General features: G+C 47.1%; 1 long non-coding RNA gene across 1 annotated transcript; it reads left to right on the top strand.

Moving 5' to 3' along the window:
* Positions 1-73649: 73649 nt before the first annotated feature.
* On the top strand, positions 73650-134058 carry LOC124229289 (uncharacterized). The gene is made up of 5 exons (XR_006885845.1): positions 73650-73778; positions 92919-93104; positions 115646-115802; positions 130889-131034; positions 133902-134058. It is a non-coding gene; the product is annotated as an uncharacterized LOC124229289 (long non-coding RNA).
* Positions 134059-144179: the final 10121 nt, after the last annotated feature.

Genomic DNA, 144179 nt, shown 5'->3' with positions numbered 1-144179 from the left:
GATTTAAATCCTAATTCTTTGCTTACTACTTGAACAGCCTGCAGCCAGTGACTTAATTTCTCTGTGTCTGTTTCCTCATCTGTCAGATGAGTATGACGGTCATATACCTTCTTAAGAGGGTTGCTCAGCACAGCCCCTGGCACCTGATAAGCATAGACAGAAGCTTCTATTATTGCTGCTCTTGCGAGAGACCACATGGGTTTGTTTATAGATGGGGCACATCTGCCTTCTTGCCCCACCCAGAGCCTGGTCGCAGTGGGAGGGACTAAGATTATGTGCCAGTGGGAGCTTCCAGCTGTAACCAGAGGGGGCCCTGCCTTTGCATTGGACCAGAGCTGGGTTGTTGCTGAAGCTGCCTAGAGGTGGCTGCACAGGATCAGAGGGCACCGTGGGTGTTCCAGCTGACACCGCTCCTGGCTCGGTAATTGCTCCTCTCCTACTTGTCCAGTTGGCTGTGTCCAGCACGAAGAAAAAGCTCAGCACCTTGGCCATCACTCCTGAGCAGTGTCAGCCAGATGAGTGGCCAAGGTCATGGGGGAACAGAAGGACTTTCCAGTGTCATCTGATTTTCCTCTCCCTGCAGGTGGGTCTGGCCAAAAACCATCACAATAGCGCTCATTTAGTGGAAATCTCATGTCTTCTGAGTGACTCTGGAAGTAGAGATCATTCCCATTTCATGGACGACCAACTGATACTGCGTGAATTTAAGCACACCCATTTTAAGCTGACGGACCGCTTGCAAGCGTGCCAGCAGGGGCTGGAATGAAGAACTGTGTGATTCCAAAGCTTGGGTTCTTAAAAATAATGAGAGTAACTGATGTTAACGGAGCCATGGCTATGTGGGTTATTTTGCAGAAAATTTTACACCAACTATAAAGCAGTTGCCGTCATATGGATGGGGCCGTGGGGTGGGGAGGAGAGACCAGAATTTCTGCGGCAACCTTCTTCAGTTCTGACTAGCCCTTGGTTTCTCAGAGAGCCCGCCGGTCTCAGGATTCTTGGGCCTGTCCGAGATGCCACATTGAGGGCCCCATGACACCTGCTTATGTCGCCCACCAGCCAACAATCTCATGAAGAGCTGAGACTGTGTCTCATTTGTCTCGTGTCTATACTGCCTTATACATAGTCAACACTTCATAAATGCTTTCTAAATGAAATTGGTCACTGTAATAATAGCTAACATTTATTAATTGCTTACTGTATGCCTGTTGTGTGGAATATACTACATGCCTTCACCCGTGTAATCCTCGTAACAATCTCATTTGACAGATGATGGAACTGAAGCTCAGAGAAGAGGAACTGGCTTTCTCGGTGTCGCTGAGCAGCAAGTGGCTGAGCTTGGGGTGGGGGATCGTTTTCTGCCTCCACATCCTCTGCCTATTTTCCTTGAGGGTCTGTCCTTGGCAGGCCGCTCTCTAGAACCTCCTTCTTTTCTTCCTCCTTTTGTCTCCCCAAGGTTTCAGGAGATGTTTCTCCTAGTCCCCTTCTCTGTCCCTTTTCTGGGGGAGAAAGAAGCTTGCAGAATGCCCATCTCAGAGCAGGGCTGTTGAGGTTGTCAAGAACCAGCCAATGCAATTTTATTGCTTCTAAAACGAAAGGCACTTTAAATCGACAGGCCAGGCCAATCCTCTTCAGAACTGCCCTATGGCTCTGCTTTCCATCTGTCCCCACCCCTGTTTGTGTCCTGAATCCATGCCTCTTGCTCAGATAGCACCAGAAGCTACAGAATTAGGGCTGTCACTGTCACGGGAGAGGACAGCGGTTCCCTTGATGCAGTTCAGTAACATGCACCTTTCCCCGCTCCTCCTTTCATCCTTTCTGTCCCCATCCATCCTACTCCTCAGGATCCAGGTGGCAATTAGATCCCCTCAAAGGGTCCTATTAGTTTCCTATCGCTGCTGTAACAAATTACCACAACTTTAGGTATTAAAATGACACAAATTTATTCTTTTACAGTTCTGGAGGTCAGAAGTCATAAATGAGCCTCAAGGGAGCTGAAATCCAGGTGATGGCAGAGATGGTTCCTTCTGGAGGCTCCAAGGGGAATCTGTTCCGTGCCGCTTCCAGTTTCCAGCTGCCAGCATACCTTGGCTTCTTGGCTCGTGGCTGCATCACTCCAATTTCTGCTTCCTTCATCAGGTGGCCTTCTCCCCTCTATGTTGCTACTGCCTGCCTCATATAAGGACCCTTGTGATTGCATCGTTGGGCCCACTGGGATAATCCAGGACGATCTCCCTATCTCAAGGTCCTTGGCTTACACCTACAAAATCATGTTCATAGGTTCCAGGGCTTAGGACATGGACATCCTCGGGGGGCTCTCTTCAGCCTACCACAGGGATGGTTTGTGTTTCTAGAACACCTCTCATCCTACCTGCCTGTGCGTTATGCCAGTAAACAAAGCCACCATTTAGCAAACACGGACTCTGCTTGGAGCTGGACCGAGTGTTCCGTGTGCAGCACCGTGCTGACCCCTCACAACCCTGTCTGATGCTGGCACATTTACTTTCATTCTTGTCTTAGAGAGGAGAAACCAAAGCCTGAGATTTAAGTGACTTGCTCAAGGTCGTACAGGGAGTAAGTCAAGGACCTGAGATTTGAACCCAGGTCTGTTTGGTTCCAAGATCATTTTCCTCGACATCCCCCTCTTCCTGCCTTGGTAGCCAGCCCCCGAGAAGGCTCCCACTGGTCCTTGTCACTCCCTTATGTAGACCCCTCCCACATGGTACCGGGATTGGTCACTGTGACCAGTAGAATACAACGAAAGAGGTTATGTGTCTTCTGAGGCTAGGGCACCAAAGATGTTGTCACCTTGCTCTCTCTCGGACACTCGGTCTGGGGAACCAGATGCCAGGTTGTGAGCACGCTGAAGCAGCTCTGTGAAGAAGGTTCATGTGGTAACTGAGGCCCCCTGCCAACAAACAGCACCAACTCGCCAGCTGTGTGACTGAGCCACCTTGGAAGTGGATCCCCCAGCCCCAATCAGGTCCTCAGATGACTGCAACCCTGGCTGACATCTTGATGCAACTTTATGAGACATCCAGATTCCAAACCGCCCGGCTAGGACGTTCTTGGAAACTGTGAGATAAGAACTGTTTATTTTTGTTTTTAGCCACTACTTGTTGAAGTAATTTGTTAGGCAGCTATATACGACTATTACAAGGCCCAAGTTTTGGAAGTCTGAGCAGGTTTTGCTCTGAGCTTTAGCTATTTCAAAGGAGGTGCTAGTCAGGCCTTCACCCTCTGGAAACTGTGTTCCAGTCCAGCAGGTTAGGCGGCCGGCCCTGGAGTGGGGAACCCAGCAATTCCAGAACATTCCTCATTCCTGAGCACTTCCCACAAAGAACAGAAATACCTTTCATCTATCATCCCGCTGCTCTAAAACCATCAATGGCTCCTTAATGCCCATAAATGGTTCTCTCAAGCCCAAACTCCTTAGTCTGGCATTCCCCCTCGCCCTCTCTCCCATGTCACAACTCTTCCAGGCTCGTTCTCATTGCTCCTCAGGCTGACCCTTCAAGCCTGGTCAGACCAAGGTGTTCACTGCTGGTACAACCTCTTCGTGGTCTGCTTGCTTGCGCTGCTCTCCCCTTGTCAGTTGCAAATGAATGAACAAATACAGACTGAGGATCTGCTAGGTACTGGGAGCCAATGATGGATGCTTCTATGTGCACTGTCTCATTTTGCACAACAGGCCATTTTTGCAGAGAAGGAAAGCGAGGTTAAGTGACCAGCCCAAAGTCCCATGGGAGGTGAGTAGCAGAGTCAGTCCTGATGGAGTCAGGCCCTGCTCAGCTCTGTGGCTGTAAGTCCAGTGTTTTTCCACTACACCATATTGCATCTGACTCATATTTCTATGGAATTTTACAGTTTATAAGGACCCTGCTTATCATAATTTTTATAGAGCTTCACAATAACCAGTGTGCTAGATGGAGCAAGAATTGCTTCCCCCATTTCACAGATGATGAACCCGACATGAGGAAGAGGATTTGTCCTCATAGGGACAAGTGTCAGAGCTGTGAATCCAACTTAATCTGTCTCCAGACCCACACTCTTTCCTCCACCGTCTCTTTGTGCCTCTCCCTAAATGTACCATGGAGTTTTGCATATAATGGATGCCCAATGCGTACTTGTTGTCTAACTGATTAATTTTGTAAGGTATTCTTTAGTAAATGGTGCAGAAGGAGGTCTGGTGTCTGCAGAATTATCCATGATGACTAAGACTAACTTTAAAAAAACTTAAAAAGGTGTAGCAGGAAGGTATGAGAGCAGACTTCAGATAGAACTTTATGATGGAAAGGGCTGGTAGTCACTGAATGTTGAACAAAGGAGATGTGGAATTAACTATGCTGGGGAATCTCTAAGAATGACCCACCCTTGTCTGAGTCCAAGAAGGCACTGTGTACTCTTAGGGGTAGGGGGATGGACAAAGTGAGCCATGGAAGGTCCAGATGGCCCAGCATCCATGACTCTGACGTGGGTCTCAAGTTATCTGAGTCACTGAAGAAGAGCAAAGAGGAGCAGGAAGATGGTGTCACTTTCTTTGTTGGGTACTTCTCATTCCCAATCCTCAGGACTTCAGCTGATGAAGTAGCTGCTCTGCAAAGAGATTCTTTGAAGACGAAGTCATACAGGCTCAGTCTCCTTGGGCTTGTGAGCCCTCACAGGTCATCCTGCCCGTGCATTTGTCTTTAGATATATCAAAATCCTCCAGTAAGCACTCAACTAATATTTGCTGGATGATTGAATGAATGTTACATAAATGGACAGCTGTGGCTTTCTTTGGTCTCTGCAGGGTTCTAATAATATTGCACGCTGTCTTGGGCACTCATTCCAGTTCTGACTGTCCTTCACTGTCAGGGATTCCTTCTGTCCTCTAACCCCACTCTAACCAAATCCAGTGGACTGTCCCACCTTCTGTGGACATGGTCCATGACTGGTCACCCCCAGCCTGTGATCATCTTGCCCTGGGTTCTTAAAGCACTTTTTCATTCAGATTCAGAATTTATTTGGAGTAAGAGATGAGAAAAGACTCAAGTGCAAAAAGCAACCTGGCTGCAGGGCACCCCGTGCACTCGGCTTTCTGTCGTTCAGCCTCCCTTTCAGAGTCCATCCTGGGGTGTGTGTGGATGAAGGGGTCATTCCCCAGATCACAGCATAGAGTGGCACCAAAGCCTCTATCTTGGAGCCAGGAGATATGGGGTGAATTCAGGATCTGCCTGAACTCACACAAGCCAATGAGTGTGACCTTGAACAAGGTCTTCCCACTCTGAGCCAGGGTTCCTCACTGTGAGTGAGGGAGTTGGGGTCCTTCATTCCGTCATCTACTCCACACTGTTTCCTGAGCATCTGTTATGTGCCAGGAACTTTGATGATATGGTGGTGAAAAAAATAAAATTTCTGCCATCATGGAGAATATGTAGAAGGGGAGGCAGACAAAACCCAAGTAAAACAGTGAGCAAGTAGGTAACGATGTGATGTCAGATGAGATGAGTGTGATGAAGGTAGGCACCACAGGGGAAGTGGGGGTGAATGATGGGGACGTGCCTTAGACAAGGTAGTCACAGGAGATATCTCTCAAGAGGAGACCTGGATGAAAGGAGGTGCAGGCCATATGTGTATCTGGAGGTGTGGATCCTCAGAAAAGGAGCAGCAGGTGCAAAGGCCTTGGGGGGAACCTGTTTGGTGTATTTAAGAAACAGCAAGTAGGCCAGGAGGGGACAGAGTGCCGAGAAGTAGCCAGAGTTGGGCCATGGTAAGGACCTTGGGTTGTATCCTGAGTGACTTGGGAAGCCATCATGGCCACTGGGAGCAAGGGAGTGGCATGTTCTGACCTCTGTGTTAAGAGGACAAGTTGACCCGGAGTTATACAGCCATGGGCTCTTCCAGCCCCAGGCTAAGCGGATCTGGCTTGGTGTGGGCGGCGGTGGGATAGTCCCAAAGCTAGGTGCTGCCCGAGAGGCAGACTTTGTGAGCTGTGCCAGGACAGACCTATGGAACCTGCCTGCTCATGTCTCACTCTGTTGCTGCACCCGAGCCTCAGCCCCAGCCCTTGCAGGTGTGCAGGAACACAGCTAGCTGACTAGTTAACCCACACCTCCCACACCATAGTGGCTGCTAGGTTGGGGTGTGGGATACTAGCTTAGGGGTAAGATGTTTGGTGTCTCAACCACTCCCAAATGATTTGTTCTTTCTTCTTTATAAAAAATCCTTCCTCTTTTCCCCCATCTTCCTTCTAATTTCCCCATCTCCATCTTTAGTTATTCTTCTGTTTAGTGCCTTTTCTTCCTTATCCTTCCATTCCCCAAGGATTGCATTGCATCTTCTAGAAGCTGGAGGCTTATCAAACAAAACCTAATAAGATGGGCTGCCTGGCACATAGAAAAGCTGACACTTGCCTTTGGTCTCAAAATTAGAAAGTTGGAGACTCTGTGTTTGCAGTCAGGGAGTGTGACTCTAGGGTCGTGCTGGGATGTCCCTGTTTTATTGCCTCCCAGTGGGTCTCACAGAATCACACGCTGTGATAGGACCAACAACGCAGGTGCACCCAAGGCACTCTGGGAATGCAGCTAAGGAAGTGTTGGTCCAGCTGCAGAGCTGGGAGGGGCTGTCAGGGAAGTCTTCCCAGAGGAGCGGGGTTTGAAATGGGTTTAGAAAGGTGTGCTGGATTTTGCCAAGCCAAGAAGAGAAGCTGGGGGAGCCTGAGGAAAGGCTGAAAGTAAGAGGGCTGGGAAAATCCGTGGTGTGTTTGGGGAGCAACCAGTCAATTATCTAAATTAAATAGCAAAAGGGATTACCTCAGTGGAAAAATCAGACAAACTGGTTGTTTGACCCAATCCTGTAGTTTTTGTTTTGTTTTTAAGTAACTGTCACTAAATAAACAGAGTAAATACAGATAATTTTTAGGTAATAAATGAGATTAAATATTTATATTATGTTCAGGTCAAAGGGTAAATAAAGTGGGGGGAGAAGAGGGGAGAAGTTTGGGGTCAGGGATGGAGAATTTCCTGTTTAGACAGAACGGTGTCTGGTCAGTCGGTGACATTTGATCTTGAGAGGAAAAAAAGTTTGGGAAGCCTGGTTGAAAGGATCCAAAACACTCCACTCAATTGGAAACCCACCTCTGCAGTCTCCTATTCACTTTTCCTAGAAATGGTTCATGGTTAAGAGTATTAAGTGAAGAAGGGATTTAAAGAGAAGCAATTCTGATTCATAATAATAATACCTGGTATTTATGCCGCACCTTTCTCCCAAGGAGCTCAGATTGCTGGAGGGAAATTACGTCATTAGTTCCTCACAACCTCACCCCTGCCTCCCTTGCCCCCAGACTATTCCCTCCCAGCACAACCTGGAGAGACAGAGGGAGCCCTGGGTACAGCTTCTGTGGCCGGCATGGTGCTCCAGTGGGATCTGCTGGGATGTTTCAGTCTTGACTTCCAGGACTTGGGTCTCAAGGCTCTGCCATCTTTGTTCCTTCTACCCTAGGCCTGCAAAGGAACACTTATTTGTCCACTTGTTCACACTGAGGACCTCACACCAACCATACTAGAAATAAAAGGTGTCCACCTTTTCTAAAAATCTCTGGAAAAGAAAACACCATGACCTTCTTTGAAAGTGTATCAGAGCCCCAGGAAAGTGGGGAAGTTCTTCTCAATATATAACTCACGTCCCTTCAACTGTAGTGGAGCTCCGCTCTTCTGGGTCTTATCTACAGTTGGCACAAAGAATAGATATCTTGTCTTTACCATTTCAAGAAGCCCCTGGAAACTTCCCTTCACTGGCCAACTTTTAAAGTTAATTGGTTGGATCCTGCATCTTGCAAACCAGAAAGCGAGGGTTCTCTAAAGCTGATGGAGGAGAAATTCTTGCATCCCACCTGCTAGAGGAGGTGGGCCGATGAGTCAACAGTTCTTTGAGTGGAGTACTCGCTGAGCACAGAGCCCTGTCCTAGGTGTTGTGGAAGAGATCCATCATTTATGGCAGGTCCCTGTCATGAAGGAGCTTTGGGAGGAGGGTAAAGCGTGCAACCGCAGAAGGCTAAACATCAACTTAGGAGTCAAATGTCAATGCAAGATAACCATGAGCAATATCCTGAGGGAGAGTATTATTATAATAATTATAAATACAATAGCTAACTTTTATTGAGCACTTACAGCCTGTCCTAAGTGCTTTATCTTCTTTAACGCATTTCCTCCTTACTACTCCCTTCTGAGGTAGTAGTGGGAGGAGGAAACTGAGTCATAGAGATACTGAAAAACTTGCCTAAGATTACAGAGTTTATAAATGGAAAAATCCAGTGTGAACCCAGATTATTTAATGCCAAAATATGAATGATTAAATTCCAACAGGGAGAAAAAGCCATTTTGATCATGACGGGACCTCGGGCAGATTCTGGTACTTGTCCTTGCCTGATGGAGTCTAAGCTTTGCAGAGGGAGGATGAGGTTTTATACACCAAACTCTTCCTGACTGGCAGGGCTACTGTGCCTCCTTCAAGTTTATTGGGACCAAAGCCTCAATCTTTCAAACTGTATGTAGAAATACCCAGATGGTTCCTGAGGCAGACTGGGTGGAGAGAACTTGGGTGTCAGGGGATGGAAGCCAAGGCCTGGATCAGCTTCTCACTTGCTATGTGTCCTTGGACAAGTCTCTTTCCCTGAGGGCTTTGTTTCCATCTGGAAAATGAAGGAGTGTTGGACTCAGTCTCTTAGGTCCTGTCCAGCTCTAAATGCGAGTTTTTATGCCTCTTGAATAAACAGACACTATAAGGTACATAAATGGTTCAGCCCAGATCAATGCTGAGCACATCCTTTGCCAAGCGTTCAAGAAACGGGTGTCAAGCTTGACTGAGTCACTTCCGGAGGATTGAGGAGGTGTTACCCCCAGGGCTAGAGTGAGTGGGCAGGACAGACCTCATGACGATGGGACTGGAACCCAGAATATGTTGGGGAGGTACCTGAGGTCACTCCTTCCTGCCCTATAGCTGTGGCTCTGTGTCTAAGTTATTGCATTGACAATTGTCATTAGTCATTGTATCAGTCAGGATGTGTTCAATTGTAAGTAATAGAAAATTTCCCTGAAATCTGCTTAAACCAAGGAGGGGATGTTTTAGCGTATGTAATCAGAAGTCCAACTGAGTGGTGGACTTCAGGCATGAATCAATCAGGGCTCCAGCTCTCTGTGGTTCTCTCTGTCCTGCCTTCCTTTAAATATTGGCTTTGTCCTCTGACTGACTTTTCTCATGGTTGCAAGAAGGCAGCATAAGCCAACTACGCTGTGTGCTTCCTTGTTCTTGTCCGCCCTCAACCAACAAACTAAAGTCTCATGCAGGGCTGACAACATAACTGTGGGGCCCAGTGTGAAGGAAGATGTGGGCATCTTGTTCAACAATTATTAAGAATTTCGAGAAGGCAAAACCAGAGTAGTAAACCAATTATGGAACCCTAGTAATTGGGGGCCCTGTGTGACTGTACAGGTCACATGCCTATGAGGTTGGCCCTGGGTCTCTTCTCAGTCTTGCTGGGCCAACTTGAACTAATCACTATGACTCCCAGGGGAATGCCATGAGCCAATTGGCTTAGTTTGGGTTATTGCTAATCCATGGACCAATTCTTATGGTAAATTGGATGGAATTATCTGATTGGCTTAGACCAATCAAAGCCTATCTTTGGAGTTTGGGAAGAGTCAACTCCACCCAACCTACAAGGGCTACAAAATAAAGGAGAGGCCATCACATGTCAACAGTTATGTATCAGTGGCTCTATGCATGGTTTCAGAAGGGGTGGATCAGAAAGTATCTCCACACCAGAGGAGCATCTGAAATGGGCTCCCATCCCGAGAAGTAGCCTTGCTGTTTTCTCCTCCCTCCCTCTTGTCCAGAGCAAATCGTGCTTCCCTCTGGTGAGTGGAGAAAAGCATAGATTTCAGGCAGGGTGGAATTGTGGAGAGAACTCTGAATTTGCACTTCTGGGTATGTAGAGATCCAGAGGAAATGAAGTCAGGATGTTGAAGGGGTATCTGCACTCCCACGTTACCTGCAGCACTACTCACAGTAGCCAAGATGTGGAAGCAATCATAAGTGTCCATTGAGAGACGAATGGATAAAGAAAATGTATGCATATATATAATGGAATATTAGTCAGCTTTTAAAAAAAAGAACTTCTGCCATTTGTGATAATGTGGATGAACCCGGAGGGCATTAAGCTAAGTGAAATAAGCAAGAGACAGAAAGACAAATACTGTATGATATCACTTATATGTGGAATCTAAAAAAGCTGAACTCATAGAAACAGGAGTAGAATGGTGGTTACCAGGAGCTGGGGGTGGCGGAAATGGGAGAGATGTTGCTCAAAGGGAATAAACTTCCAGTTATGAGATGAGTAAGTTCTGGGGATCTAACGTACAGCATGGTGACTATAGTTAATAATACTGCATTGTATACTCGAAATTTGCTAAATGAGTACATCTTAAGTGTTCTCATCACACACACACACACACACACACACAAATGGTAACAGTGTGAAGTGATGCGTATGTTAAACAGCTTGATTGTGGTAATCATTACATAATGTATACTTACATCAAAACACCATGCTGTACACCTTAAATATATACAGGTTTTTATTTGTCAATCATACCTCAATAAAGCTGGAAAAAAAAGATTCTATCTACTCATGTGCAGGTTTAAGGTCAGTGCTATTCCAGTGAACGAATGTGACCACCACACTGTAAAACTTGTAAATAGCGTTTAAACACAGAAATATTAAAGATGTTTCTAATACTAAGAAAAAAAGGGAGCCTGGGGTTAACCTCTCTACTTTACTCCTTACCAGCTACATCATCTTGAACACATATCTTTGTTTATCTATTACTGTTTTCTGAGATTTGAAGACAAATGACACCAGCCCTGCCGATTTCGTAGGGCCAGTGTGATGCTCGGATGGCATTGTACAAGCAAACATACTTTTCAATATGTTCAGGACCATATACATGAAAAGGATTGCTGCTATTTATTTTAAAACTTGGGGAAATATTGTTAGTGGGCTCCAACATCTTGACTGCTTTTTATGCAAGTCTTTTCTAGATTTTAAATAGGAAACAGAGGAAGGGGAAGTGGAAGGAACGATAAATTGCGGAGGGCAATTTAGAAAGGTCATGAAAAGACTCTTGAGCTTTAAAAATTAGGAGAAAGGTGATTGGTATTACAGCTAGAGAATAAAATTTCTTGTCCAAAACAATGGTTTCGAAGGAAAATCATCCTTGTTTCTTATTGATATGCAAAATCACCTCTTGGTCTCCCCCACCAGCTCCCCCGCCTCCCATCACCACTCTGCTGCCCTCCCCCTCTCTCCCTCGCTTCTCTCACCTAACTCTTAAGCTCTTCCTACTACCTCCCCAATCACGTCTCTGTGGCTCAGCTCAGTTGTCCTCTAGGCAACCTGGAGAGAATCACCAATCGTCGGCCCTTGATAGTCAAGGATAAAGAGAATGAGACTAAGTTCCAACAGGTTCCCAGAGCCCAGGCCTCTCGTTTCTGCTTTCCTCCTATCTGAGACGTCAGCATCCATCATTTTTGACAGTTGCTTGCACGAGGAGCCTCTTTCAAATCTGTGAATCCCAGGTGCTCCAACAGGGAGGGCCACTTGCCTGCAGCATCTCAACACATCTAGACGTCTAGCTTGACATATACCCCTGCAGCACAAGGCACATTGACACATAAATTAGACATGACCTGTCCAAACTGAAGCCGGTTATTCCAACAGCTCACCCGTCACGCCCCCTGCTGCACCCGCATCCCTGTTGCAGCCAAAATGAAACACCATGATTTCATCCTACCTCACATAGAAGGGACATACTAATAGACTGTGTCAAACTTCCGATGTCAAGCTCCCTGCGTTGGCCCGAAATCTTGATTCTTGTAGATCTGGAAACAATTAAGGATATTACCTACCTTATCCTCCTATTTCCAGTCAATGCTCCATTCAGATAATCTCAGGAAGGGTTTGTGTATGATTTTCCTTAGAAACTACCACAGAACGAGACTTTGTAGCATTCTTGGGCTGCCAGTTCCTGTACTTTGCAAGCTGACAGTTTGGCAAAGCTTCATAATTATAAGGACGCTTGTGTACTGGCTGCTCAGCATCCATTTTCTCTTTTTTCTGATTACACCACCCTAATTTCACATAGCGTAATTACCCATGGCTGCCATCTTGGTCGCAATAAAGTCCCGTCCTGCGCTAACCAGGAGGGGGGTCCATGCCCCGAGCTGTGCCGGTGGATTTTCTCTCCCGGGACTCCGTGGAGGGAGTAAGCAGGCTGAGCTACGCTGGAGTGTTCCAGAGTGGGCTCCTGAGCACTCTGGGCTTCCTTCCTGCTCCACAGATGCCCTGACCTACTCTGGATCTTGACTTTCTAAACTTGGCTCCCAGCTTTTCCTCTGATCCCGCAAGCAGTCTATGTCGGCCCCCAACGTAATCCCCAGTCCTTGGGTGCGTTGTTTTTGTTTGTGTGGTTTAGCTCGTTCTTTTTTTTTTCCTTCAAGTTGGCAAGTGTTAGTTTTATTTGTTCTTAATCAAAGAACTCTATTTAACTTTATGATGCTTATTCTTTCCCTAGACAGAAATGTTCCCACCCACGGCCCCAACATACCATCCATATATTAGGATTTAACAATCTGATTTTGAGCCCCTGCTGCTTTCCCCGTTTCCAGATCCATAAATGCAACTGGACTTGGCTTCTCCAACAGGATGTACATCCCCATGCCTCATATCCAGACCCCACAAGTGTCTTCAGTAGATCATGTTGTAGCGGATACTGGTCACCACGCTGAGTACTGGAGACTTAACAGCAGACCCTTTCCTTAGGGAGCTACGGTCTAGTGTGCAGCATAGAGAAGTCAATACTCCATTCAACACCGTGTGCTCAGTGCTATGCCCGGGAGAATCAAGGAGGACTCCTAACCCCAGCTACAGGCTTCAGGAAAGGGTTCCTCAAGACGACAGTATCTGAGCAGAACCTAAAGGTGAAGTGGATTAGCCAGGTAAATGTGGGCGTAGGGTTAGTGCCCGCTGTCACTGGCTCTCATTGCCTTGTTTATTTGTTTATTGTCTGGAATGCCCTCACTTTCTGCTAGGGTGTAAGCGACACCACGGGATCAGGGAGCTTGTCTCTCTGTTCACTACCGGCTCCCAGGAAGAGAGCTGGGCACAGGGCAGATGCTCAAAGAGTTCTGCATCAGCGAGTTCTGAATCAGGGCCACTCCTGAGGTGGGTGCCAGGCGTTCCCTGAGCAGCCCTGCTCTCGCCGCCTTGTGCCCTTTGCTCCAACCTCAGCGGGTGACACTGGATGCCAGCAGAGCTCAGAACGCGCTGTGCTCTGGGGCGTTGTGCACTTGGTCTGCAGTGTGCTCTCTGCCCTCTCTGCCCGACCAGCCTCCGTCCCCTTTCACAGCCTCAGGTCCGGGGACCCCAGCGACTCCTCCCGCATGCTTTGCCTGGCCTGCTCGTCCCCTCCCTCCCAGGCTGTGTCCACCTCCCCTCTTCCACCCGCCCGCCGGAGGGACCCTCTCCAGCCTGCTGTCATGGTGCTTCCTGCGAGGCTGCCAGATTGAGCAAATAAAAATACAGGATGTCCAGTTAAATTTGAATTTCAGATAAACAACTTGTTTTAGTATTAAGCGTGCCCCGTGCAATATTTGACACACTCATACCATAAAATTGTTCCTTGTTTATGTGGAATTCAGATTTCACTGGGCGTCCTGTATTTTATCTGACAGAAACCTGCTTTCCACACTGGGTTGTGGCCACTGATTTTCCCCTTTCTCCCTGTTCACATCACTGCAAAATACTCCTGCCGTCTCCCCACTGAGCGCCACGACCCACCTGCACTCCTCTGTCCCTTGGGATCCTGACTGCAACCTGTGAGGCCCACCTCGGCCGCTCAGCAGGACCCGACCGGAGGGCGTGTCACTGGCGGGTTCGCCCTCTGCCTCTGCAGGCCCGGCCGGGGGGCTGCGGGACAGCTGGTCGTGGAGTGCAAAGGACAGAGGGACTCTTGCTTCTGGTTAACCACTGGGGGGGATTCTCCCTTCCTGCTGCCCCCCTTCCATCCTCTCCTCCAAACTCAGGAGCTTCAGGAAGGAGCAGGAGTTCTGCTGTTGGGCTGGGTCTGGTCTAACGATGAGAAAACAATAACTACTGCCACTACTAACATTACCGGGTGCCTGTTAGGTCCCGGACACTTTACTGAGTGCTTTTTAAAATCATCCCACTTCATCCTCGTAAGAGCCGTTATGAGGTGGGTTAATTGTGTCCCCATTTTACAGATTAGAAAGGTTAATTATTGGATCCAGGTAACACAGCTGTGAGTGAGGGGGTGGGATGGGAGCCAGGTGCTCTCCGCTGGAGCCCATGCTCTCCACGCACCATCCCGTCAGCCCTGGCGCTGTGCTAGGACGGGCTGAGAAGCATGATGGCTGCAGCGTGGTGCCACTCCCGCCCATCCTTACAGTGGGTTAGCATTTGCTGGGCTTGGATATGTAAATTCTTCTTTTTGCCTGCCTTCCTCTGCTGTCTGACCTCTTATAATCCTCATTCTTCCTCCCTCAGTTAAGACCTGCCTAGTGGTTCCCAAGCCTTGCTAAGGAGTCTGGAAGCTTCACCGGGAGAAGAACCCCCTGCCTCCCCAACCCCCTCGCGGGCCCAGAGCCATGCAGGTGGGTGTGCTCTGTGAAGGGCTAGCTGGAGGGGGAGCTCTGGGCACTGTCTCCCTCAGCCCTGGCAGCTGCTGGGCAGGTGCGGCCCTCCCCGCAGGTGGGTGTGTTCCCTAGTGATTTGAGACCCCGGCCTCAAGCTGTGTACCTGGGCCGTGGGCAGTCATCCAGCTCTCAGGGGCGAATGCACCCACTTTTCACGATTTCAGCCTTTGCTAATTGCCAAGGCCATTTCTCCCTGGAGCTCAATTTGACTCCTACATGAGTCCTGGGTACCTTCTCTTTCCCACCTGCCGCTTTACCTGCAAGAGTGATCACAGGTCATAGTGTTAGCCTTGGATTAGATTTCAGTGAGAGGCTGTCTGAGCTAATTTTCTCATTTCCAGTTGAGGAAACGGAGGCGTAAGAAAGACTAGCGATTTAACCGTGTTCACAGCGTTAGCCGTGATTTGTCTCATTGGGAAATGCGGCTTGAGGAAGTGAATGGACAATCCTGGAGAGCATCGGCTGGCGGGTATGGGCTACTCTGACGGAGGCTGTAGCCCAGTGGACGTGAGAGAGGGCAAGCTGGGTCTCGTCAACATCATGGCCTGGAGATCCACCAAGCTCCCTGTCCTAGGATAATTTGGGGCCTCTCTCCCTCATGTGATTGTCATTTCCAGAAAGGTTTGCTTAATATCTTTCCGAGGGTCCGTAAATAGAATGGGCTCTTTGAGGAACCAGGGAGATGTGGTCAGATGGAGCTTGGAGCGTCGCCAGATGGAGAGAGTACAGGAAGGATGTGCACGTGGGCTGGGGAGGGGGTGGGGCGGTGGTAAGACCCCTGAAATCCCACCAAACCCCCAGATTCTACAAACTTCTGTAAGCTGGGACTCTCACCCAGGCCTGGAGGGGTTTGTGATCTGCTTGTCTGCTTTTCTATTAGGACGTGCTGCCTCTGCTCAGGCTGTTAGGGTCATCAAAAGTCGCTGTGGCCATCTTCCACCTTGTCACCCCTCCAAAGCTGCCTGAAGTCCATCCCGACGGGAAGCCTCTCCAGGGAGGCGTATTCAGTCTCTCTGGAGCCCCGCGCTCTCGAGTTAGGAAGATCTCCCAAATGCACCCTTGGGGGCAGTTTTCATTCCTTCCTTCTTTGTAGGTCATTGTGACAATGAAAACCACATTGATTAATTAATTAAACATTTACTGAGCCCTTACCCAGCAACCCGGCGCTGACTTAGGAAAGTACCGAGTGGACAGGCTGGAGACTCACACCTTCTTCGAGCTCCAGCTGTCTGGGGGCTGCCAGGCCGAGAGGCCCGCTCTTGGATTCAGCACGTTACTTGGCCCACCCGCTCTCTCACCCAAACACAGGCTTCACTTATAGCCGTGGCTCCCACCAGGGTCTGCTTACATTTGGGGGTCACCATCCCCCCAATTCCCTTCTTTCCAGGGGCCTGCTCTGGGGAGCAGGGTGGTGTCCAGGCACTGGTGGGTGGTGGGCTGACTTCAGAGGCCAGGAGATTCTCCCTTCCCTTCTAACAATTCCCAGCCTGCTTGCCGATGAGAAATCTCTCTCTTTCCTTGAGGAATTTGCTACTTATTAAAATGTAAATCCTTCCAAGAGAGGTTTCATTTATGCTCTGATCAGTTGAAGTGGACGTTTACATAATTGCTGATGTCATAAGATCCTTTCCTTATTTTCATACAATTATAAAAGTAATACCTTCTCACCGTAGAAAATTTGGAATGTATACAACATGCATAAATAAGGAACCGAAAATTGCCCACGTTCTTATAACCCGGACACAACTGTGGTTGAAATTTCGTTCTGGTTTGTAACAGGCATATTGCTTGGTTTACTGAGAGCATGGTGGTGAGTGGAGCTTAAAAAAAAAAAATCTCTGAGCCAGGTGCTAAGCCAGTTACTAGCTCTGTGACCTACAAATGAGTAATTTCTCTCTGACTCGGTTGCTTCATCTGTAAAATGGGGATAATCATGGTGCCCAGGCTGTAAGGCTGTTGTGAAGCTTAAGTGAGTTGATACCCTAATTTAGTGAGCGCTTTCAGCACTGCCTGGCTCAAGAAATGCTGGCTGTTAGTATTATTACTGTTGTTGCTATTGTTTTGTAACTTGCAGATAACTGAGCCTCCTGGGCTGCCTCAGTGGTTCTTGTTCTGTGCTGTCTGGAGGCCAAACATTGTAGTTCCCAATCCCATCGGATTCCAATTCCCAAAGCATTGCTGAGCAACGAAGGTTTTTCTAGAATTTCTTGGGAGATGATGGAGATGTTTACGTCACACTACGCGTGACATCACACCTCTCCTCATATACTTGAGATATCTGTGTGCTTTTTCCAAAGTTTTAATCCTGGTGGAAATGGTCTCATTCTCTCTTTTCTCTCTCTTTTTCTCAAGAAACTCATCCTCTGCCTCTCCAGCCACCTGGTACTTAAGTCCTCCCCTCCACCCCCTGAAAATCTCATCAGCTCACCAAGCTAGTAGATGTGCTCAACAGAACCAAAGAGCAACACTCTGACCAAGCAGCCCCTGGGGTCTTGTTTGATCTAGCCATGTGTGGGTCAGTTTACTCACGTGTTATGGGCTCATATTGATGCACATAGATAGACCCCCAAAACGGGAATCACATTTCGTAAACTCTTTGCCGTCTTGCTTTTTTCACTTGCCAATATATTGTGAGCACTTACCATTAGGTATGGTACATCCACACAGTGGAATACTATATAGCTGTTAAAAGTCCTTTGAGAGATTCTTTTCTGAATGAAGTTGTCATTCTTTCTTTTCTGTTTTTTTGGTTTTTGAATAGGGAGGAAGTTTGAGGCTGCAGGCACTGGAGGCAAGAGGCTAACCATGAACCCTGCCAGCAAATCAGCCTCTGTCCCCACACTCCCAGCCGGCTAGAATTTGGCTCGCACATACCTGCTTCGTCATCGTCATTCCCTTCCTGAATGTTCTCAAGACCGTTGGTTGGAACACGCCTTCCTAGCTTTCTGGCAAAAAAAAAAATCTTCATTATTCTCTGCCTGCCTTTCCTCTTCTTCCCCCCACCCCCCATTAAGATGGGTGCCCCTCAGGGTTCTCCCTGGGCCATCTTGTACCTTCTGTCTGTACAGTCCTCGGGGCTCCTCTATGGCAGAACCTTCAGTTATCACTCACATCCTAGGGCTCGCAAAACTTCTCCTCTAACCGAGCGAGATCTTTCTCTGAGCTCCAGATCTCCACGTTCAGTGCTGACCTCTCCCCTTGGCTGCCTCCCAGGCCCCGGTCAAGCTCAACACGTCCATAGTGAAATTCGTTGTTTCTGACCCAAACCTGCTGCCCCACCTGGTTCTCTTTTTCAGTAAATGCCATCCTCTTCCACCCACTTCTCAAGCTGGAGACCATGTGTATACTTTCTTTCCCTTCTCTTCCCATGTGCAATCAGCGTAGTAAGTTTTTCATAAAATTTTATGTAGTCAATCAAAACTACTACCCTTTACTTTGAAATTCTGTTCATCCTGTGTCTTTGACTCAAAATGCATTAAAAAAAATGAGATGTAGGAGATGGTAGATGGCAATTTGTGTCTGTTTGTATGTTTTTAGTATCAGTTTTGGAGACGCTGTGGATTGCTCCCAAAACCCAGATTCCTTTCTCTTTTCCCCCAGGATCCAGTTTTGTTCAGATGGCCACCCCATCCCCCACTTCAGAAGGCAATTCTGATTAGTTTAAACCAGCAGTTCTATCAAAGTGTGACCACAAGACCCTTTCAGGGGGTCTGGGAGGTCAAAACTATTTTCATACTAAGTCATTATTTGCCTTTTTCACTCTCATTTTTTTATGAGCATATGCTGGATTTTTCCAGAGGCTAACTGTCATGTGATATTGCAACAGATTGAGTGCAGAAGCAGATATGAGAACCCAGCTGTCTTCTATTAAACTCGAAATTAAAGAGATTTGTAAAAATGTGGAACGATGCCACACTTCTCACTAAACTTAAAAACAACAGTTATTTTTTCATAGCAAATGTTTGTTAACATGTAGTAAATTTATTATTTTTATTTTTAAATGAATTGACAAATAAATATTTTAAAAATTTCTCAGTATTAATTTATAATTCAATACGTATCAATCGATACAACCCATCTAAACAAAAGCTCTCTGGAGTCCTCAATAATTTTTAGAATTTTAAAGGCATCCCAAGTTGGAAAAGTTTGAGAACCGCTGGTCTAATCTGGTGACAGCTATTGGTTATGTAAGTGACCCACATTGGCCCAATCAGATTAGGTCATGGAAAGATTCACGTTGCATGTCTGGGGCAGAGATTTCTCTGCTTTCTCTTGTTGGATTGGAAAGCTTTTAGCCTCCATTGCCACTGGTAGCCTCTTGCAACCGTGAGGGACAATATGGATGCTGTAGATAGTAATTCAGAGAGAAGGAAAGACCTTGGGGCCTCGAGGATGTCCTTAGGCTGCTGATGTGGTCTTGTCTAAAGCCACGCTCTACTCTTCCAGTGACGTGAGAAGACACATCTCCTTATTGATGGATCCAGTGGGAGTCGGGGTCTCTGAAAGTCACCTTAACTGAGATAACGTTACCACGTTGAGCCCAAACTTTGGAGGACATTTTACTGTTCTACATAATCTATAAACCACCACATTAGCTGATCCTTGGTGGTCTCTCCAAGCATGAGGAGCCACCAGAAGAAGAAAGGGTATGAGAAGGAGGGGGTAGCAGGGAGTTAAGGTCATGCAGCATGGAGGCTTCACCACATGTGGCCGTTCTCTAGTGCCGAGAGACAGATCAGAAAGGGGGATGCCATGGAACTCGTAGACCTGGTGGTCCTTTGAGAGCCAGGGCCCTTGAGGGACATCCCTTTCCCTTGCCCCCACTCCTCCACCTCTCTAGCTCTCTTCTTTGTAAACCAAACTGTCAACATCTGTTTGGGTGAGCTGACTCATGGTGACAGCTGGGGAAGTTTGCTTTGCTGCTTGACAAGTAGTGGATTTCACTTCAGAGCCTTGGGACAGAGGAGAAACTTCTCCCCTGATATTCATACCACCAAATCGAGAACAAAGGGGATGGGGATGGGCCACAGGCACCTATGGCATCGGGGTGACTGTCCCCAATACCTTCTCCTTCTGTTGCCAATTGTGCTCGCCTCTATTTTGTCACTTTGTTCAGGACTTTCAGAGGGATCTTGCAGATAGATTTGGGTGCAATGGGTGGGAAGCCAACATGGTGGAGGAATCACTCCCCATACCTTGGGAAAATAGCATTCTTGCCTGTTCAAAGTAAGTCTGCTCTCAAGGGGCAATAACCGATGCCTTTCTTAACAGGACAGTCTGTAGCCAAGGCCGACGGCTCCTGGGAGTGCTGGAGCGACCATACGCAAATTTAGATACCTCTTGGGTTGGAAAGCTCACAGTGAAGTTGTGCGGAGGCTGAAAACGTTCAGTCTGCTGTTTACTTTCTTTTTGGTGGGCAGCAAAGTGGGAGAGGAAGCGGAAGAAGAGCTTCGGGACTTAAAAGGACAAATTGGGCTTTTCTCTAATAAATTGCAAGCAGGACACGAAAGGTCTTCTTTGTTAGACAGGGATCAAGGCTGGACAGAAGCTCCTTGCACTTTTTGTTTTTAAACAAAAAACTGCTCTGAAGATACAAAGCACATCAGACTTGGGATAAGCCCTGGGGAGACTTTATGTCCAAGTTAGGGTAATCAAAGAGTTTAATTTACTTAGTTCTGGAATAAAACCAAGGCTGCATTCAGCAATATTTGAAACCAGCTAAAGGTCAGCGAACGAGATGCCCAGTTGTATTTAGACGTTTGCATCTACTTAACTAATGTTTCACATTGTGCTCTAAATCATGTACCTTTTTTTTATTTTCAAAAAAGAGATAGTTCTTATGCCTAATCATTTTATCATCGTTTTTAATTTTCAAAAAGCACAAGGAATGGTTAAAGCATTTCCAAATCTTCATTATTTCCTTCTTTACTCTCAGGGGTTCTCAAAGCCAGAGAGAATGTCTGTTAGTGAATTAGAATAAAACCACAGGATAATTACTTTCTGGGCTGCCAATGCAACGTGAGTTGCTTTCTGTTGTGAGAATGCTGAAAAGTTGCCATAAAATTAAACCAATTAGGATAATAAGGGGAGAAAGAGAAGATTAAATTTATTTCCATCTGATTTAACTTATTAACTTCTCGGGGAGAAGAGTTCCCCCGACGTTGACCTCCAGGTTTTAACCCATGAGCCCCTTCTGTGCTCGGGGTGTCCTTGGGATCCTCTTAGATCCAAAAGCCTGGGCCTTTTCTGTTGACTCGAAAGCCTCTGACCGTAGGAAGTAGGTTTGAAGAATGAGAGTCAGTGAATAACTTAGTCAGTCAAGAAGTTTGCTTGGAGACCCTACTCTGTGCTAGGCATGTCCTCTGGTCTAGGGATTCAGTGTGAACAAGTCAGATCTCCTGGCTTCTAAAACCTTACGCTCTAATGGGGAAAAACAGATAATAAACACATAAACAAATAAATCAATAAAATAAATGATGTTTATAATTTATAATAATTATAAATCAATAAATTAATTGCAGAGAAGATATAATGGGGAAAGGTGGTAGAAAGTGACTTCCCAGCAGACAGGACAGCAAGGGCAAAGGCCCTGAGGCAGAGACACAGTTGGCATGTTTGAGACAGAGAAAGAGGTCTTGCGTGACTGAGGGCCAGGCAGGAAGAATATAGTGCTGTACCCTGCTCCTCTTCCTTCTCCACTCCATCGTGACCTTGCAGTCAAAACCTTCCACCCTTTTTCTCTGCCTGGTGAACAGGGCAATCTTACTATAAACACCTAGAAGGGATTTGTTGAATCTTGTGGCTGGCCCTGCTGTCATGCTGGCCAAATGATAAGGAAACTGGAGTCTCCTCCCTCCCAGCACCTCAGGGAATGTTGTTTTCTCATTGGGTTTAGGCGGTGGTTCAACCACAATTACCTTGTTAAGGGAGGTCAGCTCTGGATGGGTTCTCCCACTTCTAGTTGCCTACAGTGGAGTCCAGCCAGCGAGTGTAGGCTGAAGGGGATTTATTAAGGGGTAGAGATATATCATGGGCCAATGGAGAGGGCTGAAGAAAAAGATTCAAGGCTAAGCTTCCAGGAATGACTCCCCGAACCACACTGCAGAACTGGGCCCCCATGGGAGCTGCTGCCTCACTGCGGTCAGAAGGCTACCTGCTGAATCAGGAGGCCATGGCCACAGCTGGCTGTGCCAGGCCCACCTGCCTCGGCTCCAGTCTGCTCCAGTGAAATGGACATCCCATTCTGCTTCTCCTTCTCTCCCCACTTGATTCAAATCGACCTTGGGTGTCTGCATCTGGTCCCTAGGTCCTGCGTCACTTCCAAAACCGTAACTGCTTAGGCATCTGAGAGGTGCAGTGCTTGGGGTTCCAGCCTCTGCAGTGGGGGAGGGCCTGCCGGAAGCTGGCATGCATGCTGACCCAAACAGTCTTCTGCACTTGCCACCCCAACAAGCTTGGGTTTACAGCACCTGCACTCTGAGCATCAGGGCTCCTTCCAGCGACTCCAGCAGTGTTCTCGCCCGTGCACCGAGGCTGGCACAGCTGTCAAACCACAGCAATTTTCCTTTTCGGATCCTGTGTTCTGGGGAGTGGGCCCCTAGGCAAGGCGATCTGGGCTGGGCCGGTTTAACCTGCCAGAGCTCTGGAGGTGCTCAGAAGAGAAAACCTCGCCAGAAGAGCTGACCCATGGACTCGAAGCCCTGAGAGTGGGCAGGTCGTGGTTGCTTTTGCTCATTTTTACAGCTGCAGTATCAACACAGAGCCTGATATGGGAGTAGGCACCCAATAAGTATTTATTGAATAAACAAAAAGATGAAAAAAGAATTGAGTGAGGAGCCCTTTGGCATGAAATGCTGGGGAAATTCATTTGAGCTTGTGTGTGTTTAACAAATGCTAATAACGCTTGCTACACGCCAGGCGCTGTTCTAAGCGCTTCACAGATATTAACTCATTTAATTCTTGTAGCTTCTCTATTAGATATGAACAATTATTCATCCCATTTTACAAATGAGGTCCAGGGAAGGCATGTTACTCGCTCAAGGTCACACAGAGAAGAAGTGGCCAGGCTAGGAGTCCCCGGGCTGGGTTGCCCCAATGTCTTCTGTTGTTATAGGACTTATCTACTACTGGTTTGGCCCATATAGGCAGGGCTGCAGGTGATAACATGGAAGTAAATGTGTGCAATAAGGTGCATGGTGTGCGTGGTTGATAGACTGAAATCCACCCGCCCTTCTTCCCTCTTTGTACGGCCTCCAGCCTCCTCCAGTCTCCTCCAGGCCGTGCCTGCCCGTGTCTGCTTCCCCCGTCCCTCTCCCATCCCCGGACTGTGTTTCGGTGCAATTTTAGTTCCCAGTTGAGCCCCTCGGGTGCCCTACTGAGCCACCAGGAGGCTATACCTGCTTGAATGAATCCCAACGCAGGGTGAGGCCTGAAGTGGCACCCACAGTCTGCTTGGTTCAATCCAGAATTGAAGACCTCCAACAGCCCTGACTGTGCCAGCGTCCCGGAGCTCTGTGGGTTCTTCTGGAAGAGGGGAGAGACCATGACAGCAGCACGGAGCATCCTGTCTCCCACCATCCACCAGGTCTAGCTGCCAACCTCCTCCTTGGCTGGTTTATTTTAGGGTAATGGGTGCCTCGAAAGGGCTGAGATGCTCTGTTGTTGAAACTGCTGGCCCAGGAGAGCATGGTATTTGCAAATGCACTGGCAAGCTGGCTCTTTTTACAGAGGCAGCGTGGATTGTTTGCAGAAACAACAGAGAGTCCGCTGGCATTCTCACAGATAACACAGAGCTGTGGGGGAGAGCATCCTCTCTGCCAGCGCAAACAACAGGGTGGAGGGAGTAGGGACAGGGTGGACGGGTGTGCTGTTTCTTCAGAGTTCATTCTATCCATCCCCTTGCTCCCAAGCAGGCCAGCTCTTCCCAAGCTTAGATGGACCTCTTGAGGCACCTTCCTTCCCTGAAGGCACCTGGCAATGAGGAAACCCTTCTGATATCTAACTGCGGGCCCTCCTGCTTCAGGCCTACCCTCTCTCTCTGTTTTCAGGGAAGTCTAACCCAACGTCCTTCAGATATAGGGAAAAAGCCAACCACGCATGGATCGCTGCCCTTGACAAAGGATTTCCCACACTGAGAGGGGATCGAGGCTCCCGGCGCCCGGGTTTGCAAGAGCCCCTGGGACCCTATTGGAGGCCCAGTGGGTTCTGAGTCTTTAGCACTTGATCTTCATCTCTTTGAGTCACAAAACTGCATACACTGCTCTGTCGCTTTGGGGCATATTTTTTCCCTTGAGTTTTTTTCTCCCTTTGGTGTTTACATGAACTGGTTGAACCCGTCACATGTGAGTCCCTGTTTATATTTGCAGAAGCGCTGCCTGGGGAAGCTCTGTTTGTAGAGAGGTCACCGCATCTCTGGGGTCTGGCTGCAGCCCCATGCAGGGGTTTGAGCAGCAGTAGCTGAGCACACAGCAGGGGCCACCTCCCCCCTTCTCACTTCTCTCTCTGCTCCAGATTCCAGGCTCCTGGTCCCAGTGGCTCCACGCTTCCCAGAAGAGGAGGAGGAGGCAGACTCGGGAGGAGGGTGGGGCCATCTTCCTCCCTCCTCATCCTCAACCCAACTCAGAGTTTTCCCAGCACTTGTCTGTCTCCTTTCTTAGAACTTAACTGTCCTGTATGGTCTTGGAGGTAGACTTGTGTTCACGGTGTAGATATTAGAATACAGAGATGGGCTGCTCTGTTGCCAACCTCCCTTCTGTGGGCTGACGATGAAGTCAGTATTCTAGGATGGTTGAGACCGTAGTCTTTGGAGTCAGCCAGAGCTGGTTGGAATCATGCCCTTGTCAGTTACTAGCTGTGTGGCCTTGGACAATACCTCTGAAGCTGTTTCATCATCTTAAATGAGTATAATAGTACTTACCCCTTAAGATTGTTAGGAGGATTAATTTAGGGCATGCATACAAAATGTTTTTAATTATGATGATGATGATAATAATTATCATAGCAGCTAGAATTGGCAACTTCCTCCATCGCCGTTTCCCTCCTCTCTTAGAGCAGTGTTTCTCAACTTTTTTCGTTATCACTCTCCTAAAGAGACTTTTTAGGCATTGATTTCTTTATCATTTCCCCTCCTCCCTCACATACTCTATATCTGTTCATGTCTGGGACCCTTTGGAGGCTACAAATCATTGTAATAGCTGAGACATTTTTAGTCCCCCAAGAACAAATGTTCACAATGATATCCCCCCAGTTGAGAATGTGTGTGTTAAAGAGGGGCTCTGCTGTCTGGGGAATCATGCGGGTTATTATTAAAGTCTTTTGATTAGATGGAGGAGCAATTAAACCCCAGTGTAGCCATTTTATGGGGATGGCCATCCACACGAGAGAGTCCCAAAGAAACCAAATGATTGTTGCAGAGTAATGGGCTACCATTGACCAAAGGGTGGGGCTAGAGCCTTTAGTTATCGTGGTTTGGATTGTACCCTTGTTTCTCCTCTCATTCGTTTAATGTTTATCTTGGGCACAGCTCTCCCCGGTAGCAGAATTGAAGATCCATCTTCACTCTTGCTTATGGGACCGGAGTCCGATCTTCTATTGATGTCTTTGAGACTCAGTGATGACCAATGTGCTGATGTTGACCATATGGCTGTATCTATATCTGCACAAGAGACAGTAAAACATAGGAATGATTTGGAGAGCTGAGACTTTTCTATGGAAAGGAGAGGAGAGTTCTTGAAGGAGAGTAGAATTTAGGACGCAGAGACTTGGAGAACCGGGTGCTTGAGGCAATGTGAATGATCTGAGTACTGGTGGGTCAACTGAGGGGTGAGGCAAAGCCATTTTTATAGCTGTGAAGGCATGGCTCTGCACAACCGCAGGGGAACCGTCACACAGACTGTTATGACAATGGTGATCCCAGGAGTTGTGCAACATGGCGGCCCTGCACAGACGACCTCTTCCTGTGAAAGCCTGAGTGTTACATCCCTTCTTTTGGGAATGGAAAGAAAGAGTCCACATTCACAGTTCGCTTGAAGTTTGTCCAGCCTAAATGATCATTCTCTTTCTAGTTTTCCCTAATTCTTCAACAATGAAATTTGCACATAAGTTCAGCTTGGTGTGTTAGTCTTGTGGTGGCCAAGGAAAAGGAGAGGGGCGTGTTGTCCCATCTGGACTCATCGTGAGTTCCTGTAGAGAAGTGATAATGACCTCTGGTAAGGGATATGGTTCCAAATACTCGGGGTGACCAGAGGGTTGCCCCAGGTGAAGCCTGTGGCAGATGATCCTGAATGGACATACACAAGAAATAATGTTGGATCCTGCAAATACCTACGCAGGCCAAGCTCTCTCAAGAAGGGATGCAGACTTGGGGTAACGCCCGATTACGGTCCTCTGCTGAGGGCTTGCATACACCAGGCAGGATGCTAAGGGCTTAGATTTACCTTCTTGGTCCACAATGTAGGTGATGATGGTACCTATTACTTAGCTTCTAGATCAAGAAATTGTTTTTCACACTAGGTTGGCAATGTTATGTCTTGGTCCCTTCTAGCTCTGACATCTTATGGAATCTGCCTGAGAGAATTTTTAGTCGGTTCTGCTTCAGAGTGGATGTGCTCATTAGTTTCTTTCCTGAAAGAAAATGTTGCTTATGAAGAGGCCCTTGATGTCCAAGAAAGGAAAAGGCAGCCAAAAGGAAGGCTGAGAGCACCGAACACAAATACTTGCATTTTATGCTCTGCCTAGAGCAGACGCTTTCTTAGTTTTTCCTCCAGCATCGCTATAAGCTTTTATCCTTGCCCATTCCAAATGTTTTGAGGTCTTTGCTCTATCCCTGTTTCTTAGTCACTTGCCCCTTTCCTAAGATTTTCCCTAGAGAACTTTGGCTTGATGTCCTGCACCCACGCATGCTTCTCCACCTGTCGCATGGCATCAACCTATACAGTCAGAATCAAGGCAGCCGTGATGGGAAACAACCCTCATTCCAGACAGGGATGCATCTTGCTGCTGCTGTGTGGGAGAGGAGAATGTCCGGCGAGGCTGGGATTGCTTACATGCTGGCGGCGTGATTATGAACAGGGCGTAATGCAAAGAACCCTGGAGTTGGATTCAGAACACTGCGGCTGCAGCCTGGCTCTGGCCCTAACTTGCCATTCCTTTGGGTAGGCCATTGAGGCTGGCTGAACCTGGATGCTTTCATCTGCAAAAGGAGGAATTTTTTTTTTTTTTCCTTTTTCTCCCCAAAGCCCCCCGGTACATAGTTGTATATTCTTCGTTGTGGGTCCTTCTAGTTGTGGCACGTGGGACGCTGCCCCAGCATGGCCTGATGAGCGGTGCCATGTCCGCGCCCAGGATTCGAACCAACGAAACACTGGGCTGCCTGCAACGGAGTGCGCGAACTTAACCACTCGGCCACAGGGCCAGCCCCAAAAGGAGGAATTTTTGAGATGAACTTTGAGGTCCTTTTTCCAACTATTGATACATTATGACTTTTAGAAAATTAGTTGAAAGAATCATCAGGTCCTCTCTGTGGGGTCTGTGTCTCTCTTACCAACTGCTTAGGGCTTGCAACAGCATCTTTCCAAATGCAGCCCTTGGTTGCTCTGTGAGCTCGAGATGACACTGGCTCTTCTCTTTGACTTTGACTTGAGCTTTTACGATAATGAATCCGTGATGCTTCATTCCCCATTCCCCACCACCTGCTCGCCCTTAGTCAGGAGGGCACTTCCCCACGAGCAGCTGGGTGAGGGGCCTGAGAACTCAGACCCCCAAGGCTGAAGCCGAGTTAGAGATGGGTTCTCCAAAGAAGGCTGAGGGAGTGCACAGGCATTAAAGGTATCAGTCCATTCCTGAAACCTCCAATGATAATTGCATAACCATGAAAAAACTCTTCTCTGTTCTCTTCCCACCCCAGGGCTTTAGGCAACTAACCTCGGAAAGAAGAACCTCTTTTCTTTCAAACTGTGATGACTCATTTCTGCTTTTTTGGTCCACTCACATCTTTATTCTTCCCTGAACTCTGTGGGCTGTGGCAGAACTGTGCCAAAGCAACTGGTGGCTTGCTCCATGAGGACCTCACAAAGCTGGAGTCTTTTGCATATTTGGACCTAGCTAGTGGCAGCTGACGCCACTATGGAGGCTGGAGAGTGAGGAAGAGTGGACTTTTCTCTTGGGCTGAGTCCTCCCTGCCTGCCCTATGGACCAGAGAAGGGACTTGAGTGGCAGGGTGTGCTGACTCTCCAAGCTAATGCTGGAAGCTTCTCTGCTCCATCCTGCTGCGGGCCCCCCATGAACCTTTTCTTCTTCCATGGTTAACACCTCAACAAAGCAGTATCTTCTCCATCTAAGAACCACCTCTTCCTTGTTTAGCCAACACACTTCTGCTTCAGACATCGCATCAAGCCCCTTTCTGGCATCTCTGTCAGGAGAATAAGAAGGCAGAAGCTAAGTACTGGCAGAAGCGAGATATGCTAGCCCTTGGTAAATGTTTCACTTGCCAAATCCTCAATTCCTAAGGAAAGCAATATTTTTAGGACTCCTTCAATGCCACCTATCTGCAACATGTCCAGTCTGGAGACAATGAGGAAGAGAGGGTGTGTATGTTTAGGAGGTGGGAGAGTGTGGTTCTAGGAAATGAGAATATGTGTGAATATATTTTATAAAGGAAGGCAGGAATTGAAGAAAAGATCCGTTAAGAATGATCAAATACTAAATCCCTTTGTTACGAGGAACCCCATTTTGGGCATCTCTTGGCATCTCGGAAGGAGTGACCACAGCTCACCCTGAATGGAAACATCCAGGGAACTTTAATCCACTTTAGAGTATAATTATCTTAATAGTCAGCAAAATTTCCCTTACAGCTTCAGTTTTCGTTTCTTTCCTCTTATTTTATTTGGACCATAGGGCACCTGAAGAGCTGTGCTTTCCATATCGTATTTGGAAGTAGCCTTGCGTGAGCTTAAACACGGTAACTCAGGAGCTCCTTCAGTCTTCCCTTCCCTCTTGTGAATCATTTTGAACCCCTTCGACAATCAATCACTCCTCAAATTGAGCTCCATCCTGTAAGAAGGCTGGATGGGAAGAATGTGTCACAGCATGAAAAAACGCTTGTGGTATCATGTAAAGAAAGAGAAGACATCACAAGACCCAAGAATGTGTGACTTGGATGATAATAATTACACGTATATTTAAAGATACATAGGGGAGAAAGCTGGAAGAAATATACCAAAATGCCACCGGTGATGAAACTGTAGGTAACTTTTTTCTCCCTCAATTTTCCAAAAGTTTCAGAATGTAGCTCTTTTACAGAGGATGTATCTGTTGGAAGTGGGGTTGGGTTGTATCAGTCGTCCAGCTGTCATCCTCCCTGGCCAGTGTCTGTCTTCTGGATTGAAGAGAACTGGGTGGGAAGCAGGCATTTTTCTGAAGAGAAGATCTGTGGGAAGTTTTCTGGTTCAGTACCTATCTCCCTTGCCTCTAAGGTTTCCCTAAGCAGCCTGCATACGCACACAAACACACGCACACATACTGGTTCCCTTTTACCCCAAGCTCCCTGCACAGAAGGCACTGAAGTGTCTCTAAGAGAGGCATCTCTACAGACACCAGTTCAGGCCAGCCAGCTGGTCTCAACTGTCTCTCCAGCCACATGAGATGGTGGGAACTCAGCGGTTGCTGAGTCGGACGTGGGAGAATTGCAGAATCCAGTGGTGAATTGTTCCTTTGTTCTCCTCCTAATCTTCTAATCCTGGGAACAGAGAAAGGAGTTTTCCTGGGACTTGGGACTCAGCCCTCCAAATCCCTCTGTCTTTGACCCCACCCTGAGGGTTGAGACGGGGGTGGGCAGGTGGGAAGTTGCCAAGGAGAGGGCGGGGCCAAGGCTGAGAAACGTTTAGCAATGGTCCACCCAACACCTTTCTCAAGAAGCTAGAGTTACCATAACCTCCTGTTAGGACCCCTGCCTGCCCTGGTTCTGGGCCCGAGCACTGTCTCGGAAGTTTCTCTGTGCCTCCCTTCCCCCTCACCTATCTTCCACCCCACGGCAATGCAGTGGCTGAGAGCCAGGGAGCAGGAGGAGGCCCTTTCTACATATGTTTAAGTCTGAAATTCTCCTAACTTACTAGCCAATCACCATTCCAATAATCAACTTATCTCTTGGCCTATACATATTATAAGTGCTGGCTTTCCTGTACTTATCTGGTTAGAGCCCTGCTCATGGAGGCCAAGTTCATGGTCTAGTTTCCTGTAAACACCATTTAGCTTTGCTCAGGTCTGTGGCCATTGGCTGCTGTTTCCTGCAGCTTGGCAGTGACTTTGGTTAATCCGTGTGGCCAACTGCGATGATAGCAATAGCTAATGTTTACCAAGGGCTTGATGTGTGTTGAGAGCATTGCATGTGTTAACTCATTCAGTCCTCACCTTCACGCTATGAGGGAGTTCTGTTCTTGGCTCCCTTTTGCAGATAAGGAAGCTGAGGCGTGGAGATGAGAAATGAGCCCAGGATCCTCAAGCTGGAAAGCAGCAGAGCCTACTTTCGAATGGGAGCAGGGCTGCTCCAAAGTCCGCTTTTACCCCTGTGCTTTGGGCTGACAGCTGCCCTGACGAGGGAGCACGGATGACTCAGGGGGACCCCTCCTCGACACCCAGACAGCAGTCATCACGTATGTGGAGGAAAAGGGCTTGCTGGCTACATCAGCGTTGAAGGCATTGCCTTGTAGAGGCCACGTCTTTCATTTGCACGGCCCTGGTTACCACCACGGTGCCAGACACGTAGCAAGCACGCTAAGTTTAACCGAGTGAGTGAACTGTTGAATTATTACGTGTCTGTCTGAGTCAGGGATGGCCTTCTACGTTCCTGCAGGGGTAGGAGCGGATATGTGTAATATACTCTGCACAAAAGAAGCCCTTTTTGGATGAAGTGGAACATGGAGGCTGTGGTCTGTTTGCTGTTTTACTTGTTCCTCTTTATATCCTTCTGTTCCACCCACTGTCCACATGCACGTTCATCATCGCTCCTTATGATTATTCTCCCAGATATTTTCCAGGTGCTTGTTCCCACTCTCCTTCCTCCCCTACTTGGATGGGTTGGCTTTTCCTGAGTTGCTCTCTGGGACTGTGAACTGACACCTCTCAAGCAGCAGCTTAAGGAAACTGAGACACTGGGACCAAGGCCGGGGGGGCTTCTCATGCTGGTGTGGTTTTTAGCAAGTTGCTTGCCTTCTCTGTACCCAAAGGTGAAGCTATTGCACTCTGAAATTATGGAGGGAGGTAGAAAAACTCCCCAAATCTGGGTTTTGAGAAAGTTCTCTTGCAGCCCCCGGTGGGAAGGAGAGACCACACTGTTGGGTTGAGGGGTGGGCTCAGCAGGAATACGAGGGGGCTGTGTTGGTGGATGGACTGGGTGAGCAGTGTGGGGACCTTGAAAGCTGGTGAAATGGCTTTAAAAATTGCTTCTTAGTGCACCTGGGTTTCTTTTTACCTTGTGCCAACATGAACCATGCTGGCAGAAGTCTGTGAAGGGGACTGACACTGCAGGTGAACAGCTCAACCCCAATTTCAACTGGCGTGGAGGCAAACACGTTGCCCTGCGAGGGGCACCTCGCTCTGCTGACTCCAGGCTCCAGATGCTGGCAATGGCTGACCGATGTGTCTAATGGCTCTGGCGTGGACCAGCAGGGCATTCTGGGTATGACATGCAATAAGCGGAGCATAATGTGTGTGGGTGGGCAGAGGGACAGTTGGCTTACCCGTTTAGGATGTTCTTTGCCCCAGGGGACTGTCAATCTCTCCCCAGTACAGTAGGAGGGTGGTGGCAAGGAAAGGAGAGTTCAGAGAAAGAAAAAGCAGAAAGAGAGAGAGTGGGCAGTGGGAAACCAGCTGCCGGACACAATGCCAGCTCATGTTTCAGAGCTGCTGGGAAAGAACTGGGCCAGATCTCAGATGAAGCCTCTGGGCCTCCCAGGCCGCCAGCCACGCAGGCGAGCGGGCTTTCTCTCTCACTGGCCAGCGGCCCCTGATCAGGAGCCCCAGCTCCTGCTGGTTTTGCAGCTCTCCTCGGCCGCTCCAGTTGGTCCTTATAAAGAGAGGTAGCCCAGTCCTGAGGACTCTGTGAGGCTTGTCTCCTGTTTCCCTGCTCCCGGGTCCTTGGCTCAGCAATCGGCAGTCTCTCCTTCATCTCCCCTCTTGCTCGTTCACTCAGACTAGTCAGCATCCTGCTCTTAAGGTGCGGAGAGTTAAGGGTGAATGGATGTCAACTCTTCTCTAAGTGCGCCTGGGGACCCTCTCTCTGCCCCTGCTGACATCACATAGCTCCTGCAGTCTCGTTGTCCTCCCCCAAATCACTTTAAAATTAACCATCTACTGAGCCCTGTTTTACTCAGGGCCACTATCTCTGCAATCTGTGCTCAGATCTCCCTGGCTTAGCACAATAAATGTTGATTTCTTGCTTTCTGTCTCCAGGGGAGGAGGGTGGAGTTTTCTGGGGTTGGGGTGGGGAACTCTGCTCCATGAAGTCATTCATCCAATCAGTGGGTCTCTTCATTCACAGCTCCGAGTCCTCCGTGGAGCCTCATAGACCCACAGTGTCAGGGGTGAGGGGAGGGAGGGGCCGTGGAGGACCCGATGGGAAGTTTTCATGGTCTGGGTCTATAGGTGGTGGTCATCACTCCTGCCCACACGCACTCAGGCACACGGCCGCACCTGTCATTTGGGACGCTGGAAATGGAGCACCCTGGAGGTAAAGGACAATGGTTTCGTGAATAGCTAGACGGTCTCTGCCACAAACACCTCGTGTTTAAGAGCATAATCTTTGGCGTCAGAAAGACTTAGGCTGAAAGCTGAGCCCCACCACTAAGTAGTATGTGCTCAGAACTTTGGAGAAGCAATTGACCATTGAACTTAAGTGAGAAGGAAGGTGTTCAAACTGAGGTGGTTTTGACAGCAGAGCTGGGTGATTTGGGGCTGGTTGCTTACTCTCTCTGGGGCTCCATTCTTTTCATCTGTAAAGTGAGGCTAATAATGCTCACCAGGGTGGTTGTACAGATAAAAGGATGATGTACCTAAGCCCTTAGACAGGGCCCAACCCATAATGGCTTGGTGAATGTCATCCATCACTGTGACGACTACTTAGCGTCATTATGGCCGTTATTGCATACTAAATCCTGTAACCGGAGCTGAGTTAAGCTCAATAGAAATTATCTCCTGCCATCAAGGCTCTCACAGTCTTGCAGGGGAGACAGGGTGTCAACCAGTAATTTTAGCACACGGCGTTCCTTGGTGAAATGCGTGGCCGTGGTGCAGAGAGGGACGGGAGCCTCATCTTAGTGATTCCAGGAATTGGTGGCCTTTGAGACATAGCTTGAAGAGAGAGGAGGATTTGAGAGGTGGAAAGTGGACAGTTGGGGCTGGGGCCTCAGAGATGGGGAAGACTATAAGAACGAAGGCTTAGGGTGGGAAGTACCGAGCAGCCCATGTCAGGCGATGGGGTAAGAGCACAGCACGCACCCCCGGAGAGGTGCTGGGTCATAGTGGAGGATAAAGGATAGGCTAGTTGGAGCCAGATCAGGCAAACGAAACGAAACAAAACTTGACTTTGGCCTGTAGACAGTAATTGGGCTTCCTTGGCAGCCTCTGGCCTTGCCTTACGTTTGCCCTGAGACCAGCCTCAGCATGTTGTCACTTTCAAAACCCACAAATCATGCTCCAAAAGGAGGGAGATGCCTGAAGAGGGCATATCACTTCCCATAGAACAAAACTTTCTCAACGTCCTCTTTAGCCGTCTCTGCTCTCCCTCTGGCAGCTACCATATTCTTTTTCTTTCTCTCTGTACAAACTCCCCTTTAGTTTCTATTTCCCTGCACTAGAGAGGGTCCAAGCCTCCTTCACCCACTCAGGACTCCTGGACCTCCCCCGCTGGGTCCATCTTTCTCTTTCATGGAGCAATTCAGTGGCTCATTTGCCTTCTCTTTATGCATACCCAGCTTCACCTCCTTTCTGTAAAACAAGGGTCTTCTCCTTACCCTTACTCTAGGGGGCAAGTAAATGGAATTCTTCTCCCTCTCAAACAGATTGAGACCCAACTCTGTGGAAGATACAGTGTGTGGTGGTCTTTAGTGCTGTTTACACGCACGGAGTAGAATTACTCTGGCCTACCCAATTGAATCCAGACTCAGCCAAGGAGTTACTTTGGCCAATGGAATGTGAGTGGAAGTGATGGGTTTCACTTCCTGATAGAGGCTTTAAGAGGTACTATGGGACTGATATTCACTATGCTCTTTCCCCTTTGCCCTCTGTTACTGACATTGACAATGTTTGAGATGACGGCAGCCTGGTCATCTCAGACTGGATCTTGGAGCAACAAGAGATGGGGCATTGAGCAGATCTGTGATGCACATGTGGTATACAACAAATCTGTCTTGTTTTAAGCGTCTGAGATTTGGGGGTTGTTTGTTATAGGGCATAAGCTTCCTGTCTGTCCTGACGGAGAAGCCTTGGTGATTATTACTTGGTAGATCATAGATAGAAGTCACCCATACTCAGAGAATAAAATGCTAGCTAGATCACTGTGTCCATGAAATGCTTTCTGATGAGAAGAAGGAAGGCTAACGGGTGACAGTGAGAAGCATCCCCAGCACCCCAACAGAGAAGACTCCCTGACATGTGCTCCAGATAACTTTGGGGGTTTCTATCAAAAGAAAAGAGGGGGTAGGAGAGCTGAGGATGGGTTGTGTTCCAAAGACGTCAACCTGGAGAACTTTGCCATTCTTCCTGTTTGTTTCCTGCATTCTTATACTGTCCGCACGATCTCTCTTCAGCTGTTTGTGCAAAGTGACCTTACAAGGATGTGAAGCCATCTCAGAAACAAACTTTACGTAGGTAGATGGTTTTCTCACTTAAGCCTTATGTACTTGGTGGGGGCTGGGGAGAGGACGGGAATGGGGAACAGAGAAAGAAACCGATGGACAAGGAGAAGCATCTTGCAGGGAGAGGCGATCACAGGAGGATAGTACACAGGAGAGGGCGGATATGGGACTACGATTCACTCAACCTTCAGTGCCCCAGAACTCTCCAAGACATGATAAATTATACCCAGTTTGAATCAACTTCCATGTTCTTTTATTCATTCATTCATTTTGGGAGCTGCACCATGCTCAACACTGAATTCGAAGACAATCAAGACACAATTCCAGGCCTCCAGAAACTCCAAGACAGATACATAAATTCTTGATTAAAACACAATGTGCTTAGGACTACCGGTGTCCATAGGCAAGTGAGCATAGAATGGTTAAACAGGAAAGCTCCCGAATTGCTATGGGTCCTGAGGAATGAACAACTGATCCGTTTCTAGCCAAGTCTCCAAGTAGGAACTCCCCTTTCCCGCCAAAAGGAATTTGAAATGATCCTCCCAGCCTGGCAGCAGAGGACACTGGGAGCCTGAGATCTTAATGCCTGGATTAAAGAGAAAGCTGCTGGGCTATAGAAGCAGACCCAAACTATTTGCACAGTTTGTTACTAAGGCAGACTTTTGTTTTTTTAAGAAACAAACTCTGAGCAATTTGAACTTCGATAAGTGAGGACTAGAGATGTGGAGTAAGCGGTGGGATGCACAGGCGAGGACAGGGGAGCTGCGAGCACAGATTGGAGGGCAGGCCTATTCCCCAAGGTTGAGTCTTTTTACTTCTTAGTGGGGAGGAGACCCTGGCAGAGGATATAAGAACACCCCTCCGCCTTGTGGTTGCGTTGGATAGGATGAAGTCAACGTTTTAGTGAAATGCACATAGGATGCATTGCACAGTTGGGCTCTGCCAGTCTCATCGAATGCTCTTAGCCTCTTCAAAAAGCTAAGAGTTAAAGCATTGTAGGGTCAGGTTATTGTTTCCAATTGGTGGGAAGCTGGCTTGACAATCAGGCAAGATCGTGGCTCCTTGAATCCCACCACCACGCGAAGCACCCTCTTTCCGGGTTCTGTCTGCGCCTGGCTTGTTTGGGTCTGAGAGGGCCATAGTTGACACAGGAGCGGATGTGCAAAGTCAGGGCAGTGGTCCGAGGAAATAGCAGTTTTCGCCTTCTGCACCAGCGACTCCATTTCCTCCTAGGAGAGGTCAGAGAAGGTCCCCAAGAAGGCAAGGCTTGAGTTGTATTTTCTGGATGACTATGGGTGTTTCCAGGCAGAAAGAACTGTTTATGAAAAGGCACAGAAGGATCAAACAGCCTGGTGAAGCCAGGGAGCTGTGGGGAGATGAGAATGACTAAAACATAGCATGCTAAGTCTAAAGGCTTATTTGAGCATTTCAAGATAACATGTAGGCTAATAAAATGATCACGATTTGGCAATCTCAGTCTGCTTCTCCCCAGGGAGGTCAGCTTGATTTTCATCATAGTCATAGGATATCTATTCTCAACATTCTAACTTTAGGCCTTGGTTTTAGGGTGAAATGGCCTTATCCTCAGCTGATTCCTTCCAACTCGGCTTTTACTCCTGCTCAGCATCTCCTTAGCAAGACTTTCTTCCTTGGGCCTTTGGTCTTCTGAACCACCTGAATGCTGTTTATAAGTGATGACATCAATGGTTATTGGCAGCTTTTCTTTCTTCCTTAGTGGGACCTAAACTAAATGGTGCATCTTACAATGAATGCATTTTAGATTTGGCGAGTTATCATTTAGTTGGTTGATGTACTTCTCTAAACCCATTGAAGCAACACCATCTTCAGGCTTTCATTTGAGTTTTTTTTGGCTTCCCTTGGTTTCTATCCTGCTCCTAGCACACTTATCACCTTAAATGAACATCAATCAGTTACTTGTCAATAATCTTGAAATTAGCAAGCTTAAGGCTCACTTGACATTTGATAACCTTTTCTTCTGTAATGAATTATAGATTAGGATTCAATGTGCAATACTTTTTAAGAGGATAGTTTGAAGGAGTGAAAAATTAGAAATGGACTAAATAGGCAACAATGAAGGATAGGTTTAATAAATCATGACACACCCACATGACAGCATGCCATCTACCATGAAAAATCATGTTGGCAAAGATCTACATAAATGACAGGAGAAAATGTTTGCATCTTATTAATACACTAAAAAAGCAAGTCAGACACAGTGTGATCCTGATTATGTTAAAATATTTATACACAGATACATACACAAAATATGAGTTTTGTTTTCTTTGTAGTTTTTTCTCTATTTTCCAAATTTCTGCATGAATTTGTATTGCTTTTATAATCAACAAATTATGTTAAATTCACTACACGTATCTGAGAGCTGGGAAATTCTTCACTGTGACCTTTTTAGGGTCAGGCAGGACTTCTTTAACTTTCATTGGAATTTTGCAGTCCTAAAAACAGAGACTAAGAGTATTCGCAGACTGTTTCCTGAAGACAGGGCCATTAGCTGTGGCAGAAAGAAGGCCAACAGGATGCTGAGCTTTGTCAAGAAGGATACTGTCATTGCCGTGCCTTCCTCATACCATCCGTGGTGCCAACACATTCTACTTGCTGTGTCTCAAGTAAAAATAATAGAGAGGTCACCCCAAGATCCAGCTCATGGAAGACAATCTGTCTCCCTTTACAGAGGACTCCTCATGTTGAAAATATAGAGGTTGAGGAGTTACACTGGACATGTTTATGAAGCTATCCAGGGTGGGAATAGAGTAAATCCGGATATGATTTTCAACACCTTCCCTATGAGAAGAATGGAACATCCCTGGAAGCACGAAATGGGTAATTTTAGAAAAGAATTTCAAAGAATGAAAACTTTCCAGAGACATTAATACTTTCTGTAGAGATTATTACCATCCAAAGGTGGTACAGGTGGGTCACAGAAAGGCATTAGTGAAGTTAGTGGTGTTGGGCATATGTCCCTAACCTGGTGGCTTCCAGCCTTTTTGCACTCGTGGCATAATATTTGAAACACACTTGATATGATTAAAGAATTCAACATAGCACATGATAAGCCAGTAGTTACTAAAACACAGTCAATGACAGGAGTTCAATAATGTCTTTCAGTATCTATAGAAGCATCCAGTTTCCTCATCAATCGCTTGGGCTCCTTTCAATGCTGTGGTTCTTATGAGTAAGAGCTCTTTATTACCCTGACACACTGTCTCACATTCTCTCCAGTAGGTTCTTACACGGTCCACTGAACATGTGCTCTTTCTTCAGAACTCACTTCTGTCCCTGTTAGGGGCTGGATGTTTGTGTCTCCTCAAAGTTCGTATGTTGCAGCCCTAACTCCCAATGTGACGGCATGTGCGGGTGAGGTCTCAGGGAGGTCTTTAGCTTTAGATGAGGTCACGAGGGTGGGGCAACCGTGATGGCATTAGTGTCCTCCTAAGAAGAGGAAGAGATGAGAGGCCTCTCTCTCTTCGTGTGCAGGCGCCAAAGAAAGGCCATGTGGGCACACAAAGAGAAGGTGGCATCTGCAAGCCAGGAAGAGGATTTTCACCAGAACCCCACCATGCTGGCACCCTGATCTTGGGCTTCCAGCTTCCAGAACTGTGAGAGCATAAATATCTGTTGTTTGAGCCCTCTAGTCTATGATATTTCATCATGGCGGCCCAGCAGACTAATACAGTCCCCTTGCCCACAGCAAGCTGTACCTGCTCTAAACTGAGTCACACAGTATATCATCTCAAAGAGCCACATGACCACCGCTGTCCTACCAGGGTGTATACTCAAGGGCAGCAAAAATAAATGTCACACTTATTCAGATTTGGTGGCCACTGGGTCAGGTTGGGGGACAGTGGTCACACAACCCCGCCCCAGCCTCCGCTCTTAGGGTGTCGGTTGTCCACACACCCCAGCACAGACAGAGCGCTGGCAGCGCTGGGCTACTTGCACCTTTGGTCTGACCTGAGGTGACACCTCTTATATTTTTGCAGAACAAATATTTGTGAAATGAGTGAGTGAGGTATTCTTGGTGTTTCAGAGGTCCCATTGTCAGTAGGATATTTTCTTTGGTGGTATCTCTGGAAATCTCTGGGGTGGTGACAACCCATTCATTCTCCTTTTCCACTTCCTATTGCCAAACTCCATGTATAAAATGAGAAAAAGGCGAGGGTGAGGAATGCCACATCGGGAGAGAGAGGGCGTAGTTCTGGGGGAGACCACTTCTTCTGGCTTAGACCAGCTTCTTAGTCTTGGCTTCATGCCAAAGCCTAACTAGGTTCTAAAACGGTGGATCAAACTAAAAGTGTGTGTGTGTGTGTGTGTGTGTGTGTTTTGGGGGCTGTTTCGTGGGTTTGTATTTGCATATGGGCTAGGTTGTGTATTGATGCCCTCACAGACTAAGCTCTCAAGGCTTTGGTCCTCACAGAATTATGATAATCCTGATGGAGTAGGAAGTGTCTGTTGTGTGTCCTTGTGGGTGGAATGTGAGTATAGGTGGATTCCGGGTGATTCTGATTCACGCCTCATTTGAGAACTACTCATTTAGGGAATTGTCGCCTCACTTTTGCTTCCCCGTGAAAGGGTCGTTTTGACGTCATTTCTCTGGATCTCGTTCATCCACATGCCGGGCTCATCATTTTCTAGGATTATTATCAAAGGGAAAACAAGCCCAGCTCATTCCTGTGCTGATGGAACACCAACTGGCTGATTTTGCAGAGCAGCCTCTGGCTGTCGGAGAGGCAGGTCACCTGGGTTTCTATTAATTAAGCGCTGAATCCCAGTGGACGAACGAGTTCCAAATCCCAAAGTTCTTTCAGTCTTTTCCATGGGTAAGGCTGGGCTGAGGTTTGAGTTTGCTGGATGGAGGCTCAGAGTCCTTGACCCTGAAGGTGCTGCCTGGGGAGGGGCAGGACAAGGCCCAGAGGGGCTGGGGTGTCCACTGGAAAGGAGCAGCAGGCAACAGGTCAGGCCTGGAAGGGAGAGGCCTGAGCCTCCGGCCAACCAGAAAGTGTGTAGGTACTTGAACGAAGCATGAGAGAAGTTCCGTGTTCTCTCTTCACCGCTTCGTAAGACGAGCAGATGAACTGTGTCAGGAGCATGCGTGCGTGGTAGGCTGTGAAGGTGGAAACCCACAGCGAGGTCACTTAGTGTATTCGTTTTCTATTTGCTGCTGTAACAAGTTCCTGCAAACGTGGTGGCTTAAAGCACCGTGACTTTCTTATCTTACAGTTCCTGTAGTCAGAGGTCTGATGCAGGAATCGCTGGCCTGCAAAAAGCAGGGCTGCCTTCCTTCCTGGAGGCTGTGGGGAGAACTGGTTTCCTGGCTTTTTCCAGCTTCTAGAAGCCACCTACGTTCCTTGGCTCAGGGTCGCCTTCCTCCATCTGCAAAACCAGCAACAATGAATCTTTTGGGGCTTTTCTTCCTTAGTCATATTGTCTTCCGGCTCTCCTCTTCGGCTTTCCTCTTCCACTTCTAAAGTCCCTGTGATTACACTGGGCCCACCTGGATCATCCAGGCTACGCTTCCATCGAAAGTTCAGCTAATCAGCAACCTTATTTCCATCTGTGACCTTCATTCCTCTTTGCCGCATAACTTAATATATTCATAGGTTCCGGGGATTAGGGCACGGGCATCTTTGGGGGGCCATTATTCTGCCCGCCATACTTGGTTTTGGTCCTGGTCCACCTTTACCATCCGGGGCAGGCACAAGATTTGTGTTTTGGCAGCAACTCACCTCCACAAATTGAGATCTCAAAGATCCCCTCCTTTCAGTTCTAGCTTCTCCTTCTGCTTTCCTCCTGGAACACTCCCAGAAGTGTGTAAAGAATAGTTTTAGAGAAGAATTTTAAAAGATGCAGTACTAAATGTGCAATTATCATAGGGCCTAGCAATTGACTCCAGAGCATTTACCCCAGAGAAATGAAGGCTTATCTTCATGCAAAAGCGAATGTTTATAGCAACTTTATTTGTAATGGGAAGAAACTGGAAACAACCCAGATGTCCTTCAACAGGTGAATGGTTAGACAAATAGCGGTCCCTTCACATGATGGAATACTACTTAGCAACAAAAAGGAATGAATAATGGATACAGGCAACTACTTGGATCAATCTCTAGAGAATTATGCAGAAGGAAAAAAGGCAATTACAGAAGTTTACATACTGTAGGATTCTGTTTATATAACGTTCTTGAAATAAAATTTTAGAAATGGGGAGCAGACTGGTGGTTGCCAGGGGTTAAGTAGGAGGAAGGGAAGTGGGTGAGGCTCCAGAAGTTCCACATGAGGGACCCTTGTGATGATGGACATCTTCTGTATCTTCACTGTATAAATATCAGTATCCTAGTTGTGATGTTGTACCATAGTTTTGCAAGATGTTACCCTGGGGGAATTGAGCAAAAGGTGTAGGGGCTCCCTCTCTATCATTTCTTAGCGTAACTGTATGTGACTCCACAATTTTCTCAAAACTGTAGATTCACATGGAGTTGTAAGGAACTTTACTTTAAAACCAAAAGCTTTTGATTTACAGAGCCGGCCATGGTCTCGGAGGGGTTCTTCCCTTTCAAGGCGGCGCAGGGCGTTCCTAAGGCTTCCCAGGTGCCCTCAAGGAGAGCTGGTGGGTTCAGGGCACGTCTGTAACTCAATTTCGGCCACTTTGGAAACATTCCTTTTCTTCAATTTTGAATATGGTCAACTCATTCATTTCCTCCACTGCCAAGGAGTTATTTTTACACACAGCATCAAGTGCACGGGGCCACGCAGGGTTCCAGCCAACAAGAGGGCACATCCCTCGCTAGGCGCCACCTCGTCTGTCTGCCTGCTTTGTCCCCTCTGCTTCCATACGCTTCGGGAACCCCGCGGGCAGAGGGTGCCTGGTGCTGAGCCCGCCTGCGTGCCGGGGCCTGGCGGAGGAGTGGAGCGGGGGAGGGGAAAGGGTGGCGGCTTCTGTCTTGGGCCCTACGGGTCCGCTTTCTCTCCCCCTCCCCCGCGGACGAGACACAGCCACGTGCACGCTGCGGCGGCGGGAGGAGCCGGTGTGGGGAGCTGGATCAGCAGCACGGGCTCCTGGCTGGCCCCCGGGGTTGGCTGTGCTCAAGGCGAGAGCTGTCAGCTCTGCCCTTTTGAAAATGAGCAACAAAGGGGAAAAGGAAAGAAAAGAGAAAGGGAAGTGGGGGGGGGGGGGGACAGGGTGGGAGGGGGGGAGGCAAGGGCTGGGAGAACAGGTGGGGACTATTGAAACAGAAGGCCTGACTCAGCCTTTTCCTTTCACTGAATTTCCAAAGCACTGTTTGTTTTAGCTCCCCCAGGGAGTGACAGGAGAGGCTGGGGGCCGCCCCTGGGGACAGAAGGAGCCTGGCTTTGGGGGGTGGGTGGGCAGAGCAGGCATCATCTGGGCTCACAGCAGCCCGTCCTTCTCCAGGGACCGGGGTAGGGGTTTCATTTTGCTCTCTCTCTGGTTTCTGAGCTCCAGGGTAACGTTTGTGAAAGGGCTTTTACCTAGGGAAGCTTCCGGACTACGGAGGCTGGAGACGTGGGCATGAGAAGCGCCGGCCCCCAAAGGGAGAAGACAAAATAAATGCTATATGTTAGAGATTCTAGGTATTGATCTAGAAAATGTGTAGATGAGAAGAATGACAAAAGGTCAGGAAAACAATTCTCAGGCTCTCCCCAGTCCAATTAGTGTGAGACACCAGAAAGTCGCTTTCCCTTCCCAGAAGGATGCCTACACTTTCTGATTAATTAGTTCCATAATTAGATTCACAAATAAGGCAGAGTCTGGGACTTGCATTTAGCTCCAGACAAACCACACATCCTACAGGAAGGCCTTCAGGTTACCTTAAAGGGAGTTACATCTGCATTTTATCTCCCCAGGCTCTCTCTTAGTGAATTCACCCTGGACCTGCATATGTAACCCTGGAGATCAGCGACATGCTGTGTAACAGAGAAGTGCACTTTGTAAACCCAAGGGGGTGTTCTTTTGTTTAAGCAACCATTCTGAAAGCTAATTGGTTTCAAAAAGTTCAGCCTTCTTGGACCAGTATTAGTGCCTATGAATAAATGAAGCAATTTTAGGATTTGATGGATTTCTCACTGGGGAGTCAGGCTCAACCTGACTGCGAGCTCAGAATACATTTGGTCAAGTGCAAAGCTGCATTTAAATCAACAAATGATTAGCATTAAAGAAGTGTAAACAAGACTGTTGTTCATGAATTGGCTAACTCACCCCCACACCACACAGCCTGGGAGATTGTCGCCCAGCTTGATCTCACCAGGTCCCGTCCACACTCTCTGTCCCTACTCTGTGTTGGGCTCCTGGCCCCTCCTCTGTCTCCTCGTCCCCCTGGCACCCCCTATTCCTCCCTGGGGCAGCCTGGAAGTAGCTCAGCAAGACTTTGCCTGAGCCTGTCCACTCCCAGAGGTCAGGGAATCTTGCCTTTCCCCTGCGGGGAGCTCGGCGCACTGTCAGGCGTACTTGCTTATTAATAAATCCCTTTTGACTTTGATGACAGCGAGCAAGGGAAGGAGGTGGGTCCGGGGCAGGCCTGCAGTATTTTACCTGGTGATTTTGCTTGACATCAAATCAGTGAACTCTGTGTTGTTGGATGTTTGAGGTTAGGATCTTTAAGGATAATGTTCTGTATTCCAAATCTTTAAAATCAAAACCTTAGCTGCCAATTAATACGTAACTGATATTTACCATATGGAGTTTATTTAATTTCAGTAAAAAAACCCTGCAATTATTCTCACTGTTGCTAAGAGCTAGATCCTGTACTGAGCTCTACATGCTGGGTCTGCTTTATCCTCACCCAAACCCTTTAAGGTAAGTTTCATTATGTCACCTTTTTACCCATTACACCCATTTTGTTATTTATGTGTTTTTTTTTTTACTAAGGCTTGGAGAAGTAATTTGCCCAAAGTCACACAATTGGTAGGAAGTGGAATAGTCAGGATGCGAACCCAGATCTATTTTGATCCAAGACCCTCATTTTTCTCTACCATCAATACTGCCTACCCTCCCAAACACAAAATATTGCTACCATTGCATTTCGCTTCTTGGCTTTCTTTCAGGTTCAGTTTCTATTCTACCTTTTAACATCCGAACATAGCTCATGAGCCTTGTCGTTAGGCTGGTTGGGACCACAGAATAAACTACACCAAAAACATAGACAAGAGGTGAGTACTGAAATAGAGTTAAATACTAAAATAGATAAATTGGACTTCATCAAAATTAAAAACTTTCGCACTTTAAATGATGCCAACAAGAGAGTGAAGGGACAACCCATAGAATGGGAAGAAATATTTTGCAAATCATGTATCTGATAAAGGACTTATATCTATAATATATAGAGAACTCTTACAACTTAATAAAAAGACAATCCAGTTAAGAAATGGGCAAAGCATCTGAATACACATTTCTCCAAAGAAGATGTATAAATGACCAGTAAGCACATGGAAATATTCTCAGCATCATTAGCCATCAGGAGAATGCTAAATCAAAACCACAATGAGATACATTTCAGCCTCATGAGGATGGCGCTAATCAAAAAGTCAGATAATAACAGCAGCAAGTATCAGCGAGGAGGTGGCTAACTTGGACCCTTATACGTTGCTGGTGGGAGTGTGGACTGGTACAACCTCTGTGGAAAACAGTCTGGTGGTTCCTAAAAAGTTAAACATGGAGTTATCATAAGGCCCAGCAATTCCACTCCTAGTATATGTCCAAGAGAATAGAAAACATGTCCGCACAAAGACTTGTAAGTCAATGTTCACAGCAGTATTATTTATAATAGCCCCAAAGTAATAATAACCCAAATATCCAACAATGGATGAACGGATAAACAAAGTGGCGTATATCCATACCATGGAATATTATTTGACAATAAAAAGGAATGAAGTGCTGACTCATGCTACTACGTGGCTGAAACTTGAAGACATTATCTGAATGCTAAGTGAAAGCATTCAGACAGAAAAGACCACATATTGTGTGGTTCCATTTATATGAAAGGTCCAGAGTAGGTAAATCTATAGGGACAGAAAGAAGGTCAGAAAGTAGATTGGTGATTGCATAGGGCTGGAGGGTTGGGAAGGAATGGGGGAGGGGCGACTTCTACAGGGTTTGGGGTTTCTTTTGGGAGTGATGAAAATGTTTTAAAATTGATTGTGACGATGGATGCACTGTGTGACTAATTAGTGACTCCATGAATACACTAAAAACCATTGAATTGTACATTTTAAATGGATGAATCGTATAGTATGTGAATTAAATTTCAATAAATCTGTTACAATAAAAAAAAAAAAGTTAAGTGCTAAACTCCCTGCAGTGTGGGTGAGAGAAGGGCATCGGGAGAGTCAAGCCCAGCTGCCCCGAGGAGGTGGAATTCGGGCTGGGTCACAAGAAGGAGAAGGATTGATTGTGGAGCAGTGGCTTGAGGTCTTTCTGAAATTGGGGTGGGGGTGGGCAGTATCAGCAAAGGCCTGGAGGCCGGGTGGCCTAGCTTGTGTGGGGGCGATGAGAGGAGAGCACGCAGCGCAGAGCTTCTGCAGGAGGAGAATGAGCGGGTGGGATGGGACCAGGCTGAAGGCGCTGAAGTCCCCGCGGGGCGCTTGACTCGGCTCCGCGGGCGGGGGGACACTGCAGTTCCTTGAGTGGTTTGATGAAAGCGGTATTTTAGAAAACTTCGAGCTTCATTTGGCAGAGGTGTGCGAGCACAGTGGGAGTAGCGAGAGACTAGAGGCAAGAAAATGGGTAACTTGTCTGAGTAAGTCTAACGAAGGGGGCTGTCATATTTCCCATTTAAAGACACCCCTTGTCACTCTGGTCCTGTCTCCCTGCAGCCCCTGCTGCCCACCCTGTGCCGACCGCAGGGGCTCCCCTGGCTCCAGATGCTCCGCTGTTCCACACCGTCACCCCTCCACACACCTTCCTCTGGCCTGGAGAGCCGTGCCTCTTCTCCATTTAGTCAACCCCTATTCAACTTTGAGGACCAGCTTGAATGTATTCATGTTCCCCCTGGGGGGGATAAAGATCAGGATGGAGGGTCCCTGGAACAGGGAGAGCCTTACAGGGCGTTGGGGGCAGTGTTCCAAGGAGCTCTTGCCAGGATGGACAGCTCAATGGTGGTCTGGTGGGTCCTAGGTCATGGCATGCATCAAAGACAGAGGACAGGGCAAACATGGGGCTTGAGACATCGCGGAGAACCCGTGACCAGGAGAGCCGAGAGGGGAGAGGTTCAGGGTCTTATCTCAGTCCAGAAATGGCTTCGCAGTGGGTGTGTCCCAGAAGTAGGTGCTGTTAAGGAGCCAAGCTGGGCTGAACAAAATGTCACTTCTCTGGGCTCTCCTTTCAAGAGATCTCATCACTTCCTCCTCTTGGCACTTGTATTTGTCATACCACGCCTTAACATGTGGTGTTAGTCTTCACTCACGTCTCTGTCGATTCAGTTGGACAGTGGACTCCTGGAAGCTGGTGACTCTGCCGTTTCTTCCTCTGTGGTTCTGCCCAGATCCTAGCATCCTGCCTGACACATTGTGCAGGGTAAATGCTTCTTTTTGTTCTTTCAATCAATGCTCACCTCAGGAGGAAGCTTAATGGCTTTGAGATGACTCTGACCAATTTCCTAAAGTTCTGGCAGCTCAAGTGGTCAGTGTCTACTTATTTCATGTGGTCTAATTAGGGACGTGGACACTGTGTCTCACCCGTTGTCTTCTGCCCTGGTTAATCATGGTCTTCTGATTCCAGCTGACCTACAATGGTAGGAACTCAGGTGAATCACAAGTATTAGGACCTCCTTTTTTTCCTGTGACTATTATTTGGAGGAGTGGTGTTTCTGGGTCATCTACTTCTTTATCTGTTAGATGCTCCTTTTCAGTCATGTACACCGAGCAACTACTGAAGTGGAGTCGTATTAAATAACCTGAATTCAAATATGGTCATGTGTCACTTAATGACAGGGATGTATGTTCTGAGAAATGCGTCATTAGGTGATTTTGTCATTGTGTAAACATCACAGAGTGTACTTACACAAACCTGGATGGCATAGCCTACTACACACCTAGGCTATATGATACTAGTCTTAAGGGACCACTGTCGTCTATGCCGTTCATCTTGATCGAAACGTTGTTATGCAGCGCGTGACTCTATATGTAATTAAAGGAGAGCAAGAAAGAAACACTGAGCAAGTGTATGTGGTGAAGGGAGCCTGAGATGGGTGCTGTCAGTCTGCCACCACCTCCCAGCCTCTGTCTCTGAGTACCTCCCCTAGTGCCAGCAGCTCACCAGGTGAAGGGTGGCCCCAGGGCCTACACCATGGCCGCTAAACACAGTTCAATGAACTCAGGTGCAGCACAAGCAAAGAAACTCTGACCTCTTTCTGCACTAGATTTAACACACACTTTGCTGGGCCTGTTGAGAGATGGTGTGCGCTCAGCAATGGAGGGAACTGAAAGCTTATGTTGGCCGCATGGAATAGTTGCCTTAGGTACTGACTTTGCAACCAAATCCCCAGGTAAGATGCCTCACTGGAGCTACTTTTCCTACCTTCAGTGCCTGTTGCAATGGTGAAGTGAACTATGTCAATCCTTGAGGGGGCTCACAGTCACTTCCCTGTCCCTATTCCACCCCTATTCCACTTCCTATATCTTTAGAGGTGACCAGATGACCCTACCCTGCCTGTCTCTCTTTATAAATGATTTGACATGTGAGGATGAGGAGGAAGTGGACCTGATCCAGTAAATAATTTCTAACAAATCCAAATGTAAACTTTTGATGGCTCCTATTCTTTTTATTTATCTAGAGGAAAGAGCTCTCTGCTCATTCCTGGCATTGAACACAAGGTTGAGTCACCCTCTCGTCATATAGTGGCTGGCACACCAAAGTCAACCACCATAGTGGATTTAAACAATTGCCTTAGAGTGTTCCTTGTTTACCATCCATCCATCCATCCATCCATCCATCTCTCCATCCATCCATCCATCCTTCCGTCCATCCATCTCTCCATCCATCCATCCATCCATCCATCCATCCATCCATTCATCCATTCATCCAACCTATTTACTTACTTTAAATAAAAAAGTCATCTACCTATGGCAAAATTTTATATAATGTAAAAGGACTTATAGTGACAAGCAAACATTCTCTTTTCCTGCTCATCCTTATTCCTCCAGTTCCTCTTCCCAATTTTTAGGGTATACTTTCACAGATATCCCTTGCCTAAAAACTATTATATTTAAGTCCTTGTATTTTATTTATTTTTCTTGTATTGTATCATAAAACATGTACTGTTTCACCTTGCTTTTTTTCACTTAACAATATATTTTGGGGATTTCCCATTTCTTAAGCTCCTCTTCTTTTTCACTCCTTCCTGGCACTTCTTTCTTAGCTCTCCACACTGGAGTTCAAGTGGCCTCTTTAGCTTTGGCCATGTATCTGAATAACAGCAGTAGCAACAACAGCAAATACAGAGCACTTTGTATATACGAGCTCATTTAATCTATACAACAAAATCATCTCCACTTTATGGATGAGAAAACTGAGGCATAGAGAGGTCACAGCAGGGGGGTGAGCAGTAGAGCTGGGATCTGAAACAGGCATCCTGACCCTGGAGTCCACCAGCCCCACCCTGTGGAACACCTGCCTTGGCCGTATGTGTTCAGCTCCGTTTGCTGTATTGATTTCAGTATTTCCTACATCCACAGGTGAGAGGCTCCTTCTTTTGGGCTGGGCTCTGCCCTCCACCTCCTGCTTGGGGTGATGAAATTCAAACCGAGTCTGGGGATGATAAACCTGGGAGTCGTGATGCAGCACATACTCCTGGAGGTAACTCAAATGTTTATCTGTAACTGCACCTGCCTGATTGGGGAAAAAAATTCGGTCATGGCAAGTCCCCTAACATTATTTCTCTGCTCTGGCTGAGGTATCTTTGGGAACTCTCTCCGGTCCTCCCTCTGATTTCTCCCACATAGGTTTTGGAAGCTTGAAGACTGTCTTGTGTGTGCTGTGCAAATCAGTCCTCTTGACCATCTCCCCTGGAAGACACCATCTTCCAGCCGCCTGTCCCGGCTCTCTGCCAGGGTGCCTCTGATTTTGCAAATGCCGCAAGAGGCAGTTACGTTCCGGATGACTGCCAAAAGGGGCTGCCACTGCTGGTGCCTGCCTGCTCTGTAGCAGGAGGAGATAAGTGTCCTCCAAGAGCTCTGAGCAAAGTGCTTGGAGAGGGCACTCAGAGGTGCGAGAGAGCCTTTGGATCTGGGGATTGGGGACTGCTCATAAAAGGGGGCCTTTGATCTGGAGACCGTGTCAGGGGATGTGGGCTGATGCTATTCTGGGCAAGAGGAACATCCCAGATGAGACACACATGTGTCATCTGAGACTAATGAGTTGTCTTCTGTGTAGATCCTTGGACTTGGCTGGAGCTCCCCCTCATCTGCCCGTGATTCAAATCCTACCTGGTTGCGTGGGGCCCAGGTAAAGCTCTGCCTCCTCCCGCTCAGCCCATCTTGGAGTTCAGTAGCATTATCATCCAGGAAAAATCAACAAGTATTTATTGAGTGCCAGCTGTTTGCCCAGTACTGCTTTCCATGTGGTGTATACCCAGAGGCCTCTCCCTGCCCCGTTCCTTCACTGGTGTTGGGTGAGGTGACGCCACAGCAGGGTACCTCCTGAGTCTCCTTGCCCTCTCCTCCTCCCAGGCTGTGACGTTTTCTTCATTATTTAGCATCCATTGAGTGGCATGGCAGTCTTAGCCAACGCACAGCCTGGAGCTGGTTTTCCTGGAGCCCAATTTAGATTAGGTGATTGGAGGTGGTAAGACAGAGCATGAAAGAGAGGAGAAGATGGGTCGGTGGATCCGGCCGCATCAGAATCTCTTCTATCTCAAGGTCCTGAGTGGTGTTTTGACTCTTGTGCATGGATTTGTGAATTACTGGTCAAGTTCTTTGAGAGTAAAAAAAAAAAAAGGAAAGAAAAGAAAAGAGCAGAGAATACCCTCAGACTGGACAGCAGAGAAATCAGAGCAGTTGGACTACTTCTCCAAAAAGGCAGCAAAGGGCAGGTGGGACTCAACGGGGACCCTGACATGCTGGGACTCACACTCAAGTTCTCGTCACTTCATACTGCTGCTTCTTAGAGTCTGAGATTCTCAATGCTGCTTACTTGGAATCCTCCGAGAGGATCTGGGTCTCTCCACACACTGTGGAGGCGGCCTGCTCATGGGATTTCAGGCTATGTAACTAGGTTAGCAGCAAAGGAAACCACATCCCAGCCTCATAAAGAGGGGCCATGGCCACAGAGGTGGGACTGCTGGCCTTGGGGGAGATGCTTGGAGTTCCTTGATGTTTGAGAACAAGAGTCAGTCCTTATTTTCTGAAAAGAAGTGGAGTAGCATTGAAAAAGAGCCAGCCCAAAGGACCCGGAGTAGGGCGTTTGGAGGGGCAGTTAAAGTTCCCAGCCCGTGAGCTTTTGAAAATGATAAGAGTTGCTGCACTTTTAGAGATTTGGGGGTGCTCTGGATGGCACTGGAAGTCTGTGGAAGCTGAGTGGAAGGGGAGGGAAGCAGTGCCTAAAAATACTCCGTGGAGGAAGGGCCCATGAGGTCATCTCCCCAGGATACTCCATCCACCCTGGCTAGACTCTGGCTCCAGTCCTTGTCCAGCTATGAGTACAGTCATTTGAACAGAGCTGGAGCTCAGGAACGAGTGATGACTGACGGGCAGTTTGAGAGGGACATGGGGAACCTGGAGAGGGTTCAGAGGAGACACCCAGAGGTGATGAAATGGCTGGAAACTGGAGCTCAGCGGCAAGGTCAAGGCAGTGGAACTGGCTCCACCTGGAGCGGAGCGGGTGGGAGTGAGGGCTGGGGACCAGCCATTCCTAGCGCCCGAAGCTCCGGCTGGCTGTGCTCCAGCTGTGCAAGGCTAGAATCAGAGTCACAGCGTGGTTCTGCTCTTGGGAGTGGACTGTGAGTTCCTGGAACAGTTGAAATCTCATGGCGAGGCCGAGCTGCATTTTCAGGTTATCAGCACAATTTCCTCTTTCTGTAAATGAGAGTGGCTAAGACTTACAGCCATTGCAGCTAGCAGATCCCGAGGCCCTCCCAGCCTAGAAGAAAGACTCGTGAGGGGTGTGTGTCAGACAGCTGGTGCAGAGGTGGTGGAGACAGTTTTGAACAGGTGGGGAGCCTGCCTGGTACCCATCAATCACCCTTAGCGTGAGGTCACCCACTTTGACACTGGACCCTGGAAGGGAGGATGGGAGTGAGGCCAAAGTGGGTGGGTAAAGACTCTCTCTCTGGGGGAAGGGAACAAACTCACACTTATGGAGCCCCTACCCTATGCCCAAAACTTTACGTGGGTTTCCCATTTAACTTTTCAACAACCCTATGTGGGAGGAAAGAGAGGGATTATTCTCCCATTTTATAGATTAGGTGATGATAGCAGAAAGAGATCAAGCAATTTACCCAAACTGGCATCATTTGTGGTACAACTGAGGTTTGAGCCGGGGCAGGTCTAAGTCCAGAGCCCATTTCGAGGTGGCGAGGGGCATCTGGAGCTTGCAGTTAGATTTCATCGGTACCCAGGAGAACATCCCTAGGTCGAGCTCACTGCTGACTCTCAGGGTCCATGTCTAAATGAAGAGAAGGCCAGCTGAAGCTTCTCCAGCACCTCTCCCCATCTCTTAGCTTTGAATCTGCTGTAAGTGGAGGGTTCAACTTGGAGCATCCTTGAGGTGCCCCGTAGGGTGAGAGGCAAGCTGTGTGGGAGGAGGAGGGATGCGGTTTGTGTGTCTGGAAGCAGCAAAAGAGATACAATGCCCAAGCTTGGATTTACAGTGGGTGTCTGGTTGCCTCAGCATGGAATCTGAACCGAACCATTTTCCATGGGCGAATTAGCTAAACAATCCAGCCCACAAAGGGAGCAGCTCTGATATGTCAGTTAACAAGCTCAGAGGGGTGGGGGCTGGGGGTGGTGGTGCATGGAGCTGGGAGGGGAGGGAGGGGACTGCTGGCGAGAAATTGACCTTCTCTTGTCTGGCTGCTCTGAGTCCAGCCTTTCTGCTTGGGAACCTGGGAGGGAGGCTGGTCTGATTTCCCTGTGGTCTGAACGGTGGGAAATTTTTTTGGTGGCAGATTATAGTTTCCTGAGGCAGTTTGAATTACACCTGCCCCATTTCATTTAATTAGGGCTGGGGTTGCTGTCTATTGTGTCCAGTGGGCCTTGCTGCGTGATTAAATAGTAACATGTTTGTTTTCTTGCAGGTGGGTTTTTTTTTTTTTTTTTTTAATGATGAGGTTGGCCAAGGAGGGGAGAGCATAAGGAGTGATGATGAAACCATCAGAGAAGAGGATGTTAGAGGCCAAACTCTCACCCCACTGAGCCTGCAGTGGGGACTCTGTCCCTCCTTCTTGGACCAACTTCTACACAATGTATTCAGAGCTGCCTCTGTTTTCACATCTATTCCACAGCCTGGCTTTCTTTCTCTTTGCCATATACCTGGGAATCAGGTATTTCCTCCTTCAGTCCTGCTTGTCTCTCCCATCCCTTCTCATTTTACTGTAGTTTTCCATCCAAACTCTCCTTTTTTCACTCTCTCAACAGCTTCTGGCTACTCAAGATCATTAACAGGGAACTTGTTGAATAAGCCATGATACCGTCTTGCCATGGAATGTTATGTAGCCAAGAAAAAGAATATAAAGAACTCTCTGTATATTGATTTGGAGTGCTTGTCAAGAGATATTGCAAAGAAAAATATGTTGTAAATAGCGTGCTCCTTTTGTGCAATAAAGAGAAGCTTGTATGGGTACATAATATTTCTGGAAATATACAAAAGACCCACAAACAGTGGTTACTTCCGGAGAAAGGGAGTAGAGCCTGGATTTGGAGAGAGATCGACTCATGTTGCATTTGTTTCTGTGCTCTTTGATATTTTTCATTATCATGTGCATGTCTTACTTTTTGCAATAAAGAATTGATTTATAAAAGGAAAACATGAAATGCGAAAGCATAATACAAGACAGTACATGGTTTATTACCAGGTGAAGCCATGAGGAAGATCCAGCTTAGAGGATCTGGGTTTGAATCCCAGTTCCACGAAACATTGACTATATGACTGTAGGCAATGTACTCAGCCTTTCTGAATCTCAGTTCCCTCATCTGTAAAATGGGTGTAATAACAGCACCTACTTTATGAGGTTTTAAATCATATAGTTTTCAGGGAAGGCCATTGTTGGTTAAATATATAACTAAATGGATTTAAGTTTCAATTTCCTTATACAATTTTCCGTGTAAATGCAAGATCATGAAAAAACTTGGTAAGACCATGGTTCTTGATTTTCCATTTAGAAAATGATAGAGCTGGATAATGAAAGCGCTAAATTCTGAGGAGAGCGAGAGCATTGTTTACCTGGGATGTTCCTAGGGGCTTTGGGGGGGGAGGTGCAGACAGCCGAGCCTTGAGGGATGAAGGGAATTTGGTTAGGCTGCATGGTGAGGTCGTTCCTGTTAAGGGCAACAATGGGGTCAAAGGGACTGAAGAAAGAATAGAGGATGTTGCTGCAACAGTGAGTCAACCAATTTGGCAGGAGCAGAAGTTTCCTCTAGAGGAGGAGAAATGAAGACAAAGAGGTTGGAACCAGATTGTTGAGGGCCTTGAAGAACGAGCCAAGGATCTCGCATTGTGTTCTAGAGGCCGCGAGAGGCAATGTAGGTGTGGATAAGGGAGTGGTTGGGTTATCTATTGCAGTGTCATAAATTATCCCCAAACACAGTGGGTAAAACAACCATTTGTTATGCTCCCAGAGTGGATGTGTCAGGGATCTGGACTGAGCATAGTGGGAATGGTTTGTCTGTGCTTCCTCTTGTCTGGGGCCTTGGCTGGAAGGCAGAAAATTGGTGGTGACTCGATGGCTGGGACTGGGATCATCTGAAGGCTTGTTTACTCATATGTCTGCAGTTGATGCTGGCTGTCAGCTAAGTCCTTAGCTGTGTCTGTCTGCCAGAACACAGACTCATGGCCTCTCCATCTAGGCTGGGCTTCCTCGTAACATGGAGGCTGGGTTCCAAGGATTAGTGTCCCAAGACAGCCAGGACGCTGTAAGGCCTTTGCTAACATAGCTTCAAAAATCATGCAGTGTCTCTCCGCAGATCCCGTTCATCAAGGTAGTTGCAAAGTCTTGCCCAAGTACAAGTGGAGGGGAAGTAGAGTCTACCTCTTGATGCAGGAGCAGCATCTGGGGCCATTTTTGCAAAATACAATCTGCTGTAGAGAGTGACATTCATTCCAAACAAATATTCAGTGAGCATCTGTTATGTCCTAGGTACCATGCTAGATGGTACCTAAGGGGATGGTACCTGGGGATAGAATGATGAGCAAAAATAGCCATGGTTCCAACCTCCTGGAGCTGACAGCCTGGTAGAGGAGGCAGACATTAATCAAATCATCACAGAAAAAATTTAAAATTTCAACAATGGTAAGTCCAGGAAGGGATCGTGGGGCTATGAGCTCATTTAACAGGGTGTGGATCTTACAGAGTCAGAGAGAACAGGAAAGATTCCTTGAGGAAGTGGTGTTAGGGCTGAGAACTGAAGGATGATAGAGGTAGAGTGAGCAGAGCGGGAAGGAAGAGCGTTCTCTGTGCTAAGGTTTCATGGCAGGTGGGAGAAGGCATATGTGATGACTATTTGTATAGCCCTGGGGACAGAGGACAGTGGCAATGAGAATAAATCGCCATTTAGTCTATTGAGAGAGAAATTTTGAAGAAAGAGTCAGCTGACTGAACATGGGGAACTTAGGAGAGGTGAAGGGTCAAACGTATCTATGAAGTTTTGGGTCAAGATGAGAAGGAAAATGACGCTACCGTGAATGGGAGTTGAGAAGTCGGGACAGGCGATAATTTGGAGAGTAAGAAATTGTGTTCAGGTTGAGAGATGTTGATTTTGAGGCAGTAGTGATATAAAATAACAGAAAAATGTGTAGAGGGTTGCCTGAACTGGTAAGGGGTAAAACTATAGACTTTGGAGCAACTGATTGAAAACTGAGGGTTGAAATCATGGGAAGGAGTTCAGTTTTCAAGGGAGAGAGAGCCGTAGATTAAGAAGGGCCTGAACTCTGGGGAATGCCTGTGTTTAAGGGGAAAGAGGATGCAGAATGGCAAAGAAGGAGACTGAAAATGGTATGAGGTAGAAGAACGGGGGTAGGGAGTCATCTGGAAAGTCCAAGGAGGAAAACGTTTCAGGACGAGGAGGTGGTCTATGATGCCACGTGCAGCAACCAGGACAAGAAGAGCTAGTACTACACAAAAGCCCAGTATACTGAACTGGAAGGCTTGGTATAGAGTTTTCCTAGGGGGCTGGAGACAGAAGGAGGCAAGAAGGGCAAGTCAGGGTAGAAAGCGGGGTAAGGAAGTGGAAGCACATGATGGAAGTGGCTTGAAAACTTTGTCAGTACAAGGAGGAACCAAGTTATGGGGAGAAAGCAGATCTGGTGAGGTCAAGGGGAGGCTGGACAAGATTGGAGAGACCTACTCTCACGAGAGAACATGAGGAAGGAGCTGGAAAATGCTGGAGAAGGAGCTAGGACATGTTAGATACGTTGTCTTTAGAACTTTGAATCTCCCCTTGTCTAAGGATTCCCTACTTATATTTAAGGATGGTGACCCCAAAGGGTCATGGTTAGAGAAGCCCCTGTCAGCTAGAGGAGTGAACGAGTAGAGACTGGTTAGTGTTTTAAATCCATGCCTAACCCAACAATTAACGTAAGATTATACCTGGAAACAACTAGTCTGTATGAAATTTTGCCTCAAGATTCCCTGGTAATGAAGAAAAAAATTCTTTGAATGTTAAAAAGCCCTCCAAAGACCTCTCATATGCTCCCATCAGAGCACTGATGTTATTTTGAAATGGTTTGTTCACACACCCCTCTCTCCTAGCTGGCCCCCTGGCTCTCTAGGACAGAGGTTGTGTCTTATTTTTCTTGAATTGCCAGGACCTGGGATCACACCTGGTGTTTCAGGGTCTCTCTGAGGTCATGAGGGCCTCTTCCATTTCTGAGGACTCCAATATCAATTGAAAATGGAAAAAATGACAGAACTAGGTTATGAAAATGATGGTATAATTCAAATGATAAATGGAGTGAGTTAACGCTTTCGCCACACTTGCATAAAAACAAAACATTCTTGTGTTATTCACAAGATAATTACAGATCTATTTAAAAAATTATTCTTAGTGAAGAATCTTCTTTCAATTCTGCCAGTAATCTCCGTGTTCTGCACATAATCTCATTGGGAGATGACGTCAGTGTCTATAGCTGAGGCTCTTAGGGCCGTGAGGCAAAGGCCACGTGACCTTCCTGCATGACAGTCATCCCCCCAGTCCTGCCTGGCACCCAGCTGGGCACTGTGGAATACAAAGGGCACTCAGGACATGTGCTGTTTCCTCTACTTGGACCACGCAGTCCGTAGATATCTCTTTGGCTCCCTTCTTCATCTCTTTCAGGTCTTTGCTAAAATGTCACCTCTTTGGAGTACCCTCGCTGGCCATTCACTTTTACATTGCAGCACCCACGCCCCTACACTCCCTAACCCTCGTCTCAGCTTTATTTTCCCCATTGCCCTTACCTTCACCCAAGTATGAAGATACTAATACAATCCTATACTGTGTTAGTTTCCTAGGGCTGTCATGACAAAGGACCACAAACCAGGCAGCTTACACAACAGAAATTTATCGTCTCACATTACTGGAGGCTGGAAGTCTGAAATCAAGGTGTTGGTGGGGTTGGTTCCTTCTGAGCGCTGTGAGAGAGACTCTGTTCCAGGCCTCTCTCCTAGCTTCTGGTGGCCTCAGGCATTCCTTGGCTTATAGACGGCATTCTCCGTATGTTTTCACATCGCCTTTCCTCTGTACGTGTCTGTGTCCAGATTTCTCCTTTTTATAAGGTCACCGGTCATCTCGGATTAGGGTCCACTCCAATGACCTCATTTTAACTTGCTCATGTGCAAAGACCCTATTTCTAAATAAGGTCACATTCACAGGTACTGGGGGTTAGGACTTCAGCATCTTCTGTGGGGACACATTCAACCCATAATAGTACTCAAGAAGTATTTATTGAATAAATAAATGAGCTCATTTCTTTTGCTTAGGAGGAAAGTGTAGAACCAATCTTGATCTACGTTGGGGGCCATGTGACAGGCAATTACGGAAGACCTCGCAGGGTGGTGGGGGTGGCGGGGCAATGGAGAGGGATGCTCCCTGGAGCTGGTGTGGCTGAGAATGCTGAGCGGTGAAATGCAGGCGATGTCTACAGCCAGATTGGGGTGTGAGTGCCCTCTGCCCTCAGCAAAGGGACCTGGAGGGGCCAGGGCAGTGGCAGAGTGCTCTGCACGGAGGTCTGAAGCCAGAGAGGATATCTGGGGAGAGAGAACCAGATGGAAAACAAGAAGGCAAGTTCTGGAAGGGTCTGAGAATTCCTCTAGACTTGGCAGCTGAGAGGGCCTGACCTCTTGAGGTAGAAGAATGAGCGGCTTGGGAATGTCCTACCTGGGTCACAGGCGAGCCTGGGCACTGGGACCACGGTGCCCTGTGTGTGGTCTTGCATCATGTGATGATAGAATTCTGGGCTATGTGTCCTGCCTGCTTCTATGCTTTGAGACATTATTTTCTTTTCCCTTGGCTTCTTTTTTTCTCTTGACAAAAGTCACTTTTGCACATTCCAACTTTTTCTTGGCTGACCTAAGGCGAAAGGGAATTGCTGATGGGGAGGCCTGTTGGGGAGGGGAGGTCGAAGGCTCCACGTGGCTAGGCAGCAGCCAGCCCAGCTTGAGAGGAGAAGGAGCTGAGAGTACATAGTTCTAGACTCAGGAGGCGCCAGGTCTGGTGGGCTGACGACTGAGCCTTTCCTATTCTGGGCTTTAATTCACAGGATACAGAAGCAGACAAAACAGCTCATCTGTGGCCTCCTGCTGCTGTCAAGTCACCAGACCAACAGGGCGGTTATATACATACACTCACACAGGCCCAGACTTGGCATGCAGGGCAAAGGCACCTGAATTCAGTTCAAGGAGCGATTATCCATCACCTGCCAGCCTCCGTCAGGGGCTAGACAGCCCTGGGATACTGAAATAAGCTCTCAACCTAGTAGAGGAGACAGGCATGTAAATACAATTGAGTGCAGTAGGGAAAGTGTCAAATGAGGTACTGAGCTTCCCTGAATTAGTTTCCTAGGGCTGCTGTTGACTAAATACCCAAAACTGGGAGGCTTAAACAACAGAAATGTATTGTGTCACGGCTCTGGAGCCCAGAAGTCTGAAAGCGAGGTGTTGGCAGGCCGCGCTCCTCTCCGAGGGCTCTAGAGGAGGCGCTTTCCTTGCCTCTTCTCGTTGTTGGTGTTTGCCAGCAATCTTTGGTGTTTCTTGGCTTGTAGATGCATCTCTCCGGTCACATGGCTGTCTTCTCCCGGTGTCTTCACGTCGTCTTCCCTCTGTACGTGTCTGTCTCTGCATCCAAATTTCCCCTTTTGTAAGGACACAAGTCATGCTGGATTAGGGCCCATCCTAATGACCTCATTTTAACTCGATTACCTCTGCAAAGACTCTATTTCCAAATAAGGCCACATTCTGTGTACTAGGGGTTAGGGCTTCAGCGTATCTTTTTTGGGGGGACACCATTCAACCCACAACATTGCTCAGTGAGGGAGTGACTACCTCAAGGTGTGTGTATGTCATGGGTGGAGGATTAGGGATGGTTTCCCTGGGAGATGAAGGTGGAAGGAAAGGCGTCCCAGGCAGGGGGGAATAGCACAGATAAGACGACGTAAAGATAAAGTTTTGGGATCCAGGGGAAGAAGGAGCTGACCCCTCCTGGGATCCTGCTGTGTTCGGGCACCATAGTGGGTGCTACATCGGACCATCATTTCGTTGAATCCTCACGCCATGGCCATTACTACCCCATTTGACAGATGGAAACTGAGGGGTGGAGATGAGAAGTGACTGCCAAAGGTCAGAGTACAGTGTGACCCGAGAGTGGAGACAAGAACCCCCACTCTGCACCCTAAGTCCAGTGACTTACCTAAAAAGCATCACGAAGCTGCAGAGAGCTCCTGGGCTGCGACTCACAGGTGGAAGAATGTTTGAGGGCAAGGCATCCTCTCTGGAGCTCCTGACATCATTGCATGAAGATGGGAGCCTGCCCCACTGTGCAAATGCTCCTGGGTCCAGCATCGCAGGAGGGTCTTGAGCTGATCTCTGTATCTCCTGGGAAACCAGCTGACCTCCTGGAGACTTATGGATGCAAGCAACAGCCATGGAGATGGGGCTGAGTGATCACATCCCATCGCAGAACTTGGCTCAGTCTGTTTCTCAGGTAGGGCAAGCCCTGCTCCCAATGAGAAAACTAACTATTGATTTTCTGTGTGCCCACGGCCTTAAGGGAAGCAGGAAGCAATCAGGAGATCCTAGCTCTCCAGCCTCTGTGCCTATGCCCAGAGGCTCACCCCCACCCGCTGCCTGGAAAGCCCTGATGAATATTCAAAGAACTGCACTAAACAGTATTAGCTCCCCAAGATGTCATAGGACAGTCTCTGTCTTTGGAGGTGGAATATTGTGTTTGAACTTGGGTCCTCCCACTTCCTGTATGATCTTGGCCGTGTCAGGTCTGACCCTCAATTTCACCATCTAGACATTGGCGTAATAATAACTCACAGATTGTAGTGGGTATTGAAAAAGATCACAGATGCATTTCTTAACATTAAAGTGCTCTATATGCAAGTTATTAATCCTGGTTAATGCATTTAGGACTCTTCATAGAGTTAAATCAGATAACCTGCCCCTGGAATTCTTTCTCTCTCAAATAAAACCCTCTAAAACAGGAATCTACAAACTATGGCCCACGGGCCAGATCTGTCCTGTCGCCTGTTTTTGTGCAGCCCATGAGCTGAGAATGACTTTTATATTTTTAAATGGTTGGGGAAAAAAATCAAAAGAATAATAATTCACAACATGTGACAATTTTATGCAATTCCAGTTTTCATGTCCATACATAAAGCTGTCTCAGAATATGGCCATGCCATTGTTTACGTCTGTGGCTGCTTTCACGCTGTGACAGCAGAGGTGAGCAGCTGCGAGAGAAACTGCATGACCCGCTGAGCACAAAATATTGACCATCTTGCCCTTTACAGAAAAGGTTTGCTGACCCCTGCTCCAGAATAACAAAACTAAGCAAATAAAACCTCTGAGCCAAACCTCAGTCTTTAAGCATTCAAATCGGCTGTGTCCACAGTCCTTAAATCTTTGGGTCTTTGAGACGTTGATTCAGAGCTGACTTCCAAGAGTCTGAGAGTATCAGCCTGAATGGCTCGTGGCCTGGACAGGGTTGACAAAGCCCCGGGAGGGCGCTGGTGCAGGGTGCCTGTAGCCTCTCCCTCCAGATCCGAGGGCCGGGGAGGAAGGCCTGCCCCTCAGTTGAGCTGCAGCTGTCGAGTTCAGAGCCACACAAATCCCGTCTTGCCTGCTGCACTTTAGCCATTGAAGTCGCCTCCCATCAGCTGGTGGGGCGCTTTGCCTGGTGACAGCTCTTTCATTTAGATATAATCACCTTTTTGTATCCATGTGGCTCTCTGAATGCCTCTTCCCACCCAGAGCTTTCCCCGACGACGGAAAAGAGCTCAGCCAACAAATGGCATTATCTCCTCTGAATGGCCTCAGTTTATCACCTGGACAAGCCCAGAAATTTCCACCTTGAGCTTCTCTTTGTTGTAGCAACAGGTGCTCAGGAAGGGGGTGGGGGTGGGCGAGGGGAAGGATGGGTTTAAACACCGGAACGGGCAAGGGGAGGAAGGCAGTGGAATGCTCTTCGGGGGAGATCTTTAGAAATAGGATCAGCTTCGCTACTCCGGAATGGGCTGGAACAGAATCCTTGCGGGACTCCGGGGTGGCAGGTGACGCCGTAATCCTTCAAAGTCCTGAAAAATGTTCTATGACAGACCTGAGAGTTGTCTGTCCTAACATGAAGGTCTCACAGAATTTTCCTAAAAAATTCTATGGGAGAAAAAGATTCCAAAGGAAGATTTAATTTTCTGTATAGTTTTTAGTTCTGTGTACAAATATCCCTCTGGCTCGAGTGAGTTTAGAGACCACATTGTCTATCTAGTCCTATCTGACAAGGGCCCAAGAGGGTTCCATAACTTCCCAAATGGCAATTCTTTTAGAGGTACTATAATGTTAGAACGTATTGTAAAGTTTGGTATTAGGGAGTCTGGAACTAAAGTTCAGAGAAAGCAGTATAGTGTAGAGAGCAGTGGTCAGCAGAGTTTTTCTAGAAAGAGCTAGATAGGAAATAATATAGGCTTGCGGGCCATGCGGTCTCTGCTGCAACTATTTGACTCTGCTGTTGTGCAAAAGTAGCCACAAATAACATGCAAATGAATAATTGTGGCTGCGCTCCAGTAACATTTTATTTACAAAAATAGGTGGCGGGCCAGATTTGGTCATAAGTTGTTGTTTGCCAGTCCCTGGCATGGAGTTTTAGGCTGCTCTATATTAGCACCCTCTGCTTTTCCCTATGAGATGCTAAAGCGCACACATTGTCTCCATTTATGGCAGGAGGAGCCCTAATGAGCCGGTGTGAGCTGAAGTCATGGACAAGGAGAATCCAGAGGAGGGGGAGATATGGAGATTCCAGGGGAGATGGCGGTGGGCAGTAGAAGGAAGGGGAGGAGCTAGATCTGCTTAATGCAGAGCGTCTGAATACGAGATGCTGAGCTTGGAGTGCACAGCAGGGGTGAGACATGTGGTTCCTTGAGCTGCCTAGGACCCCAAACAACCTCGGTCTTCCAGGCTCCACCTGGGTCACTTCTACTGTGGTCTCCGCTCTTTTTGGCTATCCCTGAGCTCTCCCAGGATTTCTGTCTTCTTTATATCATCTACTTCCTTCTTGTAAACTTCCAATCTCTGCTCTCACAAAACCATTCAAAGCTCTCCTTTAATAGCCCTGCCTCCATGATACCTTCCCAGACTCGTGACATTCAGAATGAGTTGGTTCTCCTCTACGCTTCCTTCGTGCTGGTGTAGCCTTCTACCGGGTGTAAATTCTGTAACAGTGCAACTTTTATTTATGGCTTTCACATCGCTCAATTGTGAGCTTTTCATGTGTGTGTTCTACTTATCTTTACATTTTCAGTGGCTCGTTGGGGAAAATTGTTTGTCAAAGAAAGAAATAGGTGCAAGAAAGAGTTAATTCAAAACTGCTCAATTTAGTGTTGTCTTGTATGGCTTTCCAATGGCTTTGTTAACATCCTCTTTCCTGGGAAGTTATACTGTTTTTGGATGAACGGATAGTGTTGTAGTACACAACTTACAATTATATTTACAGTTGTGTGTCACTTAACGACGGGACACATTCTGAGAAATGCGCCATTAGGCAATTTCGTCGTTGTGCGAACATCACAGAGTATACTTACACAAACCCGGGTGGTATAGCCTACTACACACCTAGCTATATGGTGCGAATCTTATGGGACCACCATCATATATGCAGTTTGTAGTTGGCCAAAACGTCGTTATGTGGGGCACGACTCTATTGTAGGTAGTACAGTCGCAAGTGGCAGAATTTCCATAACCAGCCCAGGCTAGAAGGAGGATTTATTGGTTCCTGTAACCAAAGCAAGGGAGGGCAGAGTGCAGCTGGCCTTGGGGACAACTGGGAATGGGGAAAGACAGGGGGACAGAACTCACTGTATTTCACTGTATTTCATCTTGGTTTCTGCCCATGTGCCAAGTTTCACACCTGCCATCTGTATCCCCTAAAAGAAGCGCCTTTTCCCCCTGAGGTTTAATTCAGAAAATCTTAGGGAAGTATCAGTCTACCTTGGATCATATGCCCAACCTGAGATCAGGGAGGCGGATTTTCATAATTGGGATCTCCTGGTGTGAGATAACTGGCATGGGGTGGGAGGAAGACACCCCCAAAGGAAGGAGGATGCATTTCCTAGAAGTAGGAGGAGACATGCCAGGCAGACAGAAGAAGAGACACCCAGTTCGGTGTCTTCCCTTTCTCAGGGCTTGGACTGCACTGGGCGGAAACACGCGTGGACGAATGTGAGCCATTTTTCCTCTGAGGTTCCACTGCTCATCCCTGTCCAAAACTTGTCTCTAGCTTGGGACTGCCAAAACCCTTTTCCAAAGTAGATGCATCCCCCTCATCCTGATGCATTAAGAACCCACCTTCCATATGTTGTAGGATAGAAACACGACCATCAACTTTCCTCTTCCTTTTTAGTCCACAAACATTGAGTATATGGGTCCCAGCCATCCATCCTCCATTCAACACACGTCTGTCCAGTACTTTTTTTAACTAATAAACTTAATTTTTTAGGGCAGTTTTAGGTTCACAGAAAAATTGAGCAGCAAGTCCGGAGTTCCCATCCAGCACTTATTTCTCATATGCTATTGCGTGCCAGCTTTTATGGATATCCCATTTATTCTACCCAACGACTCTGTGAGGAGGGGACGCATTCTCATCTGTGCTTTTCAGATAAGAAAACTGAGGCCTAGAGAGGTAAAGAGGCTTGACTAAGACCTCACAGCTTTCCAGGGGTCAATCTGGGACGTTACTGGGCATTTTTCTCGGGCATGTTTGAAGAGCAGAAAATTCCAAGGCAGGAAGGACTCTTCCTGACTCTTTAGTGGTGGAATTGTCCACACCCATATTAGATGTTGGGAGAAATAGTGTTGGTCTTGAAAGGTTTTTGAACGCCCTGAACTCAGCGAACAGACCGGATTCTGTTGTGAAATCCATTCGAGTCATTCACCTCAAGTCCCCACTGTGCCCCTGGAGGCGACTCCGACAATTCAGTGAAGTGATGGGGATCTCCTGTGTGGCCCCGTCTGCAACATAGATGTGGACACTCTGATCTTTCAATGCTCATTTCGTTGGCACCAAATGGCAAAGTCCCTGAATCCTGGGGTGCTGGGGTCGAGGAGGAGGTGGCTGGCAGGGCTCTCAGATGCCCCCCATCTGCCTCTTCCAGGACGCCTTCTCATGCCCGAAGGAGTCCTGTGGTTCAGCCCATGGGGCCCACAGGGCTACTATTCCAGTTTCTTCTTTCTTTGGTTTCAGTGCTTCCCAGCGCTGGTCTCTTGGGGTTAGGCTGTATGTGGCTGGGAAGTGGAGAGTGGGACAAGGGAGGGGGCAGTCGAGTCTCCACTGGGTGGCTGGTCATATTTTCCAGTTCTTTCTAAAACGTCTGCCTTCCCTTAATGGACACGGAAGTGAGCCAGCCGACTGACTGCTCTGACTGCAAGATTGGTTACTGCTTACATCATCTGGGCAGCCAGACTAGGGACGGGGTAGGGGGAGGTGAGGGAGAAACTGAGCAGGGATTAATCCAGCCCTAAGTGACTTGATAGACAAAGGAGGTGGAGATCAGGTCACCTTTTTCCCAAGCACAGGCCTTGGGGAGGTGGGGAGGAGCCAGGTAGCCGCATTAGTGCATGCATGGGTGCTTCGCAGCTGCTCCGCCCTTGACCAACATTTCAGTTTCATTCCATGCAACTCTATGCCGCTCCATCCTCTGAACACTGGTTGAGAATCTGGACCATTCCAGGAATACTCATGGAGGAGTGAGATAGATCTAAGATGAACTGGCCTCTAGATTCTCCCTTTCTAGTGAGGGACAGAGATAAGCATCGGTTAGCTTTTGCTGCACGATAAACCAGCCCCAGAGTTCGTGGCTTATGACACCATTCATTTGTTGTTTAAGAGCCTGCGCAGCAGCTGGGCAGTTCTGCTGAATCAGACCAGCCTCTGTAGATCTCCCCTGGGCTTGCTCGTGTGTTTGTGGGCTGGCTGGTGGGTCAGCCAGCTGGTCAGTGACGGCCTGGACAACTGGAGCCTTCGTCCACGTGCTCTCTCACCCTCTCCTGGGCTAATGTGGGCTTCTTCATGTGCAGGGCAGACTTCCATGAAAGAAGGGGGCAGCGTGCAAAGCTTCTTGTAGCCCGGGCTTAGAGCACACATGAAGTCGCTTCTGGCCACATTCTGCTGGCCAAATCAAGTTACCAGGGCAGCCTGGTTTGAAGGGGTGCAGACAAGGGCTCCACCTCCTGATGGGAGGAGAGGCAGAGGACTGTGGAGATTTTGCCCTCTACTCTAGACACATGCGCCCTCATTTGTGCACATGAGACTGGTAGCGCTCTATTGCTACTCTTATCACAACTGCTGAGGAGGAGGGAGGGGGAGGACTGAATTCTGACAGCCGTGGGTTGGCTGGGAAAGAGTGTGGAAAAAACTGTGCAGAGGTGGGAGCCTTGAAGGGCAAATAGTATTTCAATGAGAGGAGAAACACACTCCCGTTTCTCTTCCTTTTCTGTTCTGTTCCTCTTGCCAAAATCTGGCCCTGGGCCCACCAGCTGCCACCCGGTCTGATTGTGGGGACTCCATCAGTGACCCCGCAGCATCTCTGCTCCTCGCATCTGGAGACTGGCCCTTCCAGTGGATAGAAAGAGGGAGCTTCCTTGACTCACGTTTTTGCCAAGTGGTGGCATTTCTCTTCTCGCTCTCTTCCCTTCTTGAGCTCCTTTCCTATTTCTCTATCTTTCGCCCACTGTGATTTCTAATGGATAGGGGTCATTGGATGTCAGCAAGGAGAAAAATAAGCAACGCTTTCATTCCACTGCCAATGGGAAACAAATAAATTCATTTCTCTTATTTTGTGGTGGGATCATGCAGACTATCCCAGGCACTGGCATGTGGATTCTAGGTAATTATTTGAGCAGATCTCTACTGCCTTAATAAAATTTGCTGGCCTACTTTACCAGGATGATCATTAAAAAGAAAAAAACAAATACGCAACTTTGTTTTAGCCTATGCTTGGAGAACTCACTTTCCTTGAGACCAAAAAAAAAAAAAAAAATCCCAGAAGGAGCCTCAGTCTGAGGTTGGTCCTCTCCAGTGAAATAAAATCTACACTTGGAGAAATCTTTGGACCTCGCTTCCTGCTGCAGGAGGACAATCTGACCCCACCTGTCACTGTAGCAGGAGAAGACAAGAGGAATGCTGAGGGCACAGGTTGTTTTCTTCCGTTCTCCAGTTGCCATGACCAGGAATGTCTGCTCCTGGTGCAAAGAAAGGGGTGGTGCCCTCCAATACTGTTTGGACTTTTTTTTTGCTTCTCCCCTGCCTTTGAAGTTCCCGGGAGTCTTGTGCTTTTCTTGGCCACTGATAATGGAGTGGGCTGGGGTCTTCTGCTCAATTCGTTCCCAGTCTGGAGGATGTGGCTAAGAGTGGGGGTGTGGGCCAAGGCGGCCCCAGCATCTTCCATTCATCCCCAGATGTCAGATCTTCCTCCTCTCTGCTCTTTGTGAAACATGCAGTGTCTAAATCATAAATCTTTTGGTTGCAAGGAGCAGAAACATAACTCCACCTAGCATAGACAATGAGACATTTGTTCCAGAATTGACCAAGACACAGAGGTGCCTCACAGAAATAAAGAAAAAGCTGTAAGAATCAGGACCCTGTCTCATCACTGTTTGCCCATCCCTGCTTCCCTGTGCTCTCTCTGTCTGTTAGTTAACGCTGACCACTTCCCAGAGGCATTCCTCTTCCTGGCAGGTACGTGACCTCCAGCAGTCTCTGCTTAGCAACCTCTGTGGAAAGAGGGTGTTTTTTCTTTCCTGCAGTCTTCTTAGTTCAATCCCAGGGAAGGATTCTGAGTTTCCCTTCTTGAGTCTTGAGCCACTGTTTCCTGAACATGGGCCACTTGGTTATGGGCCCTTGGTCATGTCCCCATCCCTCTAAGGAGGGCTTCAGGTTCTGTCACCAGAAGAAAGAGAATGAGAATGTTTGTTGAACAGACAATAACCAACAAGTACTCTTGCAAGCACAAGGTGATATACTCTTTTACTCTTTTTTCATTGTTGCCAGAGCCCATCAATGCACTTGCTGTCTACTCTTCACTTGTGTGACGGATTGGTGTCACCCAGTCATTGTCATTCTTTACATTGACAGTGACTGGTTTAGGCAAAAGCATGTGATGTAATTCTGGTCAAAGTGGTATGAGGAGATGCTGACTGGAAGACTTCAGAGAAAGGTTCTCAGTTCGGAAGAAGGGTGATCTCTTTCACCGGCCACTATCTAGTCTATGGAGGATGCCTGGAGTGGCTGGACTAGGACGCAGCTGTGTGGACCCAGTCAAAGTCAAAGCTGAGAGGCTGAGGATGACAGAGGAACTGGCTGAGCTGCTGAGTCAAGCAGCTCTGGAGTCACCCTCCCCAGGGGCTTGTTGTTTTTGAGAGAATAAGTTTCCTGTGTTGTGTAAGTCAGAAGTTTTCAAAGTATGGCCCCTGGACTAGGAGCATCAGCATCCCTTGAAAACTTGTTAGAAATGCACCTTCTTGAGTCTCACCCAGATCTACTGGATCAGAAACTCTGGAGGTGGAGCCCAGTCATTTGGGTTTCAGCGAACCCTCCAGGTTATTATGATGCGTGCCAAAGTTCGAGAACCACCGTTTGAGCCTTTGAGGCAGGATTGGAGGGGCATTTGGTTCTGTTTACTTGCAGCCCAATATTCGAATTGGGACTTTCATCGTAGAAAGAGCCTGTAAAGGTCCTAGAATCATTCTAATTGTGCCCTCTTATTTCATGCCTGTGACTGAGTTTAGGGAGGAGCCATATGAAAGGCGTGTAGTCTTTCTGCTCGGATGCTGCTCATGAAGTCTGGGTCCCTCCTCCCTCAGAGTCCTTCTTCTCATCATTTGTGTTGTCATCATAAGAAATCTTTCACTTCCCTAACCTTGCTTTGGGGGCTGCATAGGGTGCCTCACACAGAGTCTTTCCATGATGCCTTTATCTCAAGATGCCTGCGTCAGTCAGAGTCTTGGCAGGAAACAGACAGCATTCAAACCAGGCAGTTAGAAGAGAGTTTAATAAAGAGACTGTTTACAAGGTGTGGGAAGGATAAAGACCCAACCAGGGACAGTGCAAAGCCCCAAGGCTAATAGCAGCATCATAACCCCTAGGCCTATAACGGCATTGAGAGGGAGCAATTATTAGAACCCAGAATGAGTGGGATAGTGGGTTGAATGGTGGCCCCTCCAAAGATAAGTCCGCGTCCTAACCCCTGGAACCTGTGAATGTTACTTTATTTGGAAAAAAGAGTCTTTACAGATCTAATTAAGTTAAAGATCTTGAGATAAGGAGATTATCCTGGATTATCCATGTGAGCCCTAAATTCATTGACAAGTATCCTTATAAAAGAAAGGCAGAGGGGCTTTGAGACAGAAGAAAAGACAGAGGAAAAGAGGAGGCAATGTGAACACAGGAACAGAGACTGGAGTGGTGGGGCCACAAGTTGAGGAACACTGACAGCCACTGGAAGCCAAAAGAGGCGGAGAACAGCTTCTCCTGCAGAGTCTCCTGAAGGAGCACAGCCCTGCCGACACCTTGGTACCACCTTCTGACCTCCAGGACTGTGAGAGAATAAATTTCTGTCATTGTAAGCCACCACGTTCATAGTAATTTGTTACAGCAGCCACAGGAAACGAATGCGGTAGGTCTACGGAGAGGATGGCGTGACTTCTGCAGAGGAGGCTGGTCGACCCGGGACAGGGCTGGGGACTCGCTCCTCGGGCTGCACTGTCTCCCTTGTCTTTGACCCTTGGATGGTGCCTCCCACTGGCTGGATCCAGATGAAAACCACAGGGCAAGGGAGCTCCTTGATGTGGTCCATCAAGATCGCCTCCTGAGACCCAGAGCAGGGGCAAGGTTGGAGGGAGGATCTGGAGGAATGTGTGAAAGCCACCCAGCACACACTCTCTTGCAGGAAAACACAACTGAATGGCAACCATGGAACAGACATGGACAGATAATGTCCGAACATTTACCTGGGGCAAATGTGGCCAGAATCCGTGCTCTGTGAAGTTAGAGAAAAACAGCAACAACAATCACAACGATAACAAAATCTGTCTGGAAAAACTAGCCTGGGAAGTGGAAATTCCAGTGATGTTTCAGTAGTGGGAGAAAGAAGGTTTGATGCTGTAGGGGTGGGGAAGGGGTTCCTTGTATATATCCGTGCTTGGAAGATAGCTAGAGATTATAGTGGGATAAGAGTGGGAAAGGTGTGTAAACAGCAGGTGCTTCAGAGGAGTGAGGAGACAGGGTGGGACAGGGAGGAACTGGAGAATTGCTCTGTGACCTAATGTAGGACTTTGACATTTTTGCAAATTTCTGACCTTCTGGTTCTATCAACAATAGGGTCAATGCTGCGCCATATTGGGCCCTAACCATCCCTACTACTGACAGGTGGGGACAATCCCATAAGACCTAGCCTCAAAGCCTTGGAGAATTCTGCTTCCCAGAAAGGTGGCCGTTCTGTGCCATCTGGATGAGTGTGCACAGGGTTCAGAGGACAGATGTTGGGCTGGATGAATTAGAGGGACCGTGACATGTCCTGGGTCCTTCGTCCTAGAAGGAAGTTGCTAGGCAGGGTCTGGGGATGGAGTTGGCCTCAGATCCATCACAGCCACTGCCCTCTGTGACCCCAGGCGATGGTTTTGTCTTTCTCTGTGCCTCTCTCAGCACAATGGGAAGAATGAGGTTCTCTCTTTCTGTCTTGCAGAGACTCTGAAAAGAACAGATAATGGTGAATAAACCAAGGGAAATAAATAAATAACAACCAGTAATTTACCAAACTACACAAAATTGTCTAATTACAAAGCAGGGAAGAAAAAAGAAAAGGCAAGGGAGGTGGAAGCTGCAGAAAGCGTGTAAGTGTGGGCTACAGAGGATTAAAGGAGTAAGGATTTATTAGTGGGAGAGACAGCCTTACTCCATCTTTCTCCTCCTCCCAACAAAGGTTGCTTCTCTTCCCAATAATCAGAGACGGAGGACCATCTGCATGGCTCCTTCACTCTGACCTGTGAGCACTCTGCCTGAGGAATCCATCTCAAGGCTGTGAACTGTTTGGAGCTTCTCTTCTATGGTACCTCTCTACGCACCACGTTAAGGCACAAGCAACAACAACAACACGACACCAAGTTACCAAAGGAGATAAAAACTTGTCAGTCACTTGCCAAATGCTCCTGAGCCAGAGAGGTGGGCGTCTGACCCCTGAAGGCCCCTCAGCCTGAGCAGTAATTCCTGTGTGTGCGTGTTTCATCGTGAGCAGAGGCTGTCTCTGAGATGTGCAGAGAACAGTGGGTCCCCAATAGTTTGCATTCGGAGAGTGTGTGTGTGTATGTGTGTGTGTGAGGGTGTGTATGTCTCTGAATGTATCTGTGTGTCTGCATTTGACGCCGGGCCAGCATAGGTGGACATACTTGCATGCACGAGAAGGAGGTCTGGCTTGGCTGCGAGGGATGTACGTGTGGGTGAGTGTGAGCCGATCTGGAGTCCAGGCCCAGGGCCTCTGGGGGCCTGTTGCCTGCATGGCTCCTTATAGAGGAGACCAGGTGCTTGGAGTATCCCCAAAGCCATGCAGAGTGCACTGTCATGAGTTTGAAAAATATTCCTGTGAGAGATATAAATAAAGACTCCCAGCCCAAAGCCGGGGTTTGAGAAAGCCATCCTTAAACACAGGATAATTTATAGCTGCTGCTATCCTGTCCCGTGGATGACTCAGCTCTCCTGGTCCAAGCAGGCCGGCCTGCTCCAGTAACCTTTGGGTTTGGCTGAAAGGGAAGAGCGAAAGCCGCTCCAAGGAACCCAATGAGCGAACCACCCGGCTACCGGACCGCTCCTGCTGGGCTCTCCTCCTCTCTTCCTTTTGGGCAAACTCCAGTGACGACGTGGATGAACAGATCCTGGAAGCTGAGAAACAGGACAGTTGGCTCTTCCCAGCTGGCTGGGCCCTGGGAAGCCTATGAAGCTCATTCCCGGATACCTCTGGGATCTGTTGGCCTCCGCGACCCACAAAATGGGCTGATCTTCCGGCTACCACACTTACCTCCGGGGAAGCAGTGATCTCAGAAGACTTCAGACCCGCTTCAGGCTAGAGAGATGTTCTCAGTCTCCGAGACTCTGGAGCCCCGTAGAAAGAATAGAATGAGAGTACTTTTCCCTTTTATTGAAAAAATAACAGTCAAGCGCCAAAAAGGGACTGAGAAGAGGGGCAGATGGAGCTACACTTAAATGTTGTGGTGAATTTGTGGTGGGAGGCAGGCAGAAATGAACAGGGTTAGTGTTTTATTTCTCTCTCCCCACACTCCACCGCCTCCCTTTCATTATATTTTTAGCAGACTTTTTGGCCAACCACGTCTAAGAGATAAGTACAAGTACAGAGGGTGCTATCGAAACCAAAGGATGTGTCATTTTATTTTCTTCTTCTTTTTTTCCTTAAAAACCTTCCAGGAGTGCAGAAAGGACTGGAAGTGCCTGAAGGTCTCTTTAGCCGCATGCTTCACCCCCTTGGATCTCAAGAACATTTTTATGCCAAGGCCCGCGTGCCTGACTGTCCGAGTGTAGGAAAAAAACATCATCATTCAGGGCTATTTTAAAAATAGTTTAGCTCTTCGATTAAATTGCTAAACAGTCCTAAATCAAGTTTTCTCTGTTCTAGTGGATGAATTTGTGCCATTGGTCTAATTTTAACACAAGTCCCTGCATGTTATAGGTATGCAATAATTGTTGAATAGGTGAACAGTTCCTTAAATCTGTAACTAAGTGTCTTCATTCAATGTGCATTTATTAAGCACGTTGTGTGTGAGTGTGTTTCCACAAGTGTGTGTCTGCACAGGGGGTTGTTAAGGATCTAAGCGAGGAAGAGCTGGGGTTTGGATGTGAGGCGAGGCCCAGGTACCCCGCACTTCAGTGGCAGGTGGTCAAGGGGCCTGACCTCTGGGCAGGGCAGAGGCCCTGGTGCCCATCCCTGCTGTGTGCAAGATTTATTGCTAAACTATCATCCAGGAAGGGGAGCACTGGCCCGATCCCCAGGTATTTATTGCTGTACATAGTGTAGGTTTGTGATATATAAAGTTTTCTTTCCTTTGTATATAATCAGTAAACATCTTTTAAAGAGAAGGAAATTTCTCCTTCCAAGAAGGACGTTTCAAGTCAGCCAAGTTCAAGCACATACACCCCCCCCCCCAACCCTGCAAATCTACACAAACTGACTTCATAAATTAGATGGAGACCAGATACTTTGGTGGCTGCATACCTGACCCGCACAGTTCCAGCCTAGCCTCGCCTGGCCTCGCTGGAAACACAGAGGGCCTCCTTCAGACCCCATGGCTCCGTCTGTCGAAGTCTCTCTTCTGTCCCCTGCCTCCTCTTCTTTCTGAGCTTTCCCTCCAGGTGTTGTTTTCTACCTGACATCAGTTTCTGAAGGCCCTCTGCTCATTTTTTTGTTTTTATTTTGAGGAAGATTAGCCCTGAGCTAACTACTGCCAATCCTCCTCTTTTTTCTGAGGAAGACTGGCCCTGAGCTAACATCCGTGCCCATCTTCCTCTACTTTATATGTGGGACGCCTACCACAGCATGGTGTGCCAAGTGGTGCCATGTCCGCACCCGGGATCCGAACCGGCGAAACCCGGGCCGCCGAAGTGGAATGTGCACACTTAACCGCGGCACCACCAGGCCAGCCCTTGTAATAATTGTTAAGTAAGTGCTACGGAGAAAATTCCACAAGCATCTCAGTTAGGACCCTTGAGGTGCTGCTGAGGTTGAGTCAAGCCAGTCTTTCTGCCCTTTCGATAGCTGATCAAGCTGCTTGGATCAATACTATTTGGTTCAGCTTCCAGTGGTTTCTTCTACTCTGTTTGGGGTATGCACAGTGTGTTCAGAACTCATAGACCTGGCTGGGCCCCTGGGATGTCATTGGCTCTCAAGTTCTCAGCCACCGGGCAGAAGAGTCGCAGCCCAGCAGTCCTTGGATCTGGAGGATGTAGGGAGGGCCTTTGGTAGGAAGACCGGCCTTGGATTTTTGGTTTCTCTTTCAGAGAAGAGAGAGGATCCTTCTGTTGGGTTTGCAAAGTTAGCCTTGGAAGTTGACCCTGGAAGCGCCTGCTGAGCACGCTCAGGTTGTCCACGGTTCTGAGTTGAACACTCCAAAGATATAGGACACCACTTTGGGTGCAACAGGTGACTCACAGAGCCAAAAAGGTGCAAACCTTCCCTCCCACCGTTAGGGTTGGAAGGAAGACAGATACGCATGAGATGATGGGGTGGCGTTTGGCCAAAAGCAACGCAATTCTGACCTGACAGACTTGTAGGATGGGCTGCTCATGTGTATCGCAGCCCGCATCGAGGTCATGGGGACCTGGACGCATGGCTAACCCGGGAAAGGAAGATTTGTAGTCCCTGGAGAACGTTCAGATGTGTGCAGAAGGAGAGGAGGAGGTGGAGAGCAGAGAGGGAGCGGCCCACCTTGCGAATCGCTCCTCCAGCTCCCCCTCTGCATTCCCATCCCCCCAAGGCAGAAGAGCCAAGGGCGTGTGCCAGCCACAGCCGGCTGATTCTGCGGCCTGTTTATACTCTGTAACCAGAGCCTGTTCTTGCCGAGGCTGCCTAACAGCTGCAGAGATAAGGGGGCAGGCCGTGGCTGCCAGAGATTGGATGACCTGTGCTGGAGTCTGGCTCTGGGGCAGCTTATCCTGATCATTTTCCCAAGCCAGAGGTGGGAGTGGGAAGAGGCTGGGCTGGCCACCAGCTACTGCTCAGGCGGTGGGGGTGATCTTCCCGAATCCGGGGTGAATCTTGGAGCCCTATATCGCACTTGCCCCTGTGCTCTCTCCAGCCCTCCTGTCTCCCAGTGGGGCTGCTTTCTACCGGGTCAAGGGAGGTGACAGAGGAGTTCTGCATGTTTCATTGGTTTGTTTTCCTCCCTGTTTATCTTTGTCATCACAGAAACAGAAACGAGCACGTGGTGAAGCCCTGGATCTAGATGCTGCTGCCAAATGCATCTTTCAGGCCAGAGTGCTCCTCGCCTTGCCCCCATCGCCGAGCCTCCGCTCAGAAGTAGGTCTCGTCTTCCCTCCCATGTCGGTCCCCTCAGCTCTCTGAGGCGGTGGCAGGAACTCTCTCCCTCAGTCCAACCTTGACTCCCTGCAGGAGCACTGGGGTGGTCAGCCCTCCCTGCCGGGGTCTGGTGATGCTGAAAAGTCTTCAAACCAGGCTCATCCCGCTGGTCTTTCAATGAGTGGCGCCTGACCCCCACCTTCAATTCCATATCCGGATCCTTTTCGGTAAGCTCTCGCCACCTCCCAGTCTTCCTTTCTTCTCTCCCATTAATTGCCCCTCTGGTAGCTTCCTCTGACTGTGCCCAGCTGCTGGCCCAGTGGGTATACACTGTGTTCTTGTTCGCAGTCTTCACACCTCTCAAGTATGAGATTTGCAGGTGGTTAGTGTGCTCTTTCCTTTGGTGTCCTGCTTCCCTGCCATCTTTTGGCCCCGGGGGTGGGGTGGGGGTGGGGAATGGGGGTGGGCAGTGCAGATTTAGCTCATCCTGGAACCCAGCAATGGCCTGGCCCATGATCTGGGACACTTACGATGGCCTGCCAAACAGCTCTTTCACTGTCCTGGCCTGTCCCTCCTCTGATGGCAGTCTTGGCAGGGGTGGGAATGGAGCTCATGTGGTGGCCTGAGTTTGTCCAACAGCTGCCTCAGAAAGGAAAAGGTGAGGATGAGACTATAGGGTATGGAAAAAGGAACAAAAAATAAGGCATTTGAACTTAGAGAGATCTGAGTTCAAGTCCACACATGGTCAGTGACCAGCTGGGGGACCTCCGCCAGTTTCCCCATCGTTTAAAATGGGAATAGTGATGCTTCACGCTTCCTGGGGTAGATATCAGGACCAGAGGACATTATGGAAGGGAAGATGCTTGGGAAATTGTTTTCTTAGTGTCTATCTCAGTGGGTGTCAGCAATATTTGCTACATGCATGAATAAAAGAAAGAAAAAAGACCAGATCAAACTAAAGAGCTCCTGCACAGCAAAAGAAACAATCAACAAAATGAACATGCAACCCACAACATGGAAGGAAATATTTGCAAGCCACGTATTGGATAAGGAGTTAATATCCAAAATACGTAAAGAACTCACACAAGTCAATAACAAAAAAACAAAGAAGCTGGTTAAAAAGAGGAGCAGAGGAACTGAATAGACATTTTTCCAGAGAAGACATCCAAATGCCCCACAGCCAAGATATGGAAACAACCTAAGTGTTTGTTAAGGGATGAATGGATAAAGAAACGTAATACATACACACAGACACATATATATATACAATAGAATATTATTCAGCCATGAGAAAGAAGGAAATCCTGCCATTTGTAACAACAGAAGTGGACCTTGAGGGCGTTATGCTTAGTGAGATAAGTCAGACAAAGACCAATATTGTATGATATCGCTTATATGTGGAATCTGAAAAAGCCAAACACATAGAGACAGAGAGCGGCATGGTGTTTACCAGGAGCTGCCGGTAGGAGAGGTGTTGTTAAAGGTACAAAGTTGCAAGTGGAAGGTGAATAAGTTTTGGAGCCCTAATGCACGACATAGTGATTATAGTCAACAGTACTGTACTCTATGCTTCAAAGCGGCTAAAAGACTAGATCTTAAGTGTTCTCACCACAGAAAAGAAATGGTGATTATGTGACGTGGTAGAGGTCTTAGCTAACGCTGTGGTGGTCATCACATTGCAACATATGAGTGTAGCGGATCAACACGATGCGCACCTCAAACTTACACAGTGTTTTAAGTCAATTATATTCAATTAAATAAAATAAAAGCAAGAAAAAGAGAGGAAGGAAGGAAGGAAGGAGAGCGGAGTGTGGAGCCCTGGCCTGCCTTTCCAAGCATTGCAATCTGAAGCCGACTGGGCCTGGAGGCTGCTGAGCTTGCAGGTTCGGGCTCCAGGATTTGCTGTGTGTCAACTTTGTAACTGGGCCCTCATGGAAGACGGGTTTTTTTCTTTTTTCTTCCCCTTGATCAGAGTCTAAGGGAGGGGAGAGAGCACCTCTTGTAAAGCTGGGCATGTAGCTGTTTAACAACGCTTGGTTCGTGTTCTTAAAGATTTCTCTTCAAGGGAGGGCTGCCTCTCTCCCAGGTCCTGCCCCTCCCACTGTCCCCTCGCTGTCTGTGCTCCACTCTCATTGTTCTCCCCTCGGTTCTCGAGCTTCCCTGGCCCGCTCCCTCTTCGAGGCCTCTGGCGTGTCTCTCCTGTGCCTGGAACACTTCTGAGGCAGGGCACCTCCAGGACTCTGCCACTTTCCGGCTCGCTGACCTGCATAGGTCACTGGACCCCTTGGGTTTCAGTTTCCTTATCTGTAAAGAGAAAAACTAGACACGACCTTTGGCTTCTTGGGAGAAATAAAGGGGTCAGGAAAGGGAAGCACATGGCCCAAGACCTTGCCCAGGGTCCCTGCATAGCGATGGCAGCTCCTAATTTCTTTGTTCTTGACGAGCTCCCTCCACTCTCTGTTTTGGGGAGCTATCACCCCCCCCCCCATTCTATTCCTTGCTCTGCTTCTCCCTTAGCAAAGATTGGCTTTTGCCAGTTTCCTCACTGTCACCAAAGACAAACCCATCATCTCCCACCCTACCTGCCTGCATCTTTGTCTTACTAGATGTGGGAGAAGTTATAAGGATTTTAGAACTTCACAAGGTCCCACAAGCATATACCTGTGTGAGAGCTTCCTGTTGGGATAATAGCTAGAAGCTCTGTGGGTGCTTGCCTCCTGCTTGAATTCTTTTTTTTTTTTTAAGCAAAAACACTTCTATTTACTAATCAAAGGGTTGATCCTAATTAAACCAAGACTTTAAAATGGTTGCGTGTAAAATGTTTGTGATAAAGGTAATTGAACACAGCAATGAAAAAAAATCAACAATATGGCGATTTGCACTGAACTTTGCATTCTCACAGCTAACTGCTGTCGAAAGTGGTGAGGAAACTTTCGTTCTGCTTTTTCATAGATCTGAGGACAGGTGACTCGGTTCATAAGGCATCCCGCCACTAATTTTCCATCTTCCACTTTTCTTGTTGTTGTATTTTCCTTTCCCACCCCGTTCCTGGTGTTGAACCAACACACCGTTTGTAAAGTTGCAGATCTGAGTGTTCCTGCCATCAGCTGTAGTTTCTTCAAACTCCTCTCCCAGTTTATGAGAAAACTGTGTTGTTTCAAAGTCTTTTCAGTTTTTATGGTGAGGCTGTTGTCAGCAGAGGTGACACCATCTAGTTTGGCCATTACATCCATTTATCACAGAGCCATTGCTACATCTACTGCCTTCACGTATTCCTCAAAGTCTATGCTCTCCACCAGGTACCATCTTTCTCCCAGCTGAATGGTGGCCATGGCGGGCATGGGTGTGCTTTCAGGGTGGGCAGAGCAGGGTCTGGCTTGGGGAGTGGGCATCAGGTGGCCAATGGGAGGTGCATCCTCCTGCTTGAATTCTTCTTCTTTTTTTTTTTTGCTGAGGAAGATTCACCCTGAGCTAACATCTATGCCAATCTTCCCCTATTTTGTACATGAGCTGCCACCACAGCATGGCCACTGACAGACCAGTGGTGTAGGTCTGTGCCCAGGAACCGAACCGAAAGCAGAGCGTGCCAAACTTAACCACTAGGCCACTGGGGCTGGCCCCTTCTGCTCAAATTCTTAATAGTAGAGTTCACAAAACTCCAGCCCCCCTATTTCTGACAACTTCCACCTCATGGATGGCTCTCCCCTTATCAGAAGTAGATCTAGAGATGCAATCAATGGGTGATACCCATTCTCTGGAGACCCACCACACCAGCTGTGGGCCTTGACCTTGGGGTGGGGAGGGGGAAGTGAGAAGAAATTCTCTTAGCAATGTTCCATAAATTTTAGTGTGCAGAAAATCACTGGGGTGCTTTCTGAAAAAGGCCAGTTGCCAATCTCTCCCCCACCCTCAATGACTATGGTTCCACTGGTCTTGGGAGGGGCCCAGGAAGTTACTCTTTAATGAGCTCCTTGGTGGTCGGAGGCGGGTAGTCTAGGGAGCCCTACCCACAGTTGCGATTGCTCATTCCTGGTAAGTGTATCACTCCCAGGTTGTCACCTCCGTCACAGCCAACCTGAGTCAACCTGCTCAAGCCAAAGAAGCTCGGGTTGGGTGAGGTCGGCTGTTCCTTCTCGTTCCAATGAAAGCAAGGCTTGGGCCGGATTTGTAACAGAGTTGTCACATAAGCATTCACGGTTGGACAGGCATGATTACACATCTGCTCTGTTAGCCTAAATGAGGCCCCACTCTGTCCTGTGGATACTTGGACCTCCGATGTTTGCTCAAGACAGAACCCACACAGTCCTGAAGGCGGGCTCCTGTTATGCTGGTCATCAGCACCAGGCCATAAGGAATCCTCCTGACTAAAGGCTGGACCCGGGACCACTCAGGGCCCGAGTCCCACAAGCCATCCTAGGTACAGGCCGAGGTCTTCTGGGGTTCTTACACCCTCTTCACTCAAGGTGGGGAGTGTTTCTAAATTATTTTAGCCAATTTACACATTGTGCTTTCTTTAATTTCACAAAAAGAACCCATTTCCATCATTCTTCATGCTAATAAACACATTACTAATTTCACAGGTAAAAACCTACTTTTGACCAAAAAATCAACAAAAAGTCTTAGATGTGATCTTGGTACTTGAAGGACTTGTGTGGCTGACCCTGGAATCATGACTTATCCTGCGGAGTCACACCCAGTTCAGCGCTTCCTCTGACCCGAATCCTGGCTGGGATCCTCCCCCTGTTTCCTTCTCTGCCTTCCTGGGGGAACACTTCCATGACAAATCATCGCGTAAAAACCCTCCTCTCAGGGCCTGCTTCTGGGGAACCATCTAAGACAGCCCGCTACACATTTCTGCAGGGCCTTGGTTCTCAGATTGGAGAGCTGATCTCAATCACCAGAGGAGTTGTGAAAAATGCAGATTTCGAGGTCACGTGCCAGATACTGTGGTCCAGTAGGGTGGGGCGCAGGAATCTGCAATTTTCTGAGCTCTCTGCGGGGACCCTGCTGTCCGTGCCCTTTGAGCCTTGTCTTGAGAATCACGACTGCAGCCCCTCTGGACGCACCAGTTGCGCCAGTAATGGGTGGATTGCTAGTTTGGGCTTCTGCAGCCCCGCCCTGTCCTGGTATCTGCTGACCCCACAACTCCCAGGGGCTTGGCTTCAACCAGGAACAAATTGCTGCAGCCTACGGTCCAACTGGCACTCCCTTGGTGTCAGGCTGATCCTCCAGGCCCGTGTCACTTACACTCGGCTCCAAGCCAGTGGGGGTGCTTTGTGGAGACCTATGTGGTTGAACATTCGAGACCCATGAGACCCATCTTTGGCTCCTGTGCTTCTGTTCTTTCTTCCAGGTCCTGCCCAAGTTGCCCCATTTTCATCTCTTGGTTACTGAGTCATATACACACGCACATGCTTTATGTCTCAGATCTCCGCAGCATGCAAGTGGGACAGAAGCCTGAAACAGCCATTTCTGGCAGTAAATCTAGTAGTTACACACGCAGGCATTATTGTCATCCTTCCTGGATTGAATCCGGGACCCATCACTTACTAGCTGTGTGACTCTGGGCAAGTGATTTAACTTCTCCGTGCCTTAGTGTTTTCATTTGAAAAGTGGAAATGATAAGAGTCACTACCTCTGGGAATTTATTTGTTGCTAATGAGTGAAATGCCTGGCACGCAGCGATTGCTCATTACACATGAACTGATCGTAGTGTGTGGGCAGGGCACACTCCCCCGGTTCCCAGCCCGCCGAGTCATGAGGGGGTGGAAACCAGTTGAACAAATGTTTTGTAGCTTTTCCTGACTGTGTTCTGACTGTTGACAGACATGTAGAGATTTTGACTGTAGGGACAGTCAGGGGACAGGGACGCTCCAGAATTCATGCTGGAGAGCAGCCTGCCCCACATACTCACGCATCTACAGCACCTTCTCATACTCTCTGCATACTCACACATTCTCACACACATTTGTCATGCACTCACACTCGTTCTCACACAGACGTGCTCACACATGCTCACACTCACAAGCACCCTCTTACATTCGCACACACAACTTCTGGAGTCAGAATTAAAGAGGCTTTTGTTGGGAGTGGGTGGGGTGGCAGATCTAGAGGGAGGCACAGGAGGAATTCAACAATCTTTCGTGGGACCTGCTCGTGACAGGACTGGGGAGGCGACGGGTAAGCCAGACTTGATTCCTGTGTCTTCTGAGTGAGGTGTCCATGGGCAAAAGCAATCCTGTCACAGAGCCAAAGAATTAATCCCCGTACTAGAGATTCAGGCAGAATGTGGTTGGAGGGGGGTGGCAGGGCCGATGAGATCTGCCTGGGAGACAACGCCCCACCACCAAGGGAGGAGAGAGAGAGCTGTGTGCCAGGCTCTGGGCTGCATGCTTGCAACGAAGCATCTCATTTCATCTGCTCAACAACTGGTAGGCAGCACTGTGATCCCATTTTATAGATGAAGAAACTGAGGCACAGTGAGTGTGTGGGAGTTGAGTGTGACCCAGGCATCCTGGGTGAGGAGGGCAGCCCGCCCCCAGGGTTGCACAGAAGGGGTGATGTTTAAAGCCCAAGTGTGGGGGGTGGGAACACGGGAGGCAGAGACAAGGCCTCCTATGGGAATGTGGGTGGCATGTTCCAGCAAAGGGGAGGCAGCCAAGGGAAGTGGGGGTCAGGTCTCGGAGCAACGTGGATACTTGTGTAGGGAGCTGGCTTTTGGTTTTCCCCTGTGGGAAATGGGGGAGAGTGGAGGTCTGGAGGACATGGATGGTTTTTATTTTAGGAGGAGGATTCTGACGGGATGGATGGAAAGGATCAGAGAGCAGAGAAGGAAAGCCTGGTCAGGAAGCTATTACACTGATGTGGTCCACATGAGGAGAGATGGGGACCTGTTAAGCCCAGCGGCAGCCAGTTAAGGCCACTGCAGGGGTCCAATGGGCAGGGCTTCTGGCTGATGGCAGGAGGTGGCCGCGGAGGAGAAGGAAGGGACAGGGCAAGTTTGATGGGAGGTTTCTAGCAAGGAAGCTGGAAGGATGGTGGGGCTGGTAACGGAACTGACAGCCCAGGAGGACCAGATGTGGGCGGGAGAGGCAGGGAGGAACACGGCGTGGATGCGCTCATTTGGAAAGGGCTCGGGGAGAAGGCGCGGGGGACTCTCAGCCACGGGAGGCTCTGCCAGCCCTGGGGCCTGTCGGACAGGCGCGTGGGGCAGTGCCCTGAGGAGAATGCCCGTGTGGGAGGCTGGGAGAGCTGCCAGTGTGGCCGCCAGAGGGGTCAGGCAGAGTATTGCGCCGAGAAAGAACAGTCGGTGTGTGTTCTGACACTGCGCTTCCTCGGCCCCTCCCTCCTAGGAGCCAGCTGTCTCCTTCAGGCCTGCTTTCTGCAACTGACCTCTTCCCCATGGCCACCGATGAGGCCCAATTCCTACTGCCAACCGGGGGTTCTCACCACACCTTTGCACTCTCAGGAGGAACCAGTGGGCTGTGTGTAAACCCTTCTCTTACGGGTGACCAACTGTGACTGAGCCAGAGCTGGGAACTACTGTGACGAGGAAGAGAGGTAGCGAGAGAGGATCTGTGGCCTTGACATGGATCAAGGTCTCCACTCTGCCCAGCACTGGGCAAAGCCCTGGGGGAACAAAGATGAGTGAGACCCAGTCCCTGCTCTCAAGAGTTTTGGAGACCAGCAAGAGAGAGAGAGAGCCACTTGCAAACGCGCCCTGAGGCCATCAGAGTGTAGTGTAGATGTTGTCATTGCAACACCAGTGGTGAAACCAGAGAAAAGGGACTGATGGAGTATTTCTGGGAGTGTCAGGAAACACTGCTGGGAAGGAGGAAATCTTTGCGCTGGGCCTGGGATGAAGAGCAGGCTTCTCTCGGCAGACAAGAGCAGAGGGTGGGGTGGGGTAAAGGGAGGGGCGGGCAATGTCGACAAAGAAAACCACTTGCACAGAGTACATCCCCGCTTCACAAAGGTATAACCTGTCCGTGCCTCACCTCACACCCCTATTGTGTACCTTTTGCTATCTGTCCTGGGTTTCCTGATGGCACAAGATGAATCACACCTGGGAAAACACTAGGCATTCCCTGCTATGCAACTTGGAAGTGCAGAGCAGTTGATGCCTGGGCTGTGGGCAGCCCTTAACCAAGAGGGATGGGAGCTGATGGGTTAAGCGCTCCTCCCCTTTCTTCCCTCAGGTGGACAATCCCAAGATACAAATCATAAAGTTTTTCAGATGGACACAGGATCAAGCATGTAGTTCCCTTAACAGTGGTCAATTTAATAACCCATCCTAGCATTAGCTCTCCCTTCTGCCCTGTTTCACTTCCCTTGTCCCTTAATCCTGATCCTGGGATCACATTCCTGAATAAACTATTCACACATAAGTCTTCATCTAGGGCTTTGCTTTCTCTGGGCAACCCAGGCTAAGACAGTTTCCCAATTTGCCACTTTGGAGCTGTGAGATTTTAGGTTGGTTACCTAATCTCTTCAAGACCTGTCTTTTTCCCCCTCTGGCATGAGAGAGATGCTCCCTGAAGCTCTTGGAATCATAGAATTAGGACGAAATGGGGCTCAGTTAAAGAAGAGTAGGAGAAATGATTGTCAGTAGGTGGATCAGGCAGGATCCTGGAGGTAGGAAGGAGATGGTACACTTGGAAGGAAGGGTTAAAAAGAGTTTAGCAAAGGAGCTATACGGTGTGGGCAGGGTTGAGGGAAACCAAGGAGTGGTGATGCACGCAGTAACTAGCAACAGAGGGAAGCTGTTCCCATCCCTGCGTGCACGGTTGTCAGGCAGCTATAAGAGACGGCTGCCTGGCAGGTGCTATGGTGTTTTCTAGAGGAATTCAGCCACTATCAAACTCAAAAACCTGCGAGGAGGGAGTCAGGGGGATGAAAAGCCCCACCTTTCTTTCCTCGCACCTTCCATCACCTACTGATACCTTCTATTGTCTGACTGCAACCAGAAGCCAGAGGACAAGGAGGCCCAATTGATCCAGTCCATACAGGTCAGCCTCCTGGGGCACAGAGCAGGCTGGAAGAGGGTGGAGAATGGACCTGGAGGGGCAAATGGAGAATGTCAAATCTAGTGGGACTCAAGCATGTAACTTTATTTGAAATATATAACTGTAGTAACACATACAACTGGCATGGACAGATTTGGGGATATGATTGACTCTTGATGAGTAAACAACTCAGTTAGTGGGAACAGAAGTGCATTCAGGCATGAGAGAGCAATCGATGTGCTGTGGGCTTTTCCGGTTTCCTTCTCCATGGAAATGGAGGACAGAGTGTAGTCTGTGAGTCGGTTAGCAGGGGTGGGTCAAGAGAGCTGCGCTACTGTACCTCCTTTCCTTCCTGGGGTGGATAAGAAGCAGAAAAGATTCTGTTAAATACAATTTGGTATCGTTTATTCAGTGCTGCCTCTGTACCTATCACTGAGGACTAGATGCTGTAGGGAGAAACAGAGGAAAAACAAGATACGACCTCAAGTCTCCTGGAGCTTACATTCTAGGTGGGGAGATAAATTCCATAGATGAAACAGAATAATAAAAAATAGAAAAAATGAAACGCTAACGTGTGGGATCCAGATGAATCACAAGGAATTTGACTAGGGAGGCACCAGATCCAACTCCGTGGTTTCTTCTCTCTCTTGTTTTTTTCTTTTCTGCTTTATCTCCCCAACCCCCGCCCCCGTACATAGTTGTATATCTTAGTTGTGGGTCCTTCTAGTTGTGGCATGCGGGACGCCGCCTCAACATGACCTCACGAGCAGTGCCGTGTTGGCGCCCAGGATCCGAACCCTGGGCCGCCACAGCGGAGCGCGCGAACTTAACCACTTGGCCACGGGGTCGGCCCCCTGACTCCGTGGTTTCTCCGTGGTGCTCAAGGGGCTCCCACCTGGGCGGAACTAGGTTAAAGCCCTGATGCGTGAGTTTAGAGACCAGGGTGTGTCGAATCGAAATTGGGCAATGGGACTAAAGAGAATGCATCATACTTGGACTCCCAATTTCCTCCCTTTTGGGTGGAGTCCTCTTGGATCTCCTTGTCTTAACTGTGTCTGTTGGAGGCTCATGTTGGATTCCTCAGGGCCCAGACTGATGAGGGCGATAGGCTAGAACAGCACTGGGAATCCTTTGCTCTTTGCGGATATTGCATGTGTCCCGGGCAGAGGAAAGCCGTTTGCGAGCCTGTGTGAGTGATGTTCCATTCCAAGGTGGCGGGAGTGAATAAGAGGTCCAGGGTCCTCAGAAGCCCTGCTCTCCCAACACACCCACTGTGCAAGCGAAGGATTAAACTCATTCCTTCTCCCTCAAGGGTTAGAGACGGGTTTCACAACCTGTGTTCTGTGGGATCTAAAGGCCCAGGAGGTGATACGACATATTTCATGAAAAAAGGAGTTTCTTTGCTGTATAAGTTTAGGAAACACTAAATTAAACAAAGTTAAATAGGCTTCCTTATGCAAGGTCTCTCTGAACCTTTAATATGATGCTGTGTATTACGAAATTTCTGCAATGGGCTAGCAGTGGCACGCAGTGATTCCCAAACTTATTTGACCAAAGCACTGCTTTTTTATGAACACTAGCGTTCTGAGGAATAGTTTCAGAAACACTTAATATGTGTGGAATTTGCCTTTTAAAAGGAGACCCTAAGAGAGGGAGAACAATGTTTAATGCTACGGGACTTCTGCTAATATATAGCATTTCAGACATTAGTGGGCAGTTGGGGGAATTCTCCCAGCATTCCTGGAATCTCCTCTCTCCTCCATTGGGCTGAAGAGTGTGTGATGTTGAGGGAGGCTTTAGATGAGGGGGCAGGTGGTGGGGAGAGCTCCTGCTGATAAACAGAACAAGATAAGCCACAGGTAGGGGATTTTGGAAGCTCTTTCATAAAGGGCTGAATGAACAAGGAGAGGGGCAATGTGGGACTTCCAAGATGGCGGGACTTGGGGGATCCGAAGGTGATGCCCTGTTTCCTGACAAAGGCTTTCACTTCTTCAACCCTAAGCCCATAGTGTGTATTTTGTGATTTTTATCCCCTCAGGGAGCAGGAGAGAAACTGAAGAGTCAAGAATCTGTTGAACTAGAATACACATTTTTACCAGGGTTTCTAGTTCACAGAATTGTCTGGCAACTGTAGCTCAGCTCTCTGAGGAAGGAACGCCCCCAGCATATTCGAGATGCTGAAGAATTTTTCTCAGAGCCTCCTTGCAATCACCACGAGAAATGGACAAGAACAACTGGCTTTGGCTTAAAAATAGGAAGATTCAGGGATCACAGAAGCCCCCAAGCCTGGGTCTCTGGATTACATGTATTAAGTTGAGCCATATAAAATTGCCCCTTTTCTTGCATCAGAAATGGCTGAATGTTGGCAATTTTATATGGTTCGGCCTATAGCTGGCAAACATTTATGGGAGAGCCAGAAGGGAGAAGAGTGTGTGTGTGTGTGTAGCGGGGAAGGTGTGACTGGGAAGCTAGTCTTCCATGTAACAGAATTAGTCTCCCTGCTGATAAAAAGGTGGAAGAGGAAAGCTCTCATGTTCATATTTTCAAGGGGTGGATACCAAGATTAGACGTCCACGACAGGTCTGGACTCAAGGAGACAGACACAGGGGTTGTAGGCATTGGCTCTTAGGATTAGATGTGGAAAGGTGCTGTAGACACTGCTGGTCTCTGGGAGTGAGGCATTGGGATTGGTAGTGAATTAAGTCACAAGCATAAGTGACTTCGAAATAAGGAAGAGTTAAACAAAGGAGTAAATATTATTAGGAGAAATTGAACTCAACCTTAGGGTGGTGGCTTCTCCCTTATTCTTTGGCCTGTCTCTTCATTTGTCTTCCCGTTCTACCTGACATCCAAAGTGGTGGATGGGTAGGACTGGGAGGTGGGTATATAGGAGACATGGTTAACACAGGGGAGTGTAATCAGCTCTGGGGGGTGACATTAGGAGTCTTCATCCCCATCACCTCAGCTAGTCCTTTTCCAGGACAAATAACAGCTGTAATAATGGTGTTTTCTAATTTCCATAACACTTTATAATTTACAAAACAGCACACAGATATTATTTCGTTTATTTTGATTTTCAAACAACCTGTGAAAAGGGTATTGCAATTCCCATTCTCCAGATTAGGAGATTATGCCTCAGAAAGCAAATTCCCCAAGGATGGTAATTGGCAGAATCAGACTCAAACCTCTGTCTTTGGACTCCAGATGGAATATTGATTTTGTTTGATCTCATGGAGGATGACCAAGGCCATCACATAACCAGGAACTCCTAAGGCAAAAGCAATTGTTCAGATACTGGTAGGGGCCAGGCATGAGAGAAGCTGGTTGAATATGGGGCAATAGGGAGTGGTGGGGACTGTGTTTCAGGACTGATGAGCCCATGCCCTGCTAAAGGTGGTAATCACTACTCAGCTCCAAGTGATTATTTCCAAGAAGAAGTGCCAGACTGATTTTTTTGAGAGAAGCTGGAAATTCAATTAAATATTTGTTGAGTGCCTGCTAAGCATCAGGCACCTGGGATAAAGCACTGAATAAAATGGATTAAAAAACTCTAGATTTTTATGTAAACTTGTCCAATTTTTAAGTTTTGGGAACTAATAGAAAGCTAAGAAAATATTGTATAGGCCAAACAAAACACATCTGTGGGCTATATTTGGCCTGTAGGCTGCCAGTTTGTGACTTCAGTTCAAAGACTGTGATGGACCAAGCGTTCGCCGAAGAAAGGACTGTGCATAATGGCCCAGTAGGACCAGGGAAGAAACTGTTAGCACTGCCATTCAGGTTAGCTTTTTGCCTTGTCCTTTAAAAATTCTTATTTTTGTGAATGCTGTATCATGTACATAACTGATTTGTATAGAGCACATGTATGTCCTTATAAATATTTCCACAGATATTATTTCTATTGAAATAACAATAGATATTATTTCAATATCTTTTGTTTAATAGATAGCTTATTTAAATAGGTATTAAATATTTCAATAGACATTATAGTACTTCAATAGATATATAGGGGGCACATGACTAAAGTCCTTCTATTGATAGAGATGTGGATCAGGAAGGATTCAAGGCCACTGGGGACAGTCCTTAAAAAGCAGATATTTTACACCCCCTGCCTGAAATCGGGCTAAAGCTGTGGTCTCCAGTTGAGTGATCCAAGGCTTCTGGGAATGTGGGAGTGGGCAGAGTATCTACAGCAAGATTGACTCAACCCAGACTATCCTCCCTGTTCCTTCTGCCAGACCACTGTCTTATGAGTGAAAACTGCAGGCGCTGCTGAGTGATGGAAGAAACAGCTGGATGATGGGGCCAGCACCCCCCGGGCCAAGGTTATGGGGCTGTTATGATCATGGTTGTTTCTACTTCTGAGAAAATGAGACATGCATGTGAGACTATGGCTGTGCTGGCGAAGTGAAGGTTGAGGGATAATTGAATACTCACCCTTCAGTGTCAGGAAGGTTGTTATAGAAAGGCAGATGATCAGATGCTCTTAACTTGCTTAAGGACAGAACTCGAAGATGTGAATGTAAACTGCTAACAGGCAGGTTCAGGTTGCAATTACTGAAGACACTTCTGACAGTGAGCTTTGTCCAAGTCCTATTCTAAAGCCTGTCTTGGACACTGTACTCACCATCTGTCAGTAGGGTGGCAACAAGGTGTTCTGAAGAGGGCATCGGACAAGGGGCCAGGAAACGAATGCCCTAGGTCCCCATAGACCTTTTGGTCTCCATGACCTTTAACAATGCCAGATTTGTCCTTCTTTGGATCTCATTTTCCTCTCTTGGATAGAGAAGGGCGTGGTCCACGGCCTTAGGGCTTCTTCCTTCTACTTCAACCATTAGTCTCATGTGAAGTGGCTAAGTGCTGGAGAGTACTTTCTTGGGCCAGAGCAAGTTGTCTCTAACCCAAGTCAATATACTAGCTGTTGTAGCAAGCAAATCCCAAAATGTATAATGGTTCATACATGGCAGAAGTTTATTTGTTGTTCACAAAAAAGTGTAAAATGTGTTTTCCAGATTCGCAGGCCATTTTTCTCCAAGTGGCAGAGGGATCCAGGATCTTTCCACCTTGAGATTCTGCCATCTTTAGTACATGGCTCCCAGGTGGCCATGCTCATCTACACCAAGCTGATAGAAGGGAAAAAAGCAGGACAATTGAGCCTGGGATATTTATATGGGTCACATTGGGAAGGTGTGCATTATTTCTGCTCAAATTCTGTTGACTAGAAATCAGTCACATGGAAATGCTTAACTCCAAGGGAGGCTGAGCACTGTCGTTCAGCTGTGTGCCCAGGAAAAAGAGAAAATGGATTTGGCCAATAGGAACCAATCTATGCCACAGAAAGGAGAGCTAAGAAGAGAAAGGATGGTATGGAGTGGAGAAGAGTAAGATGGGGGTGATGTTAATTATCTTCCTGTTTCTAAAGAGCGTGGAACAGTCCTCAGCTGATGAAGAATGGCAGGGCCTGGACTTTAGAAGATCTTCTGGTCCACAGGGAAGATCCTTGAGCTAAGACTCAAGACACCCTGGTTCTAGTTTTGGCTGTGTCTTGACCTTGGTACGGGACTGCATAGAATTTACTTGACTATGATGCCTCGATTTCCTTACTGTAAATGGCAACCAAAATAATTAACCTAGTTCCTCCACACGATTGTCTTAAGAGTCAGGTATATCAACATCATGCATGTTTCGAAAAAAATACAGGAATAATTACAATCGAGAATGAGGTTAAACTGCAGGTAGAGAAAATTAAGTTAGATAAGAAAATAAAACTTGCCTCATAGCGGAACAAGAAAGTTTTTAGGGAACGTGTAAATGACTTTAAGAAACGAATATGAAACAATTTTGAGAATAGCCAAAAAAGAACTCAAACTTGGGGAATGGCTTGTCGGGGGGTGGGGGAGGACATGAGACAAGCCTGTGGGTTCTGACTCTACAAGCAAATTTCTTTTTGATCTGAACGAGTGACTTGCTTTCCCTCTCGGGTGTTCAGTATCCTTCTTGTAAAGGAAAGGGATGAATTTATTAAATTTTGCTAAAGTCTCATTCCCAAATGGTCTGCTTCTGACTGCGTTCAATCTTGTCTGAGTTCAGGGATCCAATGATGACAGCAGCTGGCAAATGGGCTCCAAACACATTCGATTGCCAGGTGAACACTTTAACAAGGAAGTCCAGTCGATGCTTCGAGCCTCCCACATTCGTCCAAAGCATTATGGTTATCTTCCCTCCCCCAACTTTTCCTCCTGTAGCCTTCCACATCTCAGTGCAAAAGGCAGCTATGCTGGGCGTTCTCTGGATCCCTCACTTTCACACATAGCTTGCATCCCACTGACCAACAGGTCCTATCACTCTACCTTCAAAAGACTCTCCAAAGCTCATCCCTCACCTGCCCACACCTTAGAGTGAACCTCCGTCACCTCTCACTTGCACTGGGCTACCTGCTCACTCTTGCCCTCTTATCATCTAGCTTTCACAGAACAGGGCGAGCTCTTTATTCTTTTCTCTATTAAAAATCTTCCAGTGACTTCTCATCACCTTTGGAATAAAACTGAACTCCTTGCCTTGGTCAACTGAGTTTTCTGACCTCATCTCTAACCCTCTGCTGCCCTGTTGTCCACTTCCCAACTCAGCTGTAGTCATTTTGGCCATTCTTCCACACACTTGGCTCATTTCTGTCCCAGGGCCGTGGTGCTTGCTGTCCCTTCTGCTCAGGGCACTCTCCTCTGGATCTCCTCTGGCTCCTCACCTTGCGCCATTAGGCGTTAGCTCAAGTGTCCCTTCATTGAGGAGGCTTGAGTGTCCACTTTCTCCATCCTTTTCCAGCCCCTAATCCACTGAACTCTTCCCCTCACCTTTATTATTTCTCCTTTAAGTACCTAACACTCCCTGAAATTATTTTCTTACTTGTTTGCTTGTGTATTTTCTGTCTCTCTCCTCTAGAATGTTAACTCCATAAGTGCAGGGACATTTCCTGTCTCCTATACAACACGTTCCCTGTGGCGTATATAGTAAGCATTCAATAAATAGTAATTGAATGAATGGATGAATCAGTGAAGAGAAACTGACCATAGGACCTCCACAGAAACTGTTGCTGCCATTGGCCGACATTCTTCAGCAAACGGAAGAGCTGGGGACTTTGATTTGATGGCCAGAGATGAACCCAGGCCAACCTCCCCCAGCCCAGGGTGGTGGCACTTGAGCCGGGCAAGGGTCTCTGACACTGGAGGCCAGCTGTCTCTGCCCTGTGGCCCTGATCAGATCCTGGAGCTCAGAGTTCTGTGCTGCACCTCCTTTCTCTCTTTAGGAGGCACTTGGCTGGCCTCCCCAGGGGTATATTTGGCTTCTTCTTCAAGGCACTTGCTCTTGCTGTTGAGAAATGACTAAGCAGATTCTCCATCTCCCAGTGGCCAGCTGCCAGCCTGTGAGAGTTGACGCTGCCAGCTCAGACCGGTTTGGGAGGACACGTCCTCTTTCTGAAAGAGCCCCTTTCCTTTGCTCTGCATTTAGAAAAGACCCAAAGCAGACACCCCATCACTGCCTTCTTTGAAAGAGCCTTACTCACCTCCTCTTGATGGGGTTCTAGGCTGACCCCGACAAGGGAGAGGAAGGCAGAGATTAGTATGATTCCTGCTCTCAGGGTTCAATGTCCAAGTCATGCTGGATGTTGCAAAATGAGTGGTAGAGAATGTATGGATGGTAACATAATAATAACAACACCATTGTTTGCTTACTGAGTGCTTACTATGTACCAGGCACGATGCTAACCTCTTCAGGTACGTTAGCTCATTAGATTCTCACAATGATCTCAGGAGGTAAGTGCTGTGACTTGATAGATGAGGAGCTGGCCACAAAGAAAGGTTCAGGAACTTGCCCAAGGCAACACGGCTCATAAGTGGAGGGATTGCAGTGAAGCACAGGTCTCTGTTTCCAAATATGTGTGCTCGCTCGTCCGGGCTACGCTCCTCCACACCGCTGCACACATCCTTCCAAAAGCTGAGTGCAGTGGGAACACAAGAGTAAACCCAAGCAACTTTTCTCTGCCGCCATCCCCTTAGTTCACACCAGAAAGACCCCTGCCAAGATCAGTGGGAGGTTAAGAGGTTTAATGCAGAAAATTGGTTTAGAAATAAACTAAATTTGGGAAATACTGGGTGTAAATAAAGTTAGAAAAGACTTTGCGTAACCATTAATGTGTTAACATTGATTGCAGGTCTTCAAGGAGGGTTAGATCATGTGGCTATTCCGAAATTCAATTGACCAGGGAACACTTTTTCCCCTCGGGAGTATCTTGGGGTTCTAGAGTTCCATGAACACTCTGGAAATTGCAGAGCTCTATTAATATAGTAACTGACCTATGAAGGTGCTGGACCTTCTTCTTTCCATCCCTGCTTTCCTCATCTGAAATCTATCCATCCATCCATCCATCCACCCATCCTTCCATCCGTAGAACACCTACCACGTTCCAGGCACCATACCAGGTGTTTTCTCCTACGTCATCTTATCCATTCTCACCACGACTCCGTCTTATAGATAAAGAAGCAGAGAATCAGCAAGACCACAAAGCTGGGCAGTGAGAGGGCTGACATTAAGACTTGAATTTCCAAATCCAGATGTACTGATTTTCCTTCTATACATCAGAGTTTCCTCCTTCAGTTGCTTATTCAAATTCTGGGCATTTGTCAAAATCGCAGCTCAAACCCTACTTCCTTCAGAAGGGCATGTGTCCCTTCCTCCCTCTCCGCCCCGTGCATAGTGATCCCTCTCTCTCCTAAACTTCCTTTAAACTCACCATCTCTATTGGAATTTGGCACCCACTTTGTCAGATTGCTGGTTAAGGGGTGAGCAAGTGTGAGTGTGTATGTGTGTCTTGGCTCGCAAGTGGAGTTTAAGTCAAACACTTGGCACATATCATCTCTTTAAACTGGCACATCAACCTTACGAGGGAGGCACGATTACATGCATTTTATAGATGAAGAAACTGTTGCACAGTGAGGTTCTTTCATTTGCCCAAAGTCACAAAGCAAGTTGGTGATGAAGCATGGCCACAGGACTCACATTTCTTCCACTACTCTATGCTGCCTCTATCTAGTTCAACTTGTTTCGTAGCTGGGGGAACTGAGACCCAGAGAGGGGAAGTGACTAGCCCCAAACCACACAGCTTGTGACTAGCAGTACTAAGACCACCTGTAAAGCCTCACCATCAAGAGCATTTTCTCCCCAGCAGGCTGCCTGCCGGGGTTTAACACCAGTCCCCCCATCACTGCCAGTCAACTCCTGTTACCTGGATGCTGTGGAAATTGTACCCTGTAGCTGCAGACACAGCAGGACCCTGGTAGCCTGCTCCCTGGGGAACAGCCAAGGAAGGTCAGCCTACTAGCCTGCAGACCCAGCACCTAAAATAAACCAGGCACCAAGCCCAAAAGAAACCGCACAGCCTTCCAACAGTCCGGCGCCAGACGCAGCTTCAGACTCCCAGGTTCCCTTGGCAGAGCACCGAGTGCTGCCCTTAGTGGCTACTGCTTCTTCCTTTTATTTTAAAGAAAATGAGTTCCTGTCTCTCTGGATCTAGAATCTTGGGCTGGCAGGAACTGAGGCCACTAAGATCCAGGAGATCCTTGGAACGATGGGGAGGAGGAAAAGAATATTCTTCAGATTGTTGGCTCCCAAATTTGAGTGCTTATCAGAATCACTGAGAGAGCTTTTAAAAATGATCCAGGTTTCATCCCAGACCTACAGGATCAGGATCTCTGGGGCCTGGGCCTGGGCTTCTGTATTTGCACAGGTTCCCCAGGTGAGTCTTTTCTGGTCCAGGTTTCTGACTCACCATCCCAAATACGCTCCTTCCGTTTCCTGGTCCACTTGATCTCTGTCTCCCATTCTCGGCTTTCACTTGGAGCACAATTTTTTTCACTTGTGCAATTTAAATTCTAAATTGTCATTGCCCATAGCGTTGTGGGTTGGTGAGGTAAAAAGACTTGGTAGGGTTTGTGCCATTTTTGTAAATGGGGATTTCAAGTTTTGCCTTTCAGTTGAAGTTTAGGAAGCCTGTTCTGCAAGAGGTATGGGTCCTCGGGGGAATGAGTTCTGAGGAAATTTGTTTCCTAAGAAGCCTGTCACAAGGGCACTTGGTATCCAAGACTGTCTGTAAAGGTTAGAGGTTGCTGGGGTGACCACAGCTGCCAGGAGACGTGCCATTGCATTTAAATTCCTCCAAACACCCTTGCCGCAGCTGGAAACACCTGTTGAAAGAAGAGAGTTTCTTTTCTTATTTAAGAAGAGGTTGGAAAGTTACTTTCCTCTGGCTCAGAAAGCGTGAGGGGTTTGAGTTGGGGGTAGAGGTGACTGTTGCTTTCTCCTCGTGCCCAGGGTGAAGAAAGAGGACTCATATGGACCGGGGGACCCTCCCAGCTCATCAGAGAACCAGACAGGAAGCACAAATGAAGCGGAAGCCCTGATGCGCTGTCTGAGGGGCGAAAGTCATGCTGGCTGTGGTGAGACCCCCGATGGGTGTGGACATCAAGCTGATCTGAACTCCTGGGCTAAGTTCTAGATGTATGTTCTGGCCTGGGGAGGACGTGCTTCCGTTACAGGGCTTCTGGGGAGCGAGTTAGTGCACCTCTGTGGAAGGACGCTTGGCTTGCATTCTGCACCTTCCTGCTGGCTGGAAGACTGTGTCAGCTGAGCTCTCGCCACAGTGTCAGGTGTTGTGTCAGGTGCAGGGAAACAAAAATCCCCAAGACAGAGCCTATACACCCAAGGAGTTGCTTCTGGAGGAAGCACCTAAGTGGAGATGGCAAGGGCTGGTAATCTTGTTTGCTGACTAGCTTGTTGAGATTGGCTGTGTCTGCCATGGGTGTGCGTGCCTGCGGGAGGGAGAGAGGGATGCTGTTTGCTGTGTCTGGATCTAGATAAACCGTACCACGATCTTGCTGCTTGAGGGAGCTGTGCGTGCACTGTGGCCTGGCTCAGGGCACACCTCCAAAGGTAGCGCCTTGCGTGCTGCCCCAAGATGATGAGGCGTCCAGGGAGGCAAGATGGGGGAAGCAAGTCTGGACAGAGGGCCTGGCTGTTTCAGGGTAAGGCCACAGGCCCTGTGTGAACTCAGAGAAGTTTCCCTGTTTGTATCCTTCATCGGAGCCCTGGGGACAGAGCTAGGCTTTAGCAATACGCAAAGTGGACCAAGCTTTTCTTAGGGGGTCCCCTGTTTTGAACCTTTTGGCTCCTTTGGAAATTCCTACCCTAGGCCCCCTTTATCTTTAAACAGGTCACTTTTTTCAGAGAGGAAAACTGTCAGACAAATAAAGTATACCACTAAGGATAACTTAAACGGCTTCTAGAATTCTACTTAAAAAAAGGGTCTAGAGAGAGAGCAATCCTTAATCCAAAACAGTGAATGTTGGAGATTTAGACATTTATCTAACTAGGGAGATTCTTTAGGCCATGGGTTGGCAAACTTTTTCTGTAAAGGGCCAGATAGCAAAGATTTTCAGCTTTGCGGGTCACGTGGTCTCAGGGCAACTACTCAACTTTGCCATTGTTCTGAAAAGTAGCCACGGATAATACCAGCTGTGAATGTGTGTGGCTGTGTCCCAATGAAACTTTACTTATGGGCACCGAAATTTGAATTTCATGTAAGTTTTGCATGTAATGAAATATTTTTTCTTTGCATATTTTTAAACCTTTTAAAAATGTAAAAGAAATTCTCACCTTGTGGGCTGTACACAAACAGGATTTGGCTCGTGGGCTGCAGCTTGCCAACTCTTGCCTTCCCATCACCTCTGCCATCACAATCTAGGATGAGATGCCCTGTGTCTGGGTGAGGTCACTCTGCTTGGAAATTCTCTTTTGTATAGCCTGGCAATTCATCCATTTAGTCAGTCAAGTACTTATTGAGGACCTACTATGTGTTCAGGGCTGTGCTGGGTGCTGGAGATTCAGAAGTGAATAAGGGAAAAGGCTTGCCCCCCAGTGGCTTACATTTCCCTGGCCCTGGGGCGAAGATTTGGGGCCTAGAGGCAAGGATTTGAGTTTTGGTCTCAGTCTTTGCTTCCCTGCTCTTGGCTCTCTTTTAGCCACTGTCTTGGGGGCTAAGCACATTTGCAGTGCAGTGCAGAGGAGCCTGAACACAGGTCCTCTAGGGACCAGCCACAGGGGAGCCATGTGGCATGCTTGGAACTAATGCCCTGGGATAGCTTTAGTGTTCTGAATTTCCAATTAAAAAAGTCCAGCCAAAAAATAAAAATGAATAAAATAGCTCAAAACCCAAGACCTTTCGAGCTCAGTGTACTCTGGCAAAGCATTCCAGTGGGATTCTGGGATGGTTTTCAAAAGCCGTGGCTTCTCTTGGACTTTCCCATGGCCTATTTCAAGACAACCACCGCTCTGCAGATGCTCCCCCAGGACCGGGTCATGGCAAAGGCTCATTGCAACAGCAGCTACCACTGCTGCCAGGGCTGAGAGGTCAGTGCTCACATCCCCAGCTCAGCCCTCGTCCCCCAGCTCTCTTCCATTCCCAGGCAGGTGATTGAGAAACTCTGAATCCTCCTCTGAGACCAAGAAGTCCCCTCAGTGATGCAGGGGAACAGATCCGGCTGCATTCAAACAGAAGAGAGGCTAAATCTTGAGTAGGAAGCTGCTCCCAGCCCGTGGGCCCTCCTGATTCACAGGACATCTGTTCCACGTCTCGCCTCTTTGCTGTGTGCTGGAAGGAGGGGGTGGAGAATTGAGCCTGGAGAGAAGGCAACAGAAAGATGAGGGGTGTGGTGTGATCCCTGCTTCCAAGTTCCCTATAATCTGACTAGATGGGAACTTACATGAAACAATTAGGAAATCCTAGGCAGCAAAGCCTTTGTTCCCTCCTAAAACTCAAACTGGCCTAGTCACCAAGGAGCCATGTGACCTTGATGTCCTCCAGGTTCTTGTGTAGACAGTGAACAACTTCATTACATGGTTATGTGATTGTAAAAGGTTTCTTCTTGTTGTCAAAGTCTGAAGTTTGCAATACCTGCCTTCTCCTTTCCTGGCTCTCCCATTTTTTCCGGCATCCGTCCCGTGTCTCCTACTCCCCCTGCCTCGTCTACTCTGATCTGGCTTAGAGATGTTCAGTATTTGCTCAAAGCTCACCTAGGAGTGCCATCCAGGCCAGGTTCCCAGGAAAACAGGGCAGCGGCTGTGGAAATGAGGAGGAAGAAAAGGGATGTGGATTTTCATTAGAATGCTCCTCTGTCTACTACCCTGCCCTCAGCCGGATTTCTCTCAGTAACTGAATGTGGATGGGTAGTCATTTTCATGGCTTGATCATGTGTATTACACCATCCACATTCATTCATTCAGCACTTTTTGGTTGCATGCCTACTACACACCAAGCACAATGCCTGGGATAGAAGAGTGGGTGAAGTGGACCTAGACTACTCCTAGATGGTGCCTTCTACTCCAGATCATCTGCCCTAACGCTCTCACTTTGTGGTTGAGTATCCTGAGGCTCAAAGTGGGACTGTCACTTATCCAAAATGAGTGAAGGGCAGAGCCCGGACACAAACACAGGACCTTTTAACGACCAAGCTTCCTCACAACCAGACAGCAGAAATTATGTTTCCATACATTGGCTTAGCTTTGGAAATGTACAGAGTGTGTCTGATCTCCATCCGCATCAGGGGAGGGGGCAGGCATAATAATTATTATTCATATAATTATGAATAGACTCCACATGATTATTCATTTTTCAGATGAATAAACTGAGGCTCAGGAAGTTTAGCATTTGAATGGAGGTCACATGGCTAGAGAAGGCAGAGCTGGGAGGAAAACTTGGGTCTTCTGATCACCTACAACATAGATATTCCCACCTGCACCAGCTACCCATCCTCCTCTCTCCTCTATGGCTCCCTGGCCACCTCTGGTCAAAAAGGAGTGAGAAGAACCCCAAGCCATCTCAGTAGTCTGCTGTCAGAATGCAGGAAAGAGGCAGAAACACAGAGACCACCAGGGGAGGGGCAAAGGAAATTTAGGGAAGTCTGGTAGCACGAAGAGAGGTGAGGGGTACTGGCAAGATCGCAGAAGAAAGAGGCATAAGACAGGTCAGATCAGGGAGAATGGACCTTGCTGATAATTTTAACACCCTCCAGCATAAAAATTGACATACCTTGTGTGGGTCAAAGCAGTTGTCATGGTTAGGGAGGTGATGGCATATGCAGTGTGGTTTGGACCGCTGATAATCATGGGAGCTCTAAACCTTGTCTGTGATTTGCTTACCTGAGGTCTGGTGGCCCAAGTGTTAGACTACCTAATTCACCGTTGAGTTCCTGCTTTTGTGTCAGATTCCTTCTCACCAACCCCTCTCCCACTGGGAACCAGAAACGGTAGACATGTGACATGCTTCTAGAATTCTGTTTATGCAGGTAGAGTTCTACATTGACGAGAGTTGGTAAAAGAGAAGGACAAAATCTCAGGCTCTCTCAATTGTTTTTTACATGACTTCTCCCAGGCTTTTGGGAATTCTCATGGCATCAAAACTTCCAGAACTGAGTTTATGAGTAACCCATCTGTTAAATCATCTGTTTTTAAATCCAATTTTCTATCGAATAATCAATGAATATGTAACGAGCAGCTTCTATGCAGGCATTATTAGACCAGCTGACTTGGGGGATAAGAAAAGAACATACTTCCAAGACTTTTCAACTAGCTTATAAGTCAAGACTAGTGTCAAGACTTTATGTAATTCTTCACTTATTTGCTTGGTAGACTTTTGGGGTTCTGGAAATTCGTCTGCCACCCATCATCACTCTCTCAGTGGCTCTGTGTTGTGTAGAGAGATTACAGCTTTTCCATCCATTTGACAAACCAGCATATTGGGCATATGCTATCTGCTAGATATGGGGATGAAATATTGGTCAAAGCATTCTTGGTCTCTGACTTCGGAGAGCCCGTGTTTAGTGAAAGGAGAGAAGCAAGAGCCAAGAATAGAATAACTCAATTATGAGAAATCCTAGGAAGGGAGCAACGAAACTGTGAGATAATGTAATAATGTTCAGGGTAGAGTGGAACCCAGGATATTCAGATGGGGTGGGAAAGGAAGGCCCTGAAATAGGGGTGGGGCCTGAAGTTTGACAGTGATCAACCGTGAGGGACAAGAAGTGGAGGAGAAAGTAGAGGGCCCAAAGAAAGACAATGAGTCCTTCAGTTATCTCTTGTTACATAACAAACTACCCTCAAATTTAGTGGTTTAAAACAGCCATGTATCATTATCTCTCACAGCTCCATGGGTTGATTGGGCTTTGCTGGGTGTCTGTTCTCCCTGCGGGTCTGTGCTGCAGTTGTCGTCAGATAGCACTTTGGACTGGAGTCATCTGTAGGCTCCACTGGGCTGGATATTCAAGATAGTTTCTCCACTTCTGTGTCTGGTGCATGGGCTGGGCTGGCTGGAGTAGCTGGAGGTTGACCATCAATGCTCTCACTTCACAGGGGTTCGCCACGTGGCTGGCTTGGGCTTGCTCATGGCGCGGAGGACTCGGGATAATTGGATTTTTTATGCAGAGACTGGCTTTCTCCAGAGAGTGCAGGAAGGAGAAAACTGCCCATCTGGTTCAAGATAGATCTGGATCCAGACTAGCGTCACTTCTGCAGTGTCCTATTGATCAAAGCAGTCACAGGCCAGTCTAGATCCTCGGACAGGGATTAGAATCTACCACTCAGAGGGAGAATGGCTGGTGCGTTCAACGAAAGAAGGGATTGATGGTGGCCATCTCAGAGACAAGCAAAGGCTTTGAGATATGAAAGGTTTGGTGCGTTCGTGGACCAGAAAGATAGCCAGTATTGCTAGTGTGTGGTGTGGGCGGCTCAAGATGAGGCAGGAGTGATAGGCAGAGCAGAGTTCCTACAGCTAAGCTGTGGTAGAGAATTTAGATTTTTTTAAAAAAAAGTCATGAAAGCCTTAGGTGTCCTGCTTTCCAAAGGCTGATCATCACATGGGGCTTCTTTCTTCCTTCCTCCAATCAATCCTCGCATTCTGCCAGTAGGTTATCCTAAAGGCCAGTACTGGACTTGTGCTCCTGTGTATCCCAAATTTTCAGGGAATCCCCATCTGGACCAGGCAATGATTTTCTAGCCTGGTTTTCAGGGTCCTCTGCCAAATTGTGCACTTACATTTTTCTCACACTTTTGACCAACCTGTCATATCAGGCCCCTTGTTTCCCCTGAGAGCTGACTTTTGTCTCCCTGCCTCCATGCCTGGTCACATCAGTCACTTTGCTCATAGTGCCCTCCCATGACCCCATCTCCATCTGTCAAAATCCTACCTTCCTTTACAACTAATCTCCAATGTCACTTCCTCAAACTGAGTGTGACCCCTCACCCCACAAGCCTCCTCGTTCTTACTGATTGGAAAGTGCTGCTGTGTCTCTGTTTGTCTAACCCTCACTCTCACGGGCGCATCCCTGTTGACTCCAGGTCTTCGAGGACAGAAAACATGACTTCCTTGCTTCTTCTGCCCCCAGCCCCATGCCTCGAGCACAGCAATCATTCAGTGGATGCCTGTTGAATTAAACTGCAGTTTCTCTGAGACACTAGGCTCCAATTGTCTCTCCTTTCCCATGGCAAGTTTCAGCATTCAGCTCCCAGCAACCCCTGGTCCATGGCCCCAAGGCTCCTGGCAGGTCTTTCCTGTAGGACTGGGGAGCGGCTGTTCCCAGACAGCCAGGCCTGCACAGGCCAGAGCGGCTCCCCAGGAGATGGAGAGCTTCTGATTCTGCAGGCCCCCTGGCTCCTTTCTTTCGACTGCCTAGCACTTGTTTTCCTTGGCAGGAGGAGGCCCTCAGTCACCACTTCATCTTCCATTTATAGGCATATATGCATCTTTGTTATTCTTTTCATAAAATGACAGTGTTCTCAGCTCAGAGAAGAAGGCGAGAGAAAGAGTTGAGGGCCATGCAAAGCAAAGAAGGCATTTGATATAAAGCCTCCAGGGCTTCCTGTAATATTTCTGTCCATCGTGGAGAAAGGAGGACACTCTTCCTGCCTCTACTGCTCTCTTGTTTATGCTTCAGTCTGTACCATTAGCTCCTCGAACTTGATCGATGGGTTATTGTGGGTGAAAGGAAGGCCAGGGCAGGGACAGTAAATGTGGCAAAGACCCTCGTTATCTAGACAAGAAAATGGGCACGGCTTCCCGGCTTGACTCCATGCCTCGCTAGCCCTCGAGTCTCTTTTCTGACAGCAAGTGCTCTGTGGCTAAGAGTCAAGCTCTGTGGATTCTGGATTTGTCCATCAGTCAAGCTACACCTGTACACGAAAAGGAGGAACCGTAACAGCAAACGTTTATGTGGTGCTTCCTTTAGGCCAGCTACTGTTTTCAGCTGTTTTTAAATAGTAACTTATGTAAACCTCTCAGTAACCCCGTGAAGTCGCACTGTTATTATCCCCATTTTACAGATGAGAGAACAGAGGCAGAGAGGGGTTAAGTCATTCAACCTAAGGTTACAGCGATTGTCAGTGGCACAGATGGGATCTGAGTCCAGGAAGGCTGGCTCCAGACTCTGTGTCTTTAACCACTCACAATGCTGCTTTAATTGCTCATCAAATTAAGATGTTTAAATAACCTAACAGGATCACTGAGTTCTTCTTACATCCTCAAATGCACTGGAAACAACAGTGTGTCTCAGGGTTGTGGGCAAGAGCCTGGACAAGTCTGAACCGGTTCTTGGCACAGGTAATTCAATTTGGTTCACATTCTGACTTTCCCACAGGTTTATGATCCTCAGTCTAGTGTTTTGCACCTCTCTGGAAGGGTAGATTAGCAAAGGGATTTTCTCGTGTATCCAAGAGCAACCTGCTTTTCTTGGCTGAGACTCATGGCCTGGCAATTCACTCAGTAACCAATTAGTGCATTTCTTCTTTCCTGTATTCATTCATCAAACTTTGATTCTGTGTCTTGTGTGTAAGACACCATATGGGCAGGAGAAGGATGAGCGGAAAAAAAAAACTAATTGAAATAGACACAGTCTCTGCCTTCAAGCTGTGGGTTTTGTGCATCTGTTTACACTTACAAGCAAACCTGAGAACCCAATTGCGTCTGTCTGCGTAGTCTTTTGGGTCATCATTTAGTACTCTATCAGGTGCTTAAACTGGTTCCTTGGAGTCTAGAACAACCTGCATTAACAGATTTTTCTGAGGAATCCCACTGGGGCATAGATGCTCTTACAGGCCAATGGCTTGCCAAGCTGTCCAAACTGGACAGACCAGTGATGGCAGATCCCTGGCCTAGGCTGCACAGGACACTCTATTCAGCTGAGTCAGCGTGCAGACTCTGCTCATCTCCATATGGCCTTCTTCTCTCTGTGTCTCAATTCTAAGTGCACTAGTCATGGGATTTAGGGTGAACCCTAAATTCAGGGTGATCTCATTATGACATCCTTAACTTACTTACATCTGCAAAGACTGTATTTTCAAATAAGGTCACATTCACAATTCTGGGCTTTAGGACATGGAAGTATCTTTCTTGGATCCACTGTTCAATCAATGACACAGACTCAGAATTCTTCTCAACCCAATGTTCCCAATAGTTTTTATCAACTTAGTAGTATTGTCATATAAAATGAAACTTATTTGTTTCCTCAGAGTAGTATCATCTACGTCTGTGTCCATGTATATACACATGCATATAAGGATAAGAAATTTTTGCCAAAAACAGTGTTTGCAAAGGAAAGCAAGTATGTATCTTCTATAAGTTAGGGTTCCAGAATCCAGCTCAAATGCTTCAAGTGAAAAAAAAACAAACAAAACTAGTGGAGAAACGAATGAAGAACTACTCAAAAGGTGTAGCCAGGTTTGAGGAAACCGATAAGAAATGCCAAGGCACCTAGAGACTAACAGCAATAGAAATCTCTCAACACACTTAGGTGTTAGTGAGGAAGAGGGGAATCAGTGTTATCAGAATCTCAGTGAGAATTACCTGGTCTTGGAGGGACAGATGCTGCCAGAAATGTGGCCCAAAGTAGGGAGGGAGCAAGAAAGATAACCTTGTCCTCTCTCCTCCCACCTTCTGATCTCCTGCTGGTGTCTTCTGTTGGCCAGACCCAACTGGAACCAGTTGGCAAGTGTGCCTGGGTATAGAGCCCATAGGGGTTAGTCCTAGGAGCAACCTCTGGGCCAATAAAAGCAGAGATGGGTCTGCAGTGAAGACTGACGAGCACAGATCTGTACATGGATTAAGAGAGCCTGTTGGCACATCTGCTTTACACATAGAGTTGTAGAATCTTGGAAGTGGACTAGCACTTACAGATTATCTACTCTAATTTTCCATTTTTCACATGACAAATTATGTTCCAAAGAGGATAATTGTCTGCATGTGTGCATGGGCACACTTGCCTGGGTGGGGTATGATTTTATGTCATCATCCAGAAGTTTAAAAAGGGTGAGTAGTGGCTACTAAGCATTTTTAAACCCTGAAGATCTCAAGAGAAATTAAAAAGTAAGTGAAATGAACTAAATGAAAATGAAAACACAACTTATCAAAATTTGTAGAATGCAGTGAAAGCAATGCTTAAAAGGAAGTTTACAGTGTTGAAAGCGTATATTATAAAAGAAGAAAGATCTAAAAATCAATAATCTAAGTTTCCATCTTAGGAAACTAGAAAAGAAGAGCAAATTAAATCCAAAGTAAGCAGAAGGAAAGAAATAATATGAATTAGAGCAGAAATCAATGAAATTGAGAACAGGAAATCAATAGAGAAAATCAATGAAACCAAAAGGTGGTTCTTAGAAAAGATCAATGAAAGCAACAAGCCTCTAGCCAGACTAAGAAAAAGGAGAGGAAACAAATTACTAACATTAGAAACGAAAGAGGGGACAGCAATAGATTCTATGGACATTAAAAGGATAATAAAAGAATACTATGAACAACTCTTTACTAACAAATTGGATAGCCTAGAGGAAATGGACGACTTCTTTGAAAGACACGATTTGCCAAAACACACAAGAAGTAGACAGTCTGAGTAGGCCTATATCTATTAAATAAATTGGATCAATAATTAATAACCTTCCCAAACAGAAAGCACTGGGCTCAGATGGGTTCACCAGTGAATTCTATCAATCATTTAAGGAAGAAGTTATATCAATTCTCTACAATCTCTTTCAGAGGATGGATGCTGAATCATTCTAGGAGGTCAGCACTACCCTAATACCAAAACCAGACAAAGACATTTCAAGAAAAGAAAACTATAGACCAATATCTCTCATCAACATAGATGCAAAAATCCTCAAAGAAGCTATAGAAAATTGAATCCAACAACGAATAAAAAGAATTATATGTCACAACAAAGCAGGATTTATTCCAGTTATACAAGGCTGGTTCAACATTCAAAAGTTAATTAATGTAATCCGTCACATCAGCAGGCTAAAAAAGAAAAATCACATGATCATATTAATACGTGCAAAAAACATGCATTATTGGATTTAACAAAATCCAACACTCATTCATGATAAAAACTCTCAGTAAACTAGGAATAGAGGGGAATTTCCTCAACTTGATAAAGAATATCTACAAAAACACTATAGCTAACATCATACTTAATGGTGAGAAACTAGAGGCTTTCCTACTTGGATCAGGAAGAAGGGAAGGATGTCCCCTCTTACCGCTCCTTTCCAGCGTTGTGCTAAAGGTACTAGCTAATGTAACAAGACAAGAGAAGGAAATAACAGATATACAGATTGGGCAGGCAAAAATAAAGCTATCTTTGTTCACAGACAACATGATCATCTATGTTGAAAATCTGAAAGAGCTGACCAAAAACTCCTGGAACTAATAAGCAATTATAGCAAGGTTTCAGGATACAAGGTTAATATACAAAAGTCAATCATCTTCCTATAAACCAGCAATGAACGAGTGACATTTGAAAATAAAAGCATAATGTCATTTACTTTGGCACCCCCAAAGATGAAATTTTGGGTATATATCTAACAAACTATGCACAAGATCTATATGAAGAAAACTACAAAGTGCTGATGAACAAAATCAAAGAAGTAAACAAACAGAGATATTCCTTGCCCGTGGATAGGAAGTCTCAATATTGTGAAGATATTAGTTCTTTCCAATTTGATCTATAGATTCAATGCAATCTCAATCAAAATCCCAGCAAGTTATTTTGTGGATATCAACAAACTGATTCTAATATTTATATGGGGAGGCAAAAGATCCAGAATAGCCAACACAATACTGAGGGAGAAGAAAAATTTTGGAGAATAACTCTACCCAACTTCAAGACTTATTAGAAAACTACAGTAATCAAAACAGTGCGGTATTGGCAAAAGAACAGACAAATCAGTGGAATAGAATGAAAGCCCAGAAATAAACAACTCAATCTTTGACTTTTCTTGTGTTGCTTTGTAAAGGGCATTCTCTGTACTAATTTTTTGTAGTTACAAAATAATTAGCAAAACAAACAAAAATGCCTATAAACATAGTCAACTGATCTTTGATAAAGGAACAAAGGCAATACAAAGGAGCAAAGATAGTTTTTTGCAACAAATGGTATTGGAACAACTGGACATCTACCTGCAAAATAATGAATCTAGACACAGATCTTATACCTTTCACAAAAACTAACTCAAAATAGATTACAGATCTAAATGTGAAATTCAAAACCATGAAACTCCTATAAGGTAACAGAAAAAAACTTAGATGACCTTGAGTATGGCAATGCCTTTTTAGATGTAACACCAAAGGCATGTCTATGACAGAAAAAATTGATAATCTGGACTCATGAAAATTAAAAGATCAGCTCTATAAAAGACAACGTTAAGAGAATGAGAAGACAAGCCATTGACTAGGAGAAAATACTTACCAAAAGACACAATATACAAAAATATATATCCAAAATATACAAAGAACTCTTAAAATTCAACAATAATAAAATGAACGACCAGATTAGACAATGGGCAAAAACTCTTAATAGTCACTTTGCCAAAGAAGATATGCAGATGGCAAATAAGCATATGAAAAGATGTTTTACAGCATATGTCATTAGGAAAATGCAAATTAAAAAAAAATGAGATACCAATACACACCTATTAGAATGGCCAAAATCCAGAACACTGACAACCTGAAATGCTGGTGAGGATGTGGAGCAATAGGAGCTCTCACTCTTTGCTAGTAGGACTTAGGAGCGGAAAATGGTACAGCCTCTTTGGACAGTGGCAGTTTCTTACTCTTACCATATGATCTTACATACTCTTACCATATGATCCAACATCGTTAGTATTTACCCAGAGGAATTGAAAACTGACATCCACACAAAAACCTGAACATGGAAGTTTACAGCAACTTTATTCATAATTGCCAAAAGCTGGAAACAACCAAGACGTCCTTCAGTAGGTGAATGGACAAACTGTGGTACATACAAACAATAGAATATTACTCAATACTAAAAAGAATTGGCCATCAAGCCATGAGAAGATATGAAGCAAACTTAAATGCATATTATTAAGTGAAAGAAGCCAATCTGAAAAGGCTACATATTGTATGATTTCAATTATGTGGCCTTCTGGAAAAGGCAAATTTATGGAGACAGTAAAGAGATCAGTGATTGCAGGGGGTTGGGGAGAGACGAATAGTGGAGCACAGTGGATTTTAAGGGCAGTGAAAATACTCTGTAGGATACTATAATGATGACTACATGTCATTACACATTTGTCCAAATCTACATAATACGCGACGCCAAGAGTAAACCTTAACGTAAACTACAGACTTTGAGTGATTATGATGTGTCAATGCAGATTCATCAGTTGTAACAAATGCACCACTCTCGTGGGGGATGTCGATAACGGGGGAGGCTCTTCACGTGAGGGAGCAGAGAGTTATGGAAAATCTCTATACCTTCCTCTTGATTTTGCTGTGAACCTAAAACTGCACTAAAAAATGAAGTGTTAAACACAACCAACCAATCTCGGGGCTCTGAATCTGAAGAACCACTTTGTATCTATAGCAGATTCTAGCTGGTTATCTTCTCAGCATCCATTTTCCCTTCTTCTTTCTCAAAGGCCTCAATTTTATTTGGGAATTCAAGTGGTTCAGGGGAGGTGCTTTTGCTGTTGGCTCAGTGGGGGCATGGTTAAATAGGATCCCCTATGCCCTGCCAGTGATGATCAATCCTGGAACAACATGTGGCTTAAGGTAGTCAAGTCCAAGTGAGTTTTAGGACTTTTGTTATGAATGCTGCGACAGAGATGCTCCTACATTCCTTCTAGATGTGAATGAGGGAGCTCGTGACTTGGGGAGCTGCTGGCAGCCATCTTAAGAACAGTAGGCAAAGCAGTGTTAAGATGAAGTTGAAGTTAGGCAGAGATACAGAAAGAGAATAGGTTCTAAGTAAAACTGTTGAAGCCAGTATACCTTTCATCTTTTTAATTAGGTGAACCAGCAAATAAGGTTAAGGTTTTTGAATCAGATTTTCTTTTACATGCTGTCAAAAGAGACAGCAGGTAGATGCATGACCTCTTCTGGCACATACTCTTCTGAACATGAATGAATCAGTTAGCCTCTTTGATTACTTTCATGGAGGCAGGTGGAGTGAGAAATAATTAAAATGCATTTTTTTAAAAGTTAATTCTTTCTCTGTATCTCATTTTCCTTGTCTAGAGAATGCAAATGGCCACCAGGTGATTATACTGGGTTCCCTGAACAAGTGTTCTCAAAAGAGTGGAACCAGAGGGCAGTAGAGGGAGGGATTCTGTATTTACTTCTCACTAACAGCTTTCTTTTACCATGCTTACTGTCTTAAGGAAGCAGGCTCTCTCTCTCTCATTCTTTCTCTTGGAGATGGAAAGCCTTCTAGTTTAGAGGGGAGGTTTGAAGGGGAGGGTATGAGGAAAGGGTTGTAGAGTGTGGGTAGGAGGAAAGACTTTAGTGAAATTGCCAGAGATGCATGTTAAGAGAGGCAGAAATCTCTTAGAGATTTCTCTCCATTTTGTAGGAAGGTAGACTGAGGCTTAGAGTCGGATCGTGTTCCACGTCAATCAAACAATCCAGCAGCATCACAGAGGTTTGAAGTCCGGAGTCCAAACTCCCCCACCAGGCCTCTCGCTCTGGAAGATCTCTGCCTCCTCCCCGGCCTGTGAAACAAACCAGATGTTCTGGAGAAAGCACTATGTCAGTATTCTAGGTGGAGGGGCCTGGTTCGAAGATGCCATTTCCTCAGCTCACTGTGCTGGGCTGACTCTGGGCCCAGTTGTTTTCTAAAGACAGGTGGCAGGCTTTTGGGGTCTTTTGGAGCTTTCTTCAGAGGAACATGGAAGCACATGTGACAGGGTCTCATAAAAGTTGAAGAGGGAACTGAGGGCTGAAGCCTGGCCGTTGGTAGCAGTCACTGAGAGTGTAAAAGATGAGAGCAATTAATGGTGCATAGAAGCGTCATCCCCTTTTGCTTCAGCTCCTGGAGTTCTAGTCAAGGTCTTTGCTACATTACAGGGGCTGGGCCTTTTTGACCCAGTAAGATCTTTTCTCTTTCACTGCAGGATTGAAAAAAACGGGGAGGGCAGAGCCCTAAGGAAGGGCTGAGGGCCTGGAGGGGGATGGGGCATGGCAGGGGTGTAGTAGTGGTGGTGGGGCATAGGAGAAGATTTGGGAGATTGTGCCAGGAATAGTCGTAGACTTAGAAAGTTTGAGAGCTGGAAAAGATTTTTAGACACCGTCTCTCCCACACTCCTCATTTCCAGGAGAGGAGGCTGATTGATTCCCAGGGATGGGAAAAAGCAGTAGCCTAAGAGGTCATTGTAACCTACTGGTAGAGCTGAGACTAAGACTCAGGCCTCTTTACTTCCAGGCTGAATGTATTAGTTATCTATTGCTGTGTAAGAAATTACCCCAAAACTTAGTGGTTTAAAGCCATGAACACCTAGTATTTCACAGTTTCTGTGGATCAGGAAAACGGGTGTGTCTTAACTGGGTCCTCTGGCTCAGCCTCTCATGATGCTGTAATCAAGGCGTCAGGAGGGGTTGCATTCTCATCTGAAGGCTTGATTGGGAGAGTATCTGCTTGCAAGCTCACGCAACAAGCTCACTTGTCAGGGTTCTGTTTCTCACAGGCTGCTGGGCCAAGATCCTCAGTTCCCCATTGGCTATTGGCCAGAAGCCTCCCTAAGTTCCTCACCATATATCATTCTCCATATGACAGCTCACAGTGTGGCAGCTGGCTTTTGTCTGGGTGAATAAGTAAGAGAGCAAGAGAGGGTGAGCAAGACAGAAGCCAAAGTCTTTTTCTAACCTAAACTTGGAAGTGACAAAGCATCACTGTGCTGCATCCCATTCATTGAAGCAAGTCCCTGTGTATAGCCCATGCTCCTGAATATCAAGAGGCAGGAATCCTTAGGAGCCGTCTTAGAAACTGCCTACCATGCTGAATACTTTTCACTATTATTTGCTGCCTCCTGCAGCAATATAGCAGAAAGGTCTAGGAAAGACGAAACTTAGGAGATGGGTATTCTGTTACAAGGCTACTCTGCTCTGCTTTTGAGTTGGAGAAAACACTCTTCTCCTCAAGGAAGAGAAGACAAGAGTTAGAGGCAGAAAGTACACTTTAAACTCCAGAAAGAAGTAATCGTACAAATAGTTGCTAAATACTCACTTCTTTTCCCCTAATATAAAATTTTCTTTCTTCACTATTGTTGTTTGGTGGATATTATAGAAAAAGCAAGGCAGTTGATTTAGAATCTGAAAACCTGAGTCTAATTATGACCTATAATCCTAGACAAGTCACTCACCCCCATGGAGCCTCAACCTGTTCACCTGATCACTGGGATAACAATGCCAACTTCATAGGACTTATTGAATGAAATGGAATATCCTTCAAAGTCAACAAGATGCCTTCATATAGGGTGACTTAACTCCTAAAAATGGGCCTGTTAGAAAGCTGAATGTGGATCTCCCTCCTCATGCACCCTAAACTTTGAAAGAATGTGTTTGGTAGCCAATGTGATAAGGCAGGAAACAGAAATAAGTGGTAGAACTATGGAGGAAGAGCAGCCACAATTCTTGTTATTTTCTCATTGTACGATGGTGCATTAGTTTGCTAGGGGGGACATAACAAAATCCCACAGACTGTGTCTTAAATGGCAGGAATTTACTTTCTCATGGTTGTAGAGTCTGGATGTCTAAGATCAAGGTGTCCGCAGGTTTGGTTTCTTCTGAGGCTTCTCTTTTTGGCTTTCAGATGGCCACCCTCTTGCTGCCTCTTCACATGGTTGTCCCTCTGTGCACACATACCCTGTGTGTCTAAATTCCCTCTTCTTATAAGGACACAAGTCAGACTGGATTAAGGCCCACCCTAAAGGCCTAACTTTAACTTAATCACGTCTTTATAAACCTCAACTCCAAATACAGTCAGGCTGTGAAGTACCGGGGTCAGGGCTTCTGTATGCAAAGGCTGTTGAGTGGAGGACACAATTCAGCCCATAACAGACGGAATGCCTAAAAAATTGAGAGAATGAATCTATGAGAGCTCATAAGAGATCAGGAAGGTAGCCAGATACAAAATAAATATATAAAAATCTAGAGCTTTATTGCATATAAGTAATGAAAAATACAATGGGAAAAAGATGCCGTTCACAATAGCCACCCATCTTCAGTCCAGGAGCGCTTCCACGCAGGCACAGAGGAAGGGCATCTTATGACTCAGGGCTTCGTTTGGTCACCTGGGCATAGAGAGAGCACAGCTTACAGCCAGAGTCTCATGAAAGATCCTATGAAAATATTCCAAGCCTCTTGTCCTCCAACTTCTAGCCACAGGAGCTCAAACCCAGAGCGTGCTGCTGTTATGTGAGAGAGAAATGCCTCACCATGCCTCTGGGCCTCATTCTTGCTCAGCTAGGACACTTGTTCTCACAAACTTCTTGCTTCAATCAGCTCTGCTCCAACCTGGGGCCATATTAACACAGGGAATATTACCCCCCTCCCGAAGACCTTTTCCTCCCGGCAACCACATCTCTAGACCAGAAGCCAGTCTTTACTTTCCATTTAATCATTAAAACCCTCATTTGGGAGATTTCCTGAGAACAAAGAGACTCTCTATACTAAAGGGCAGTTGACGCTTCCATTTCGTGCCAGATAGAAATTGCTTCCAGCTTGAAGAAATTTAAAAAAAAAGGTTAAATATAGAAGTAATGTGTAATAAAATTGAAACAATATAGATAAATCAAAGGTCCTCTTTGTTCACCACTTAACTTCATTCTCCCCAGAGATGATCACTGTCAACAGCTTGGTGCAAATATGAAAAAAATGTATAAACTTATGTGTGTGTTTGTATATATGTGTGTGCTTGTATATATGTGTGTGTGCTTGTATATCTGTATATATAATGTATATGTGTTTATACACACCCCCCTTATTTTTACTTATAAAAAGTTCTTTGCTCTTACTTTTAAAGGGGATCATACTGTATGTATTGTCTTGCTACTTGCTTTTTCCCCCCATCTACTAATATGTCTTGGCTCTCCAAGTCAGCGTACATATGTGTGTTTGGATCCATGCACGTACATATCCACTTTTTAACTGCTGTAGAATTTATCATGGTGTAGATGTATCTTACTTTCTTTGACTGGTCTCCTAGAGTGTACAAAAAGAGGGGATACCCTTATTAGACTTTACAGAAGGCCCACTTTTGTTATTTAAGGCACTTTATGTGAAAGAGCCTTGTTAACTTTCAATACTGCTATGATTATTATTGAACACTTCCTGCGTGAAGATGTAAAGATTTCTTTAGAATGTCTAGAGGTGACATTTCTGAGTTTAAGAACTTGCCTATTTGCATTTTTAATAGATCAGTTTTTGAATTTTTTTTTGGTTTCAATTTCTACCCTCCAAAGTTTCAAAAGTCTTGGGGTCTGAGTTTCTGCCTGCACAGCCCAGATGCAGCCCGTGGTTCCTCTCACAGTGTATGGGTGCCTGCATGACTTGCTGGCTGCATTGTTGAACCTGTCACAATTTTCTTCCTTGACTAGACTTTGAACCAGGAAGCGACTCCTCACTCACGTTCTAAATCTAAAGTTTCCTTGATGAGAATTAGCCTCATGATACCGCTCTCAGTTTTCTGATTAAGACTCAAAATCTCAGTACACAGTCTATCTGTTGGAGGATGATTTATAGACACATAGCTTGGTATGACTTACCACAGGTCAGAATAAAAAATGTCAATCTTGTGTTTCATTCTGGCTAGCTCTGCCACCTTTCCTCATCCTGAGTCCGGAGGATGCCAGATTCTTTCCAGGGGTGTTCTAGGTATAAATCTTCCCAAAAGCAAGTCCGAACTTTTCTCCCAGCTGCCACCTGGCCCCTGCGGGCTGGTTGTTGACTCTCTTAGCCCTGCCAGCGGAACCCTCTGCATTCCTCTCTTCCTCAGACCTGCACTCGGGAGGGAGCAAGTCCCTCACCTTTGCTCTCTCAGCTCAGATGAGTGTTAGTCTGAGGTTTGAATGACACTCCTTCCTCCGCCCCATCCCTTCCCGAGGCAGAATCTCTTTATTTTGTTCTAACAGCCTTAGATTTTTCTGGGCCCGGCCAGCTCTCCAGATCAGAACTCAACCCTCTTCTGACCAGCTTTCTCAAATACGAATTCGCTGTCACCAGGTGGCTGCATTTGCAATGAGAGCCACTGCAGCCTCAATGAAAAATGTAGCACGTAACTGAGAAGGAATGGATCCTTAATAAATTCAAGTATCTAACAAATACATTTAAGGAAGAGGTTATCCCAGTTCTGGCGGTGGGGAGGGAGTGCTAAAGACAGCTGCCCTGACAGCACCCTCTACTAACAGTTCTTTTTTGTGTGAGAACCAGGGTGTTCATGTCTCTCAAACTCTGGTTCAGTGCTCTTTTCCACTCCATTGTGCCACTTTGGCTCTCATTTTCTTATCTAAACATAAGAATCTGGTCTAAAAGAACTCTAAAGTGACTTCTAACTGCACTGTTCTTCTTTCTCTTCCTCCTCCTTGTGGGAGACGTTTGTGGTCCCTTGTCAGCAGCATCACCTCCACCCAACCATCTGTCCATTCAATGCATGTCTGTGAGCAACTATTATGTGCCAGGCACTGTACTGGGGGCTGGAAACCCAGTGTAGCACAGCACAAAACATCACGGTGCCGCCCTTGTGGTTGTGTCCAGGCCTGAGGACCAGTTTGAGTTAATGGAGACCCCTCTTCCCTCTTTGGCCAAATTGATACATTTAGAATTCAGGTGTTGTGGACTGAGCAAAATTGGGAACTCCTGGTGTACACCCAGAAGGGCCCCGGACAATAGTTCGCATCTTTGAGGTACTTAACACACCCTTGGTGAACCCCTGCCTCTTTAGTGTTGATGCCCTGCTCCCCTTATGGGCATGTATCCTGAAGGGCACAAATGATACCCGGGATCACTCTTCCAACTTAAGGACCAGCTCTAGCATAATGGCCTTTCACCCTGTAGACGTTAACACTGGCTGCCGCCCTGGATGGATGTGGGAAAGCATAAATACAGTTCTCATACAGAGTAGACATTCAATAAACTGCCATTGATTCGGTGGGGAGGATATTGTTGCAAACTGAGAGGCATTGTAGTGAGCATCACGAAAGAGACAGAGCAGATGATGGTCCTGTCTTCAGGGAAATTATACTCCACTAGGGTCATGAGACCACACCCCAGTAGCTATAATACTGTTGTGTTCAGTGAGGACTTCTATTAGGGCAAGCACAGTGAGCTGGAAATTGAGAGGTGATAAAGCCCATTCATTTCTGGTTGCGTTAATTAGGAAACTATTCTTGGAACCGTGCTTCAAACTATGGGAGGAATGTTAAAGAGGTGACAGTGAGAAACGAAAGAGGTCTCTTTCCAGAGGGGGGCCTCCCCTTGGTCTCTGGCTTAGCTACCTTGTGTTAGAATCCATGGAAAGCGAGGTAGACCTAGAAGGGAAGGTACTCTCTTGTCTCTGGGAGCCTTGGGTCTCACCCATTGGCTTCCATCTGTTTATTAGGGGTGAGGTGCAGGGACATGGAGAAGATGGCCCTGGGACGGTCCTCTGGGGGCCCTAAGACATTCTGAGCCTGTCTTTCAGCTGAGGAAACTGAGGCATGGAAGTGGACCTCTTTAAGCCCAAATAGCTTTGAAAATGAATTTTAATTAATTGAACTGCAAGCTAAAAGAAATAAGAAAGAGACACCTCTCATTTTCTGAATCTTTGCTCTTTGTCCACACCTGTCCCCACTTCACGGGGCGCCTTCACTGGCCCTTGCAAAACCCCAGGCTGGGCATCAGGCCAGTTTTTCTTAGATGATATCCAGGCTGCTGGATCACTGCGCCCACCACTGTTCCCCCAGCCGGAGGCCCCACCCTCCCCTCTCCTGGGACACACAAAGAGCTTCTGTGACTCAGGCTAGAGCTCACAATCCTCTCCTTTCTTTCTAGCAATGCTGAGTGAGGCTGTGGGCAGCTTCTCATGGTGGTAACCCTCGCCTGATTTGCTATGTCAAGAACAGCATGGAAGTTTCTGCCCCTCAGTCCCTCGGGCCACCCCTCTAGAACTACATGCTTATTTTACTCCAGTATAGACCCTTTTGCAGAACCTTCAGGGGCCCCGTTTGGCTCCAGCTAAAGCTGAAGGCAGGGGTGGTCTGAAGAGGAGCTGATATTCATGAAGTGCTCATGCTGCGTTGACGCACTGGGTGTGAGTGGTTTTGCATATGGATCCTGTGCAGATCCTCACGGAGACCCTAGAAGAAGGTGTCCTCAATCAGTTTTACCCAGCAAGTGACAGAGGCTCAGAGAAGTCGCATAACTTGTTCAAGTTCACAAAACTGTGGCAAGATCTGAGTCTAAAACTGGCTGCTGCCAAAGCCTTTGGTTTTTCTGTTATAATTCCTTGCTTAGGGTTTGAATCAACTGGCCTTGCCCTTAGGGGTCAAGAGAGATGAGGAGTGTTATCTGCTTCTCCTCCTTCCTGTCTCCCACCCCCAAGCATAGTAGTGTGCTCCCATCAAAATCCCCCTTCATTTTGGACACTGACGTGGTCTGTTTTGGGGAGGCTGGAGCAACGTGGGGGGCAGCAGAAAACTGCTCTAGTCCAGCCTCTGTCAATAACTGGGCCGTCTCAAGCGTGTCTTTTCCAGTCTTTGGGCCTCAGTTCCTCCACCTGCAAAACAACGGCCACAGCCCAGCGGTTAAGTGCACAGATGCGCAGCCAACAGCTTGGTGCAAATCCCAGCTCTGCTGCTCCCCAGCCATGTGACCTTGGACAAATCCTCGGATCTTTCTGTGCCTCAGTTTCTCATCTTTGAAACAGAAATCATTATAGTATCTCATGGGAGCGTGATGAGGGCGAAAGAAGTTAGTATGTATAAGGCTCTTAGGAGAGTATCCAGCATAAGTGTATTGCCATTATTATTATTATTCCTAGGTGTAAAAATTTCTAAAATTCTATTTCAAATAAATATATGGAAAACAACCTAGTTAGAATTTAAAGCTGAATGCCACTCTCTTGAACTTTTCTTCTCTACTTTTTGTCTTTATGAGTGTGAGTGTGTGTGTGTCTGTGTGTGAGTTAGCAAGTCGAGATGTGAATAGACCACGATGATAATTAGATGTCAAGTTATCTCCCCTCCCATGTGTGTGTGACATATAGAACTTGATATGGCAGAAAAACAAAACATCTTTTACTTTTGTACATTGAGTCCGTTCACCAGGAGCCAAAAGTTCTCTATGGGTAGAAATATACAGCTATACAGTGGTGGGCAATTTTGACCCCAGACATCCAGAGAGGCAATTATTTAGGCACACCTGGGACAAAAAGAATGACCACAAGAATAACAAGAATAACACAACAGAACACAGGAACCACTTCCCAAACTTTAGACGCAGATGATTAAATTAATCAAGACAGAAGACATTGTGTGCGTGTGATAGAGGGTAGGTGAAAGTTGATGACGGGTTATATTCATCTCTCTGCAGTGCTTGCTTAGAACAGGCCCTGACTAGTAGGCTCTGCTCTAAATGAAAAGAGCAGAAAGTCTGGGCGTCACTGAGCTCTGAAAATCCTGGGGCCCCTAGGCCAACTCTGTCTAATAGAAATATAACGTGAGTCACATTTGTGACTTTCAATTTTCTAGTGGCCACATTTTAAAAAGCAAAAAAGAAACACATAAAATTAACGTTAGTTATTTAATCTGGTGTGTCTGAGATACTGTTCCAACATGCAATCAATGTAAAAAATTATTACTGAGATAGCTTACATTCTTTTGTTCATGCTAAGTCTTTGAAAGCCAGTCTGTATGTTACCGCGAGAGCACATCTCCATTTGAACTAGCCACGCTGTGAGCGCTCAGTAGCTACATGTGGCCAGTGGCTCCCATACTGGATGGCGTGAACCCAAACCCTTGAAGCTTCCATCTGCTCGATCAGCCAGAACACGTCTTGCTTCCTAGACCTCTGGAGTGGAAGGAAGGAAAGAGGGAAATCCTCTTAGGAGTCAGGCCGGGGAAGATGGAGTCCCCATGAGGCCAGGGCCTCCTCCATGCACCCCAAATTTGCCTCACTGTACTCTTGACTTTCCTGGAGATCACAGCCTCCCTCTCGAACCTTCCCTGGAATCGATGACTCCCAGGCATGTTTACTTCTGCTGAAGTAAAATATTTACTTTTTAAATATAAAACATGCACACCCGCGAACGGGCCTTCCCACTTGCCAGCAGCAGCCATGCACGTGGCTCTGTGAGTCTTTCCCATTGCTGTTAACTGTTTCGACGTGATGAAAATGTTCTACGTGGGGAAAGAAATGAAGTTGAGAATGAAGCCAACTTCTGGTTCAGGCAGTGAAAGTCAAACGTATGTTATATGTTTTAAGCAAATTCTTTGTGCTAAGATGACAATTTTACAGGAAAAGCTGCGTAGTATAAGGGTGTTCACAGATTCAGGAATTCCAAAGAGTTGCTGTTGTGTGCTCAGCTGCTAAGCTTTTACCCCATGGAGTGAGTGCCCTGGAACTGCTTGCTTTTCAGGGCAGTCATTTCTTGCATTCTGCTGTAGACATTGTTGTACCTGGCAGCCCGGCCTACATCACCCCTTCTTTGGTGGTAGTCCCTTGGTTTTTCTTTCAGGACCAACCCTGCCCACTGCAACACAAGCTTGGCCATCATTTTCTCTCTCCTGGGTCCCAGAATTTTTCAGGGAGTGATGTAAGAATGGAAAGCAATTGGAGTCTTCGATGCGAAGAGCGCCCTTGAGTTGCTGTCTGCTTCCTGCCTGGCTCCCATGGTGAGGCCCAGTTGTCCATCTTTTCCTTCTGTTCTTGAGCAATTCTACATCCTACCGGTCCATTTCCCCCTCTTTTAAGTTATCTGGAATCTGTTTCTGTTGCTCTCAATCAAATGCAAACGGGTGCACATTTTGGGCAGCAGGTGGGCCGTGATCTGGCAAATTGAAAAGGAAAAGGGGAAGGCTCTGGATGCCAAGGTGCCAAGGGTGGGAGGGGCCTCACTGTTCACAGAGCTGTTTCTCATCTCTTCTCTCCTTTCTTCTGTCCCTGGGAAGTACCATCCCCATGGTGCTGGGGCCCAGGGTTCAGAGGTGGCAGAGCCAGCCCTCTAACCACACTCTATGACATTACTGCTTTCCACCCCTAGGAGAGAAGAAGTCGGGGACATGGTGGCTGCTGGGCTACATTTCTTGAATGTTATCCTTTAGACTTTTATGACTTTTTTTTTTAAAGAATTGGAAGGGATCTTAGAGAGAGCCCCCAAAAAGGGGTAATGAATTAGCTCAGAAGTTTGGGCAGAGCCCAGCTTGGGCCTGCTCTTTAGGCCTCTGAGCCAGTGTCCCATGTCCCCTCGCTACTCACAGGCTGGTCCCTGGACCAGCTGCATCAGCGCCACTGGGGAGCTTCCTAGAGATGCAGAATCTCCGGCCCAGCCTGGACCTACAGAGTCAGAATCTGCATTTTATCAGATTGGTTCCAGGTGATTCTATGCACGGGAATGTTTCAGGAGCATTTATGTGCACCTTGTGTGATACTGTTCTTGTGTGTCCCTGAAGGAAACGGTAAGTCAATAAACCGAGGCCCGTTTCTAGTCCTGTTGAGAAGCGCTCCCCTCGCGAGAGCTTCCACAGTGAGGCACTTCGGAGGGGGAGCCCTGCGCATCGTGAAATTGAGGGTCTTTATGTTTTTTAAGAAAAGCCATCCACGTGTTCGACCTGAGGACCTTGTAGCTAATTAATGACAGAAATGCTTGCCTGCTGCTAATGGAAAAAAATTAACCTGACCCTAATCAGTGAGTTTATTAATCCATGCTTGGTCTTTTCACCAACACCCCTACTCAGATTTTATTTTTTACTACATTTTGCGTTGAGAAGTGGGTTCGTTGATTGGCTTCCCAAAAAACAATGGCTATTTCTGTGTCCTGATGTGATCCTCCTGCTGAGCTTCTGCTCCCAGGAGTCTACGGTCTAGATGGAGAGAGAAGATCATCCTCAACTCCTACATTTTATGGGGAAGCAGAACAGCCACAGGGAGAGGCAGGTGCTTCCTGATCTCAGGAGCTGGCCTAGGCAAAGGGTCAGGAGAGGGAAGTCTAGGTCACAATGGGAGTCCGGAGCTCTCTGCAGAGCAAGTAGGCACCTTCGGGGAAGTCTGTCCACAGGGACGGGGCCCGGCCTCAGGTGGTGTGGCATCCTGAGGCTACAGTGTGAAGCAGGGTCATGAGTCAGGGCCAGACAGGCACAATGATACCTAAAAAGCCAGCTCAGAGGGATAGAGGAGCAGGCAGCCAACTTACTCAGAGCCTCTAATTTACAGCATTTGGTATTCTTATCAGCCCTCTGTGAGGTAGATATTATGACTGATGTTTTACAGATAAGGAAGATGAGGCTAATGGAGGTGGGACAATTCACCTGGCTACTAGAGCCAGTGCCCATCCACTTCTTCTACTGTGCTGGCTGCCCAGAGATGTCTCACTCCCTCCTCCCTGAGTCAGGCTTGGTTACAGCGATGATGGAGCTAGGCCGTGGGAAGAGATGACACGGCCCCAGCTGAAGGAGAGGAGGTGTGCAATAAACCTCCAAGGGGAGGGTGTGGAATAAAGGAGGACTGATAGATGGGTCAAGGTCACAAGCAGGAGGAGCTGGCTCTGATGGAATCCAGACACTGACGTTTCAGTTCTGGACCCTTTCTCTTGTGCTATGCTGCGAGGAGAGGACTGTCACCTGCCACGCTTCTGGGACACTGGGTTAAACGGCAGGACGGCTGGAGGGCTCAGGTCAGGGAAAGATCTCACATCCGGACTCATGAAAGTTTGCAGAGGGAGGGTGGCTGGGAGGTCCACAGGTGAGGAGAGGCTCTGTGGAGGAGAAATAGCCTGCTTCCTCACTCATCAACCTGGTGAGGCAGACCGGCCCGGGCACTGAGGCCTGGTGCTCCCAGAAGTCAGAGATTAAGACCCTACCCTGTTTGGTTCTTTCCCCAGGGCGGGCCCAGCAAATGAGTGCTCAGATTGCAGAGCCAGGCTGCTGCTGTCCTCTGGTCTCAAAGGTCAGAACCTTTGGGTGACCCCAATAGCCAAGCCCCAGGCCACATCTGACTTGCACCAACTCCCCCCAGGGCACACAGATTCCCCTCCCAGCTACTGGTTCTGGCCTTTACCTCCTCAGCACAGTCCTGAGCGTTTCTCCAGAACTTCCTGTTTGCCTGCGGCTGCACAGACAGGACCGGTCCCACCCCGGTCATCTGGCCAGGCCCAGGGAGAGAGGTGGGAGTCAGCTGCGTTCTCTCCACAGCTCCTCTGGGTTCTTGCCACCCACACACGGGTCCTCTGGGACCAGTTCCATTGGATCCAAGTCAGTTCACAAGAAGGTCAAGGTGACCCAGAAGGGCTTGTGGCCAAGATCCTTAAACTTTTTTTTTTTTTTGATTTTTCAACTTTCCAAAAAGGCAGAGTAAGTGATGACTTCAGGACATGGAGTTCCAGAGAAAACTGGAGAGAGGAGCGAAGTCTCCTTGATTGGGGAGATGGAGAAAAATGCCCACAGAGGGTGTGGTCTTTTAGTGTCACCACAGTCAAAAGACCCCTGTGCTATTTACCTGTGTGCCCGCCTGCCTGGTGAGTGCCGGGCCCGCGGGAGCTGTCAACAGAGTCGCAGAATGAATGTTCCTGGAGGTCAGCAACTAAGTCAACACCACGGTTGGAAAATTTCCAGCATGTGGGCCTGGAAAATGTTCTTATTGCAAACAGAGTTTTCCAGGCACTACCATTTCTTCCACAACCTGTGTAAGAGGGCAGAGACTGAATTCATGAGGCAGGAAAGGCTCTGGCTGCCCTTGGGCTGGTCACCAAAGGCCTATCCAATCATTAATTAGATTGTGTCAATGTTTGAGAATTGTTGAAACAGAACATTGTACTGGAACATTTTGTCTGGATATTTTACTGTCCTGCAAATGACATGAAAACATGCTTTTAAAACTGGGGGTTCAGAGACCCTGAGTAACTCAGTTTGGGGCCTCTCTGCCAGTCAGTTCTGAAGGGACTTTGGTCTGTGACAACAAGTGGGAGAAGCAAACAGCATGCTAAAGGAAAGAAGAAATTTTGCCTGCAATGTTGTGTTAGCTACATTGCCAATTCTCCAACATTCTCTGCCCTTGATGCCCCGAGGGGCTGGTGGTTATGTTCTGCATCGCCAGGGGCTGCCTTCTAGTTGAATTTGGTGAATGGATGCACCAGCGGGTGACTGGAGCGCTGGAGGAGAGAAATGTCAGGTGTTCCCTCTGCTTCTGGACTCTGGCAGTAGCTATGATCTCCTATACGGTCTTTATCAAGGGGTCCATCTGCTGCCCCCACTTCATCACACACACAGCTTTGGCTCTCACTGGGCTCCTGTAACACTATCCTTTTGCCCCCTTAGAGCCACTGTTGCTAGGCTCTAGTTGTCTTGCCTCTGTGAATAGTCCCGTTGACACAGTCTCTTCATTTGAGCCCTCTGCAGGATCTGCTTCTCTGCCGGATCCTGACAGAAATAGGCCAACTTCCTGGTCATAACAAGTTTCTTGAGGGAAGTAAATTTCATACACTCAGCATTATTGCTGTTGCTTGTTCCTGACGTTTGATTTTTCCTTATGGGAGAGATTGTCTTTGTGCATACTGGCAATCTGAAAGACGGCAGGGTGCAGAGCAGGGAGCTGTGGACGAAAGTGCTGGAAGGCTCCCGCACTCAGGTGCAGCAGGTGAGCTGTGCAGCGGGCAGGGTCAAGAGATGGGAAAAGGAGGCTGGGAAGCAGTGCAGGGTAGCAGAACACAAGCATAAGAGACACAGACATGCTCTGCCCGGATTGTGGAGCATGTGGTCCAGCAAACAGCTTGCAGCTGACATGAACTTCCGGGTCTGCCTCAGCGCAGAGGAACGCCTCGTGCAAGCTCATCCCTTACCAGAGCAGCTTGACTGGGCAGGCAGGGATATAAAGGCGTGCTAACTGGCTATCCTCCACTGTGGCTGATGCTTCGCTCAACAGCTTCCTCTGCACAATCCTGCATTTCCTTCTTTCCTTCGTGAGTATTGGCCTCTAATAAACGTCTTGCACCCAAATTCCATCTTACTCTCTGCTTCCTGAGAACCCATCCTACGACAGTAAGTTCAGTAGAATTCATAGCCAGAGCAGCAAAAGCCGACATTAAAATAACTGGCTTTTGTGTGTTTCAAGGAGCCTTCAGGCTTTCTTTACATGGAGGCAGAGGAACTCCCGGAGGGCACAATCTCTTGTGCTGGCCATTCCTGCCGAGGGATTCCAGTTCTAAGAAGTTATAAACGTGTGGAGGGTTATTTGAGAATAATCTGAGTCTGGGTTTGGTTAGAAAACCGGGACAAACAAAAGGAACATTTAGGAGGTAAAATTATGGAAGATGAGGGTTAAGGAGGAAGTATTTTCTGTATCCCTCTTTACAAAGCGGAAACAAACTGCTAGGAGGGAAATACAAGTTTGAGGAGTTTGAAGTGTCTGTGTGCCTGATGCTGACCTTGAGCTCTGGAGCAGTATGTGCAATTTCTAGGGAAAGGAGACAAGCCAAGGCAACTGGAAACATCTTTATTCACTTTGTGACCTGGGCTTCTCATCCTTTTCTGTTGCACTGCTAAAATCAGACCCACGGAGACATCTTTTGTTCCCCTCCCAACATCCCAGTACCTACACCCTCCCTGGGGCTCAAACTCAATGGGCTTATTGAAAGTCAGCAGAGCTCGCCCGAGAAGGAGTTGCCCTTTCCCGGCTTCGTCACCTGGTCCCATGTCTCACTCCCCCACTGCTGGAAATTTCACGTCTCACCTCCTGCCCCTCTCATTCCTTCCTGCTTATACCCTTTCCTGGTTGCTTCTCAGAATCCAAGTGGGTGGCTTGGTTCTGTGGGTGGCTTGGTTTAAATACGAGTCTCAATTCCACCATGTGCCACTGTGGTACTGCCTCTGAGGCAACAGGAAGCACTCAAGAAAAATATTACCCCCTTCTGAGTGGGTGGATGCTGAGGGGAGGTGTCAGATCCCTGGCCGGAAACGTTATAACCCATATCAGAACCCAAGGTCAGGGCAAAGTCAGGGCTTCTGCCAAGAACCGTTCTTCCCTGTGGATGGTCAATAGGGTCCACCCAGACTGAGGTCATTCCTGCTTCCAGACACACCTGAGGCTCATTTATGACATCAGAGTTGCACCGTCTGCCTTGAATTGAATCTCATGTCCCTGCCTCTGGTCTTGTGCATCTCAAGTCCAACATAGCTACAGAGACATCTCCCCACCTCTAACAGCCTGCTAAGCCTGCGCATACAATCAGATGAATTAGAAGCCCAGAATGTTCTCACCTCTGGCACATGCCTTTGGCTTTAGCTCATGTTTTCGTGTGTCTCCGTGTGCTATAAGTCACCTAACAAAACCTGCCTGTATCCTGTGCCTCCCAGTCGGCACTCTGATGAAGGCATTTCTCCCATTTCTCCTTTTCTCTCCCTTTCCATATTGGGGAGGGAAATAGCACATTGAGAGCAAGACCTAAATATGGTGATGGTGCATGGCCAGAGTCGGGGCACATGGGGAGAGAGTCGCAAGGACAAATTACTTTGATATTTTCCAAGTCATGTTTAATGATTTCATACTGGCCAATTCTTCCCCAAGTCTGCCCAGCTCAGGAACCCATTTTCCAACCAAAAGATCGAAGGAAACATACTTTTCAGTTTTCAAAATTTTATTGAGATGTTGGGGAAAAACAGCCAACATATACATTCATTTTATCACGATTGGCATTTTATCCACATGATAGGCTCTCTCTGGCTTTGATCTGACTTCAGGTCTCCTTGGCAGTCCCCCTTCGGTTGTCCTCTCGCTGCCTGGTGTTGTTTGAAGTCCACCAGGGCAGAGCCCTCTGGTGGGGTCACACGTGGGAGCGGTAATTGCGATTGGCTGTGGAGGAAGGACATGTGTGCAACAGGGACGCGGGTTAGAAGGTACACATTCATCCTCTTCCTGCCTGAATGTGAATTTCATCAGAAATGAAATTCAGGCTGAGCTTTCAGGGTCCTGTGACAGCTAACTTTAAGAGGGCAGGCCCGGGACCGCAGGTTCCCCCATGTTTGACTGCTCCCCTCCTCATCCCTCACTCACCATCATCGCCCCTTTTTCTACTCTTCAGGCTGCCCTTCCGGTATTTTCTTTTGCTGCCACCTCTCTTGACTCCCTTGTGGGGAGCTCGGTTCTTGCCCCTCCTCATGCCATGACTCTTTAGTTTGCGGCTGGTCGACATTGTAATTTCTGCCAAAATGAGGGGCTTTGCAGGGCCGGGAGGCCGCGGGCCTGGGTATTTAAGGCCTTAGCCATTGTGACTGTGAAGGGGCGTGGCTCAGCAGGAGGGTGGGGCTCCACTGTGATGTAACCAGCCTTTGTTACACTTTGGTCATAGATGTGAAATAAGGGGTCCCTTTAGTGCAGCTCAAGGCTACCCTCAATTTTGAGGTCCTTTTTATGTTCAATGAGGCTTTTCAGACAGGTGTTACTGAGACAGGTGTTAAATTCCAGCCCTGTGCTGGGCTGGTGTCTGAGGAGTGGGAGAGACTGTTAGAATGCATCTCCTGCCTGTAGGAAATGTAGTGGTTGTCGAGTGTGTGTATATGCACGTGTGTTTGACTCTCTTTGACAGCTTTGGGAGATTACAAATGTATGCCTATAAGGATTTGACTCTAGGAAATCCAATTCAATATGGTGAAAATATAAATATTCCCTCTCTTTCATCTAAATCAGGATTTTTCAACCTCAGCACTGCTGACATTCTGGGCTGAGTACTTTTGTGGGACTGTCCTGTGCATTGTAGGATGTTCGGCAATATCTCTGGCCTCTACCCATTCGATGCTAGTAGAGCCCCTGGAGATGAGAGAACCAAAAATATTTCCAAACAGTGCCTTGTGGGGAGGGGCGCAATCATACCGTCATCCTTCGTTGAGAACCATTTCTCAACCATCTCAAAATTGTCAGCAAATATTTATCGAGGTCATAGTGTGTGCCATGCACTTAGGTGTGGGGAAAATAGTGGTGGATAAAAACAGACATAAACTCTGTGTTCATGGGGGCTTTCAAGCTAGTTGGGGAGAAAGCTGTTGATCAGACATCTGCACAGTAAGTCAGTAAATAATTACTTCCCAACACAGTGTAGGATAATTACATACCAACATGGCACAGGATAGAGTTGGAGAGCGAGGCGGAGACTAGACAAGGCTCAATCACATTGGGAAAGCCATGGAAGAATGTTTAAGAGGATGACCTGATGGAATAAGAGGCTGCTGGGTCGGGGATGAGTTGATGAGGAAGCAAGTGTCTAAAGGGAGAGGCTATTGCCAATAGTACTGGTTCAGGAGAGAGAAATATTTGATAATGGTTTGGCCTGGGCCAGAGAGGGTGTTCGTTGGGATATAGAGATGTAGACGGGAGACAAAGATGTGGTGATGGATCAGATTTAGTTGATGAGAGCAGAAGGTGTCAAAAGTGTGGCTTTTGCTGCTGTGCAATGTGGCTATTTGGATGCTGGTGCCACGCATTGAGATAAAGGCCAGGCATGGGGACACTGATGATCGTGAGTTTTGGTCTAAGACATTTCAGATGTGAGGTGCCTTTGAGATTTTCAAATAGAGATACTGAAGGATTGTTGGCATATGGGTCTGGAGCTCAGAGCAGAAGTCTAAGCTGGAGACACCCATGATTCCCAACTTCCCTGATAATGAATTCATCATCAACCTTTTCTTCTTCCTCCTTTATACCTTCCATTGAGTCCTTATGAAAATTATTTTAGTAAATTTGATAACTATTTCTTCTTTCTGTCCCTCCTTCTCTCTCCTCTGCCATCCTCCTCATTCCGGAACCAAGCACCTTACAAGTGGGAAGTTCTTAGCAAAAGCTGGTTGAAGAGAAGAGAGAATGTAGTTCAAGCCCCACTGTCTGTATTTCTGATGTCTAGAGATAAGACAAATCATGTTTTGAAACCCAGATTCCTTGAAAAGCCATTGTAAAGGAGACGCTTTCCACTTTCCTGTTTCCGGGCAAGTGTCTCTGGAGACCTTCTGTTGAGAGTGTTATCCACCCAGAGAGGGAGGGGCTCTAGGAATCAGGCTGCTGCCTTGTCTCCTTGGATCCTGGGAACTTTTCTGTCCACTCCAGCCTAGTGGTTCCTCCTACAAGTAAGCTCCATGGAAGCAGGAATTCAAAAATTGTGTTCACTACTGTATATTCCCAGGACATTGAACAGTTCTGCCACCGAGTAGGAGCCCAATCAGGATTTGTGGACAATTTGCTGAATAAAAAGTCCTATTTTTCTGCCTATCCTATTCCACCCCATTTTGTCCCATCCCTCCAAGGAAGATTTTCCTGGCTTCAAATTTTCATTGTCCTTTGAAATTTGTCCTAAGTCCATGGGTAATATTGTCCTCAAAGTCTGAACAACCAGCCCTAATTACGTGAAACCCTGTCTTGTGGCTACATTGTTATGTCACATTTATGAGTCTGATCTCAGCAAGAGGCAGCGTGTTTGGTTCCTGTCCTGACTGCACCATGAACATCACTTCTCTGGACTTCAGCTCTCTTTGTCAATAAACTGGTTGGGTTTGGTGATCTCTGAGCCGCTCTGACTTTTGTGGTAGCCTCCTTGTAGTTAGGACTGAAGTCTTTATTTCTACTTCGTTTCCCACAGGTACTGACGTGATCCACAGTAGGTGGTCAATAAACATTTGTTCATTCTAGCTACTTTGGTGTTATGAGGACAAACAGTTTAAGACAGAGTGGCTTTGTATATTAAGTGGGAGCATTTCTAGATAAGGAAGGTGAAAAGAATATTATCTCTAAACAGGCCCTCTGTTGGCCTCTCATGCCTGAGCCTGCTGGCTAAAACATTTGCAGAGGAACCGGCCTCTTTAGTTTGAGAGGCATTTTCTGAATGGTCCTGGGGACTGGATAATATTTCTCTCCTCCAATCCTTCCCATCCCCAGAAGACCTGCTCTGCCAAGGAGAAGCTGAGATCACAGGTTAGAAGGCGGCCAGACTTGAGAACTGATGAAACAAACAAAGAAGTCTCCTTTGCATAGGGTTAAGGAGAAGGTGTAGTTTCAGACACCATGCTGAGAAACTCAAGCAGCGGAAAGCCCAGTGTGTGTGGGGGCAACTCACAGGCCAGTCGGGAGTGGGGCTCTGGGGGTGTTTGGGTTGGCTTCTGGGCCAGACTTCCCGGAGTGAGGACACAGCAGGGTTGAGCGTTGGGCACTGCTACCTGTCTCTGTTTCTCTTTCCATTTCTGCCCCAGTGTTGTCTGAGCCAATGGCAATTTAGATAGAGCACAATGAGCTCCCCTCTGACCTTTAGTGGACATAGAACTGGCTTTTGCTTGAGAACCGTCTATTACCCCAGTCCGCTGACTGTCTCTTCACCTTTTCTTCTGTGCTCTCTTTTTTCGTTTTTCTTTTTAGATGAAGAAACTGAGGCACAGAAGAGCTGTATGAGCTACTTCAAATAACCCAGATCAAGAGTAGCAGAGACACCCCAATAAACCTGTTTCTTCCATACTATGGCTTCCTGGTGGGTCTTGGTTTTTGTTTTTCTTGATGAAAGGAAATAGATATTTTCTGATAGGTACTGGGAAATAGAGAACTTTATGAATTCCTGGACTTTTTAGAAGAAGAGCTATCAGCCCCTTCTCTTTTGGGGCTGAGTGTTATCTTGCCTGGAGACAGGGTGGATGGACAGAATGGTGTCTTTATCTCTTAGAAGGATGGCCACAGTGGAAAGGCTTGGAGGCCAGTGCTCCCATTGGCCCTTTCTTAGGTTAGGAAGGGGCTTTGGGCTCCTTCACTGTTTTGGAAGTCAGATCTCTAGTTAGGTCCCATCTCCCCTCTCCAATTCAAACTCACTCCATTAATTTTCCTGGGGAGTCCAATGGCTGGACTTCCTGGGGCTGAGTCTTCCCAGCAGGCCGGGAATTGGGGCTTATTAAGAGGGAACATGGAAAAGTTGCTGACAGTCCTTACACATGTTGATGACTCAGTCTGAATCCCTCTCTGAAACCTAAGTCTCTCCAGATGTTGACCTCAGCTGGGAAGTGGGGACCTTCTACTCTGTTCACATGCACGTCCCATCTTCTCTGCCTTTGCTGCTGCTGCTGCTGCTCTTCAGGCAGGCAAGGGGGGGGGGGGGGGGGGGGCTCAGGGATGGGCTGGTGGAGGGGGAAGCTGCTGAAAGAGGGGAGTCACCAAGGGGCAGAGCTCTCTGAGCTTGGGACTCATCTGGTGTGTCAGTTGGCAATAAAGAGAAACAAAGAGCCCAAGGCCAAGTGGTGGTTTTCAGAGAAAAAGGAAGAAGGGACTTCAACTCCATTCGCCTCTTCCCATCCAGTTCTGGGAAACAAGGGAGCATCTTGGTTCCGACCATGGTCTGGGTTCTGCCTGAAGATTTGTTGGGATTCTCTCCCATTTGTCTTCCAGGCTACTCTCCCATCCCTTCTGACTGTGTGCCCAAACTGTTTTCCCACAAGCAATTCCTATTTTTCAGGAAGAGATTGGGCTGCTAAAACGCAGAAGACTCATCACATGGGTGGTGGCCCTGGGAGGCTCCTGGGGGACCATCTGGCCCTGTCCTTTGGGGGGTCAAGAGGCTTATCTAAGGGCTTCACCCAGGCAGTGAAAGAGCCATGACTGGGCCCAAGACTGCTGATTCCCAAGCTGAAGACTGCCCACCACTGCATACTGCCTTCCCTACTTGACTCTCTGCTCTATTTGCTTTCTCTCTTGTCCATGTGCTGCTAGGATCACAGTGAAGGAATCTAATCCTAAAGGGAGAGGAAGAACTGGGAAAAAGCAGAGACTCTTCTTAGAGGTAGGATGTGAATTTGGAGGTCCTCTGGACAAATTGAAAGCTCTCATTTGGTGAAAAGTCAAATTCTCATTTGCTTTTTTGTTATTTTTGGATTTCAGAAAAATGATTTGACTATTTCCTTTTGTCACCACTAACAATAAGGCCACATAGTGTGGTAATACACAAATAAAATTCAAATTTTGTGTTTCAGAAGGTTCCAAATACAGTTTTCACATTAACAACAACCGTTCACCCACTGACCTTAATCCCCATCTATAAGATAGTGAAGAAGATGCTGTTCCTTCCCAGAATACTCTGGGAATACAGCTCCCTTCAGCCATATGACAAAAATAGGCCTACATCTTAGGGTATTATCAAGGAGTTGTTATGGTATGAAAATATTACACGCATTAAATCACTTGGCCCCATGTAATCTTTAGGAACGAATGTGTTTTAATCCATCTACCAACTGGAGTGAGGAACTTTGCATTGGGAGGGTTGCTAGAGAACAATTTCATAATAAATAGATCTGGTGACAAAGGGTAACTTGGCCAAAGTCACAAATTATAGGCAAAGTTGGATCTCAAGCCCAGATCTGCTAATCCCCACTGTGTCATGAGGCACTACTGTTGAGATTTCTGGCCTGTTTTTTCCTGTTTTTCTCTCTTCATGTTCTGAGAGCTGCATGCCAGTGTCCATTGCCCTCTTGAAATCATCCCACCCGCCAAAGAGTCATGTCATTGAGTTTGAGGACACCTGACCTTATGAAAGTGGGAAAAGTTGCCACTCAAAGGGCCTAAGGACCAGAGAGACAGACTGAAGTTTTCATGCATGAAGGTCAATGCCCTCATAATTGATGACTTCAAAGCACTGTGACCAACATGCTGGTAGAGTACATTGGACAGAGAAGACACTCAATATTTCTGGGGTTATTTTTAACATAAATGCCTTGTTATAACTCTACTGATCAAGGTTGGGTCAAGAAAGATCACAACTCAGTTGCTCTTTGACTTGATTTGCTGACACTCCACTTCCCACTGTTAATGGTGCTCAGTTGAGGGTGAAGAAGGAGAGGAGATAGGTTGCAAGAATAATTTCACTTTGTCTTTTGAGGATCTTGAAAAATAGACAGAGAAGGCTTGCTTGACAATATCATTGCCTATTTGGTTTCCATATTGTTCTTTCGGGCAGAATTCTCAAATTTGGAAAAGTAGATTTAGTTGCATTTATACTAAGGACAGGGAAAAAGAAACTCCCTCACTGCCTTTTCTAGTCCTAGAATTCTGTGGTCCAAAGCACAAAGCTCTAGTGACACTTTGCCCTGCACACACTCTACGCGGGGTCAGCAGGGATGACTGGCCTAGTAAAATCTTCAAAACAAAGCCTTCATTTTCAGCAAGAACCAAATAAAGACCCAGATTCTTTGAGTGTTGCAGTGATAAGATTTTATTGGTCAAGCAATTCCCAATACTGGGCAGCCTTATTTTTGTTTTGGGGGGAAATGCGGAAGGTAATGCCACTGAGATGTCCTGGAGTACTGGTAAGGACTGTGTCACCAGGCAGAAATATTTGTTTCCTCAGTGGACCACTGTCCTGAAATAGTGATAGTGGCATTTTCTTCATGTTACAAGGAAGGAAAGACAAATTTGAGGTTATAAAGCTCCCTGGTTAGCTTAGAGGAATCTCAGAAGGTGCTTCGTTGGAGGGGGGTGGGGAGGCGCACATGAGGCCAACTTGACATTTTCCAGATTTTTCCTTAGACATTTGTTACCCCTTTAGCTACCATTTGGTCTGGCTTGCTTGCAATTTCCTGTGATGCCTGCTCCAGGTAGGTCATGTCTCCCCAGAACCACCTACATTATTTGTGGGTCCCAGTTCAAGATGGAAATGCCTCTTGTTAAAAGAACACTTTCAAGATGGTGACGGCAGAGCATAAACCAAGCCTGAGATCCCCTGAGCATAGGGTCATTTGTGACGGTTCAGGTCCTGGGACTATGAAGCCCGCCCCGTCCCTCCTGATGTAAGGCATTTCTCATGGTAAACATCCACATAACTACATTGAAAGATCCTTATTCATCTTTCTAGTCTAGGATAGCTGGTCAATATCTTATTCACAATTGGGGCATGATGAATGCTTGCACATGGCTTGCTTCTCACTGAGGCCATGCCATGTGCCTGAGAATGAATGAAGCCTCTTCAGTAATGGCTCCATCACCCCCTCCTCCCTCCCCTCCTCACACACGTCCTCCAACTACTCCCTACACTCCTCCTACACTCCCTCAGAACCACACATTCAAGAGCCTTGCCCATTGCAAGCCTCCTTCTGCTCCGTGCTCTTCTTGATGGTGCTCTTCTTTCTCTGATGCTCCTGCAGGAAGCCCACCGAGTCCGGGGGAGGGGCATTGCTGCTGTATGCTGGTGTGGTTGCACATAGTCTGGTAGATGTTAGAAGCTTCATGCGGGCTTTCCGGTCATTTACCTGAAGATGGTATTCTGAGCCTTGAGACGGGGATGGGGGTGGGGGGCCACCTATAAAGAAACTAGGCCACTGTTACTTAGACTTCCCCAATCTGGGATGTCACAAAGTCTATATGAGATCAGCAGCCAAACCTACAGCAGAAGGACCGAGCAGTGAGACTCAGGATGACTTCCTTCAACATTGAGTCAGACTGATTTTCTGGATCCAAGCCTCACAATCTACTAAATTTGGGCAAATTGTTGCACTTCTCCTGGTTGTAAAAATTTTCTGTTAGTTAAAGCCAGAAGGACAGGGACTTAACGGCAATCCTGTTATTTTACTAATGAGGAAACTAAGTGCCCAGTTGGACTTTACTTCCTTGCAGGCTCAGAGCTTCAGGAAACTTCTCAAGGATGCATAAATACTGAACAGCAGAGCTAGGAATTAAGCCCACATCTACTTAATTTTAGTACTTGTTCACAATGTCTCCTGCTGTATTTGCTGCCATGGTAGGGAGAGACAAGGAGATGAATCACATCTCTTAGGTGGGTGACACCCTTAGGAGGGTGACATATTTTACTTAATGTTTACTATGAACAGAGATATGAACAAAAGACTTGATTATCAAAGCCCAGAGGAGACTAACTCGAGTCGGTCGTGGGGATGGAGAAGGGGTGAGTTATAAAATATTGGGGGGACTGATGAGATGTGGAGGGCCATGAAGGGAAAGTGTGAATCCTAGACTTCTGCCCTGAGTGAATGACTGCTAGGAGGATAGAGGAACAGGAGCTATATTTGGACAGGAAGTATTGGTTTTAGTTTTGCACAGATTGAGATGTCTACTGGACAGATCCAATGTCCACTTAGATGCCCAGAGGACAAATTCGATACAGGTAACTAGCTCAGAAGAGCAACTGGGGCTGGTGATGTGGATTTGGGCACTGGCAAAGTAGAGTTTTGTGTAGCTGAATTTATGGGAGTAGATGTGATGGTCTAGGGACAAAATGATGGGATTTATCAGCCTTTGGGTTTTTCAGAGGAGAGAGCTGAAGGAGACTGAGAGAAGAGAAGAAAACTCAGGAAACAGGGGAGTTGCAAAATAACGGGAAGGAGTTCAAAGATGGAGCTGCCAAACTTGGGGTAGTCATAACACTTATCTGGGACCTGCTAAGAGTCAGGCACTGTGCGAGCACTTGAGGAGCCTCACCTTGTTTTTCAGTCCTCACCTTTCCTGACCCCGTAGAGCACTTGACGATTAGGTTCCTGTGGAGACAGAGCAGTGGGTGTGGTCAGGAGTGCAGTGGGTAGAAGAGAGGCAGGAGGTGAGGCAGTGGAGGGCGAGGCTGGATTGAACAGAGGAAGGTAAGCCTCTCTCCAGCAGCCACCCTCTCCTTCCCTTCACAGCTGAGCTTCTCAAAAGAGGGGGCTTTGTTCAACCACCATTGCTCTGCCATAGAAAATGGCAGGCTTCTCCTTGCTCTTCTGGCTTCACTTTACCCATGGGTCTTTCACCCCTGCCTGACCTCAAGCTTCTCTTTCAGCTGTAGAGAAGTCTGCAGTTTGGGATGGACATCCAGTCTCAACTAGTCCTTGTTATTTCACCTCTCTGCCTTCCTGCAAGCACCTTACACTCTCGGAGTACCAAGCCAAGATAAGGGCTTCTGCCTGGAACAGTGCCTGGGATGTGGTAAGTACTCTAGAAAAATTAACCCATTTAATCCTTACAGCAACCCTGTGAGGTGGGTACTATTATTGCCATGTTCCAGGATCAGGACATGTTCTTGCCCAAGGTCCCACAGCTAGTAATCAGAAGAGCTGAGGTCTTTTTGTGTAAGAATCTGAAATACTTTCTTGTGTGAGAATATTTTTTTTTTTTACATATTTTGCATTCTTTTTTTCAAAGTACCTAGCACAGAGATAGGCACATAAGAGGTTCTCAATAAATCCTGGCCAGTTGAGAGGTGGAGTCCTATTGTTTATCTAAACAAAGTTCTGGAACGAGGGTATCATGTGTGCAAAGTGAGGATTTATTCAAGCTCTTGGTGTGTTTGTGCAGGGGGAGGAGGATCCATGTTGACATGTACCTAAGCTGGTGAGTTAGGCATATTTTAATCACAATTTGGGATCCCATGAAAATGTCCACATTACTTCCTTTTCACCCATCCCTCACACTGACTCGTGTCCTCATGCGTACATAGGAAAGACGACACAAACACAAAGAGCCACAGGTAGTTAAAGTACAACTCTACCTCCCTCTCTTTCTTTTTCTCTCTTCCCAATCTTTGTTTCCCTCCCCAGGATTGAAATCTTAGAGGTTATGCTAAAAGAATGACAGGAACACTGTAGAATCCTCTGCCTCTTAGAGTCTGCAAGAGGCAGGAAACTGGAGGGACTCTGGGAACTGCTTGGCTTAGCCCCTCCCCTGCCTCCACCTGAGGTTGATCCTCTTAGAGGGGGTCAACCATTACAGCTTTTTTTCAGGAAATGTCCTTGACACTGGGCTTTAAAGGAAGACAGGACATGACTTATCTCTTGGGGCCTCTCTGTCAGCCTCTCCCTCTGGATGGAACCACCCACCAGCCACAATCCTTAGGCTTGAAATCCAAGTGTGTTCTTGGACTCTTTCCTCTCTTTTCTGGTCCTTCTTGAGTCTTCCTTCCCGATGCCCACATTTTCCACACTCCAGGGTGGCAGACCTTAATCAACCCTTGTTACCTTTGGACTACGTTATTGTGGAGGCTGCTTGAGTCTCTTTATTCATACAAACTATTGTTCAGTGAAACTTCCTAAAGCAAGATTAATCTTATTACTCTTCTGTTCAAAATGTTTGGGAAACTCCTTACTGTCTACAAGGTGTAGCTCATTTTCAGATTTCCTATCTACCCTCCCAACCCCAACCTTGCTTTCTAGTCTTTTATACTCTCCCTCAAACATCTGCTGTTCTAGCTAAACTGGGTTCTTTAAAAAGTAGGAAAAGACAGGTGTTCATGGGAAATTCAGTGTCTTACTTGTGCTGTTACTTCTTAGCGTCTTACTAAATTCTTATATGCCCTTCAAAACTCAAAATAAAGGCCCCAAATTCTATGATTACTTCTTCAATGAACTCCCATTATTCATCTTTGGGGCACATTTTATCTCATTTACCAGATTCGGTTCAAAATTTTTTATTTCTGTGCATGTCTTCTCTTTCCAGACATTGAACTTCTTGAGGCTGACGCTGTGTCTCTGTGAGGTTCTGGGGGGTGGGGCAGGGGCAGTAGATCAAAAAGATGAGTTGGACTAGAGCTTTGAATTCCGCATTGTTGGGGATTGGAGTGGGGACAGGGAAGGGCAAGGAAGGAGAGATTGCAAAGGGGCACAGGGAAACTTTTGGGAGTGGAGAACATTCTCATTACCTTGATTTGTGATGATACGCTCACGGGTGTGTACCTACGTCAAAACTTATCCAATTGTACACTTCAAGTATGTGCAGTTTATTATATGTCAATTATACCTCAATAAGTTCATTAAAAATTTCATATTGTTCAAGTCCTTGATAAAGAGCTCTTTCTAGAAATAAGACGATGGGACCAAGAATGCATACCTAAATATGCCAGCAGGTAAAGGCTTTGAAGATGCTGGACTTATGCCTGAAAGGCCAGGAGAATTTTACTTGGTTTGTATCGTTCAGAGTGGTTCCTGTGGGCTATACAGTTGGGCAGCCACCTAGATTCTAGCAGTTTTAGCAAGTGCTTTCTTGATTTTATTCAAATGTCTCAGTATTCCCCAACCACCCAACCAGGCTCTCATGTTGACTTTCAGCCATTATGACATGTTATCGTCAATCATCAGGTCCTGTTAGCAAGAGGGCCTATGTCATGGCCGCCTGTCTTCATATATAAAGGGAGTATGAGTGGGCTGCTTTGGACAAATGGACTTGGAGTGAGGGAGGGGGAACCAAAAGAGGCTGCTGTTACAGCAAGAACCCCACTCCTGGCCAGAGTTGGGGGATGTGAGAAGATGGTGAAATCCCTTAGATGTAAGTGTTCAACATGCCATCTGAAGGATTTACCAAAGAGACAAAAAGCAAAGAAGTTATGCCAGAACAGGAACAGGAAGACAAGGTATTGATGACATTTTCTGATTACAAGAGACTCTCAGACCTGAGGAATTGTCATCCTAGCTTGGCAAATGTTCCAAAATGTCACACCTTTGTCAAAGCACAGCTCTCCATTCACCTTCCAGAGACTGTCTCTCACTTTTCCCTAGCACTCCCTCCTTCCCCCCAAGAAACCAGCTCTTCCCCCACTTCCCCACCAATCCTGCAAAGAACTAGATTTTCTGTGTTCATCACTTGTCTTCTTGATGCTGGAGAGCCTCCTTCTAATCTTGTGCATTCAGAAGAGAGGTTGACATAGCCCTTGGACCTACCTTTTTGAAGGTGTGTTTCTCAAACTCTTTGAAACCTTATGTTTGATGGAACCTCTGGGAAACTGAGCCAGGGAGGTCCCTATATGAAAAGCACATGAGTCTCCTGAGCATAAATCTTACACTTTCTTATTCTTGTCTCTTTAGTCAGCAGCAAATGTCAGTGCTCTGGTTGAAGCCGCTGCTTGAATCCATGTTTTTCCACATCGTGTTTTCTTCCATGGCCAGTGAAAAGAAAAACCTCTTTTGGTGCAGGCCCAAGACCACCATAATCATCATTGATTTTTCCTCTCTGCCTCAGGTCTCTAAATAAAATTCCTCTCCTTTCACTGACAAATGGTGTATTTTGTGTGTTTTTGTTTCCCTAGAGAATGGCTTGTGGCAACCTGGAGTACTCCTGCCTCTTTTCACGTAATAGGATGAGTGGGATATGATGGGTAGAGAGAGAACCAAGCGAGTCAGGAGGAAATACGTAATTTTTTCCTTTGTTCCTGTTCTAGAGATTTGGTAATGAAATGTATGATTGGGTTTTGGTTTGGGATAGGTTGAGATGCTTTCTGGGTATGAAAAGTGCTTACGTGGTTTGAGAGACCTTCTAAACCGGCTGGGCCGGGGGCCCGACAACCAGGAAACCTATAACCAGATCTCCCTCAGCTTACACCTGTAGCTTCATTTGTTGGTAATTCGTAATGAAGATGCCCACTTCTCTAGAAACAAGCCCAGATCCTGTCAGCATGAAGCTCAGGAATTGTAAACACAAAGAAGGGCAAAAACATAGCATAGCCCTAGAATGGTAGGTGTGCGTTTGGAACTTTTTAAAGGACATCCTCAAGCTTCTCCCAGTAGTGTGCTCTAGATACAATGTAGTCTGGAGCTCTTGGGGTCAAATCATTTTGACAGCTGTGTGGAATCCCTTGTGTAATTGAACCTGAACCTTGTGTAATTCACATAAAGGTACCAGGTCATCTCCTACCCCCAGCCATCGCCATTAAACCGCAAAAGTTCTGCTAAGCCACCTGCCTTTCCTCAGGCATCATAAATGCAGTCTTCAAAAATCACACGCCAGCAAGGCCAAGGCAAATCCTTAAGGTTAAGGTCTCAAACCTCAATCTTCCTGTCTTCTTTGGAACATGAAAGATGCAGAAACTCAAGAAGAGGCAAGAACTGGCTTTTTATCATTCAACCAACTTAGGTAGACCCCAGGGTTTTGTCGTATTTCCTAGATGTTGATGAGCTGCTTGTTCCCAGAGAAGCATGAGTCTCTTTGATGGCCGCTTTTGTGCTTGGGTAGTCATATTTGGTCCTCGTGTGGGGGTGGGGAGAGATGGTAGATTGAAGACGTTATGGCAGGCCCAGGAGCAGAGGCATCTTGCAATAATATGTTATAGTTATATTGTTAGATGTAAGTTTATCTTGTGGTGGTATGTTGTAGTCATATATTACACTATATCTTGTGACGGTGTGTTGTAGTAATGTGTTGTGCATACACTGGTGTAGCCTTGGGGAGGAGGCAAAAGCAAAGGAGGTCAGTAGCCTTGCGTGCTTCATTCTGGTGCTGGTCATCTGTCCCACACTCACCATTTTTGGCAGATTTACATAGAACTTGGCCCTTGTCACAAGTATGTGCCCTCTAAGAGCATATCATCTAGAGTCAAACTAACAGTGCAAGCAGACCTGCCTACCAGGTGTCCAAAGCTTGAAATTAAGAGCGGAGTACTTTGAATCTTAGCGTCTAAGGCATTCGATATTTATTGATGAAAGTCCTGTATGAAGTAAGAAATCACGACTCAGTTACACCTCACAGCAGCTTTTGTGAGTGATGTCAGGGGACAGGGCTATGTGACAGGGTCCCTGAAAGTAATGGCGTATCTTAGTCTTTGCAGGCGAAAGCAGCCATAGTAAGTGACTGGCCGTGGCCGTGTTCCAATGAGACTACAAAAACCTCTAGAGCTGTGCTAACCATTATTTCATTTATCTCAGTTGTTCCACTGAGTAACCATTATCACAATTTTACAATTGAAACAGGCTGCATGATTAACTTGAAAAACCACAGACAGATCGAGGTGATAGAGTGTATTTTCTTCAGTGTTCTTTCTACTCTCGGAGAGATTGTCCTGGCTCTGCCTGTGCCAGGACCCACCTTCTTTGGGTCTTGTCTAAGTGTCCGTCTTACTCTTCCTTTCCCAAAGAGGTTCACTACCCCTTTGTGGTAACTTGTCCCTTCTGTTCTATTCCTTTCACTCTTTCTGGATGTCTTTCTGCAGTGGGCCATCTTTCTACTTGTCTTGGTGGCAGTCTTGGACTTGCTGTAAAAGGGTCACTTTTTTGGGGTGTGTAGGGGCGTGGGGCTTGGGCACAAAATCTGCTAGTCCTAAACTAGATACTCCTCAGACAGTTAAGCCAGGACAGGAAAAAGACAGCTCACAGGCTACTCACAGAGTCAGGCCTCGTGTGACGCGACGTGGTCACAATGCTATGGCCACTCTTATTCTTATACCTCATAATAGCAGGTGCTGAGACTGGCCCAGAATTAAAGCTCATAAACTTATGAATTTGAGTGCAATCCTTCTTTCCCTTTGACAGCTTACTCTCTAAAGTCTTTCTCCATCATTTCTGCTTCTCAAATTTTTGTAGTTGTCCATTACTATGGGCTTTCAGTACATTCTCCACTTACCTCAGATTATTTCACTCCCATAATGTATGTACAGCTGGTGGCGTAGGGGCCAGCTGTAGCCAACAAATATATTTTCTTCGACATGCTATGTGGGCCTACATGGGGTGGACCAAAAACATTTGAACTAGTTGCTACCATTGAAGTCAGAAGCTTTCACATAAAATCTAGACTTTTGACTTCTTCATTGCTCTTAAAAATTCGTCTAGCAACACTGGATCCCAACCGATTAGAGTTCAGAAATATCTTTTAGATGGGGCATGCACAGTTTAATTTGTCATTGTCTCCACAGATCTGTGCTTGTTTTACTTATATTACTGGCCCAGACCCTGAAGACATTAACTCTGTAACCTCTGTTCTAACCTTTGGAATTTACCACCCGTTGGCTCCACTTCTCTCTTCATACATTTATCAGAGTCCAGAGGTCAGTTTGATGTTCTAAGCAGGGGAGCCAAGGATAAGAATCTGAGACTGTGTAGAGGGCAACCTTCTTCTCTTTGGATTCTGATTCAGATCCTTGAGACGACACATTATTAGAGCCAGTTCATTCCTAGCCTCAGAATCCTTCCTCTCTCCTGAAGCATAGTTTGAAATCCATGAGGCAAAAGGATAAGAAAAACGATTGTCTGTCTAGAGGTGACTTGGGTTCCATATTGGGAATGAGAGACTCATAACAAATCATAACCCTCCCACCCCTGGCACTCAGTATTGTATTTTGGTGGGGATAACACTGTGGTCTCTAAAATACATTCCCCTTCTAAATACCTGGAGGAGCAAGATAATTGTGTTAGGCAGAGAATTGCCCCATAAGTGTTTTTCCAGTGTCATGAATTGCTGACCGGCGGGGACCCTGTCTGGCTTCTGTGTCTTTGGTGTTGGACAATAGTAATGGCAATGATGATGATAATGTTGTGACAGGATAATTCAGTGAATTATTAGCTTGTGTGTATCCTCTGAGCATTTCCTCTCTCTTGTTTGAAGCAGAGAGCCACATGTCCATACTGGGCTTCCTAGCTTTGGGTGGAGGACGAAACAGAAGCTCTTTGAAGATAACTTCCTTCCTGAGTTTTTGATATCCAGAAACCTAAGCTCAAGAGGGTATTATGTTTTGGAGGTGATTGAATTTTACTCGCTCTCTGAGAGAGTCTGAGATAAGGATGTGAGTACAGGTTTTATATTGGGAAGTAGATTCTAGGAAGCAGGGTGAGGGGATCAGGTGTGTGGGCAGGGGAGGGAGAAAATGCTGTGTTCCTGAGCTGATTCCTATCGTGAGCAACTGGAGTTCAACCCACTGGAGAGCCTCTGAGGAACTATGTGGAATATCCTTCAGAATTTTCCCTCCAGATGGTGGGAGGCCAGGACATTTCCCCATTGATTTCCATCCTCTGCTAGTTGAAATTTCCCTTGGGAATGTTAACCCCCCCCCCCCCCCCGCACCCTCCCCCGCAAGGGCTGCCTTGCACCCTTGGGAGGTGGAAATGCTCACTCTCTGTCACTGTCTTCTCTGCCCTTTAGGGCCTCAGCCAAAAATGAGACAGGAAGCACGTCATTTTTAACATTTAACATTTCACACTGTATGTATCTGTGTGTGTGTGTGCGTGCACGCGTGTGTGTCTGCATAACATTCTATTATTTGGATTTACATAATCTATTTAACCAACATCCTATGTTTAGTAGTTTTCTGATTATTTGCTCTTTTATTCAAAAATGTATATAAAGATCTACATATTTGTTCAGCATTGTTTGTATTTTTTATATTTTCTTAGAATACGGCTATAGAAGTGAAATTATAGGGTCAAAGACTATAGATCCCTAAGACTCCGAATGTATTGTTTTCCAGAGAGGTTTTACTGACTATAATCCCCTCAGCAGTGGGAGAGAGCATTTAGGGTGAACTTTGGCAATGACCTGAGAGTAGGTGACTAAGAGAGATCTATTGTTTGGAGAACTTTTAGCATGGTGGAGGCCTCTAACTATTTAGGATAGGTTAGGGGACTCTTCTACTTGTATAGAAAAGGGATGGAACATTCATTCTGGATTCCCTTCTTCCCTGCTCTGAAAATACTTCTTCCTAGTATCAGCTGAAAGGAGCACATGGCTACCATATGTGTGTGTGTGCACATGAAAGGCATCAAGCAGATTCTTAGAAGAGTCTCCATTTGCGGACAGTTAATTGAGTTTTCAAAGGTTCTGAATTTACCACCACTTGTTCACCCATGTAATAAATGGGTTACCAGGTGCTCTGTATTCAAATTTCCATGATTGTGTGGGAAAGGATAAGCTGGATAAATGTTAGGATTCTTGGAATTTCAGTAAATATCACCAAATGCTCTGAAGAAAGTCTGACAAAGAAAAGGCGTAAGCTATTGATCAATAGAATTGGAAAGGACTTCATTTTCCTTTGTCTCTTCTGTTTCCCAAGAATTGAACCAGTAATTAAAGAAAGAGATAAAAGATGGAGATCAAGGAAGAGGAAAAACAAAGATCAAGGTAATCCAAATTTCAGTTCAGCCCCTGGATTAGTGAGCACCGACCACATTTCTTGATTAGAACTCAGGAGAAGGATGAATTGCAGCCACATCTATATTTCCAGTGCCTCCTCTGTCTTCCTTTTTGACCTCTTTGCCTCTCTTTTCTCATAGGCTTAGAGTACATTTGTGTCTGTTACCAACAAAAAAATGGGCCTGGGTGACCCTGGAACCAAGGAGAAGAGAACCTAAGAATTCTCAACCCCCAAATACACTGATTTCTCCATTTCCTCTGAGGTTTCCCACTAGATCTTTTGAAAGTTCTCAATAGGAAGATAGTTTGTTAGTGTTGCAGAAGAATTCGGTAAACCACCGATTTCCAATCCTTCTTGGTCCAAGACCAGTGCCTAAGGCAGGCCATTCCTCCAGAACACCAGGGGGAGCTGTTGTGCTGCCTCGTCCTGGCACCAAAATTGTTCCAGGTGGGGCCTGGAGATAGACACATATATCCAAACCATCAAGACATGAGAGCTTTAGGACATACTAGTCACAGGGAGCAGAATGTTTGAAATTGGGAGGGTCCTAGAGCTTCCAGAACTGCGGTGGCCAGTGGCGCATGGGGGAAAATGTAGTTTCTGTCACACGTATGTTCTGTCACCTCTGCAAACTTCTCCCTCTGAGTACAACCATTCACTGTGCTTTGTTTCAGGATGAAATCTACAGATAAAACAGGTGAAAAGTGAAGCCCCCTAAAGTAATAAAGAGAGAGCATCTTGGAGGGGAAGAGATGCTAACAGAAACACCTCTGCCATAATATAGCTCATATTCCATGTCTCCCAATTCTTGGAATGTTTTATTCCATAATATTTTCCAAGGGCCCAGACCTGTGGTTGGAACAATAGATGCTCAGCAAATGCTTATTGAAGGAATGACTCCAGTTCCAGGGTTAGTCCTGCCCCTCTCTGATCACTTGGTCCCTCTGGGATTGTCTCCTTGTCTGCCAATGGGTGCTGGTGGGCAGGAGGAGAAAGTGAGGTTGTACTAGCTAATCACTGGGGTCCTCTCGATTGGGGATGTTCTATAGTTTCCATATTCAAGGGCCTGGTTAGTTAAGTGTCTTAAGCAGGGCTCTTCTTTATTGTTTCCTAGAATAAACCAACCCATATATGAAAGAGAAACAGTGCTATTCCTGAGTGCACATCAGAGTATGGGCACGTTGAATCAAAACAAAAGATCTCTTTTTAAGTTTTGGCTCAGTCCTCTGTTCATTTCCAGGTGCCCCTGGAACTCACACGCGCTGCAGGTAATGTGATTCTAATGTCTCTGTAGGTGAACAAATTTAATCTCTTTCTGCACGGCGGCCCCCAGTTTGGCTGGGCCAGTGCTCCTTCCTGTTTGCTTTCTGTTTCTCTGTAGGCTTCCTACTCCTATTGGCATCACTTAGCAATGCTCGTTCACCCTGGCAGTTCTTGCCAGTAGCAGCTGGTGTTCCGGTTTGCAGTTTTTCCAACACATCCAGAACCAGGCTCATTGTTTCCCAACAGAAACACCACCACCAGTTGGCTGGCACCCCCTTCTCGGGGTCTGGGTGCCATCTCCACAGGGCCCTCCGCCCGCAGAGCGGTAGGCCTTTCACACGGCTGCATTTCAGCTCTGTGGGTGTCTTCCTCCAAGCTTTTAAGTTTTAATAATTCTAATACTCTCTTTTGTTCCCCTAGACTAAGAGAGTTAGCTGATTCCTCTAATTGCTACTCTTTGATATTTTAATTTTCCCTTTGGCCTTTTCTGTCTTAGTGCTGAGTTAATAATTCTTTATATTAAATTCTCCATGTTAAAATGACTGGTGTGGTTTCTGTCTCCCAAGACTAGATCTTGACTGATACAGACCTAGAACAAGGGAGCCAGAGGTCATGACCTCCCAGGCATGCTAAGCTTTACGCTTGTGTGCAGGTGAAGTGGGTTCAATCGGCCAAAGGTAGTCCTGCAAAGGGGAGTCGCCTGGGGCCCTGGGGTGGAAAAACACACCAAGGTTGGAGGAGCACGCAAAGACCCCAAAAGTGGATCCCAGGGGATCTGTACAGAGTCCTGGTGGTTTCTGCTACATGGACATAGAAAATGCCAGGTTACAACACCCCAAGGCTCGGGGGCCAGCTGGTGATTCAGGCAATTGGTGCTCTGTGAGCTCAGGGAAGGGAAACACCAGTCAAGTCAAGGAGAATCCGAAAGTTCCCTAGAGAGGTAGACAGAGAGAGGCGAACAGCACTTTCCAGGCTGGAACACTGGTGACAAGAATGGTCGAGGCACATTGAGGGGCACAGATTTGGCTCCAGGGAGGCCTCGTACACCAGGCCAAGGAAATTGCTTGGGGCTTTGCTTCCGTATGTTGGTATCATATCACAACGTCATCCTTAAAAGTCACATATAAATGACTCACCTGCTGTGTACACCACCCACTAGGTGCCAGGAACAAATTAGGGTTGAAACAAAAAGATGTGCTTGCTCAAGGAAGGGATCGGTCTTCCCTGGACTAGCTTTAGATGAGCCTGGGATGGCACCTTGGCTGCTGGCTCCTCTTGGAAGACATCTGACTTGGTTTATTTTTTAGATAAATTTGCAATTGATGATGGGATGTCAGACAGTAGGAGGTGTTTGGATGTATGATCTGTAGAAATGGCCCCTTCAGATTTGCACTCCATGTCTTCTTGGTTCCCTAAGCTAAACATGAGCAGTTGGGCACACCTTGTCTGAACTACTCCTTATCTCTCCTAGATCCAGGCATGGACAGGATACATGATCTCCACACACAGATTTTCCAGGATGGTCCCAAGAGCGAATAAGTTGGTTTGGGAAGTGTGGTCACAGTGGCCTTGCGCCATACTGTCAAAAGGCACGGGTCCTCCTCTCAGGAAGCCTGTGCTTTAGTGAGTGAAGCTGCTTTGTTTTATGACTTGGTGCTTTCACAGCCAATGCACGTGGCCACCACAGAGGTACAAACACATGAGCGATCCTGACATCTTTCCTTGATCCCATGGGAAGAGGATGGGTATGAAAAAGGGCAAATGAAGGGGGTGTGGTGGTGAGGGGGCAGCTTGGAGAAATGGAGAGTTTTCAGCTCCCCACGAGTGGTAAGTGGGTCCAGCGGGCATGCTCCCTTGGGAAGAAGGAAGCTTGGAGAACCAGCCTTCATTCTGTCACTGTCACCTTCTTCAGCTCCTCTTGGTCTCATGTCTGGTGGGAGGGAGAGTGCGCTGCAGAACCACTTGGGAGAAGTGGAGCATCCTTACTCTCAGTTCCAAACCCTGCTCGGCGCAGACGGGGTTCCGGACCAAGATCCGCATTTGTCCTTGACTGGGTAGCTGTGAACTGAGCAACCACAAAGTCGGTGGGGGCAAGTGGAGGAAGAGAAGTTCCAAAGAGACGACAGAAGAACTTGCAGGGGTGAGGCAGGAGAAAAGATGAGCAGAGGAGAAAAGATAGCCTTGCAGAGGTGAGAGGCACAGGGGTGGGGAGACTGGAGGAAGGAGGGAGGAGGAAAGGCAGGAGACAGCACGCCAGGACCTTTGTTCTCTGCCTCTTGGGGTGCAGGAGGCTGGGGTGAGCCAGACAAAGGCTCGGCTCCCTTTGTCTTTGCTGGCACTGGAGGGTCTCCTCAACCCCAAGGCTCTCGGGTCCTGGGTGGGCAGGGAAGGAGGCTGCGGGAGGGAGGGGCTGGGAGCTCTACCTCGGAGGCCTGGTTTGCCTCTTGGGCCCAGGAGTCACTGCAGCCTCGGGGGAGAGGGGTCCTGGGCCCCTCCCACCGCGGAGCGCTACCTGCCAGCCCTGCTTGTTGTGCAAGCAGGCGGATCTCTCCTTTCCACCGTGCTGACTTGCAAGCCTGTTGTCTGCCTAAATTTTTTCTTCCCCTCCTAGCTCCCCCCTCTTCTAATTCTCAGAACTCACTCCCATTGGATTCCAGGAAATGGCTGGTGCAACTTTGTAACCAAATCCCCTGAATCCTTTTGTATACCGTGTCCGCTCCTCTGCCCCTCTGCAGTGCCCTTCACGGCTAGGTCAGGTTACAGAGAACAACTGTCCAGGCCAGGCTGGCCCTGAGACTCTCCAGGGATCCCGCAGCTTCCGGGGGCCCTCCCCCCTCACTACTGGCCCGCCAGCCCTCCTGAGGGAGCGGGACTGTGGAGGCAAATGCCCTGAAGCCCCAGACCTTGCCTCACACCCACCTCCCGAGTGAGTGTGCAGGGGGAGGAGGGTCCATCTTGACATGACCCTAAGGTGTGGCTCCCCGCGGGGCTCCCCAGCCTGGCCTCTGTCCTCCCTCCCTGACTCTTCTCTAGGGGTTGTGGGCTCTGGGACAGATGGTCAGAGGACATGCTTCCATCATCCTCAGAGAAATCTCTGGTGTCTAACCCGGCTGAGGGCTGCAGTTTCCTTTTCTGCACCTTCCTCATCTAGATCCTTCCTCTTCTCTGTGGGAATACTTTTGACCACGTCTTATTCTACGAGAGATGGGGATGGACTCACTCAGGGTTAGCAAGCTTTTTCTGTAAAGGAACAGACAGTAGATATTTTAGTCTTTGCAGGGCCACATCCATAGATGACATCTTCCTTTCTTTTTCCACCTTGCCATGCCCCCCGCCCCCCACAACTATTTAAAAATGTTAGGAAAAAAAAATCCTTGTTCAAAGGCTGTACAAAGACAGGCCGCAGCCAGATTTGGTCATAGTTGGTTGACCCTTGGACTAGACGATCTCTCTTACCTGCTGAAAATGTCTTAAAAATTTGTTCTGGGCCTAGACAGACCGAGCTGTGCTGACCTCTAACTCCTGTGTGCGTCATCCTGGGAGTGTTGGCAAAGGGTGCCAGAATCCAATAAGTTTGGGAAACAGAGCCCTTCCCATACGACTTCACAGAGCCTTTACTGTGTCAAGGGGAGCTGATTCTCTCCCAGACTGCAGGAGTTTGCAGTGTGTTTGTCTGTAGAGCTGGCTTTAAGAAGAATCGCTTGTGTTCTGCGAAATACCCTTGGAGAAGCATTTTCTAGATGAATCTTCTCCTAACTTTGCCTTTGACTTCGAAGAATCTAATTTTCATATGGAGTTCGGACCCTGTCCCCAGCAGCACTTAGCATGGTCGCTAGGAGGACACACCTATTCACTGAGCAGCCTCCTCCCGCGGGGCGGAAGGGGCAGCAGGCTCTCCAGGCGAAAGAGGTCTGGACCTTGTGTGTGGAGGCAGGGAGGTGCCCAAGAGCCTGGATGGGGCAGCATGTGGGGAGTGTTGCCCCAGGCC

Source organism: Equus quagga, chromosome 17 (genome assembly GCF_021613505.1).
Source record: "Equus quagga isolate Etosha38 chromosome 17, UCLA_HA_Equagga_1.0, whole genome shotgun sequence".
In the NCBI taxonomy this organism is placed as follows: Eukaryota; Metazoa; Chordata; class Mammalia; order Perissodactyla; family Equidae; genus Equus; species Equus quagga.
The sequence above is the reverse complement of the archived record's forward strand: the minus strand, read 5'-3'. Positions and strand labels throughout refer to the sequence as shown.